Source organism: Leucoraja erinacea, chromosome 2 (assembly GCF_028641065.1).
Source record: "Leucoraja erinacea ecotype New England chromosome 2, Leri_hhj_1, whole genome shotgun sequence".
Lineage (NCBI taxonomy): Eukaryota > Metazoa > Chordata > Chondrichthyes > Rajiformes > Rajidae > Leucoraja > Leucoraja erinaceus.
In genome coordinates, this window is record NC_073378.1 from 519,658 (window position 1) to 644,324 (window position 124,667).

General features: G+C 44.0%; 1 protein-coding gene across 2 annotated transcripts; it reads left to right on the forward strand.

Moving 5' to 3' along the window:
- Positions 1-10,832: 10,832 nt before the first annotated feature.
- On the forward strand, positions 10,833-96,892 carry LOC129706456 (uncharacterized protein C7orf57-like). Of its 2 annotated transcripts, XM_055650782.1 has the most exons (8): positions 10,833-11,149; positions 32,699-32,893; positions 58,364-58,466; positions 64,047-64,203; positions 71,028-71,116; positions 72,374-72,501; positions 85,492-85,657; positions 96,262-96,892. In XM_055650782.1, exons 1-8 carry the CDS (start codon positions 11,119-11,121, stop codon positions 96,281-96,283), a joined length of 891 nt encoding a protein of 296 aa, XP_055506757.1. In that variant the 5' UTR covers positions 10,833-11,118; the 3' UTR covers positions 96,284-96,892. The 2 variants fall into 2 exon arrangements, with proteins under 2 accessions (XP_055506757.1, XP_055506749.1); XM_055650774.1 differs by lacking the exons at positions 10,833-11,149; positions 96,262-96,892 and adding an exon at positions 19,419-19,655 and having other exon boundaries at positions 85,492-85,661.
- The last annotated feature ends 27,775 nt before the right edge of the window (positions 96,893-124,667 follow it).

The following is a 124,667-nucleotide window of genomic DNA, read 5'->3' on the forward strand; positions in this document are numbered from 1 at the left end:
TGGCACAGTGATGCAGATGGTAGAGCTCTTGTTGCACAACTCTGAGCAACAATAAACTTGACTTTATTGTTGTGTGTACAGAGATACAGTTTAGTTTAGAGATACGGCGTGGATACAAGCCCTTTGGCCCAGCGTCCGCACCGACCAGCGATTCCCACACATTAACGCTATTGTACACACACCAGGGGCAATTTACATTTGTACCAAGCAAATTAACCTACAAGCTTGTACGTCTTTGGAGTGTGGGAGGAAACCTACGCGGGCACGGGAAGAACGTACAAACTTCGTACAGACAGCGCCTGTAGTCTGGATCAAACCCAGGTGTCTGGCGCTGTAAGGCAGCAACTACTGCTGCACTCAGTCAAACATTTTTCTTTGTGGCGTGCTATCCAGTCAGCAGAAAGACTGCATGATTACGATCAATCTGTCCGCAATGTATAGATACATGGTAAAGGGAATAATGTTATGTGGAAAATAAAGTTATGACTTTTGATCTAAAGCCTAAACTTACTTTAGAACATAATACATCCGGTGTGGTCTCTGCAAGGCACCCACGTGATTACTACTGTTTAGATTCTAATCTCTTTCAGAGCTCCCTGAGACCTGCTTGGAGGAGAACACCAATTTGTCATCCTATGTTGTTGCTGTTTAACAGCCTTCATTATCTTCCCTCTGGTTTCACAATGTGGTGTAATTATTCAATTACATCCTTAATCCTTGAACCATTTTTCACACTTGCCTGGCTTTGTCTGTCCCCGCCCCACTGCAACGCTACAATCAGTCTGAAGAAGGGTCCCTCCCGATCTGAAACATCGCCTAAACACATCCTCCGGAAATGCTGCTCACCTGCTGAGTTACTCCGGCACTTTGTCTTTTTACGATAATGTATCGACCCAGAGTCACTTCTATGGCCACGGCTGTCTGTCTTTCCCCTTGTTGATTAATTTTCCATAAACATTGCAGTATCAGTTGTCGTCCTGTCCTCGTGTGAAACTGACCCCTATGTGGTTTCGCTCTCCCGCCTGTCTGAAGTCTGATGAGGAACAAACAGCATCCAGCCAAATAAGGAATTTGACACCATGTTTGTGAGGAAATAATTTTCAATTCAGAAATCGGTAAATAATACTGAGTAAAAAAAGAGGATGACATTTCACTAGTGAATTGTTTCTTATGTAAAAGGGCTTAGAAACTTCAATTGTGAGTTATGGAGCGAGGTGCTGCTATAATGTGTCTTAAATAAGTAAATAACAACAGATTCTGCAAACTAAATCCAGCTCGGTATTGCATTAAAAACACAAGTTGCTGGAGTTACTCAGTGGGTCTGGCAACATAGATTCTTTTGAGTAATACAGAGTGGAAACAGGCCCTTCACCCCAACTTGCCCACACCGGCCAACATATCCCAGCTGAGCTACACTAGTCCCACCTGCCTGTGTTTGGTCCATATCCTTCCAAACCTTCACATATATATTTGATAAAATACATCAAAGTCAGCATGGTTTTGTGAAGGGAAGATCCTGCCTGACAAATCTGCTGGAATTCTTTGAGGAAGTTAATGGCAGAGCAGACAGAGGGGAGGCTGTAGATGTTGTTTAGCTGGATTTTCTGAAGGCTTTCGGTAAGGAGCTGCACGTCAGGCTCCTAAGGAAGATGACAGCCCATGGTATTAAAGGGAAGATACTAGCTTGGATAGCAGGTTGGTTGGATGGCAGAAGGCAAAGAATTGCAATAAAAGGTGCTTTTCAGGTTGGCTTCCAGTGACTAGTGGAGCTCCGCCAGGGTCAGTGCTGGGGCAGCTTCTCCACGTTGTATATTAATGATTTGGATGAGGGGATTGAAGGCTTTATGGCCATGTTTGTAGATTGTATACATTGTTTGTGCAAGCAAAGAATCAAATGTGCCACTGAAGTATTCCTATTCCTAGATGATGCTAAGGTAGGTGGAGGGGCAGGCAATGTAGTGGGCCATGCATTTTCCTACTAAGAATAAAGGCGTAGATTATTTTCTAAATGGAGAGAGAATCTAGAAATTGGAGGTGCAAAGGGACTTGGTGCAGGGCTCCCAAAAGGTTAATTTGCAAGTTGAATCAGTAGTAAGGAAGGCAAAATTCAATTTGTATCAAGAGGACTAGAATACATAAACATGTAATGCTGACGCTTTATAAGGCGCTGGTCAGGCCGCATTTGGACCACTGAGCAAATTTGGGCTGCTTGGCTGAAGAAGGATGTGCTGGCTCTGGAGAGGGTCCAGAGGAGGTTTACAAGATGATTCCAGGAATGAGTGGGTTAGCATTTGATGAATGTTTGACAGCACTGGGCCTCTACTCGCTGGTGTTTAGAAGCTTGAGGGGGAGAACCTCATTGAAACTTACAGAATAATGAAAGGCATAGAGTGGATGTGGAAAGGATGTTTCCACTGGTGGAAGACTCTAGGACCAGAGGTCATAGCCTCATATTAAAGGGTGCTTTTTTAAAAAAAAAGGTGGGGAGGAACTTCTCATGGACAACCCCACTTGTCCATCACCTCCCCAGGTGCTGGCTGGCTGCCTGTCCCGCTGAGTTGCTCAAGATTCCAACATATACAAAAGTACAAAGTGCTGGAGTAACTCAGCGGTTCAGGCAGCACCCAATTTTCAGATGCTGCCTGACCTGCTGAGTTACTCCAGCAATTATTGTGTATTGTGTGTTTTTTTTTATTGTACCGCTGCTGGCAAATTCATTTCATTGGCACTTTATGTGCAAGTGACGAATAAAACTTGAAACATGTTCCCAATGTTGGAGGAGTCCAAAACCAGGGGCTTTCATCCTCAGAGGGCGGTGGAGGCTGGTTCTCTGGATGCTTTCAAGAGAGAGTTAGATAGAGCTGTTAGGGATAGCGGAGTTAAGAGATATGGAGAGAAGGCAGGAGAGAACGGCATCCCCAACGGTTGTCCATGCCTGTGCCGCCATCCCTTTCTTGAGACGCTGGCTGTCTGCCTGTCCCGCTTATTGCTCCAGCACTTCGTGTTTTGCTCAGGATTCCATCAATAACAAAAGTTCATAAACTGCTGGAGTAACTCAGCGGGTCAGACAGCCAGCCAACATCAGGGGTGGGAGGGTGGACATCGGAGATGTAATGTCCTCCACGATTGCTGCAGAACTGTGCCCATGCCCGTGCCGCTGAGTTGTACCTGCTCTGTGCTCAGCGGCTGCAGAGTGCATGTCCCACCGGGTTTCCAATAGCAATGTGCTGTGCTCAGCGGCTGCAGGCTGCATGTTCCGCTGGGTTGCACCAGCAATGGGGTGCATGTCCCGCTGTGTTACACCAGCACTGCGCTGTGTTTAGCGGCTGCAGGGTGCATGTCCCGTTGGGTTGCACCAGCCCTGCGCTGTGTTCAGAGGCTGCAGAGTGCATGTCCCGCTGAGTTGCACCAGCACTGGGGTACATGTCCCGCTGGGTTGCTGCAGGGTGCATGTCCCACTGGGTTGCACCAGCACTGGGGTGCATGTGGCGCTGGGTTGCTGCGGGGTGCATGTCCCGCTGGGTTGCACCAGCACTGCGCCTGTGTTCAGCGGCTGCAGGGTGCATGTCCCGCTGGGTTGCACCAGCAGTGGGGTGCATGTCCCGATGGGTTGCTGCAGGGTGGGCTGCACCAGCCCTGTGCTGCGCTGTGTTGAGCGGCTGCAGGGTGCATGTCCCGCTGGGTTGCACCAGCACTGGGGTGCATGTCCCGCTGGGTTGCTGCGGGGTGCATGTCCCGCTGGGTTATACCAGCACTGCGCCTGTGTTTAGCGGCTGCAGGGTGCATGTCCCGCTGGGTTGCTGCAGGGTGCATGTCCCACTGGGTTGCACCAGCACTGGGGTGCATGTCCCGCTGGGTTGCTGCAGGGTGCATGTCCCGCTGGGTTGCACCAGCACTGCGCCTGTGTTCAGCGGCTGCAGGGTGCATGTCCCACTGGGTTGCACCAGCAGTGGGGTGCATGTCCCGATGGGTTGCTGCAGGGTGGGCTGCACCAGCCCTGTGCTGCGCTGTGTTGAGCGGCTGCAGGGTGCATGTCCCACTGGGTTGCACCAGCACTGGGGTGCATGTCCCGCTGGGTTGCACCAGCACTGGGGTGCATGTCCCGCTGGGTTGCTGCAGGGTGCATGTCCCGCTGGGTTGCACCAGCACTGGGGTGCATGTCCCGCTGGGTTGCACCAGCACTGGGGTGCATGTCCCGCTGCTGCACCAGCCCTGTGCTGCGCTGTGTTGAGCGGCTGCGGGAGAGATCTTTGGTCCCCGGAGCGCGTGACGCCCGTCGCCCGTCGCCATGGAGACGCGCCGCTTGGATTGTACACGGAGAGCGCGCGCGCCCAACGGCCCAGGAGCCGCCTCTCACACACAACAACACACAGTGTCCACACATAACACACACGCACCGCACCACAACACAACACAACACCTTGGCCAGCGGTACCTGCACTGGAGGGGAATAGGCCCACACACACACACACACCGGTAAGCTATTGTCTACATTGGATTGGAATTACATGGGTTTGGAGGGATATGGACCTAACGCGGGCAGGTGGGACTGGTGTATGTAGAGGGGACACTGTGGGTCAGTCAGTGTGGGCCTGTAAAACTCTATGGCTCTACGCGATAACAAGAGAGAAGCCATCCACAATGGGGGAGATGAAATATGTAGGAAGGAGCTGGTTCAAACCAAATATAGATACAAAATGCTGGAGTAACTCAGCGGGACAGGCAGCATCTGTGCAGAAAAGGAATGGGTGAAGATTCAGGGGGGAAGGTGACAAGGAGGCATGCAATCAGTAACATAATCAGTAGGGCAGTCAAACTACTATGTGAGAGGTACAGAGAGAGAGGGAAAGCAAGGGTTTCTTGAAGTTAGATACATTAATATTGGGTTTTAAGCTGCCAAAGTGAAATTTGAAATGCTGTTCCTCCAATTTGTGTTGGGCCTCACTCTGAAACAATCCACAGTTGGCAATAACTAAACCTAAATGTGGGCAAGTAATAACTCAGCTGCATCTGTGGCGAGGCCACAATCACAAAGCTATGGGCAGCTTTTCGTTGCATTTCGTTGTCTAATGCATTTCGTTGTCTCTGTACTGTGCACTGACAATGACAATTAAATTGAATCTGAATCTGAATCTTTGCTCAAACTTACAAAATTCTTAAGCGGTTGGACAGGCTAGATGCAGGAAGATTGTTCCCGATGTTGGGGAAGTCCAGAACAAGGGGTCACAGTTTAAGGATAAGGGGGAAATCTTTTAGGACTGAGATGAGGAAAACATTTTTTACACAGAGAGTAGTGAATCTCTGGAATTCTCTGCCGCAGAAGGTAGTTGAGGCCAGGTCGAGGAACAGCTTCTTTCCGGCGGCTGTCACTCTACTAAACAACGTACCTCGGTGACTGCCAATCACCCCCCCCCCCCCCCGGATCAGGTGGTATTTTTTTTTAATTCAAATCGTTTGCTATGTCGCTCTTCAAGGGAGATGCTAAATGCATTTCGTTGTCTCTGTACTGTACACTGACAATGACAATTAAAATTGAATCTGAATCTGAATCTTCATTGGCTATATTTAAGAGGGAGTTAGATGTGGCCCTTGTGGCTAAAGGGATCAGGGGGTATGGAGAGAAGGCAGGTACAGGATACTGAGTTGGATGATCAGCCATGATCATATTGAATGGCAGTGCAAGTTCGAAGGGCCGAATGGCCTACTCCTGCACCTATATTTCTATGTTTCTATTGGAGTTGAGGGCTACACTGGCACTGCTGAGGTTCATTCAGAAAAGGTATATTAGGTTGATTCCTTCGATGAAGAAGTGCTCTGTGATTAAAAAAAAGTTGAGGAAATATGAGAGGCATAGATAGGGTAGACAGTCAGAACCTTTTTCCCAGGATGGAAAAATCAAATATTAGACGGAATAATTTTAAGGTGAGGGGAACAAAGTTGAAATAAGATGTGTTGGACAAATTTGCAACTTATTGGACGATGAGTGCTTGGAGTGCACTGCTGGGGTTGGTGGTTGAGGCAGGTACGATAGTGGGATTTAAGAGACCTTTGGATGGGCATGAGCATATGCAGGTACTGAAGGGTTATATGGATTATGTGCAGACAGGGATCTTGGCATCTGGTTCGGCACAGGTATTATGAGCCGAAGGGCCTGTTCTTGTGCTGAACTTCTATGTAGATTGGTTTGCTGGCTTTATCACACAACCCTTGTTGAGCCTAATCGTCACAGGTTCCTGAGTAAGAACATGACATCTAGTCTATACTGTAGCGATGTGTATGGAGATGGGTGATTACACCAATCCTGGCTTGAATGTTCCTTCCACACAGGTGACGGGGGTGTAGACATGCTGTAGGGACCAGTGGTTCTTGACTTGACTGGAGATTTGCTTTTTCTGTTTGATGCCTCCATTCTAGCTTCCACATATGAACGTGCACCATTCTGTATTCTGTGAGGCATCCGTTAGTTGTTCCCAGTAGTGTGTGTCAAAGCTGGAACTCCTCAGGGATATTCTGAGAGAGTGTTTGAATTTGTTTTTCGATCCGCCACATAATTCTATGTCCTCCTCAATCACCTCTCTATAAAGTAGCATTTGTAGTATTCAGTCATCAGATATCCTGACCCACATGCCCTGTCTATCAGGTCTGTGAGTCTTTCAGCAATACGCTGGTGGTTTGGCTGGGAGAAAAGCTGTGTATCTGGAATCTTGTCTTACCACTTGATATTGTAATCGCCTCATGAGGCCCGGATAGAGTGAATGTGGAGATGTATCCACTAGTGGGAGAGTCTAGGACCAGAGGCCATAGCTTCAGAATAAAAGGACATACTTTTAGAAAGGCGATGAGAAGAAATGTCTTTAATCAGAGAGTGGTGAAACTGAAATTCATTGCCACAGGCGGCTGTGGAGGCTAAGTCAATGTGGTTTGAGTCGTCTTCTTAAATTGCCTCTGCCCTTGTGGTGAAGGCAGTGGTGTTTGGCAGGGTTTAGACCAGTGGTTCCCAACCTTTTTTTGGCCATGCCCCACCTAATCACCTCTAAAATCCTGATGCCCCCCCCCTTGCTTTCCCTTGAGAGAAAACGGAGGAAATAGATATTATAAGGGTAACTTCGCAAAAGCTCTTTGAATCGCATTTCTAAATCTAATTCAATAAATAAGGTTCTCCCATGACCTCGCGCGCTTCGTGCGACGTGCATGAAGAGCGATGGCGCGGTGATTATGTAATAACTACACAATAAAGACCTTTTTTACCCCAAAAAAATTATTTACTCAAAATAACATCTGAAACATAAACTACATATGTTTACCTGATGGAAAATCCAAAAAAATAAAAATCGAAAATTTGGACCCAGACCTCCTCAGTCGCGCTCAATTGCCCCCCTTAAAAATCAAATTGCTCCCCTGTGGGGCATACGCCCCAAATTGGGAACCACTGGTTTAGACCAAATACAGCTAAATAAATGTATGCAATGATATGTATGCAAGTCAAATTCATGGATACGTAAATAAATAATATATACTCTGGAAATGAATAACTGTACAGCAACAAGAAATATGAATTCCAGAGATGAATAACTGTATACAGTGTTTAACAATAGATGTAAATAACCACAATAACATAATGAATACTTTGTAACTTTGACCGCCCTATTTCTTGATTTCTGCAGGTGTCAGAGGTTATGGGGAGAGGAGAATGGGGTTAGGAGGGAGAGATTGATCAGCCATGATTGAATGGCAGAGTAAACTTGATGGGCCAAAGTCTTCTCCTATCGCTTACGACCTTATGACCTATACGTAGTGACTCTCCTTGTGTACAGTATGCAAAACAAAGAATTGCACTGTGACATGTCACGTGTTATTAAAGTATCAATCAATCATTACAATTATAAGCAGTATATTTGATGGAGATAAATATGTGCACTGGCAAACAATTATACTCATTAGAAATATTAAATATGTATAATACTAAATAATGGGGGTATATTGCCAATTACATGAGTATGTTGGAGACAACCAAATGTAAATATTGATAAATAATATGTACACTGGAGATATTTTTCCCTTCATTCTATCTTGTTTGAACTGATTGTATCTATGTATGGTATATCTGGCCTGTTTGAATAGCATGCAAATCAAAACCTTTCACTGTACCTCAGTACATAGAAAATAGGTGCAAGAGGAGGAGGCCATTTGGCCCTTCGAGCCAGCACCGCCATTTATTGTGATCATGGCTGATTATCCACAATCAATAACCCATGTCTGCCTTATCCCCATACCCCTTGATTCCACTAGCCCCTAGAGCCCTATCTAACTCTCTTTTAAATTCATCCCGTGAATCGGCCTCCATTGCCTCCTGTGGCAGGGAATTCCACAAATTCACAAATCTCTGGGTGAAAACGTTTTTCCGCACCTCAGTTTTAAATGGCCTCCCCTTTATTCTTAGACTATTGCCCCTGGTTCTGGGCTCCGCCAACATTGGGAACATTTTTCCTGCATCTAGCATGTCCAGTCCTTTTATAATTTTATATGTTTCTATAAGATATCCTCTCATCCTTCCAAATTCCAGTGAATACAAGCCCAGTCTTTCCAATCTTTCCTCATATGACAGTCCCGTCATCCCGGGGATTAACCTTGTGAACCTACGCTGCACTCCCTCAATAACAAGGATGTCCTTCCTCAAATTGGGAGACCAAAACTACACACAATACTCCAGGTGTGGTCTCACCAGGGCCCTGTACAACTGCAGAAGGACGTCTTTACTCCTATACTCAAATCTTCTCGTTATGAAGGTCAACATGCTTTAAGCTTTCGTCACTGCCTGCTGTACCTGTATGTTAAACCTAAACCTAAGATAACAATGGAGGTCAATGTAATCATGCATGGAGGAGAATTGGGGCAGAGCAACATTTAGGTTGGTTAAGAAATATATGTTCTAGGGAAAAATAAATGCAGTGGACAACAAATGTAAATAAATTAAACATGACTCAATTGATAACGTGTACAGATATATGTAATATCGACAAGAGAAACTTAATTGTGGAGAATGGTAAGAAATAAAACTAAATGCATAGATATAAGAAAAAAACTATTGACAACTAAACATATTGAAATGGTAAGAGTGTTAATTAAGATACAATGGTTGCATTTTGTTCTAGAAACATCTAGCCTGATGCACCAGCACACCGAGCTGCATTTTGAAGGTGTAATCATATCTAATAATTAGGGAAATAAAATGTTAAAGAAAAAAATATGTAGAATAGGAAACTATAGATAAATAAATTAAAATAGGAATTATATGAACTTCAATTACCTATAAATATTTATTTAAAATATTCTCAAAGAATTAATTGAATAATATATTTAGAGAAGAATATTGAAATATAGAGATATGCACAAAAGCATAATAATGTTTAAACACAAATTATAATTTTATATCATAGAATCCAACATTATACGTCTGAAGAAGGGTCTCGTCCCGAAACGTCCACCCGTTCCTTCTCTTCGGCAAATATCCAGCATTTGCAGTTCCTTCTTACAACTATTACACATGATTGTTGCCAACAAATAGTATGTGCTGTGCTATACTTTAAGAACATCATAATTAAGAGAGCACAGATAGGCCATCTAGTTCTTTGCACTTGCTCCATCATTTACTGTTTATGATCATGGCTGATCTTCTGCCTCACCTGTAGTTCCCTGAACTACATGTGTGGGGAACATGGGGGAACATTTTCACTTGAGGGTGATGGATACAAGGAACAAGCTATCCTAGGAGGGAGATGAGGCAGATACTTCAACAGCATTTAAAAGGCACTTGGACAGGTAGATGGATCGGAAATATTTGGAGGAATGTGGACCAAACACATGCATTTGGGTTGGCTTAAATGGGGCATCTTTGTCAGCACGGAGACTTTGAACTGAAGAGCCAGTTTCCGTGCTGTATGACTGACTCTATAAGACCTTTCATGACAAATGCTCATCAAAGGGGGCAATGAGGAGGAGTATAGAGATACAATAAACAACTTTGTGGAGTGGAGTGCACACAATAACCTCCATCTCAACACCACAAAAACGAAGGAGATAGTTGTGGATTTCAGGAGGGGGAGGAGGAGGACTCAACCAACACCAATCACCATCAGGGGCACTGAGATGGAGGTGGTCACCAACCACAGGTACCTTGGTGTGCAGCTTGACAGTGAGCTGGACTGGAAGAGTCATATGGAGGCGGTGTACAGGAAGGGACAAAGTCGACTGTATTTCTTAAGGAGGCTAAGGTCATTCAACATCTGCCAACCCCTACTGTGCAGTGTCTACCATTCTTTGCTGTGGCCTGTTGGGGAGAAGGCGCCCGCATAGCGGACAAAAACAGACTGGACAAGCTGATCAGGAAGGCCGGCTCAGTGGTCGGGGCTGAGCAACTAACGGTCCAGCAGGTGGCAGAGGCCAGAACTCTGAACAAACTGGGTTCAATAATGACCAACCCCACTCACCCACTCCACACCCTGAAGGTGATCAAGAGCAGCATCTTCAGTCAGAGACTGATTGCACCAATGTGCAAAACTGAGAGATATAGGAAGTCTTGTATACCAGCTGCTATAAGGTTTTATAATGCACAAAAATAATTTTGCATTTTTTTAGTATTCAATCATTGTATTTTAACTTATTAAGTATGGAAGCTATCTGAGGAAATGTGTGGTGTTATGTCTTTCTTGAAGCTGTTGTGGCACTATAATTTCCTGTAAAGGATTATTAAAGGATCTAATCTAATCTAATCTAATCTAATCTGACACTTATTATACAAAATAAATACATTGATATTAAATAATTTAAAAAAAACATTGAAACAATGTATGTAAAAATCAAGAAAATTATTTGCCATCAAATTAACTGATAGTAAACATTCCAGAGCACCAACAGAAACTTAAAAGTTGCTGAGTTTGATCTTTGCGTTCCGATCCTTTAAGTATTAAATAACTTCCCTCCTTATCATTAAAGCAGATTCCACTAATTAAATGGCTACGTGAATTTTCAAAATAAATTCTGCAAATTTCACTTTTACTTCCTCCCCCAAAATAATACTTTTACTTTTGTTCTCTAGAGCTCCTTGCAAGAAACAAACAAATGTCTTCCTCTAGTCAGTTTAGTGACTGTGGTAAGTCATTTCCATGATGTTCCAATTATGTTAAGTTAAATTTAAAAATTGGATTTTGTGAAATGGACTGCATTTGTTTTTAGCTTTCCTGTTTTGAATCTGAGATCCTATGGTGACACAATTAAGAAGTGATTCAAAGTTTGCATGCTAATAGTAGGATTTCTTAATGCTGTTGTGCATTTTAAATTATAGTGGAACTAAAACACGTATGTGCCCAAGCTATACCTGCCTCTTTGTAGAGTACGTCGAGCAATCTTTGTTCGAGGCGTACCAGGACCTTATCCCCAAACTCTACCATGGGCACGTGCATGGGCCCAAGCTATGCCTGCCTCTTTGTAGGGTACGTCGAACAATCATTGTTCGAGGCGTACCAGGGCCCTATCCCCAAATTCTACCTCTGCTGCATCGACGACTGCGTTAGTGCTACCTCCTGCACCCACACATAACTAACTGACTTCATCCATTTCATCACGAAATTCCATCCAGCACTCAATTATACCTGGACCATTTCCGACATTTCCCTACCATTTCTAGACCTCGCTATCTCCATCGCCGGTGATAGACTACTGACCGACATCCACTATAAACCCGTTGACTCCCATGGCTATCTGGACTACACTTCTTCTCACACTGCTTCCTGTAAGGACTCCATCCCCTACTACCAATTCCTCTGTCTACGCTGCATCTGTACCCAGGATGAGGTGTTCCACACCAGGGCATCGGAGATGTCCTCATTCTTCAGGGAACGATGGTTTCCCTCTTCTACTATAGATAAGGCTCACACCAGGGTCTCTTCTATACCCCGTAACTCTGCTCTCACTCCCCATCCCCCCACTCGTAACAAGGGCAGTCCCCCTTGTCCTCACCTTCCAACCTACCAGCCGTCACATACAACATATAATCCTCCAATATTTTTGCCACCTCCAACAGGATCCCACCACTGGCCACATCTTCCCAGCTCCTCCCCTGTCTGCTTTCCGCAGAGACCGCTCCCTTCGTAACTCCTTGGTCAATTCTTCCCTTCCCACCCAAACCACCCCCTCTCCTGGCACTTTCCCATGCAACCGCAGGAAATGCTACACTTGTCGCTTTACCTCCCCCCTTGACTCCATTCAAGGACCCAAGCAGTTTTTCCAGGTGTGGCAGAGGTTCACCTGCACCTCCTCCAACCTCATCTATTGCATCCGCTGCTCTAGATGTCAACTGCTCTACATCGGTGAGACCAAGCGTAGGCTTAGCGATCGCTTCGCCCAACACCTCTGCTCGGTTCGCAGTAACCAACCTGATCTCCCGGTGGCTCAGCACTTCAACTCCCCCTCTCATTCCGAATCCAACCTTTCTGTCCTGGGCCTCCTCCATGGCCAGAGAGAGGCCCACCGTAAATTGGAGGAGCAGCACCTCATATTTTGCTTGGGCAGTTTACACCCCAGCGGTATGCACATTGACTTCTCTAATTTCAGGTAGTCCCTGCTTTCTCCTCCTCTTCTCAACTCTCCCTCAGCCCACTGTCTCTGCCTCTTCCTTTCTTTTTCATGACTTCCCCAGCCTCAAATCAGTCTGAAGAAGGGTCTCGACCTGAAATGTTGCCTATTTCCTTTGCTCCATAGATGCTGCCTCACCTGCTGAGTTTCTCCAGCATTTTTGTCTACCTAATATTAGCGGGAAATGTCTTTGTGGGTTACTTTTCTGTTATCTGTTGTGGCATCAATGATTGCAGATTGTTAAGTTCGGATTTATCTTTCCCGTCCATGTACCTGCTTACTAGACTAAGTTGGTCCATGTCACGCAGGAGGCTTGGTCCCCCAACTCAATATTCCACCACTCACCTATAGCCCACAACTGCACAGACGCAGCTCATTTCCCCTCATCCTTGGCACTCTCTCCCCCTCCTCTTCACCCTACCTCTTCTTTCCTCTCTCCTCCTCCTCTCCCCAATTCCACCCTCACCGCTCTCTCCCCTACTGTGTCACTCCTTCTCTCCCTCCGTAACTCCTCTCTCCTCCCTACCCGCCACCTATCCCGCTATCCCCCACCACCCGAACTCCTCACATTCCCCTATCCTCCCACTATCCCTCCTCACCTCCCCCACTGTCCTCCACTCCCGCTATTCCCCACTCCCTTACTCCCCCCTCCTCTACACGCCCCCTCCTCTCCCTCTATCCCCTCTCTTCCCCACTCTCCCTCCTCAACTCCTCTCCCTTATTTTCCATCTCCTCCTATCCTCCCCAATCCCTCTCCTGTCCCCTACCCTCAGTCACTCCCTCCCTCCCTCCATAACTCCTCTGCCCTCCCTACTCCCCTCCTCTCCCTCTATCCCCTCTGCTCCCCCACACTCCCTCTTCACCTCCCCAGGATCTCGAGGATCCTGGGCTCGGCCCGGAAGCATCAGCAGCTACGGCCGCGTTGGCATGTGGGTGAGCTCGGAGAAAAAACAGGGGAAGATTCATGGGGGAGGGGGGGGGCAGAAGCCAGCGATGGAGACCAGACGGGAAAGGGCTGGAGGTGCTTTTGGGACTAATGCAGGCGCTGGACGCTCTCCTCCGCTGGGATCAGCCTCTCCGCTTTCCGTTTGGTGACATCTCCGGCGCCGGGCCATGCGCATCCGGTCCCACCGAAAATTGTGTCCAGTCGGATACCTCCGCCGGCCACCCACATCGTCCCTCAGCTCCAATAAAGACGCGATGGCGCAGGAAGGGGCGGACCATCCCGGGGAGTGACAGGAGAAGAGACCAATCTGCGCAGCGCTGACTGGCAGGAGAGGAGATCGATCTGCGCACGCACGGTTTTTAAGATTTTTAAACCTCTTGAACTTTTACAATATAGTACCGATCAGTACGAAACTTGTTGCACTTGCAGCACAGGAGAACAGTGAGTGAGCTGACGAAAAATCGTAGAGTTATCGCGTACCATTTATGCGCAAATAGTAAAACCGCACACATGATCAGAGTTTTAGTTATGTATAGAATAGAATAGAATAGATAGATAGTACCTGATTCAACTACATACTGCGGGCTTCTCATTCCATTCATCCACTACCTCTGATGTGAAAACATTGCCTTTTGAGTTCCTGTTACATTTTTCCCCTCTCACTACAAACCTATGTCCTCTGGATCTTGATTCCCCTTCTCTGGGTAAAAGACATAGAAACATAGAAAATAGGTGCAGGAGTAGGCCATTCGGCCCTTCGAGCCCGCACCGCCATTCAATATGATCATGGCTGATCATCCAACTCAGTATCCTGTACCTGCTTTCTCTCCATATCCCCTGATCCCTTTAGCCACAAGGGCCACATCTAACTCCCTCTTAAATGTAGCCAATGAACTGGCCTCAACTACATTCTGTGGCAGAGAATTCCAGAGACTCACTACTCTCTGTGTAAAAAATGTTTTTCTCATCTCTGTCCTAAAGGATTTCCCCTTTATCCTTAAACTGTGACCCCTTGTTCTGGACTTCCCCAACATCGGGAACAATCTTCCTGCATCTAGCCTGTCCAACCCCTTAAGAATTTTGTAAGTTTCTACAAGATCCCCCCTCAATCTTCTAAATTCTAGCGAGTACAAACCAAGTCTATCCAGTCTTTCTTCATATGAGAGTCCTAACATCCCAGGAATCAGTCTGGTGAACCTTCTCTGTACTCCCTCTATGGCAAGAATGTCCTTCCTCAGATTAGGAAACCAAAACTGTACGCAATACTCCAGGTGTGGTCTCACCAAGTACCTGTACAACTGCATTAGAACCTCCCTGCTCCTATATTCAAATCCTTTTGCTATGAATGCTAACATACCATTCGCTTGCTTCACTGCCTGCTGCACCTGCATGCCTACTTTCAATAACTGGTGCACCATGACACCCAGGTCTCGTTGCATCTCCCCTTTTCCTAATCGGCCACCATTCAGATAATAGTCTACTTTCCTGTTTTTGCCACCAAAGTGGATAACCTCACATTTATCCACATTATACTGCATCTGCCATGCATTTGCCCACTCACCCAGCCTATCCAAGTCACCTTGCAGCCTCCTAGCATCCTCCTCACAGCTAACACTGCCCCCCAGCTTCGTACCATCCGCAAACTTGGAGATGTTGCATTTAATTACCTCGTTCCAAATCATTAATATATATTGTAAATAGCTGGGGTCCCAGCACTGAGCCTTGCGGTACCCCACTAGTCACTGCCTGCCATTGTGAAAAGGACCCGTTTACTCCTACTCTTTGCTTCCTGTCTGCCAGCCAGTTCTCTATCCACATCAATACTGAACCCCCAATACCGTGTACTTTAAGCTTGTATAGTAATCTCTTATGTGGGACGTTGTCGAAAGCCTTCTGAAAGTCCAGATATAACACATCCACTGATTCTCCCTTATCCACTCTACTAGTTACATCCTCGAAAAATTCTATAAGATTCGTCAGACATGATTTACCTTTTATAAATCCATGCTGACTTTGTCCAATGATTTCACCACTTTCCAAATGTGCTGCTATCCCATGTGACTCTACCAGTGACTGGTAGTTTCCCCACTACCGATGTTAGACTAACTAGTCAGTAATTCCCCGTTTTCTCTCTCCCTCCCTTTTTAAAAAGTGGGGTTACATTAGCTACCCTCCAATCCTCAGGAACTACTCCAGAATCTAAAGAGTTTTGAAAAACTATCACTAATGCATCTGTACCTGGGGATTTATCGACCTTTAATCCATTCAATTTACCTAACACCACTTCCCGGCTAACCTGGATTTCACTCAGTTCCTCCATCTCATTTGACCCCTGGTCCCCTGCTATTTCCGGCAGATTATTTAAGTCTTCCTTAGTGAAGCCAGAACCAAAGTAGTTATTCAATTGGTCTGCCATGTCCTTGTTCCCCATGATCAATTCACCTGTTTCTGACTGCAAGGGACCTACATTTGTTTTAACTAATCTTTTTCTCTTCACATATCTGTAAAAACCTTTGCAGTCAGTTTTTATGTACCCTGCCAGTTTTCTTACATAATCTATTTTCCCTTTCCTAATTAAGCCCTATGTCCTCCTCTGCTGGACTCTGAATTTCTCCCAGTCCTCTGGTAGGCTGCTTTTTCTGGCTAATTTGTATGCCCATTTTTCTGGCTAATTTGTATGCCCATTTCAAGACCCATTGCATTCACTCAATCTATCCACCTCATGATGTATACATGATTTTATTATATTAAGTTCAACTTCCTCAAGGTGTGTCCTGCCAGCTTCACCTGATGGGAAAACCATAATGGTTTCCTCATTCACGACAATGGTTTTAAAAAGAACAGCAATCATAACAGAATATGGTACAACAGACCAGGCAGCTTTTTGGAATGAAAACCAGAGTTCTAAAGACTCTTTGACTCAAAATGTTAACTCTTTTTATTTCCACAGATGCTGCCAGACTGTTGTGTTTTAAGCATTTTCTATTTTTATTTTGGATGTCTGGCATTGCAGTATATTGATTTTCATTTATTATTAAATAACTCCATCAATGGAGTAATCATATTCCATTTTATTTGTTTAAAGATGAATCTGAATAGATCATTTTGCTAATGGTTTTACAATTGAAGACTGTGGAAGAAAATGGTACTGTAACACACATCTCCCTGATGATTATAACATCCCCTCTCACTGATCAATTTGTACTATGAGATAAAATTAAACTTGTCTTGATTTGGAAAATACTTCGCCTTTCCTATGTATTGCTTTTGTTAAATTTTCAAATAAATGTTGATGAATATTTTTTTAAGGAAAGTTGAGAGGTAATCATGCAAGCTGCCAAGCATTCATTGCATTCGTTGCCTGGCCTTGTGTCAGAGGGTACAGGTGCATGCTTAGCACATCTGGAAGCCAATTCTGTGATCCATGCCTGATCTAGTTTATTGCATTGGGTCCATTAAGAAAATAATTACTACATATTAGCAATATTTATCAAAATTAGCAATAATTGCACATATGCTTCCAAGATGGCACCCAACCCTAGCGACTATTTACGTGCTAGCCACAGAAGCAGATCAACAAACTCATATTACAATCACTCCACACTCTTAAATCTCTATTCCTACAGCAACTATTCTCAATTTAACTATGATTTATACCCTATTAATGAATCGATTGTAATCATGTACCACCATAGTGCCGGTGCCGAAAAAGTCTAAAGTCACCAACCTGAACGACTTGCCCCAACTCCAATCCCAATGAAGTGCTTCGAAAGGCTGGTCCTCTCCCACATCAAATCCAGCATCCCTGCCTCACTGGACTTTCATCAATTTGCATACAGGGCAAATAGATCGACAGAGGATGCCATCTCTCTGGCACTTCACACTGTCCTGACTCACCTGGATAGACAGGGCACGTACGTGAAGATGCTCTTCGTTGACTATAGCTCTGCATTCAATACGGTCACCCCCACCAAGCTCAACACCAAACTCCACCAGCTGGGCCTCAGCTCGCCGATATGCGATTGGATCGTGAACTTTCTGACGGAGCGACCGCAGGCAGTGAGACTAGGCCCGCACCTGTCCTCCACTATCACCTTGAGCACCGGCACACCACAGGGCTGTGTACTAAGCCCCATGCTCTACTCCCTCTTCACTCATGACTGTGTTCCTGCATTCGACACCAACACCATTATGAAGTTTGCAGACGACACAACAGTGATTGGGCTGATCACCAACGGTGATGAAACAAAATACAGACCGGAGGTGCAGACCCTGGCGGACTGGTGCGCACGTAACAACTTGTCACTAAACACCTCCAAGACCAAGGAGCTGATTATTGACTTCAGGAGATCCCATAATGGGGAATACACCCCAATCTCCATTTACAGGGAAAGTGTGGAGAGAGTGTCCAGCTTTAAGTTTCTGGGCACTCACATTTCAGAGGACCTCACATGGTCCACCAACACCGCTGCGCTGGTCAAGAAGGCACAGTAATGACTGGTTTTCCTGAGGACAATAAAAAAGACTGGTCTGCCCCAACAGCTGCTGACAACGTTCTACCGCTGCACCACAGAGAGCATATTAACGTATGGCATCTCTGTGTGGTATCTCAGCTGCACGGAGAGGAGAGCTCTTCAGCGCGTCGTCCACAGAGCGCACAGGATTATTGGGATAGAGCTACCAGCCTTGGAGGGCATCTACCACACACAGTGCCTCAGGAAGGCTGTCAGCATCCATAAAGACTCCTCACACCCTTGTAACGGACTGTTTGAACTACTTCCCTCCGGCAGACGTTACAAGGCCTTCTACGCCCGAACCTCCAGACTCAGAAACGGCTTTATTCCCGGAGCTATAGCGGCTCTGAACCGGTCCTGCTGAGTGACCCCCCACCCCCCTGGACTGTCTTCCTCAGATGGTCACGTCACACAGCTTATTTATTTATTGATTTATTTATTTTTTGCATCAGTTGGAAGCTGCATACTAAATCTCGTTGCACTGATGTGCAATGACAATAAAATTTATTATTATTATTATTATTATTATTATTATTATTATTGTCTTTCTGCTGACTGGTCAACACGCAACAAAAGCTTTTCACTGTATCTCGCTACACGTGACAATAAATTAAACTAAATTAAATTTTTCCACATCTATAGAGATATATCGTTGTGGAGTTGTTGCTGCATTTTAGATCTGTATTCTTCTGAAAAGTTATGTTACTCGTATATAACTTCATTACCTAAAAGCTTCAGTTGTGATAGTATCTCTCTCTGCTATGTTCATAGCTTTATTGGCTATGTCCCATACCTCCATGATTTATCCGGTTTACTTCACTAATTTCCTGTTTTGATCACTTTTTGGGAGATGGACCACGATAATTACCTGGGATGATAACATAGAAACATAGAAAATAGTTGCAGGATGAGGCCATTCGGCCCTTCGAGCCAGCACCGCCATTCATTGTGATCATGGCTGATCGTCCCCAATCAATAACCTGTGCCTGCCTTCTCCCCATATCCCTTGATTCCACTAGACCCTAGAGCTCTATCTAACTCTCTCTTAAATCCATCCAGTGATTTGGCCTCCACTGCCCTCTGTGGCAGGGAATTCCACAAATTCTCAACTCTCTGGGTGAAAAAGTTGTTTTCTCACCTCAGTCTTAAATTGCCTCCCTTTTATTCTAAGACTGGGCCCTGGTTCTGGACTCGCCCAACATTGGAAACATTTTTCCTGCTAGCTTGTCCAGTCCTTTTATAATTGTATATGTTTCTATAAGATATCCCTCATCCTTCTAAACTCCAGTGAAATCAAGCCTAATCTTTACAATCTTTCCTCATATGACAGTTCCGCCATCCCAGGGATCAATCTCGTGAACCTACGCTGAACTGCCTCAATCACAAGGATGTCCTTCCTCAAATTAGGAGACCAAAACTGTACACAATACTCCAGATGTGGTCTCACCAAAGCCCTATACAACTGCAGAAGAACCTCTTTACTCCTATACTGAAATCCTCTTGTTATGAAGGCCATTGTTATGATGTCCCAATAGATGAAGTGCAGAACTTTAGAAGATCAAATGGTACTGCTTACAAACAATATTACAGTACATGTGATTTTGGAATTGTTGTTAATTTGTGAAGATGGGTGTGGTGGGTTGTTTCAGGGGTTCATATTTAAAAAATCTAGAATTATATCAAAACCCACTTAAACCTTCATGCATGTGCTTTTAACAGTGGCCATCCAACCTACTCTTGATTCTTAATACCTAAACATTTAACTCCATGTTTAAGTTTTAGGCTTTTATTTCAATAGTCCTATTTTTACTAAGTGGCCCATTTACTGCCAGGGAAATCCATACAGGTGAAAAGAGACGTGAAGGCCAGAATCCAGATACAAGTGCATTTATAGCTTGATGTTTGTGTTGGGAAGATCTTGGTCCCATGGGAGTTGATGTTCATTTTGTTAGCTTCATTGCCAAGATACATTAATCCCATTCAGTTTTACTGAGAGTGATGAAGCCAAAACCGGGCTCATCTCTTTGATGAGGGGAATTAAGCCCCCCCCCCCCCCCCCCCCCCCTTTCCTCCCCTCCCCCTCCCTTCCTCCCTTCCTCCCTTCCTCCCTTCCTCCCTTCCTTCCTCCCCTCTCTCTCTCCCACATGCCAACGAGTTACTGAATAACTAACCCCTGCAGCTGAACATGTTATTGAATAACCAATCATTGCAGCTCAACAAGTTACCGAATTACTAACCAATGAAGCTCAACAAGTTACTGAATAACCAATCATTGAAGCAGAATTACACATTCCTTAGTAACCAGCTGGATCCCCTAATTATCATTGGAACGTCACCTTTATTTTGATTTATATCTGCTTCTTCCTTTCCCTATGATGGGGCATCTCCTGACAACCCCACCCCTATTGATCATTATTGGTTGTTGCATCTCCCATTCTCACCATTAGGGCCTCGCAACATCTATTCCAATCATCATCAGGCTGAATCCTTCCTGCAACGTTCTATTGGAAGATCAGGCCACCGGACTCAATCTAAATCATCACATGACTTATTCTCTACAATTTGGTTCTTATCCCTACCATCCAACCTCACAACCTGAGAACTATTGTACCCCCGTAACTGGATTGTAACCCAAACCTCATGATTACCTCCATCCCAACTTCTCCCAGCCCAGCTCCCTAATGGATCTGTGCAATAAGAAATTAATGGAGCAAAACTTGACACTGCCCTGAAGTTAAAATCTGCTGGACTTGCTGGAAACTAGAATTTTCTGAACTTGGAGTGATACCACTTGCAGTAAAGCACCTTCATCATTTACAATTTATTTATAAGTGGACCTCCATGATAGGGCGCTATTTAATGTTAGTAAAGTAAAGTATCCTTTATTGTCATTCAGACATTTCAGTCTGAACGAAATTGTATACCTTGCAGTCATAACATAGAATAAAATAACAAAACACACACTTAACAAAGTTTAACATCCACCACAGTGAGTCTACCAGGCACCTCCTCACTGTGATGGAAGGCAAAAGTCTTAAAGTCTTTGTCTCTTCCCTCCTCGTCTCCCTCTGCGTTGAGGCGATCCAGCTTTCGATGTAGGGACCCCGCCGGGTGATGGTAAGTCCAGCGGCTGCATCCGAGCTCCGCAAATGGGCTGGTTCAAACTCCGCGGCGCGGGGCGGTCGAAGCTGCCGAAGCTGCCACCCTCCAGTCCTGCGGACAAAGCTGTCGTTGCGGCAGCTCTAGAAAACCAGTCACCAACCTGGGAACTGTGAGCTCCTGACATAGTGGCTGCTAGGGGCAGTATTAAACTGCTGCCATTTTTTAATTTATGTATTTTTCATATTATTACATCTTAATTGGACCAAGTTCAACACATTGTAATTCCTAATTCGTGGATTGATTTGTTTCTGTTTGCACAATATTGTACTGGCGTATTGATTTATGTGCTGCAATAAGCAGTGGAGAAAGACATGTGGGTTTCGACCTGAAACGTTGCCTATTTCCTTCGCTAGTCTGAAGAAGAGTTTCGACCCAAAATGTTGCCTATTTCCTTCGCTCCATAGATGCTGCCTCACCCGCTGAGTTTCTCCAGCATTTTGTCTGTCCCCCGAGGATTGGCGTACTGCGCATGTTGTTCCATTGTTTAAAAAGGGTTCTAAGAGTAAACCTAGCAATTATAGACCTGTTAGTTTGACTTCAGTGGTGGGCAAATTAATGGAAAAGATACTTAGAGATAATATATATAAGCATCTAGATAAACAGGGTCTGATTAGGAACAGTCAACATGGATTTGTGCCTGGAAGGTCATGTTTGAATAATCTTCTTGAATTTTTTGAAGATGTTACTAGGGAAATTGACGAGGGTAAAGCAGTGGATGTTGTCTATATGGACTTTAGTAAGGCCTTTGACAAGGTTCCTCATGGAAGGTTGGTTAAGAAGGTTCAACTGTTGGGTATAAATGCAGGAGTAGCAAGATGGATTCAACAGTGGCTGAATGGGAGAAGCCAGAGGGTAATGGTGGATGGCTGTTTGTCGGGTTGGAGGCAGGTGACTAGTGGGGTACCTCAGGGATCTGTGTTGGGTCCTTTGTTGTTTGTCATGTACATCAATGATCTGGATGAAGGTGTGGTAAATTGGATTAGTAAGTATGCAGATGATACCAAGATAGGGGATGTTGTGGATAATGAAGAGGATTTCCAAAGTCTACAGAGTAATTTAGGCCATTTGGAAAAATGGGCTGAAAGATGGCAGATGGAGTTTAATGCTGATAAATGTGAGGTGCTACACCTTGGCAGGACAAATCAAAATAGGACGTACATGGTAAATGGTAGGGAATTGAAGAATACAGTTGAACAGAGGGATCTGGGAATAACTGTGCATAGTTCCTTGAAGGTGGAATCTCATATAGATAGGGTGGTAAAGAAAGCTTGGTATGCTAGCCTTTATAAATCAGAGCATTGAGTATAGAAGCTGGGATGTAATGTTAAAATTGTACAAGGCATTGGTGAGACCAAATCTGGAGTATGGTGTACAATTTTGGTCACCCAATTATAGGAAGGATGTCAACAAAATAGAGAGAGTACAGAGGAGATTTATTAGAATGTTGCCTGGGTTTCAACAACTAAGTTACAGAGAAAAGTTGAATAAGTTAGGTCTTTATTCTCTGGAGCGCAGAAGGTTAAGGGGGGACTTGATAGAGGTCTTTAAAATGATGAGAGGGATAGACAGAGTTGGACAAGCTTTTCCCTTTGAGAATAGGGAAGATTCAAACAAGAGGACATGACTTCAGAATTAAGGGACAGAAGTTTAGGGGTAACATGAGGGGGAACTTCTTTACTCAGAGAGTGGTAGCAATGTGGAATGAGCTTCCAGTGGAAGTGGTGGAGGCAGGTTTGTTGGTATCAATTAAAAATAAATTGGATAGGCATATGGATGAGAAGGGAATGGAGGGTTATGGTATGAGTGCAGGCAGGTGGGACTAAGGGAAAAAAGTTGTGTCGGCACGGACTTGTAGGGCCGAGATGGCCTGTTTCCGTGCTGTAATTGTTATATGGTTATATGTGGCAGACATGAGTTCAAAAATTGACTGCTTCTTAATCATGATTATTCTCTTTATTTAGGTTATGATTGAAACACACCTTGGTGACAAAGCAAACACCAGCCACAGCAAATGCCTCAATTACACCCTAACAAGTACTGATTTCCAATTGTCCTGTCCTGCTGTGTGGTTGTCTTTGGCAAATTTACATTCTTGTAAAGATGATTAATAATCAAAATTTGTGTAGTTACAAATATTCTAGGTAAATTACACAGCAGCGAACCTCCTAATTTATTCTACAGACTCCCAGGTATTGACAATTCTTTCGTTTTGGAATACTGTTTGGCAGGTATCGGTTGTTGCAAGCATCTTTAAACACAAACCATCGTCTTACTTGATCGCTGGAGAAAGCCGAATTGATGCTTAAGATGCACTGTGTTACACTTGATAGGATTGTTGCCTCACAATTCCAGTGAGCTGATTTCAATCCTAACCTGGTGCTGTCAGCATGGAGTATGAATGTTCTCCCTGTGACCGTATGGGTTTCCTTCCACATATCAAAGATTTGTAGGGCTATTGTAAACTAACCCTGGTGTGTGGTAAATGGTAGAATCTGAATATGGGCAGACTCAAATAGAATTAGTGTAAATTGGCACAATGGTTAATTTTTAACTTGATGGTTGCTGCTAACTTGGTGGGCTGGATGGCCTGTTTCTATGCTCAATGAGTTAGCATTTTGCATGTGTGAGTTTTTTCTTCTTCCATCCTTGTGCCATTGCACTTGGCACATCGACATGTAAAAAGAACCGTATTCCGACAACAATTTGTATTTTTCGGTCTTCTATGATGATAAAATGCACATGATTCATCTTTGCTCCTCTAATAATTCACTTCACATTCAGAGAGTTATAAAGTCATAGAGTGATGCAGTGTGGAAGCAGGCCCTTCGGCCCACCTTGCCCACACCGGCCAACATGTCCCAGTTACACTAGTCCCACCTGCCTGCCCGCGTTTGGTCCATATCCCTCCAAATCTGTCCAATCCACGTACCTGTTTAACTGTTTCTTAAATGGTGGGATAGTCCCTGCCTCCTCTGGCAGCTTGTTCTATACACCCACCATTCTTTGTGTGAAGACGTTACCTCTCAGATTTGTATTAAATCTTTTCCCCCTTCACCTTAAACCTATGTCCTCTGGTCCTCGATTCACCAAGAGACTATGTGCATCTACCCGATCTATTCCTCTCAAGATTTTATACACCACTATAAGATCATCCTCCTCCAGCGCTCCAAAGAATAGTCCCAGCCTACTCAACCTCTCCCTATAGCTCAGACACTTTAGCCCTGGCAACATGGACTGAATGCAACAAAGACTATGGGATGAGATGATATTCAGCCTGGGAAACTGAAGGGTTGCACTTTAGAATAAGCTGCATCTCTAACCTAGTAGAGATATAGCTTATCTCCAGCTACAGTGCTGGCATCCAGCTGATAATGCGGAAAATTGCCCAGGTATATCCTGTAACAGGAGAAATCCAATCCAGATGCTGTCACTTACACTACACTCAATCAGTTATTGATGGAAGGCATCGTTGACAGTGAGTGCCAAACAGCACTAATGTGCTTACCGATACCTAGTTTGCATTTCACCAGAAGTACTTGACTCCAGGTCTCAATCACAACCTTGGGCCAAGCATGGAGTACTAAAGTCTAAATGAAGCATAGTTCTGAATTCCAGAGATGGGTTGAAAGTGACTGTCCTTTATGTTAAGGCAGCATGTGACTGAATGCAATATTGAAGAACCTCAGTAAAACTGGAAAAAGGGAAAACACATCTTGTACACAGCAAGATGATTGTGATTGTTGCAAGTCAATCTTACCCAGCCTGGGACATCAAGGCAGCAGGTCCTCAGAACAGTCTCGGCCAATCCATCTTAAATTGACCTCCCTTTGATTTGTAAGGTCAGAAGTGGGAATATTTGCTGGTGAATGCATAATGCTTAGTTCCTTTTGCAATTCTTCAAAAATTGAAGCATTATATGCATGCAGGAAACGTAGGTGACATTGATGCATGGGCTGACATGTGACAGTTATGTTTACGCCACAAGAATACCAGACCATTATCATCTCCATTGGGATGTTTAGCCACCTATACTTGATGTTCAAGGACATTAGCTGAGTCTCCCACAATCAACATCCTGGAACAAAAAGAGACAAAGTGTTGGAGAACGTAGATATGTGATGTTCCAGGTTAGGACCCTTTGTCAGACGTACAATGTTCTCCAGAGATGTTCCTGACCCAATGAGCTGATCCAGCCCCTTGTGTCTTTATTTGTCAACAAGCATCCTTGTTTCTACATCAACATCCTGGCAATCACTTTCACCAGAAGCTCATTTAGACATATATATAAATTATGTGACTATAAGAGCATGTCATAGGCTGGATATCCTGCACCAAATTGCTCCACCATTTCCTGCTGAGGTAATGTAATGCTGTTCCTTCATTACTTGATCAAAGTGCCAGAACTCCACTTTGATAAAGGACCTTGGGGTTAATGAGCCATTAGGAGGCAGTGACCATAACATGATCAGGTTTAATCTACAATTGGAGAGGGGAAAGGGTAGATCGGAGGTGTCAGTGTTGCAGTTGAATAAAGGGGACTATGAGGCCATGAGGGAGGAGCTGGCCAAAGTTGACTGGAAAGATACACTAGCAAGGATGACAGTGGAACAAAAATGGCAGGAGTTTCTAGGAATACTACAGAAGGTGCAGGATCAGTTCATTCCTAGGAGGAAGAAAGATTCCAAAAGGAGAAAGGGACGACCATGGCTGACAAGGGACGTCGGGGACAGTATAAAAATTAAAGCGAAGAAGTACAACATAGCAAAGATGAATGGGAAGCAAGAGGATCGGGTAATGTTTAAAGAATAACAGAAAATAACCAAAAAGACAATATGGGGAGCAAAGATGAAGTACGAAGGTAAGCTTTTCAAGAATATAAAGCAGGATAGTAAAAGCTTCTTTAGGTATGTGAAGAGGAAAATAATAGTTAAGAACAAAGTTGGACCCTTGAAGACCGAAAAAGGTGAATTTATTATGGGTAACAAGGAAATGGCAGATGAGTTGAACAGGTACTTTGGATCTGTCTTCACCAAGGAGGAGACAAACAATCTTCCTGATATAGTTGTGGCCAGAGGATCTGGGGTGACGGAGGAACTGAAGGAAATCCACATTACGCAGGAAATGGTGTTGGGTAGACTGATGGGACTGAAGGCTGATAAATCCCCAGGGCCTGATGGTCTGCATCCCAGGGTACTTGGGGAAGTTCTATAGACTCGGGATCAGTTCCTGTGGATTGGTGGGTAGCTAATGTTATCCCACTTTTTAAGAAAGGTAGGAGAGAGAATGCAGAGAATTATTGACCAGTTAGCCTGACATCGGTGGTGGGGAAGATGCTGGAGACAATTATAAAAGATAAGATAGCCGAACATTTGGATAGCAGTAACAGGATCGGTCCGAGTCAGCATGGATTTACGAAGGGGAAATCATGCTTGACTAATCATCTGGAATTTTTTGAAGATGTAACTAGGAAAATGGACAAGGGAGAGCCAGTGGATGTAGTGTACCTGGACTTTCAGAAAGCATTTGATAAGGTCCCACATAGGAGATTAGTGGGCAAAATTAGGGCGCATGGTATTGGGGGTAGAGTGCTGACATGGATAGATAAGTGGTTGGCAGGCAGGAAACAAAGAGTAGGGATTAACTGGTCCCTTTCAGAATGGCAGGCAGTGACTAGTGGGGTACCGCAAGGCTCGGTGCTGGGACCGCAGCTATTTACAATTTACATCAATGATTTGGATGAAGGGATTCAAAGTAACATTAGCAAATTTGCAGATGACACAAAGCTGGGTGGCAGTGTGAACTTTGAGGAGGATGCTATAAGAGTGCAGGGCGAGTTGGACAGGTTGGGGGAGTGGGCAGATGCATGGCAGATGAAGTTTAATGCGGATAAATGTGAGGTTATCCACTTTGGTAGCAAAAACAGGAAGGCTGATTACTATCTAAATGGCATCAAGTTGGGAAAAGGGGAAGTACAACGGGATCTGGGGGTCCTTGTACATCAGTCTATGAAAGTAAGCATGCAGGTACAGCAGGCAGTGATGAAAGCGAATGGCATGTTGGCCTTTATAACAAGAGGAATCGAATATAGGAGGAAAGAGGTCCTACTGCAGTTGTACAGAGCCCCAGTGAGACCACACCTGGAGTATTGTGTGCCGTTTTGGTCCCCTAATTTGAGGAAGGACATTCTTGCTATTGATGGAGTGCAGCGTAGGTTTACAAGGTTACTTCCCGGGATGGCGAGACTGCCATATGCTGAGAGAATGGAGCAGCTGGGCTTGTACACTGGAGTTTAGAAGGATGAGAGGGATTCTCATTGAGACATATAAGATTGTCACGCTAGAGGCAGGAAACATGTTCCCTATGTTGGGCGGATCCAGAACCAGAGGCCACAGTTTAAGAATAAGGAGTAAGCCATTTAGAACGGAGACGAGGAAACACTTTTTCTCACAGAGAGTGGTGAGTCTGTGGAATTCCCTGAGGGCGGGTTCTCTGGATGCTTTCAAGAGAGAGCTAGATAGGGCTCTTAAAAATAAGTCAGGGGGATATGGGGAGAAGGCAGGAACAGGGTACTGATTGGGGATGATGAGCCATGATCAAATTGAATGGCGGTGCTGGCTTGAAGGGCCGAATGGCCTACTCCTGCACCTATTGTCTATTGTCTATTTCCTTCGCTCCATAGATGTTGCCTCACTCGTTGAGTTTCTCCAGCATTTATGTCTACTCATTCACACAAGTTCTGTTATCCCACTTTCCTCACCCATTCCCTACACATTAGGGGCACTTTTACAGAGACAAGTTAACCTACAAAGCCAATGCATCTTTGTGATGTGGGAGGAAACCCATACGCATGTAGGGAGAATGTGTAAATTCAACACAGACAGTGCCAGAGGACAGGATCAAACACAGATCTCTGGCGTGTGAGGCAGCAAGTGTATTGTATTGTATTGTATTGTATTGTATTCAAATTTATTGTCATTGTCTCAATTTGAGACAACGAAATGAATTTCCCTTACAGGCAGTATCATATAAAAATCACAAAAAAATAATAAAAATAAATAATAAATAAATAATAAAACATATTAAAAATAAAATTGAAATTGAATTAAAAATTTTTTAAAAGCACAAACACAGAAAGTCCACGACACAACATAACATAAATAGCACCAAGGTGAGGAAGGCACCATAGTCCAGCCAGCCTCCCCTCCGTGTTCATCCGTGGTCGGGGCCTTCCGAGCACCCGCAGTCGCCGCCCCGGGTGGCCCGATGTTCAGGCCCTCACGCCGGGCTGGTGGAACGCCGACGCCGAACCCCGACGGTGAGCATCCTCCTCCTCAGCGGCCCGGACCTCCTGATCAGCCGCCTCACGCTGCTGGAGTCCGCAGCTCCTGAGTCCACAGGCCGAGCCGGGCAGAGTCGCAGGACCCCGCGCTGTCCATCAGCGCCGCCCGCGTTGGGAGCTCCGTAAACCGCAGCTCCAGGATGTTGGTGCAGCAGGTCCAGCACTCCGGGCTCCAGACGGCGACCCCCGGTAAGGCATCGCCAGCCCCGCGATGTTTCAGCGCTGTCCCGCCGCTGCTGGAGCTCCGGTCGATCCCGGCAGGAAAGGCCGCGCCAATCCAGGTAGGTAGGCCGCTGTGGGGGGAAGGGGGGGGGGGGGGCGAGGATGCGACTCGAATAATAGTCGCGTCCTCACCAGGAAGCGGCTGAAGGACGGTATCCCCCGCACCGTGCCCTCTTCCCCCACATAAAAACACCAAAAAAACACAAAAAAACACACTTTAACATAACTAAATAAACAAAAAAACAAAAAGATACCGGGCTGTAGGTGGAGGCTGCTGGCACCAGCGCCACCGGAAGTACAATACAAGTGTACCAGCTGTACCACTATATTTTGGTCTCCAACATACAGAAAATTATACGTTGATAACTTTGGTTACTAAAAAAAAATGAAAATATCCATTTTCAGTCTTAAATCTCCTGCACCTATTGTCTATTGTCTATTGTCCACCTAAAATTAGTCTGGTGAGGCTTTTCACCAGAATACCTGCATCATTAGGAAGATGCCTTACCATCATGTTCACATGGATTTTTAGAATGCACGGTGACACAGCGGTAGAGTTGCTGCCTTACACAGCGCCAGTGACCCGGGTTCGATCCTGGCTGCGGGTGCTTGTCTGTATAGAGTTTGTACGTTCTCCCCATGGACCTGCATGGGTTTTCTCTGAGAACTTCGGTTTCCTCCCACACTCCAAAGACATACAGGTTTGTAGGTTAATTGGCTTGGTGTCAATGTAAAAGTAAAAGTTGTCCTTAGTGTAAGATAGTACTAATGTGCAGGGATCACTGGTCAGTGTGGACTTGGTGGACCGAAAGGCTTGTTTCCGTGCTGTATCTCTAGACAACACTGAACTAAACTAAACTGCTGATCTTACAAATGTGCTCGCATCTGAGAAATTTGAAAATAATGGGCTGCTGACTGTGCAATGTCTTATGAATGATTGAAGCAGGACTCCAACTGTTTGGTAGAATGGACAGTGTCGTAACATGTCCACACGCACCTGCACAGCCATTATCAGAAAGCTGCACTATCCAATCCCTATAAATAGGAACATAAGAAACACGAGCAGGAGAAGGCCATGTTGTCATTTCATTTCATAGGATCGTTGCTAATCCTATCTTAACCTCTGTGCCACTTAGTTCAAGATACTCCGACTCGGGAAAACAACCTCTTGGCATCTACCATGTTAATCCTTCTCAAAATCTCACATGTTTCAACAAGATCACTTCTTGTTTTTCAGTGCAAGAACAGGTGATTGGGACCACAATGTCTGTACTGCACATAATGCCAAGATCCACTCACATCTGCCTGCACATAATCCATATATGTGGCTCACACCAGCACCATCTCTATTGTGAAATTCTACATCCACTGGAATGAAGGCCAACATTCCAATAGCATACCTAAAGTCTTGCTATACCTTCATGCTATCATGTTGTGTTTCATGTACAAGGACCTGTTGATCACTTTATCACTACAAAATGTTGTAGTCTCATTTATCTTTTCAAAGTTTCAATTAATATAAGTTAAAGAATGGGCTGACAGATGGCAGGGAGTTTAATGCTGATAAATGTGAGGTGCTGCACCTTGGCAGGACAAATCAAAATAGGACGTACATGATAAATGGTAGGGAATTGAAGAATACAGTTGAACAGAGGGATCTGGGAATAACCGTGCATAGTTCCTTGAAGATGGAATCTCATATAGATAGGGTGGTAAAGAAAGCTTTTAGTATGCTAGCCTTTATAAATCAGAGCATTGAGTATAGGGGTAATGTTAAAATTGTACAAGGCATTGGTGAGACCAAATCTGGAGTATGGTGTACAAATTTGGTCGCCCAATTATAGGAAGGATGTCAACAAAATAGAGAGAGTACAGAGGAGATTTACTAGAATGTTGCCTGGGTTTCAACAACTAAGTTACAGAGAAAGGTTGAATAAGTTAGGTCTTTATTCTCTGGAGCCCAGAAGGTTAAGGGGGGACTTGATAGAGGTCTTTAAAATGATGAGAAGGATAGACAGAGTTGATGTGGATCAGCTTTTCCCTTTGAGAATAGGGAAGATTCAAACAAGAGGACATGACTTCAGAATTAAGGGACAGCGGTTTAGGGGTAACATGAGGGGGAACTTCTTTATTCAGAGAGTGGTAGCGGTGTGGAATGAGCTTACAGTGGAAGTGGTGGAGGCAGGTTCGTTGGTATCATTTAAAAATAAATTGGATAGGCATATGGATGAGAAGGGAATGGAGGGTTATGGTATGAGTGCAGGCAGGTGGGACTAAGGGAAAAAAGTTGTTCGGCACGGACTTGTAGGGCCGAGATGGCCTGTTTCCGTGCTGTAATTGTTATATGGTTAAAGCGAGTAATTATTTCACAGCAGATATTGTAGCAACATTTTCAAGTGATCAGCGTAAATGGGTCCTACAAAATGGGAATTTAATCATTATTAGGACCTGGTTCAGTAGTGTTCATTCAGGAATGAATTTTACATCACAAAAAACTCCCCTATTCTTCTTCTAATAGTGCCATGAGAATTGTTGTTGTCGTCTTCAGAAGGTAAGTGTAATACCTGAAGGGTGTCAGCAGAAAGAGTGCAACACCGCCTTCAAACATGGTGGGTGGCGACCTGTATTTTATGTTCAAGGCATGAAGCTTGAATTCATAATTTCAGAAGGGTAGGGTGCTGTGAACTGAGTGATGGTTAGAACAATAACAAGATTGTTTCAAAATTGACAGGGTATCATTATAGAATGATGTAGAATAATTATTGCAATAACATTTTAATAATGGGATACTTATTTTCAATGCAACAGCGATTGATGAGTTGGTGTACCAACCCTGATAGTACATTCCACAGCAAACAGTTAATTATACAATGTCAATGTTTCTCAGCATTATCTATCCATCTATCTATTATTAAAACTCTCGTCTTGTTTGGACGTTTGTCTGTCTGCGTGCGTGCGTGCGATCTCAAGGAACTATGCCAAAACTGTACACAATAGTACAATTTATTTTGCGCCACTTTATTCACCATTGACCTGTGGTTGTTTGTATCAAGTTTTGTTCAGATTGATATATTTCACAAGCTATCACATTTTTAAGTTTACTAAATCCACTTTGATAGTCACTTCAACACTTCAGTGCTGGCAGTTGCAGCTATGACATCACAATGGGATCTCACAGTCCTCCATCTGACATTTGCAACAATGTTGCCATCATAGAACACTTAGTCCTGGTCCTTGGGGAATGGGCTGCATTGGGGGACCAGGCCTCCCATGGGGGATATGGTTGAATGGTGGAATATTGCGTTGGGGGGACGGGTTGCATTGGGGAACCAGGCCTCCCGTGTGACTGGGACCCAACGGTTGTTTGTATCAAGTTTTGTTCAGATTTCACAAGTTATATTTCATAAGTTATCACATTTTTAAGTTTACTAAATGGTGGAATATTGCCTTGGGGAACGGGTTGTGTTGGGGGTCCAGGCTTCCCGTGGGGGCTATGGGTGAGTGGTCGAATATTGCTTTGGGGAACGGGTTGCGTTGGGGGACTAGGCATCCCATGTGACAGGGACTCAACGGGTCTGACTTGATCTAGTCTTCTTTAAAAAGCAAACAAAATGGAAACTACATCAACTTATTCCAATTAAGCAGGATAGCCTCTCCAGAATAAAACCTGATTGGAAAATAATTACTTTTATGTACATAAAATCAACGTGATTCATGGCCAAAATACCAAACTTATCCTTCCATTGTGGTTGGTTAACCTAACATCACTATGTATACCCATCTGGTAAAGCTATTTATGAAGTTGTTTTAAGTGTGTAATAAATGAGTTAAAGAAGAATTCTGACAACATCACCACAACCTTGTAATGCCCTTTGTCTTTTGTAGATTGGTTTTACCATGTTCCTCAGAAACCAAACAAAAGTGAAAAGAGCCAAGTGCAGCTTCCACCCACTTCCCAGATCCCAGGTTTGAATGAACGTGTGGAGCCTCACAAGGAGGCCAGTGTTGATGGTCGCAAACTGTGGATTAGGGAAACCGATTCGGACTATGTAAAGTTGGCCAAACAAGGAGGCAGGCCAGGTAAGAAGGGAAGCCATTTTTTAAAAAGTGTAACTGTAATTGTTTAACCTGCTTGTGAGATGGCTGCAGGGCTGTACTTCATTTATTGTATTTTCATGGTTGGAACTTCATGATGATTCTTAGATTCTTCACACATCATTTGGTGAAGAGCCATTGTATGCTAATTCAGTATGTGAAGATTGATGAAACGTTTTCTAAAGTTGTGACAAATTGCATTCGCCAATTCTAAAAATACAAAATATTGAATTTTATTTATTCATTCTGAGAATTTAATATTTCACCATTGGTTGTATTTTGCAATATTTTTAATCTGTATACAAAAAGCTTGTGATCCTAATAATTATATAGTAGGTTCATTGTTGTCAATAAACTATGTACATAATTCTAAATTATATACGTAATTCCCTAATTATACAAATAATTTATGTGAAACTCAATTTGTTAAAGATATTGCATGTGTAAATAGCCTCGAGAGCTCGTTCTCCCTTACTTTCATATGAAGAAAGACTGGATAGACTCGGTTTGTACTCGCTAGAATTTAGAAGATTGAGGGGGGATCTTATAGAAACTTACAAAATTCTTAAGGGGTCGGACAGGCTAGATGCAGGAAGATTGTTCCAGATGTTGGGGAAGTCCAGAACAAGGGGTCACAGTTTAAGGATAAGGGGGAAATCTTTTAGGACAGAGATGAGGAAAACTTTTTTCACACAGAGAGTGGTGAATCTCTGGAATTCTCTGCCGCAGAAGGTAGTTGAGGCCTGTTCATTGGCTATATTTAAGAGGGAGTTAGATGTGGCCCTTGTGGCTAAAGGGATCAGGGGGTATGGAGAGAAGGCAGGTACAGGATACTGAGTTGGATGATCAGCCATGACCATATTGAATGGTGGTGCAGGCTGCACCTATTTTCTATGTTTCTATGTTTCCAAATATGACTAGAACTCTACCCCACTTTAATGAAGCAACATTATTCACGAAGGAGAATTATTTATTTTAAAGATTTGAGAGAATGTGTTAAAGTTTACATGAGGCAACTAATGGTAACCAAATTTGATATATAAACTCATGTGACATCATGTTTCAAAGCATTTGGTACTTAGAGGATGTGACGATGAACCACATTTCATGAGTTTCTAATCTTATCGGGGCAAATCAATGAGAGGTGAAGTTTGCTTCTTTGCAGATTGATGTTGAGGTGCCTGCCACCAATTAGTTAGCCAGTTCCATGCACCTTAGGTGTGTAAATATAAGAGTTGACTCCTGACCTGCATCTCCTGCAACTAAACGTTTGTCTTATATGGTCCTCATACTTGAAGTCATTTTCAATGAGCATGTTGTTCCTCTGCTGCCCATGCATTAAACATCTATGCCGTAGAAATTTAAAAGCAATTGAATGATGGCCAGTTCAAGGATGAACTAGGTATAGTATGTTGGTAGCTTATAAAATCAAAGTTCTTTCTTTTGCGGTTTGTCATGGTAGAAGATGCAAAGGAAAACGTGTTTGTTCAGAAATCGGTAGTGAAGTGGGTGAGAGAAGCAGAGTAGAGAGGGGGGAATGGGGGAGGCAGAAATTAAAATAATGTTATTGAACAATCAGAAGGTAGATGGATCAGAGTAAAGTTTTACTGCAACAATGGGTGGGGATTGTAGTAATGTGGGGAATCGTGGTCAGGGTTGATGACGGAAGTCAGGTTAGCACATTGGTGAGTAGGAGGAGGGTCAGGTTGGGTCACACGTTAGCTAGTGGTGGTCATTGAGGCTCGCCAATTTTTTTTGCATGGGGGTTTGGGTAACGATGGGCAAGTGGGTGAAGATAGTAGGGAGGGGGATAGGTTACAGCCACAAATATGGGAGATGTTTTTGATGGCAGGGGTGTGATATGTGTTGTGAAGACCTGCATCTGCCTGAGTAAAAATCCCAGAGATTAATGTGATCATGTGAACAAAGAGGTTTCCAGTTTTATCTAAATCTGTGAAGAACTGAATTCGCCAATAAGCGAGTTCGGTATTCTGAAAAATGCAAGGAATCATGGGATTTGCGAAAGGTCATTCGCGATAAACCCCCCCGGCAACCGTGCCACCGCATGCTCACAGACCCGCTCCCCATCCGCAGTCAGGATTGCAAACGCCGCTGAACTGCCATGGACCGTCCCCGAGCGCCCATTCCCGTCCGGGGGCGGCCGGAGACGCCTGGGACGACCCCGGACTGACGGGACACCGACCAGTGGCAGCGGCGGCCCAGGCCCACAGCCAGCGCGGAGAAGAAGCGTCAACTCCAGCTGAACTATGCCTATCCCGCCGGGTTAAAGGCCAGCCCTGGACTGACGGGACTCCGGCCCGGAGCAGTGGAGCTAGCGCTTCTTCCGCGCGTCGGCTGCAAGCCCGGGCCACCACTGCAACGGGCCGACGCCCCGCCAGTCCAGGGCCGCTGGTCGCTGGTCAACCCAGCGGGACAGGCAGATACGAGCTGCAAGCCCGGGTCCCCAGACAGGGACGGGGACGGCCCAGCAGCAACTCAGCAGCGCTGGAGACCTGGGTCCGATCTCGACCACGGACGAAACGCAGGTCTGCACCCACGCAGCAGCACAGCCACCGAGAATGTTTATCGCGAGTGACTCATGACCTGGGCATGCGCATTCCGAATACCAAACTCGCTTATTAGCAGAACGTGTACAAATAAAACAAACGTTCCTCCAAGGAGTCACGTGCAAGAAGGATCCGGAAGGAAAATTGTGCATTTCTGTCGCTTACAATAATCACTTGATTTTCTGAATTAAAAAAAAAACATTAAAACTGTAGCATACAAAAATATGGTTGTGGGCCATTCAATTTCCAAGCATCTACATTTGTCTATTAATTAAAAGTTTCAAAAAAGGCACATATTTTGTATTCCTGACAATGTGTGTATGCACATAATTAGTTATTCAAATTATTGTTTACTTTACTGCATTTTCTTTGTTAGATGTCCATTTTGTTTTTCCGAGAAACTATCTAATCTGTGCTGCCTTAGCGATAAAGCAGGACAGTCTAAATGAATTGCCTGCTGCACATAGAATTGGGCAGGCTGATATCACCAGCTGGTGAATCCCAACATGTCACTCAAAGGAACAGTGCGGATGAGCATTCTTTTTGGGTTACACAAGCATCTGCAGTGAGTCAGCATTTGGCAAAGAGAGAAACAAAAAATAGAGCAAAGCAGAAAGTGCAGGAGGAATTCAGCGGGTCAGGTAGTATTTGGGGAGGGAAACAACAGGTGACTTTTCAGGTCAGGACTCTTCTTCAGACTCTTCAGTCTGAAGAAGGGGTTCAACCTGACATATTGCCTGTCCATTCCATCCCATCCCGCTGAGTTCTTCCAGCACTGTATTTTGCTGACAAAATAGTATCAGACCGAAAATGTAGGATTGTGATAGAACTGCATGTAAATTTCTCAGCCAGCAGATGGCAGAATTGATCCATTGACACCAAGGTAATTTTTTTTGTTCCCACTAGAATGTGAAAACAGAAATCTTTGTGTAAAATGCAGAGGATCAAGGAATTATGATGCATTGCTTTTCAATCATATAGATGCTTATGCATTTTTGAGATGTAGCTTCAGTACATCAACAATCTGTGAAGCAAGGAGCTGGGGAAACTTAATATGCACAACTCCGAGAGACACAAGGGATTGCAGATGCTGGAATCTGGAGAAACAATGTGCTGGAGAAACTCCACAGGTCAAGTGCCAGCGACAGGTGGGGGAGGAGGAGCAGAGGAAATGTCAATGCTGTGATTCAAAACCCTTTGGGGCTTTGACTGGAAATGTCGACAATTCCTTCCCCGCTCAGATGCTTCTCGATCATCCGAGTTCCTCCAGTAGATTGTTTGATACTGAGAATGGTATATGATCTTAATTTCAGTGCCAATAGTGCTTTGGTCCCTACAGTATGTGAAGTTAGATGAATGGAAAAATGTAGAACCAAAATCCACGCCCCCCTCCCACGAAGTCCGTTCCCCTCTTCGTACATCTCTATTCCTTCTTTGCATATCTTTCATTCATTGTTCTGTATCTCTCTGCATCATTGTCTATAACTCTTGTTTCCCTTTCCCGTGACTTTCAATCTGAAGAAGGGTCTCGACCCGAAACGTCACCCACTCCTTCTCTTCAGAAATGCTTCCTGTCCCGCTGAATTACTCCAGCTTTTTGCGTCTATCTCCTATTCCTGAGTCCCTCATTTCCCAGGATGAGGCGTTCCACACCAGGGCATCTGAAATGTCCTAATTCTTCAAGGAACGGAGGTTCCCCTCCTCCACCATAGATGAGGCTCGCACCAGGGTCTCCCATATCCCGCAACACTGCTCTCACTCCCCATCCCCCCACTCACAACAAGGGCAGAGTCCCCCTAGTCCTCACCTTTCACCCCATCAGCCGTCACATACAACAAGTAATCCTCTGTCAGTTTTGCCACCTCCAATGTGACCCCACCACTCGCCACATCTTCCCATCTCCCCCCATGTCTGCCTTCCGCAAAGACCGCTCCCTCCGTAACACCCTTGTCAATTCTTCCCTTCCATCCCGTACCACCCCCTCCCCGGGCACTTTCCCTTGCAACCGCGAGAGATGCAACACTTGTCGCTTTACCTACCCCCTCGACTCCATTCAAGCACCCAAGAAGTCGTTCCAGGTGCGACATTGGTTCACCTGTATCTCCTCCAACCTCATCTACTGCATCCGCTGCTCTAGATGTCAGCTGATTTACATCGGTGAGACCAAGCGGTGGCTTGGCGATCGTTTCGCCAAACACCTTCACTCGGTCCACAATAACCAACCTGACCTCCCGGTGGCTCAGCACTTCAACTCCCCCTCCCATTCCGTATCCGACCTCTCTGTTCTGGGTCTCCTCCATGGCCAGAGTGAGCAACACCGGAAATTAGAGGAACAGCACCTCATATTCCGCTTAGGGAGTCTGCATCCTGGGGGCATGAACATTGAATTCTCCCAATTTTGTTAGCCTTTGCTGTCTCCTCCCCTTTCTATCTCTCCCTCAGCCCTCGGGCTCCTCTTCCTCCTTTTTCCTTTTTCCTTTCTTCTCCCCGACCCCCACACCCCCCATCAGTCTGAAGAAGGGATTCGGCCCGAAACGTTCCCTATTTCCTTCGCTCCATAGATGCTGCTGCACCCTCTGAGTTTCTCCAGCATTATTTTTTTGTGTACCCTCATTGCTCTTGTATCCTTCCTCTTTCACTCATCCCCTTCTTCTCTTCCACCCATATCTCCTTTGTCCAGCTTTACATTTCATTCTTCCTCTTCCTCTGCTTATCTGACACCTTTTTACCTTCTTTCCACCTCTTAGCACGTTGCCATTTACTCCACCCTTCTGCCAGTGAAACCCTCCTCACCCATGTCCTGCCTGCACTTCTCTTTTTCAATTGCAGTTGTTGTTGAAATGCTTTCTTATGGAAGACCCTACAGAAAATTAACCACTTTACATCTATGATGTTTCATGAAAAGATTAACCAAGGTGAAATAATGGATATTTTGTAAGATCAGATGACCATAGTTATCTGTTGAATGTCTGCACTGACCATTGAATTACCTGTCTGGAGCAAACCAGGAGTTATCATGAAATACAAAAGAAGAACATTGGCAGTCTAAAAATGTTCAAGTGTGTAGATGAAATACAAGGAGTACCTATGCTGCATTTGTATTTCTAAATCTTGCTAATGAGAATCAATTATCTTCCTGTGGACTCACAATAGGTTATTTTGGTTAAAGGGGGAAATTAGGTGGTGTCAGCTACTAAGACATTGTTGTTAATTAATTAAGGAATTAACTTTAATGGCAATTGCCGAATACCATATTTGATCTTGATTATACAGTCATTTGCATGTTTAACATTCAGAAAAAGACAGTGCTGGAATAACTCAGCGGGTCAGGCAGTATCTCTGGAGAATGGATAAAGTAACATTTCGGACTGGGACATTCATTCATACTGACTGCATTGGTGGGGAGGAAACCTGGAAGAGTGGTGGAGCAGAACAAAGTCTAGCAAGTACAGGTGTGAAGCCAGAGGAAGGGAAAAGGGAAAAATGAGTGTGTATCCAGGTGAGGTACAGGAAAGGGAGAGGGGGGTGGGATAGAAGCAGAACAGATAGGGTGATGACAGGCTAGGTGCCTAAAATTGGAGAATTCATTGTACATACCGTTGGATTGTAAGCTACCCAAGCGGTATATGAGGTGCTATTGCTCCAGCTTGCATGAGGCCGCACCCTGGCAATGGAGGAGGCCCAGGCCAGAAAGGTCATTTTGGGAAAGGGAAGGGGTTAAAAAGCTTTTCAACCAAGTGATCAAACAGACCCTGCACAGTTCTGCACTCAGCTGGCTCTGTTCCTACCTTTCCAACAGATCCCACTTCATCTCTCTCCACAACCACACCTCTGCTACAGCCACAGTCACTCAAGGCATTCCCCAAGGCTCCGTACTCGGCCCCCTCCTCTTCATCATCTACATCCTCCCCCTTGGTCAGATACTCCGCCACTTCAACCTGGACTTCCACTGTTACGCCGATGACACCCAGATCTACCTCGGCACCAAATCCCCCCACAACCCCCCCCCTCTCCCATATCAACTCCTGTTTGTCAACTATAAAAACCTGGATGCAACATAACTTCCTCAAACTCAACAGCGATAAAACAGAATTCCTCCTCATAGGCTCCAAATCCACACTCAGCAAAATCAATAACCCCACTCTCACCATCGACGGCACCACTGTCTCCCCATCTCCCCAGGCCCGCAACCTTGGCGTGATCTTTGATTCCACCCTCTCCCTTGAGCCTCACATCCGCCATGTCATTAAAACCTCCTTCTTTCATCTCCGCAACATCGCCAAACTCAGACCCTCTCTCACACCTCCCGCTGCTGAAAGACTCATCCATGCCTTCATCTCCTCCCGACTGGGCTACTGCAACTCACTTCTCCTTGGCATCAGCTCCACCTACATCAACCGACTCCAACTGGTCCAGAACGCAGCTGCCCGACTCATCACCCACACCAAATCCTGGCATCACATCACTCCAGTCCTCAAACAACTTCACTGGCTTCCCATCTCCCACCGGATCACCTACAAAATCCTGGTCCTCACCTACAAAGCCCTCCACCATCTGGCCCCCCCATATCTCACTGATCTCCTCACCCCCTACCAACCCTCACGGTCCCTCAGATCCACATCAGCCGGTCTCCTCTCCATCCACAAATCCAATCTCCACAGTTTTGGGGACAGGGCCTTCTCCAGGGCAGCTCCCAGGCTCTGGAACTCCCTCCCCCAACTGATCCGCAATTCCGTGTCCCTCACCATCTTCCAGTCCCACCTCAAGACCCATCTCTTCACCTCTGCCTATCCTTAGCCCCACGTCCCCCTCCCTTTTCATCTGTTCATTAATTGCCTCATATTGTGTTTTGAATTGAATTCTGTCTTTAATTTGTGTACTAGTCATGTCTCTACTATTTATTTCATTCCGCATACATGTTTTTCCTCTACTTGCTAAATTTTTGTAAGGTGTCCTTGAGACTCTTGAAAGGCGCCCATAAATAAAATTTATTGTTATTATTATTAGACCCAGGTAGATTGAGCACAAATGTTCGGTTAAACGGTAACCTAGTCTACGCATTGATTAGTCACAATTTCAGTACAAACAGTAAGCAAGTTCGGTATTCTGAAAAACACAAGGAATCATGGGATTTGTCAAAGGTCGAATGCTATAAATAAAAATCGAACAAAGCGCTATAGATTCAGTGAGTATAGAATGAGTCAGACTTGTTTGTTGTCATTTTTCAGTGGGGGAACGGGGTGTGGCGAGAGAGACCGGGCCGGGGGGGGAGGCAGATGTGTGGCAGTATAATATAGATAAATGTGAGGTTATGCACTTTGGTGGCAAAAACAAGGGGGCAGATTATTATCTCAATGGGGTTAGGTGAGGTAAGGGGGAGGTACAGCGAGACCTGGGCGTCCTTGTACACCGGTCACTGAAAGTTGGCGTGCAGGTACAGAGGGCAGTGAAGAAAGCTAATGGAATGTTGACCTTCATAACAAGAGGATTTCAGTATAGGAGTAGAGAGGTTCTTCTGCAGTTGTATAGGGCTCTGGTGAGACCGCATCTGGAGTATTGTGTACAGTTTTGGTCTCCTAATTTGAGGAAGGACATCCTTGTGATTGAGGCAGTGCAGTATAGGTTCACGAGATTGATCCCTGGGATGGCAAGGACTGTCATATGAGGAAAGATTGAAAAGACTAGGCTTGTATTCACTGGAGTTTAGAAGGATGAGGGGGAATCTTATAGAAACATATACAATTATAAAAGGACTGGACAAGCTAGATGCAGGAAAAATGTTCCCAATGTTTGGCGCGTCCAGAACCAGGGGCCACAGTCTTGGAATAAAGGGGAGGTCATTTAAGACTGAGGTGAGAAAAAACGTTTCACCCAGAGAGTTGTGAATTTGTGGAATTCCCTGCCACAGAGGGCAATGGAGGCCAAATCACTGGATGGATTTAAGAGAAAGTTAGATTGAGCTCTAGGAGCTAGTGGAGTCAAGGGATATGGGGAGAAGGCAGGCACGGGTTATTGATAGGGGACCATGATCACAATGAATGGCGGTGCTGGCTCGAATGGCCGAATGGCCTCCTCCTCCTGCACCTATTTTCTATTTTTCTATGAGCCCATCTGCAGACTCTCTCTCTGACCAGGACGACTCCAATGGCAGCGGCTCCGAGTTGCCCATCTTGATTTGATGACCAGCCTCATCAAAGCTATGGCCAAGAAAGCACACTCTAGTTCCTTAGAAGGCATAGGAAGTTCCACATGTTCCCAACACCCCTCAGTAACATCTACAACTGCACCAAAGAAAGTATTTTATCAGGATATAGACCCGCTGAGTTGCTCCGGTTCTTTGTATCTTCGGTATAAATCTGCATCTGCAGTTCCATCCTACACATCACAGCATGTTTTGGGAATAGTTCCATCCAAGACTGCAAGAAAATTCAGAGTTGTGGACGTAGCCCAGACCATCACGCAAACCAACCTCCCGTCCATTCACACCATCTGCACTTCACACTGCCTTGGCAAGGCCACTAGCATAATCAAGGACCATTCTCGCCCCAGTCACTCCCTTTCCTTCCCTCTTCCATCAGGCAAGAGGTACAGAAGTTTGAAAATCTTTGAACTAACTATCTTTAATTGAACTTTATCTTGCACTAAATGTCATATCCTTTATCCTTTGTACACTGTGGACAGCTTTATTGTAATTATGTACAGCTTTTTCTTTGACTGGGTAGCACACAAACAAAAGCTTTTCACTGCACCTCTGTACATGTTACAATGATAAACCAAACTAAACTGCTTATCTGTTGAAAGGGCAGCCAGAATAATAACCATGCCATTTTAGAATGGACATTGGTATATAAAGGGGAGATAAAGGAAAGAAGCACAATGTGGTGGTTATAATGGAACTTAATAATTAAGGAGGACAAGCAGCATCCTTTGTAAGTAGGTTTGAAAATCCCAGAGGGAATGGTATCAGGATGAAAGATAGATTTCATCAGTTTGAAAGGATGTTGACGAGAGAAAGGGAGAATCTATTCTCTGGGAGCAGCGGAATTGAAAGCAAGATGATTCCTTTCAAGAGTAACAGGAGCTAGGAACAGTGTGTTCTCATCTATAAAATTAACCTAAGTCATGTATAAATGGACTTGGTGAAAGAATATAAGGGGAAGAAGGAGTATATGGCTAAAGGAGTGATGTGGTGAAAACTGGCTCCTTTTAGAATTTCATGCTCATATGACACTGTCTCTAAAACTAGAGGGGAAGATGTTGTATTAATTATGTTTGAAATTACTTTAATGATGACAGAGGATGTAACCAGAGGTAATCAGGCACTGAAGACTTTAAGTAGATTTTTTTTTTAAATAATTGAAGTGTGTAGCAGTTGAGAAACGTTAGAATTTTTGCTTCTCACATTGCCCTGTAACTCATCTGGACCTCTGTTTACAGGTTCACTGTAAAATTCATTTAAATAACATGTTACATCTTTAAAGGAAAAATAATTACAAGCGCATTACGAAATTAATAGGAATGTCATCCAACAGTCCTGAAAATCTGTCAGTGTGGCATCATCAAAGTCTCATGCCTGCTGGATTATTGGAATGTTACTGCAGAATCAACTGCAAACTTATTTTATACATTTTATGGAAATTAATGTTTAGGTTAATGAAGGCTTTAGAAAATGGGATATGAAAATAAATAAATGGTCAACTTATTAAATAATTACCATTCATCAAAATGTACAACAGAGGAAGAGAACTGCATGCCATGAAAAAGAAAAACGAAGAAAAAAATTAATCAGAGATGGGCACACACCAAAGCTAACGAGTAAAAGACGATAAATTGGTTCATTACTAAATCCAAAATGGGCTTCCTCCTTGTTGATCTGGAATAGATTTTGTCGAAGAGTATAATTCAAGGGATTACAGCTATGGAAGACCCTGATTAAACCACAGAATGGTTAATCCTGAGCATTAAACATTAATAAGGATCTGTGTAGGAAGGAACTGCAGATGCTGGTTTGCATAGAAGATTGACAAAAAGTGCTGAACTCAGCGGGGCAGGTAGCATCTCTGGAGAGAAGGAATGGGTGATGTTTTGGGTCAAGACCCTTCTTCAGGCTATGACCCAGTCTGAAGAAGGGTCTCAACCCGAAAAGTCACCTATTTCTTCTCTCCAGAGGTGCTGCCAGTCCTGCTGAGTTACTCCAGCTTTTTGTGTCTATCATCAATATGGATCTATTGGTTTTGGAAATACCACAATTTAGTTCTCCCAGTATCATGCATGTTCTCTGGGTTAAATTACTTATTGAAGCTAGTGTTATATTCCGTGAAGGTTAATGGATTATATGGTTGATGTATTCAAGATATTAAGAAAAAACTTGAACAGAAAACTGTTTGCATTGGTCGAGGAGTCTTTGATTACTAAATATAATCCAAAAATGAACGTCAAGTCATTTAGGAGTAAAGTCAGGATGCACTCCAATATGTGAAAACTTATGGGTACAGAGATTTATGGTACAGAGGGAGACCATTTGACCCATCATTTCTATATTGGCTGCAAAACACGTTAATCCCTCTCTCTCTGTGCCATTATAGGTTCTTCTTTTTAAATGCTACTCGGGTTTCTGACATTCCTTCAGGCAGTCATTTCCCAACTCTCACCAATCACTAGGTGCAAAGTAAAATCTCCTCAACTAATTTTTCTACGAATTAGTTTGAATCTGTAGCCTGTGTCTTGACCTCCATTTAGACTTTCCATTATTTTATAGATCATAATTAATGCTGCTCTCAGTCTCATCTTTTCTAAAGAAAATAACTTGTCATTCTAAATTTTCCTTGGTCTTCGTCAGATCTGGTAACTTCTTGATACATTACTGTACCTTTCTAATGCCACCACATGCTTTTACAGATGTGCTACCAGCACATATGAACACACAAATTGAATCAGGAGTAGATTGAGGCTCAGTTAGAAATTGCCAAGTTTGATGTTGTGGGAATTACAGACGAATTACAGGGAATTACAGAGACATGGCTGCAAGAGGGCCAGGGCTGGGAATTGAATATTCAAGGCTATACATCCTATCGGAAAGACAGACAGGTGGGCAGAGGGGGTGGGGTAGCTCTGTTGGTGAGGGAAATCAGGGACAGTATAAAAATAAAAGAGAAGTACAACATAGCAAAGATGAGCGGAAAGTCAGAGGATTGGGTAATGTTTAAAGGGACATTTGGACACCCGAAGATAACTAAAAAGGCAATACGGGGAGAAAAGATGAGGTACGAAGGTAAGTTAGCCAATAATATAAAGGAGGATAGTAAAAGCTTATTTAGGTGTGTGAAGAGGGAAAAAATAGTTAAGACCAAAGTTGGACCCTTGAAGACTGAAAAGGGTGAATTTATTATGGGAAACAAGGAAATGGCAGATGTGTGGAACAGGTACTTTGGATCTGTCTTCACTAAGGAGGATAAAAACAATCTTCCTGTTGTACTAGCTAGAGAACCTGGGGTGACGGAAGAAATGGTGTTGGGTAGACTGATGGGACGGAAGACTGATAAATCCTCAGGGCCTGATGTTCTGCATCCCAGGGTACTTAAGGAAATTGCTCAAGAAATCATGGACGCATCGGTGATCATTTTCCAATGTTCTATAGATTCAGGATCAGTTCATGTGGATTGGAGGGTAGCTAATGTTATCCCACTTTTTAAGAAAGGCGGGAGAGAGAAAACTGGGAATTATAGACCAGTTAGCTTGACATTGGTGGTGGGGTAGATGCTGGAGTCAATCATAAAAGATGAAATAGCTGCACATTTGGATAGCAGTAACAGCATCGGTCCGAGTCAGCATGTATTTACAAAGGGGAAATCATGCTTGACTAATCTTCTGGAATTTTTTGAGGATGTAACTAGGAAAATGGACAAGGGAGAGCCAGTGGATATAGTGTACCTGGACTTTCAGAAAGCATTTGATAAGGTCCCACATAGATTAGTTGGCAAAATTAGGGCACATGATATTGGGGGTAGAATGCTGACATGGATAGAAAATTGGTTGGCAGACAGGAAACAAAGAGTAGGGATTAACGGGTCCATTTCAGAATTGCAGGCAGTGACTAGTGGGGTACCACAAGGTTTGGTGCTGAGACCGTAGCTATTTACTATATATATCAATGATTTGGATGAAGGGATTCAAAGTAATATTAGCAAATTTGCAATGACACACAGCTGGGCAGCAGTGTGAACTGTGAGGAGGATGCTATGAGAATGCAGGGTGACTTAGACAAGTTGGGTGAGTGGGCAGATGCATGGCAGATGCAGTTTAATGTGGATAAATAGTAAGATTAAACGAGAACTTACCAGTTTGAAGTTTGATCTTTATTTTATGAGGAGTAACGTTGAGGGATTACGTGAAGAACCCGCCAGGAAGCATGCGCGTCAATCTTCAAAGCAGCGGTGTGAAATCACAGATAACAGTAAATGAACTGATCATAGTAAGATTAGAGAAATAGGATACCAGTTGATCCAATAATTCATTTCCCATTCAGAGAGTCATAAAGTCGTAGAGTGATGCAGTGTGGAAGCAGGCCCTTCGGCCCAACTTGCCCACACCGGCCAACATGTCCCAGTTACACTAGTCCCACCTGCCTGCCCGCGTTTGGTCCATATCCCTCCAAATCTGTCCAATCCATGTACCTGTCTAACTGTTTCTTAAATGGTGGGATAGTCCCTGCCTCCTCTGGCAGCTCGTTCTATACACCCACCATTCTTTGTGTGAAAACGTTACCCCTCAGATTTCTATTAAATCTTTTCACCCTTCACCTTAAACCTATGTCCTCTGGTCCTCGATTCACCAAGAGACTATGTGCATCTACCCGATCTATTCCTCTCAAGATTTTATACACCACTATAAGATCATCCTCCTCCAGCGCCCCAAAGAATAGTCCCAGCCTACTCAACCTCTCCCTATAGCTCAGACACTTTAGCCCTGGCAACATGGACTGAATGCAACAAAGACTATGGGATGAGATGATATTCAGTCTGGGAAACTGAAGGGTTGCACTTTAGAATAAGCTGCATCTCTAGCCTAGTAGAGATAGCTTATCTCCAGCTACAGTGCTGGCATCCAGCTGATAATGCAGAAAATTGCCCAGGTATATCCTGTAACAGGAGAAATCCAATCCAGATGCTGTCACTTACACTACACTCAATCAGTTATTGATGGAAGGCACCGTTGACAGTGAGTGCCAAACATCACTAATGTGCTTACCGATACCTAGTTTGCATTTCACCAGAAGTACTTGACTCCAGGTCTCAATCACAACCTTGGGCCAAGCATGGAGTACTAAAGTCTAAATGAAGCATAGTTCTGAATTCCAGAGATGGGTTGAAAGTGACTGTCCTTTATGTTAAGGCAGCATGTGACTGAATGCAATATTGAAGAACCTCAGTAAAACTGGAAAAAGGGAAAACACATCGTGTACACAGCAAGATGATTGTGATTGTTGCAAGTCAATCTTACCCAGCCTGGGACATCAAGGCAGCAGGTCCTCAGAACAGTCTCGGCCAATCCATCTTAAATTGACCTCCCTTTGATTTGTAAGGTCAGAAGTGGGGATATTTGCTGGTGAATGCATAATGCTTAGTTCCTTTTGCAATTCTTCAAAAATGGAAGCATTATATGCATGCAGGAAACGTAGGTGACATTGATGCATGAGCTGACATGTGACAGTTATGTTTACGCCACAAGAATACCAGACCATTATCATCTCCATTGGGATGTTTAGCCACCTATACTTGATGTTCAAGGGCATTAGCTGAGTCTCCCACAATCAACATCCTGGAACAAAAAGAGACAAAGTGTTGGAGAACGTAGATATGTGATGTTTCAGGTTAGGACCCTTTGTCAGACGTACAATGTTCTCCAGAGATGCTCCTGACCCAATGAGCTGCTCCAGCCCCTTGTGTCTTTTTTTGTCAACAAGCATCCTTGTTTCTACATCAACATCCTGGCAATCACTTTCACCAGAAGCTCATTTAGACATATATATAAATTATGTGACTATAAGAGCATGTCATAGGCTGGATATCCTGCACCAAATTGCTCCACCATTTCGTGCTGAGGTAATGTAATGCTGTTCCTTCATTACTTGATCAAAGTGCCAGAACTCCACTTTGATAAAAGACCTTGGGGTTAATGAGCCATTAGGAGGCAGTGACCATAACATGATCAGGTTTAATCTACAATTGGAGAGGGAAAAGGGTAGATCGGAGGTGTCAGTGTTGCAGTTGAATAAAGGGGACTATGGGGCCATGAGGGAGGAGCTGGCCAAAGTTGACTGGAAAGATACACTAGCAAGGATGACAGTGGAACAAAAATGGCAGGTGTTTCTAGGAATACTACAGAAGGTGCAGGATCAGTTCATTCCTAGGAGGAAGAAAGATTCCAAAAGGAGAAAGGGACGACCATGGCTGACAAGGGACGTCAGGGACAGTATAAAAATTAAAGCGAAGAAGGACAACGTAGCAAAGATGAACGGGAAGGAAGAGGATCAGGTAATGTTTAAAGAACAACAGAAAATAACCAAAAAGACAATATGGGGAGAAAAGATGAAGTACGAAGGTAAGCTAGTCAAGAATATAAAGCAGGATAGTAAAAGCTTCTTTAGGTATGTGAAGAGGAAAATAATAGTTAAGAGCAAAGTTGGACCCTTGAAGACCGAAAAAGGTGAATTTATTATGGGGAACAAGGAAATGGCAGATGAGTTGAACAGGTAATTTGGATCTGTCTTCACTAAGGAGGACACAAACAATCTTCCTGATATAGTCGTGGCCAGAGGATCTGGGGTGACGGAGGAACTGAAGGAAATCCACATTAGGCAGGAAATGGTGTTGGGTAGACTGATGGGACTGAAGGCTGATAAATCCCCAGGGCCTGATGGTCTGCATCCCAGGGTACTTGAGGAAGTTCTATTGACTCAGGATCAGTTCCTGTGGATTGGATGGTAGCTAATGTTATCCCACTTTTTAAGAAAGGCGGGAGAGAGAAAGCAGAGAATTATGGACCAGTTAGCCTGACATCGGTGGTGGGGAAGATGCTGGAGTCAATTATAAAACATGAGATAGCCGAACATTTGGATAGCAGTATAACAGGATCGGTCCGAGTCAGCATGGATTTACGAAGGGGAAATCATGCTTGACTAATCTTCTGGAATTTTTTGAAGATGTAACTAGGAAAATGGACAAGGGAGAGCCAGTGGATGTAGTGTACCTAGACTTTCAGAAAGCATTTGATAAGGTCCCACATAGATTAGTTGGCAAAATTAGGGCACATGATATTGGGGGTAGAATGCTGACATGGATAGAAAATTGGTTGGCAGACAGGAAACAAAGAGTAGGGATTAACGGGTCCCTTTCAGATTTGCAGGCAGTGAGTTTAATGTGGGATTAACGGGTCCCTTTCAGAATTGCAGGCAGATGCAGTTTAATGTGGATAAATAGTAAGATTAAACGAGAACTTACCAGTTTGAAGCCCTGGTGGAATGAGATTTGAATATGTTAGTATCCACCCCAGCAGCCATCAAAACCTGTTTCAGCCATCTGGAAATTGTTTGTACAGATACCCTATTATGGGGCTGTTTGTGGCTGATCAGTAATGCCATCACATTGCCTCTGAGCTGTTTAGTGATCTCTATGTATACTAATAAATGCGTCATAATGCATAGACGATCATCTATTGGGTAAGCTCTGAATTTTATTTTGAGGCCTGATGATCCCGGTCTGTTCTGTTTAACTAATTCGTGGATGTAAAAGGTTATTTTACTCGTTGAAGTGGTCATACTATCCATCCTTAATTTATGTAATGACTGAACTCTTTGTGCTGAGACCAATGCCATCAGCATGACTATTTTATGAGTTAATCTTTGCAGGGACAGAGCTGTTGCTGGTGACCAATTCCTCAGTAGCGTAAGGACTACACTCCCATATTTGGGAATACCTTGTCCTGGGGGGATTAATATTACAAATCTCCCTCATAAGTTTAGTTACCAGGGGGTGAGTCCCGACAGAATGATGTTCTGATCCTCGCCACAGATACGCTGAAAGGGCACTGTTGGCGCAGTTTATGGCACTATAACTGAGCCCCTCATCATAGTGGAGGCTAGCCAGGAATTCCAGAACAGACGTAATGTTCGCCGTATAGTACCGTTCACCGGTAGGCGGCGCGGCTCTGGCCAGCAGCGGCCTCTGCAGCCTGTCCGCGTTTTTATTATTTTTGTCTGTGTTTTTATGTAGTGTTTGTTATTTTATGTTGGGGTGTGTGTGTGGGGGGGTGGGGGGGGGGTGGGAGGGGGGGGGAAAACTTTTTGAATCTCTCCCTGCACTGGAGACCCGACCTTTTCTCGTCGGGTCTCAGGTGTCGTTGAGGCCGCAACGAGGAGCGGCCTCCAACAGGAAGAGACCGGGGACTCAGGTGTCGACTCACCGTTGCCGTCGCGGAGCTGGCCGAGTCCGGAGCGGTGGAGGAGCGCTGCTGCTGCTGATGCTGTTGCTGCTGCTGCTGCTGCTGCCGGAGAGTCGGAGGCTCTCTACAGGTCTGTGGACGACGGCGCCGGGAGCCCACGGCTCCCTGGAGGGAGACCGCTTTTCGGGGCTTCTGCGGCGGCGACTTCTCCCGCCCGAGTTGCGGGGTCGAAGAGCTCCTGGAGCGGGGCCTGACACCACTGCCCCGCGCGGCTGGAATGGCCGCGGACTCTGCGAGCGCACACCGGGGGCTCCAACACCAAGACCCGGTGTGCGACCTCGCACCACCCGGCGTGGCTTCAATGGCCGCGGGACAATCGCCATCGCCAGCCGGGGGCTTTGACTTTGACTCTGACATCGGGGGGGGGGGGGGGGGGGGGGGGGGGGGGGAGAGTGCAGTGGAGAGAGAAGTTTATTTGGCCTTCCATCACAGCTATGTGATGGATGTTTATGTTAAATGTAATTATGTTGTGTCTGGGGTCTATTTGTGTGTAATGTATGGCTGCAGAAACGGCATTTCGTTTGGACCTCCAGGGGTCCAAATGACAATTAAATTGACTCTTGACTCTTGACTCTTGACTCTTGACTCTTGTATGATGTTCCTGGAACAATACATCTCCCATTTCCTGATGTAGACCAGATATTGTTTTTTGGTGGACTGCCTGTGAGCCGCTGTGATTATATTCATTGTTCAGTCCGTCAGCCCCAGATCCAGAAGTGGTTTCTTTAGATTTTACAAATCAACAAATTTGTCCTGTCATGGCATGGATGGCTTTCCCCCGTTACGGGATGAACCAACAAATCTGGTCGTTTCGGAACGGAGATGCATGGTTCTAAAACCATATCGAGAATCACGGGGAACCATGGTTGAGTAGGCCAATCGGGCAAAATACCAGACGCCGAGTCTTGTTGTATTTTGCGTAATACCTGACTGATGAGGCAGAAAGGAGGGAATGCATAGAAAAACAATTTCCCCCAATGCAGCGAGAAAGCATCCATAGCTGCTGTCCCAGGGTCTGGTTCCCAGGAAACATAGTTTGGCAACTGTTGATTAAGCTGAGATGCAAATAGATCGATATCTGGTGTTCCATATCGTGCTACAATATCAGCAAACACTTTGCGGTCCAACATCCATTCGATGTTGTCATTAAATTTTCGTGACCTGGTGTCTGCCACTGTATTGAGGTTACCTGGTAGGTAACTAGCTGATATCCAAATATTTTTCTGAATACACCATTGCCAAATTGTGTTAACCAGATTATCAAATGATATCGATTTGATTCCACCCATATAGTTAATATATGCCACCACGGTGGTGTTATCAATCTGTAGTCTAACATGCATTTCTGAACAGTATGATTTTAGACCATAGAACGCACCTAACATTTCCAAGTAGTTTATGCCATGTGTCTGAAGTAATGATGCCTCTTGTGCATCCCATCTACCTCCACAACTAGAGATGGAATTAGTAGCACCCCAACCATGAGCACCGGCATCAGTTTGTAGCACCACTGAAGGGTTGTTGACAATGATAGGGCTGGAACAATGCCGAATGTTTTCCCTCCACCATTGTAATTCCGTAATTGCTTTGATTGGTAGCTTCATTGGCCTATCGAAATGACCAGTATTGATTTTGAGTGCTTGTACCTTTGCCCTTTGTAAATTTTGGTAATGCAAAGGTCCAAACTGTGTGGCTGGAAAAGCAGCCACAATTTTGCCAATTACCCTTGTTACCAGTCGAATAGATGGTTCACTGCTGTCAATGAGGTTGTTGCAGGCCTCAGTTAAGTCTGTTGCCTTGTCCTTAGGTGAAGTCACTGACATGTGAACTGAGTCAATGGTGAACCCCAAGTAATCCATGGTGGTGGAAGGCGTCAGCTTAGATTTAACTGGATGGATGATAAACCCCAGTTTCTCAAACAATTGTTTGGTGGCTGATACAGCTATTTTGGCTAATTCCAAAGTTTTCCCCACAATGAATATGTCATCTAGGTAAGCCATGACCAAATATTTTTGTTTCCGAAAAAACGCTAGGGCTGGTTTCAAAATGTTGGTAAATAGTCTGGGGGCGGATGTTAAACCATATGGTAGTGCTCTATACTGCCAGTGCTGCCCCATCCAGTTAAACTTTAAATAACGTCTGTGATCCTTCCGTATAGGCACCGAATAGTAAGCATCTTTTAAATTGATGCAAGCCATGAAGTAGCCTTTGGAAATCAATTGTTTGGCAGTCACAAAGGTTTCCATTTTGAAATGAATATACTGCACAAATGTATTCAGTTTGGTCAAATCTATAATGATGCGGCAACCACCATCTTTTATGTTTTTTGTATAGATATTTGACAAGAATTCCAGAGAGTCGTGTTGAGTTTTCTCAATGACCCCCTTAGCATATAGCCTCTCTAGTTCAGCATACACTTCCAGTTTTCCTTGACGTGAAAGCACGAACGTTCGGTTTGGTACATGCTGAACCTGAGGATGGTTTTTGTGCACAAATTCGATTGTATATCCCTGAATACCATGCAGAATATAAGTGTCAGCAGTTATTGCACTCAATGCCTCCCAAAAAAAGTGTAACCTACCACCAATTTGTGTATTATTTACACTTCCTGTTTTTTGGAAGGAATCAGACCCACCGACCTCCATGGTTACCAGTGGAAAGTTTATTTCTTCCTGTTCTGTCGCCATAGAGGTTGAGGCGCCGGAGTGTGGGGTTTGCGCATCTTCCACGAAGGCCGGTCTGGGCCATGGCCTAAAAAAGACCTCTGCCCTGTTTGCCCAGCCCTTGAGCTTTCACCAGCTTCTGTGTGTCTTGCTCTGCTGGTGGGTGCATAGAGGTGCTGTCGCCGTGTATAGGAGGTTCTTCCCGTTGCCGCCTTTATGAGCCCGAAGGTTTTAGCCTCCATGTCAAGGTCTTTTACCTGTTTTGCCAGGTTGCCCCCAAATAGTAATATTGGTGGTTTAGTACCTCCAGGTTTGCACAGCTCTGCAAACTTGGGGTTTAAGGCTGGGCGGATGACGTTCTTCCTGAGACTATTAATCTCGTACTGCGTATTGCAGAATAATGCCGGTGCGTCTTGCTGTGGTTCCGACATCTCCTTTCCATCCACTGACCGGGCAAATGCTGTGATCCCTGCAGTCAATAGTTTTAGGATTTTTTTAAGCTTGACCTCCTGGCTTCTAACTCCCGCTCCAATGTCTCCCCAGATGCAACTGTTCACCACGGGAACGTTGAGAGATACACAATATTTGGCAGTCGTGTCCATTACATCCTGTTCTTGTAGTGTTTTAAATGAGAGGTAGTCAATACTGGATGATAATTTTAGTTCTAATGGCTGTCCAGTCTGCTCTGGTTGTACAAATTTGGACACCATTTCCAGCAGGTTTTCTTGATCTTGCACCCCCTGCACACTAGTTGTTTCTTCAGCAAACCCCTTCTTCAGCGCCAGCCCAGAATTGGCTCCTAGTGCTCCCATGTCTCCCGGAGTCTGTCACGGTGGAGCATCTGCTCCATAAGCCGCTCTATTCGGTCCCAGCAATCACGGTGGCTAGCCGCCCGCGGCTTTCCCTCGCAGTCCGACTCGTCTGAGTCAACTGCCCTGTCGGTCTTCCGTTTGGCCTTCCCGCCCGGCCGTGGTGTTGATCTGGCCGGTGCAGGTGCCAAGTCGGGCACAGCTGATCGCACTATAGGTGATTCTGGTGCAGTCGGCCGCTGCTGGCTGCCGGCAACTCCGCGGTCCTCCCCAGCCAGCTTTATCGCAGCCCTTGTGGACTTCTTCGTTTTGTCCATAGTTTCCCCCTGTAATACAGCACAGGAAAACAAAATGACTGCAGAGTAATTCACTTACCTGTCGGTCTCGGTTTTAAACTTACCACTGTGGGGGAACGCTCCACCCCGCCTGTCGTTTCGCAATGCGTGAAGCGATATGACACGCATGCGTCCTGGCGGGTTCTTCACGTAGTCACTCACGTGACTCCGAAGTAAAATGTGAGGTTATCCACTTTGGTAGCAAAAGCAGGAAGGAAGATTATTATCTAAATGGCGTCAAGTTGGGAAAAGGGGAAGGACAACGGGATCTGGGGGTCCTTGTTCATCGGTCAATGAAAGTAAGCATGCAGGTAGAGCAGGCAGTGAAGAAAGCAAATGGCATGTTGGGCTTCATAACAAGAGGAGTTGAGTATTGGAGCAGAGGTCCTTCTGCAGTTGTACAGGGACCTTGTGAGACCACACCTGGAGTATTGTGTGCAGTTGGTGAGGGAGTGCAGCGTAGGTTCACAAGGTTAATTCCCGGTATGTCGGGACTATCATATGCTGAGAGAATGGAGCGGCTAGGCTTGTATACATTGGAATTTAGATGAGTGGGGGGGTCTTATTGAAACATATAATATTATTAAGGGTTTAGACACACTAGAGGCAGGAAACATGTTCCTGATGTTGGAAGAGCCCAGAACCAGGGGCCACAGTTTAGGAATAAGGGGTAAGCCATTTAGAATGGAGATGAGGAAACACTTTTTCATACAGAGAGTTGTGTGTCTGTGGAATTCTTTGCCTCAGAGGCTGGTGGAGGCAGGTTCTCTGGATACTTTCAAGAGAGAGCTAGATAGGGCTCTTGAAGATAGCAGAGTCAGGGATATGGGGAGAAGGCAGGAACGGGGTACTTATTGTGGATGATCAGCCGTGATCATGTTGAATGGCGGTGCTGGCTTGAAGGGCCGAATGGCCTACTCCTGCACCTATTGTTGGCCCTTGAAGCCTGTTTACTATTTAATACAATTATGGCTGCTCTGACTGTAATCCCAACTCTGCATTCATATCAACTCTTGGTAATCTTTTATCATGTTTCTCTCTACCACTGCCTAAAATATATTGGAAGTGTCTGGTTCTGCTACCTTTGTGGAGCAGAGTTCAAAACACTCATTATTCTCAAGAGTAAATATTTTGCTTCATCTTAAATGGGAGACCACTCATTTTGTAAACAGTGGCCCCTAATTTTAGATGTTCCTTCAGGAAGAATCTTCAGTCCTGATACAGGATTTTGACGCGTTCATCCATTCCTTTCCCTGCCAACTGGTGATTTTTAAAGTCATGGTCTTGCAGCACTGAAATAGATCCTTCGGCCCAACTCATCAATGCCGGTGCAAATATGATCTCTGAACTTACATTTTTCTGCTTCAGGTATTAAATAAAATACTCCATACACCTTCTCGATATCCTTCTGAGATTTATGGATATGCATAAAATGACTCTCCCCTTCTCAGTTTTCCCTTACCTTATTTGTTCCCTGTGCATACAATAATTCACACGTTGGTTTCACTTCCATTTATCACTTTTCTTCCCGCTTAATAGCTTTCTCTAATCCCACAACACATTTTCTTGTCATCTGGAAATTTCTGAATAAGTCTTTATTTTTTGGACAAAATTCTAGACCTAGGTATTGACTCTTCCCCCCTCCTGCCACTGGATCCTCAACTTTCTGACCCACAGCCCTCAATCAATGAGGATAGATGACAAAACGTCCTCCACAATAATTCTTAACATCGGTGATCTGCAAGGATGTGTTCTCAATTTCCTACTAGATTCCCTATACACTTACGAGTGCATGATCAAATTTGGCTCTAATTCCATCTGTATGTTTGCAGATGACACAACTGTCGTGGGCTGAATCAGGAAAAATGACGAGACTGAGTACAGGAAGGGGATAGGGAACTTAGTGACAGTGTATCAAGTACATGCCCCAATCAGCATCAAGGGGTGCAGAAGTGGAAAAAGTTGAGATATTTAAGTTCCTTGGCGTTAATGTTATCAGTGATCTGTCGTGGACCAACCACAATGATGTGGCAGCCTAAAAGGCACACCAACGCCTCTACTTCCTGAGGAGACTGAGGACATTTGGCATGTCTCCAGGGCCTCTTACAATCTTCTGCAGATGTACCAGAGAAAGCATAATGTTGGGCTGCATCACAGCTTAGTTTGAGAACCCTCTGCCCAAGATCACAATAAATTGCAGAGAGTTGTAGATGTAGCCCAGTCCATCATCGACCAGACTTCCCACCATTGTGCCCATCTACACTTCATGCTGCCTCGGGAAAGCAGCCAATATAATCAAAAACTTGTTACACCCCACTCATTCCTCCTTCTCCCTGCTCCCATCTGGCAGAAGGTACTGAAGCTTGAAGGCATGCTCCACCAGACTAACCCAGGAATAGCTTCTTCCCCTCTGTTGTCAGGTTTCTGAATGGTCCTTCCATAAGCTAGGAGAATGGGGTTAAAAGGGAAAGATAGATCAGCCATGTTTGAATGGCGGATTAGTTTGATGGGCCGAATGGCCTAATTCTTCTCCTATCGCTCATGAACTCATTCAATTCACCTCTACCTCGTTGTGAAAATTGGACTTTGTGTATGGAACTAGTGTGCCTCAATGATGAGAACTATATTCTGCACTCTATCTACCCCTTGCTCTATGTTCTATTGTGTTCTCTGTCCCCTCCTATAATCCCTATACACTCATGACTGTGGCCAAATTTGGTTCGAACTCCATCTACATGTGTGGTGGGTCAGATCACAAATAAAGAAGAGAATGAGTACAGGAAAGAAATATTGAATATGAAAAAGTAAAATAAAAAACCACAAGATGAGATTTTTCTTTTAACTTTCATCACAAAGGAAAACGATGATAAATATTGTGCAATGCAATTTAAAACTAGAATTACATACCACATAAGCAACACATCTTTTATTACCCGTGCACATGAATTAAAACATGAAATATACCAGAGAAATTGTAGAGGAAATTATAGGAAGTGTTGGATAGTGGTTGGAAATAGTATAAAAATTGTAGACCATTTGTAGAACAAAGGAGGACCCGACGAGGGGGAACGGCCGGAAGGAGAGTTGAGGTGGGGGGGGGGACAAAGGAGGAGCTGGCAAGATACTTTGTCAGCACCCTTTATTTGGTGCCTATTGGCATACCTTGGGCATGCAAGCAACGAATTTTACTGTGACTTGTCATACGTGACAATAAAGCATTCATATCAACTGACATATTTCTCGCAGTTCTGGGATGATTTTTACCTTCATTTGCAACCTAACTTTACTCAGCACTCTTCAGTGACAGAGCTTTGCATCCACATTCTTGCCAAAGAGAAGGAGGTTCACATCTTCACTTTATTTGGTATGCACTTTGATTTTGTGCACTCTTTTAATAGCAATGTTACAAAATGTTGAGATTTTAAAAAATCAAGTCTGCAATTTATCCCATCAGATAAAGCATAAAACGAAGTTTAATTTGACACCTAATTCACTTTCATACCTTCAGTATTAAAAAAGTTATGGCCCTTTTCATACTCTGAAATTAGCATCTTGTTCCTTATTGCTTTTCCATTGACTTAACACAAAAGCTGTGATTGAGGACAGTCAAAAGCACATAACTTTCTTAAAAATTAAGAGAACTGAATGAAATTTTCAGTTATTATAGATTGAAGCATTCTGAAACAAATATGAAACAATGTTACTTGGATGACCTTAAATTAAAGCATATAATTAGTTACCTAATTGTAGCTAATTACAAAATTCAATTACTAGATCTAAACATCTATCCATTTCTTAAGAAAAGGTTAACATTTTTAAATAGCTTAAGTGTCCAAATAACATTCACACAATAATTCACAATATAACATGATTTTAAAATCTCATTGTCATGAATTTGGAATAGGCCAAATGGAAGGAATTTAATGTTTAATTCCTGTAAATTAATGGGCATTTTAATCATCTTGCGAGTGGGTTTTTGTGGAACGCGGTCGATTGGAAAGTTGCGGTTACAGTGAATTTGAGCCCCATATCGGCAGAAAAAACACTGCCAATTCATATGAGGCCAAAATCACATTTCGCCAATGAAATTTGGATTAAAGTCATCCTAAGAAGCAAGTTTATATGTAAAATAAACAAAGACGGAACGATTTTTCTGCAGCAGCTGAACAGCCTGAGAAAGTTCGACTCCGATTGGCAGGAGAAAACGGCATTTTAATCCCGCCAGTTTCTATGAAAGACATCCAAAGAAAAATGGGAAATAATTAGCAAGGGCAAAAAGTTAATGTTACTTACCGAGCAAAAGAAAATGAGAGCACAGATTTCCTTGATGTAATGGATTCTCAAAAGAAGAACACCAGGAAGAAAGAAACTATCCAAATAGTTTTTGATAAATTAATAGGATGAAAACTGGCGGTTCTTTCCTATGGCTGTTTGATTTGCCCAGAGATTCACACTAGCTAGATGTTGAATCCAGATTTCAGTTTCTCATTAAAAAAAAACTAAATTTAAGATGTGTTTTTCATTTTTTAAATAGTAATTTTTGCTTTTAACTAATTTTTTTTTCTATACATAAAAAATACAGATTTGCTGAGGCATTATTCTCCTCCTCCAAGGAAGTCATCTCCAGTCTCCTTCTTACAACCAGAATGGTTCACACATGTAGCACCACCTGCCAAGAACAAAGAGTAAGTACACATGTGTGTTCATTTGCAGTCTTTGAATATGAATTGTACACATTGTGGAGTTCAGAATATGTATCAAATGAATATTCATGTATCTGTACACTGTGGATGGCTTGTATATAATCATGTATTGTCCTTCCGCTGACTGGTTAGCATGCAACAAAAACAAAAGTGTTGGGTTATGGGGGAAAGGCAGGAGAATGAGGTTTGGAGGGAGAGATAGATCAGCCACGATTAAATGGCAGAGTAGACTTGATGGGCCGAATGGCCTAATTCTGCTCCCATTACATGAAATTTCACATGACAATAAACTAAACTCAACTCAAAATATTGTGCATGTGAAAAGGTTAATAAAATATAACATTAAGATAGGTACTTAATGATTGAATAATAATAGTTTTGCAGATATGTGTAATAAGATACATAAAAGTCACCTTGCTCACGATTGCCACATAACATTGCAAAGCATGGCATAAGTTATAAAGATGGGCATCACCCCAAATAAATTACTTATCACATATCTTTCCATCTTCCTGCTTGTTGGTACGGATGGTGCACTAATACAAATTAAGATATAAACATGGTGTATATATATGTATATATGTGAAATATGTGTGTGTATATATATATATATATATATATGTGTGTGTGTGTATATATATATATATATATATATATATATATATATATATATATATATAGTGTGTGTGTATATATATATATATATATATATATGTTTATATAAATATATGTGTATATATATATATATATATATATGTGTATATAACCATATATAACCATATAACAATTACAGCACGGAAACAGGCCATCTCGGCCCTACAAGTCCGTGCCGAATGGTAATTCTGTAACAAAGAAATAGATGAATTAAATAGTCCAACATCATTGTATCAATGATTGTTATGGTCGAGGGTCGACCACTGCAACTTCCAATATGCTCAAGTCTCAAGGCTTAGGGACCAGAGGTCATATAAATGAGCAAAGTAGCAGGATATTGAGCGGTGGGGAATCAGTCTTCCTTTAAGACTGGAACCAGTGAGCAAGACCTGGGCTGGGGGGGCTATGTCTGAAAACAAGATCAATGTTAGAAATGGGGTCTGCAAGATCAACCCAATGCAGGGTCTGGAGGCAAAGTTGTGTGAGTAGAGGAAGAGCTGGGGGAGGGGGTATAGAATGGTATATCTATCATGGGTCTGGGCTTCAGGTGGTCAGGGGCATACTGTAGATTTAGAGCCTGGTTCTTGGAAGGTTGGACTTGATCCTCAATCTGGAACAAGAGTGGATGCTCAGGGCGTTAGTCTCAAAAGGTTGGAAGTGATAATAGAAACCAAACACAGTTGGGAAATGGTGGTGGAGGAGAGGGATGTGGATTCAGAAGGATCAAAGTAACTATAGAACAAAGATCCCAATCCAGCCGATACTATAAATACTTAACTGTACGAGGAGTATACAGGGATGGGTACATTGATGGGTGTCATGATAACTTGGTCTAATTTCTCCTGTGTTTTATAAATCAAGGAATTATATCATCTCATATGGAAATAATGCACAAATGGTATTAGATGTGCAAGAATGAGTTGCCTCGGGTCAAATTTCCAGAGTGATGAGAAATGATCTGAAAATGATTGTTATTGCCTTTAACTCTGGGGAAAACAAAATTTTAATTGCTCAATGCTATATCGTTTTATAGCATCTCCTGCAACATCACAGGTGGGATTTAATCAATGGGTCCAAGAAAAAACAAGGTCATGTCTATTGTTAAGGTTTTGCACAACCCAGGCAATTTTTACATTTATACCAAGCCGATTAACCTACAAACCTGTACGTCTTTGGTGTGTGGGAGGAAACCGAAGATCTCGGAGAAAATGCACGCGGACCACGGGGAGAAAGTACAAACTCTGTACAGGAAAGCACTTGTAGTCAGGATCGAACCCAGGTCCCTAGCGCTTCAAGGGAGCAACTCTATTGCTGCGCCACCGTGTTAACTTGTATGAAAGCTCTAATCTTTGATAAATCCATGGGTCCAGGTTAATCTGTTTATAAGCTATCCTTCTCTACTCAAGAGTTAATTTTAGTATTACAGAAACCAGAAACAAAACCCTGCTTATTCATTTTCCACAGTTATACCTTTCCTGTGAGAGTTTTTACTTCTCCATTTCACAGTTTAAATCTAGGAGGATCATTATTCACAACAAAGTAAGTTGAGCATTGGACCGTGAAACTGAATAAGGCCAATGACAACACCATTGTATTGTTCAGCAGATATGTACATAATTCATCTATGGTTAGAAATTGATTTTTGCTCATGCAGTAAAACTTTGATAATCCGGCATATTCGGCTCTGCTAGTAGTAGAATACAGGTAGCAGATTTTCTGGCCCATTATTATCAATATGATTTTTATTCATACCTCTACACACATATAATTACACTTTATAAACAATGTTATACGGCATTGTAATACTATTTCCAGTGCAACAGCTTCTTTTATCCAGGTTTGTCAATGGCTTGTTAAAGGGAACACAGGAACAAAGTCCCTGTGCATTAAAGGGATTGCAGGATCTGGGGCCCCAGTCTGTTTATGGGAGTGCATGAATCATAGTCCCAATGTGTTAATGGGAATGCAGGAACCATGACACAAGTGGAAACTGAAGCCCTATACTTCACCTGGTGAGTCAGGTGCCAAACCATCAAGATTTCTGATTAATCAGCAGATTATCGTCATTTGACTGTATGTCCTCTTAAGTGAAACTTTTTGAAATCCTCTCCACCACCCTGGTATTTTCCTCAGGTTTTACATGGGTTCAGCTATATCTTTTGTTTTTACATGGTACACTATTTACCAAGACTAGGTACCCAAGTCTATCATAATTTTTTTTAAATTGTTCTCCTATTTTAAAAGTAAACTGTAATGCTGGTCAATTACTGTCATTAAATGTTGGTATGTTAGTTAGCTTAGTTTATAAATAATATAAAGCAGGATAGTAAAAGCTTCTTTAGGTATGTGAAGAGGAAAAAAAAGTTAAGACCAAAGTTGGACCCTTGAAGATCGAAAAAGGTGAATGTATTATGGGGAACAAGGAAATGGCAGATGAGTTGACCAGGTACTTTGGATCTGTCTTCACCAAGGAGGACACAAACAATCTTCCTGATATAGTAGTGGCCAGAGGATCTGGGGTGACGGAGGAAGTGAAGGAAATCCACATTAGGCAGGAAATGGTGTTGGATAGACTGATGGGACTGAAGGCTGATAAATCCCCAGGGCCTGATGGTCTGCATCCCAGGGTACTTAAGGAAGTGGCTCTAGAAATCGTGGATGCATTGGTGATCATTTTCCAATGTTCTTTAGACTCAGGATCAGTTTCTGTGGATTGGAGGGTAGCTAATATTATCCCACTTTTTAAGAAAGGCGGGAGAGAGAAAACAGGGAATTATAGACCAGTTAGCCTGACATCGGTGGTGGGGAAGATGCTGGAGTCAATTATAAAAGATGACATAGCGGTACATTTGGATAGCAATCACAGGATCGGTCCGAGTCAGCATGGATTTACGAAGGGGAAAATCATGCTTGACTAATCTTCTGGAATTTTTTGAAGATGTAACTAGGAAAATGGACAAGGGAGAGCCAGTGGATGCAGTGTGGACTTTCAGAAAGCTTTTGATAAGGTCCCACATAGGAGATTAGTGGGCAAAATTAGGGCACATGGTATTGGGGGTAGAGTGCTGACATAGATAGAGAAGTGGTTGGCAGACAGGAAACAAAGAGTAGGGATTAACGGGTCCCTTTCAGAATGGCAGGCAGTGACTAGTGGGGTACCGCAAGGCTCGATGCTGGGACCGCAGCTATTTACAATTTACATCAATGATTTGGATGAAGGGATTCAAATTAGCAAATTTGCAGATGACACAAAGCTGGGTGGCAGTGTGAACTGTGAGGAGGATGCTATGAGAATGCAGGGTGACTTGGACAGGTTGGGGGAGTGGGCAGATGCATGGCAGATGAAGTTTAATGCGGATAAATGTGAGGTTATCCACTTTGGTAGCAAAAACAGGAAGGCAGATTACTATCTAAATGGCATCAAGTTGGGAAAAGGGGAAGCACAATGAGATCTGGGGGTCCTTGTACATCATTCTATGAAAGTAAGCATGCAGGTACAGCAGGCAGTGATGAAAGCGAATGGCATGTTGGCCTTTATAACAAGAGGAATTGAATATAGGAGCAAAGAGGTCCTTCTGCAGTTGTACAGAGCCCTACTGAGACCACACCTGGAGTATTGTGTGCAGATTTGGTCCCCTAATTTGAGGAAAGACATTCTTGCTATTGAGGGAGTGCAGCGTAGGTTTACACGGTTAATTCCCGGGATGGCGGGACTGTCATATGCTGAGAGAATGGAGCAGCTGGGCTTGTACACTCTGGAGTTTAGGATGAGAGGGAATCTCATTGAAACATATAAGATTGTTAAGGGCTTGGACATGCTAGAGGCAGGAAACACGTTCCCGATGTTGGGGGAGTCCAGAACCAGGGGCCACAGTTTAAGAGTAAGGAGTAAGCCATTTAGAACGGAGAGGAGGAAACACTTTTTCTCACAGAGAGTGGTGAGTCTGTGGAATTCTTTGCCTCAGAGGGCGGTGGGGGCAGGTTCTCTGGATACTTTCAAGAGAGAGCTAGATAGGGCTCTGAAAAATAGCGGAATCAGGGGATATGGGGCGAAGGCAGGAACGGAGTACTGATTGGGGATGATCAGCAATGATTACATTGAATGGCGGTGTTGGCTCGCAGGGCCAAGGCCTACTCCTGCACCTATTGTTTATTGTCTATTGTTTATTGTCACATGTACCGAGGTACAGTGAAAAGCTTTTGTTGCGTGCTATCCAATCAGTGAAAAGACAATACATGATTATAATCGAGCCATAGAGACATGATAAGGGAATAATGTTTAGTGCAAGGTATAGCCAGTAAAGTCCGATCAAAGACAGTCCTAGGGTCACCGATGAGGTAGACAGTATTTCAGGACTGCTCTCTAGTTGTGGTAGGATGATTCAGTTGCCTGATAACTGAAACTGTCCCTGAATCTGGAGGTGTACATTTTCACACGACTATACCTTTGCCCGATGGGAGCGGGGGGAAGAGGGAGTGGCCAGGATGTGACTCGTCCTTGATTATGCTGCTGGCCTTGCCAAGGCAGCGTGAGGTATAAATGGAGTCAATGGAATGGGGGTTGGTTTGTGTGATGGCCTGAGCTGCCTCCACAATTCGATGCATTTTCTTGCGGTCTTGGAGGGAGTTGTTCCCGAACCAAGTTGTGATACATCCTGATCAGATGCTTTCCACGGTGCATGTTCATGGTTCATGGTATGGAACTGATGATAACTTTAAAGTGTAGAGCAAATTTAAACTTAAAGAAGACACTTGCTAATTTTATAGGACAAGATATCTAAATCATTATGTATATGATATTATCTAAATCATTGTTCACTACCCCCTGAATAAAGTTTAAAAATATAGAGAAACAAAGTGGTTCATAGAGCTCTCATGTCAGCTAGTTAAATTGTACTTTACTTACAGGGTCACTAAATGGTATTTGCCCGAGTACATGGTTCATGAGGAGTTTATTCCAAGCCCTTCTAATAACAAATCTAAAAAAATATTTAATGACTCTGACAAGACAACATTGGAAAAGGAGTCAGAAGACAATGAGAAGGAAAACGAAGAAAAAGTAAAGGTAACCAATAGTTAGCAGCAGGTTCCATGATAATGTTATCATCTATATCTGCTCAAATTATTAATAACTCATATTTAACTGAATAACCAAACTGAAATTAATTAGGAACATGGATTCATTTGTGCTATCATAGTACAGACTGTCACTTCCATTATTGATCAGCTGAGATCCTAACATGCTAATCTGGTCTGATATCTAACAAGCAACTGCTCAGCACACAGATGGCAGTGACATACACTCGATTGCTGCAAGAATGATCTGCCTTTCTTAATATGTCATCTTTGGTATATTTTATTTTCATGATTCATGCCCGCATTTATTTCTCAAATGTAGAAATTAAGTATTAATATGTTCAATCCAACCCAGCAAACAACAAAATAGGATCAAATTGCCTGTCTGTTTGATACTCTACTCCATTTTTACTTTCCGTTGAAGTCAATGGGGAGTAACATCAGATGACATTACAAAGACATCGTACACATTCCTTTTATGAGCTTTTTTCCATTCAACTATTTACTGGATACACACTTCCAACATAATAATTATTAACATTTATTTGCCATAAATTTCAACCAACTATTCTTTGGTTAGCACAACTCCAACATTAATATTATTGTTCGAAGGTATCAAAATGTTACATTACTATCTCCCAAATGTATATAAACAGGTGGACTCAAAACACCAATGGCCTTGGCCTGAAGACTTTGAAACAAAGCTGTTTCAAAATATGATTCATAAACTCTGTCAAACCATGTATAGTGAATGTAATGATATTATTGACTATATCCAACCTGAGTATATAGTAAGAACCACTACTTGTCAATACAAAAGTTCAAACTATATTTTGAAATGGATTGTTATCAACAATCTGCACTGGTTGAATCACATTAAAATACAGGTTTAGAAGCAAGGAACTGCAGATGCTGGTTTATCAAGATAAGATACAAAATAACTCAGCAGGTCAGGCAGCATCCACGAGACAGACACTAAAAGCTGGAGTAACTCAGCGGGACGTGCAGTATCTCTGGAGAGAAAGAATGTGTGAAGTTTCGGGAGGAGACCATGGATTTGTGATATTTTGGGTTGGGACACTTCTTCAACACATGCATAGGTGATGCTTTGGGTCAGAACCCATCCACAGGATCATGGACAGATGATGTTTCGGGTCGGGACCCTTCCTTAGCCATTTTTTTTTATGGAACTGCAGATGCTGGTTTACCAGGAAAAAGACAAAATACTGGAGTAACTCAGTGGGTCAGGAAGCATACCTGGAAATAAATATCTAGTTTGAAAAGAAAGTCTGGGAGTTGATGTTGTATTACATAACTGGCACATAAATAGACGGAAGAAAGTAGGGTCATTGTGCCTGTGTAATTTCTCTGAACTTGCTGCTAATGCAGGCAGTGGAATCAATTACAATTACTATATTTAAAAGACACGTGGACGGGCACTAAAATGGGTAAGACTTAGAAAGATATGGAGCTAATGTGTGAAAATGGAATTAGTGTAGAGAGGCAAAAACATTCTTGAGGACCTAGTGGGCTGAGGGGTACGTGCTGTACAACTATGACTCTTATATACATTTAATACTATGCTGTATTATATTTATAAAAGACACTGCTATAAGAAATGAGATACTGAAAACAATGCTTGAAGTAAAATTTATAATTGGCTTTAAAAGGGAATTATACAAATTTGTATGTAAAAATAGTAAGATTAAACGAGAACTTACCAGTTTGAAGTTTGATCTTTATTTTATGAGGAGGAACGTTGAGGGAATACGTGAAAGAAGCCCGCTACGACGCATGCGTGTCATCCTTCAAAGCAGCGGTGTGAGGTCACAGATACACTATAATGACCTAAAATAATAAGATTATTAAAGAGATACCAGTTTAAGATATGACCATTCGAGGGTGGGAGCGGAGGGCACGTATTCCCTCAACGTTCCTCCTCATAAAATAAAGATCAAACTTCAAACTGGTAAGTTCTCGTTTAATCTTACTATTTACTTCGGAGTCACGTGAGTGACTACGTGAAAGATTTCAAAGCTCTGTGACCTCATGCCGTGGAAACGAGTCCATGCTTCACAACTGCCTTGGTAGTTAGAGAGAAATTGTTAATTATATTCAAAACATTCATACCAATTATTTAATGGAAATGATAAATAATATCGAATTAATTCAAATCATAACCCTGTATTCTTCAGGGATAAATTATCATACAGAACTTAAAATTGTTCCCCGAAAAAACGTTCCCATACTGCTAACTGGTTTGTTATAACATTTCTGAAACGTTTTCTCCAACAACCATCCTGCAATCCTGAGGATTAGGTCCATGGATACATCAAGGCGTTTTGCTGCAGATGTAGCTGCAGCCCTGGTGGAGTGATAATCAAATATGTTATTGTCCACTCCCGTCTATCATAACCCATATTTCAGCCACCGCGAAATGGTCTGAGTTACACTCTATGGTACAGTATCTTATAGCTGATTAAACGCCAATTCCTTGCCTCTGATAGCCTTTTTACTTTCACTGTATAACAAACCCGTACTTTACTATACAGAGGCGTTTGTCCTCCGGGTAGGCCATCAATTCTATGACCTGCCCCGCTGATCCTGGCCTATTTTGTTTAATAATACGGTCCTGGATCACAAACCCCAAACTTCGTGCCGCAATAGCGAAGCCATCCAGTCTTACTTTTAGCAATAACTGGAGCTTATGCACTGTGACTAGCGCTATCAGCATTACCATTTCTAGTTAGTTATCCAGATTAATGCTGTAGCCGGCGACCAATTCCTTAGCAAGATCAAAGCCACACTTATATTCAAAATATAGTTGTTTTTTTTTTTGTTTTTTTTTTTTTTTAATTAAAATTCTCTAAAATTTTTAACTGCCAGAGGATGTGATCCCACAGACTGTCTTACTGTTTCTTGCCATCAATAACTTGCCAATACACTTTTGGCACTATTCACAGTGCTGAAACTCAGTCCTCCATATTGCAGGCTGGTGAGCAACTGTAGCACCGCCGGAACATCCTTATTTCTGTGGTCCAGAAAGTTATCATGGCAGTAATTAGTCCATTTTAATATGACCTAAATACTGTTATTGAGTAGACCTTCTTCGTGCTGCTGTGATCATGTCCACAGTTCTTTTGATAGCCCCATGTCCCGTAGCGGTGTTTTAGAGTCTACAACCTACTAAATCAATATTTTCTATGACATGGATAGCTATCCTCAGTTACTGGATGCACCAGCAACTTAGGACTACGTCTTACCGTTATACATGGTTCCAGCACCATGTCCTGTACCCCCGAAAACCATAGTTGGGTAAAGCCAATCAGGTACCAAAACATCCCCTATGCCGATTCCTGTTGAATGTCCCTTAGTACCCCAAATTTATAAAGTAGAAAAAGGAGGTAATACATAAATAAAACTCTCCCCTAGTGCCTCCAATAATTATTCCTTTGGACACACGATTGCCAAGTTTAATTTGCCAATTCATCACAAGCTGGTGATATCTTTCCACCCATATGACTTATATATGCCATCACCGAGGTATTATCTATCTACCATGCTGCAGTTTCATTCCTGAGCAATAAGATTTTAGCCCATGAAATGCACTTAACATTTCTAACCCTTAGTGTTATGTAGGTTAGCTTCTTATATATTCCATCTCCCCCATAGCTCGAGATGGTATCAGTTGTACCGTAACCAATTGCACTGGCATCTGTTTGTAATAGCACAGCCGGGTTGACCTCTGTGGCTTTCCATATTAGTAAGTCATTAACATATTAAATGTGTTAATGGTGTCCATTTTGACTTAAGTGGATGGACAATGAATCCCAGCTGTTCAAACAATTGATTAGTGGCAACCACTGCCTAACATGCCGATTCCTAAATTATTCCCACAATAAGGATATCATCCCACTATACCATTATTCTATGATTTTGGTGTTGCAGCAGTCCCAACACTGGTTTAAAATTTTTCCCCTGTTGGATATTGAATAGCAAAGATCTTAAATTAATACTTGCCATAGACTAGCCTGCTGCACACTAAGTCTTTAGCACTGCTAAACATATCCATTTTTTAAAATGAATATATTGCACAACATTGTGAAGTATTGATAATCCATAATAATACGGCATCCCCCATCTTTCTTATTTCTAATAAAGATGTTTGAGACAAATCCTGGTGTTCAGGTTTGGTTTATTCCATTACCAGCATGTATATCTGTCCGGTTTATGTACTGGAGGGTTTGTTCGTGTAGAACTCTATCAGATATCCCTTAAACTGCTAAGGATATATCTGTCCATAGATATATTACACCAAGCTTCAACATAAAGTTGCAATGTCCCCCCAACTTCCGTGCTCCCTATTAATGCTGGAGCCCCAAATTCACCTACCTCCATGGTTATTGGTGGTAACCAAGTTATTTTTCTTGGTTTCATATGCGGTTGTGGAGAGCCTAAAGGTTAATGTTACTTTGCATCTCCACAGTGGTCGTCCCGGCCAAACCCTAAACAGGACGCTGCTGCTGGGTACCTCTGCCCAATTCTATGTAGTATAATTACAAAAAACACACTACCTCTCTTAGGATGCACATGAGGTTACTGTCTTCCCCAGAAATCCTTTGGATGCTTTAATCCTTATGGTCACTAATTTTGTACACCTTTTTTAACATGCGGGCCAAAGCTGTTATGCCCGCCATGAGACCTTTCAGAGTATTACGGATTTTCCCCACTCCTAACGGCCTTCCCAACACGTCTGCAAATGCACCTGTAACAATGGCTACATTAAGAGCACCACAATATTCCCGGGGCATAGAACCCTTGCCAACACTTCAGCAAAATATTAGCTTGAAGTTAATGGGTGGACTCACAGTCCTACAATACTCACAGCCATCCTTCTCGAGATCATTCTCCGTGAGTTCTGCTGGCAGTACTGCTCATCATGTTCAGCAGGTTGTTTTCCCCCCCTTCAATAGGGGACAGTGGCTCCATCACCTGCTCAGGCTTTACCCCGTCAGACCTTCCATACCCTCCTCAGAGGCGTCTGACATTTCATGCAGCCCTTATGGGAAACTGCTGTGGGACTTATAATTATTTGCCCACTGTGGCTACCTCCAATCCCGGAGCCTGCCACTGTGGAGAAATTTACTCCAGCAAACCGCTCCAGCCGACTTACATGCTCTCGGGCACTAGTCGTCGCGGGTGCTTAATATATGGGACCGCTCCTGCCGACCTTGGTGCTCTCGGGCACTAGTCGCACGCGGTATTTCCCACAGCCCGTCCCCATGCCTACGGGCACTGGTCGTTCCCCATGGTCCTGGTACTCACGGGCACCTCTACCCATTTAGGGTGAAGTTTGGCACTCGCTCCCCTCTGGGAGATGCTGGTGCCGACATTTATTGCTGCCTGCTGCTTGTCATTAAACAACAGCAAACCCTGTGTTGGCAGCCCTTCAGCTCTATACTGACATCAGTAGCTGGTTGCCTGCTGTTCAGCAACCCACCAGTAACGACCTGTGGCTGTGCCCTGACGTCCTTAGCTGGCCGCCTGCTGCTCTTCAAAATACAACAGCCTCGTCTGGAAAAAAGTACCAAAAAAGGTAAGGGAAATTTGTTCTTACCTGTACTGGTTTTCAGCCTGCCGTTTGGGAGGAAACGTCCTTCCTCCCGCAGCCCCACGGACCCCGTAGCGCAGGTCCATGGGCTGCTGTCCCCGATGTCAGCTCTCTCTCTCTTCCGGGTGGTGCAGCCGCTTCAATCGGCTCCGGAGCCCCTAGCGACTGCATCTAAAAATAGACCCGACTTGGTCTGGAAACCCCCCCGGAACGTGTAGCTTTGCTTCCCGCCCAGCAGCAGTCAATCTTGCCGGTGCGGGAAGCGACATCGGGCACAGCTGTTCTGTGCTAAAAATAGCCGCTTAGGAATCCTCTCCGGAGGATTCGCGCTAACCGCTGCTGCTGGTTCTGGCTGCGCTGTTTCTGCAGTCTCCCCTCCAGCTCCTGCAGCTTCTTGTATTTCCTACCTGCAAGGTAAGTGGAAAAATGTTTGCAGTCTCTTACCTGCTTCTTTGCATTTCCCTCTAGGGAGACGTCGTCTCCCACGTCTGACTCGTTGAATGCGTGTATGCGATATGACACGCATGCGTCGTAGCGGGCTTCTTTCACGTAGTCACTCACGTGACTCCGAAGTAAAATTGTCTGGTGACAACACACAAAGATGAGTCGAACTGGTTAGTGCTTTCAGTGCACTGGCACAACGGACCAAAGGGCCTCATTCCGTGGAATCATTTGATGCTTTTTGCTGGGTGCTTATAACCTTTTTCTTTATATCCTCGATTTGTCTATTTTAAACTCTTTCGATGCACATTACGGATCATCTCTCAGACTTATTTCATCTCACCTAAAATTTCTAACGTAGTATAATTCAGTTCAGCTCTGTGATGATCTATTCCTTCAAGCCACTAATCTTCATGGATTGGATGTGCACATTGGAAATTCAAACCTATTTCAAAACCTGCATGATTTCCTGGCAGTAAAGCTTAATCATTGGATTATAAATCAGAAATATATATCAATTCCTAACAGGCATTCCTCACGTACAAAGTTGTGCATCAAAAGTGTTGGAAATATTAGTGCAATATTATACTTGCCTGTTAAATGCCCTCATTTACTCAACTACTGTTTTTGATGCGCTCTCATTATATTTTCACTAAAATGCCACTAATAATTTCACATATATTTTCTTTTTCATTATTGCAAGCAAATGTACTGCCTACAAATAAATTATACTAATAAAAACAATATATTTTATACACTAGCTGAAGTTGCCAGAGATAACCGACAAGAGGCAAAGAGGCAAATTATTTACGAGGAAAACTATAGAGGGTGAAAATAAATTTCCAACTATGTAAGTTCTAATATACAGTGAGTTATTTTCATGTCGTTCATAATATTTTATGATTTTTAATGAATGCCAATGTTTTGATTGTAAAATGTTTTATGATTTAAGGACAGATGTTACGTCCTTTGTTAACACGTGCTCGGCTCGCCAAGGCCTGCTAGACTAGGCGCAAACTTATAGAATCTGCCTCTGATCCCATGCTGTCCTGCAAGTAGAAATAGTTTTGCTCTAACCTCATAATTCTTCCTAATATTTTTAAATAATTCTAATAAATCCACACTGTACTCCTTGCAGTCAGAATATCCAGCTTAAGTATGGTGCCAAGACATGCTCACAGAATTCTAGATGGGGTTTAACCAGGCCTTTGCAAGGCTACATCTTAACTTCTATCTCCAGTATATTAATATTCATAATCTATACTCTAATATTCCTAGACTTACTGATTAATTTCTGTATCTATCTGCCACACTTTAATAATCTAGCTGAATCAATGCCAAAGTCTTCATGGATCTTCAAAAAATTCCCACTATTGACTGTACTTTGTTCTATCCCTTTCGTGTACAAGATTGGCTCCCAAGCCATTAATATGCACGTCTTTTTAAATAAATCTGTGACCTATTGCATTCACAAAATACTGTCTTTCTTCGTGGCCCAGGGCTGATGTATGCAAAAGATGTACAGAATTTTTACATGCAATCTCTGAAGTTTCATTGCCATCTACGTTATGCACAGTATGTATGCATAATGATGTATGCACTGCGAGTCCTCATCAGTCCCTGGCTGAACTTGATCAAGTGCTTTATTCTGCCATCAACAGGTTCTAATGAATCAACCTCAAATGTTCATTGTTTCTCTTTCCACAGAGAGAATGCCTATTTCCCAGCCTTTTCTCAGATATTAGTGACATTATTGTTGTGGTTGCCAAAATCTTTTTTTTTAATAATTTTCTATAAACACATTAGAAAATATAATTGTGCATCTATCTGTTGGAAGATGGCATTAGGACTGCCTGCCAAGTTTAAACTCTTATCACAGGGAGATGTTAAATGGATCTCAGCTCATACACTTGCCAAAGGACTATGGAACAGACCTAAAGGCAATCTGGACTAATTGAATTAATCTCAACACTAAATTACAATAATGTTGTATGTTATTGCAGGGATTGCAATTTTGTAAACTCTTATAAATAAAACACAAGTAAAACATAGCCTAACAATGTGAATACCCTGAAGCACAACTGTAATAAGTAAACTTTTCATTTAGGTCTTTACCAGGAAAAAATGAACCCATAAATTTCACCAAATTAATGACAAATGGATATGCTGATGACTGGATCCAGCAGCAAAAGGAGTGGAAGAAGAACATGCCACCACAGATTAAAGAACATGCAGGTACTGACTTTCAGACATTTCCATAGGCATTTGTGAAAAGATACAAATTTATAATCAGTTATCGCGCTGGGGAGACATTAAAACAGTTAATGAACTAGACTACTTGCACGTTTCTTCCTGTTAATTAGTAAGTCACATTGGCAGGGACTGGAAAACAGACCAGGATTAATATTCAGTCAAAGAAGGGAAAAATAAATGCAATGATTATAAATGTGATAAGCAGCAGACTAATGGACATATGCCAGTCCTACAAAGTGGATTTGGAAAAGATCAAACAGGGCATCAAATGGATTTCATGGAGGTCAGTTGAAAATAGAATAGAAAATGTTCTTGGGTAAAGTTACATGCTCATTGCTAATATTTCAGGATGGAGATGATTTATTCCAGAGATCTCCCATGTAATCACACAATTGTGTTGTTAGCAGGGAAACTGGACCTCTATATTTAAGGCAAGCTGCAGAAGCCCTTCTGCATTTAATATTATTTGAAAAACGTTAAAAACGTTACAGAGGATAGAACAACACAGCTTTATATACTTCAACACTTCCATTCAATACCTGCAATAACAAAATGGCTATGAGCTTAAGAGAGGAAAGAGAGAAAAGAGAGGATAGAGAGGAAAAGTGGTGTCTCCCTGCTAGCTGTTCCTCTGTCAAAGGTTTAAGGATGGCTGAGCCACTGGGACTAACCTGAGACCACCAGCGCTACTGTGTGGTCAAGAATAGTAAGATTAAACGAGAACTTACCAGTTTGAAGTTTGATCGTTATTTTATGAGGAATAACGTTGAGGGATTACGTGAGGAACCCCACTAGGACGCATGCGTGTCATTCTTCAAAGCAGCAGTGTGAAATCACAGATAACTGTAATGACTAAACATAGTAAGATTAGAGAAGAGATATCAGTTGAGTATATGATCAAGGGTGGGAGCGGAGGGCACGTAATCCCTCAACGTTACTCCTCATAAAATAACGATCAAACTTCAAACTGGTAAGTTCTTGTTTAATCTTACTATTTTACTTCAGAGTCACGTGAGTGACTACGTGAAGATTTTAAAGCTCTGTGATTTCATGCCGTGGAAACGAGTCCATGCATCACATCTGCCTTGATGACTGTAGGAGGAATTGTGTCAACATAATTTAGACATGAATTCGACATTGAAATTCATAAAATTTATTAACACAAAATTATAACCCCTATTTATGGGGTAAATTAAATTACAGAACTTAAAATTGTTTCTGCAAACGTTCCAGGTTTCATGACTGGTTTATGATAAAATAGTTGGAATGTTTTTTTCCCCTGACCATCCTGCTGCCTTGAGGATTTGGTCCATTGGTACATCCAACTGCATAGCTGCCGATGTAGCTGCAGCCCTGGTGGAATGAGATTTAAAAATATTAGTATCCACCCCAGCCTGTGTTAGCACCTGTTTCAGCCATCTTGAGATGGTCTGGACCATCACTCTTTTGTGTGGTTGCTTGTGGCTGACCAGAAGTGCCTTCTCATTGCCTCTGATGATTTTCGTTTTCTCCATGTATAATGACAAATGTCTTACTATACAGAAACGATCATCTGGTGGGTATGACCTAAATTCTATATTGAGGCCTGCTGATCCCTGTCTGTTCTGCTTTACTAATTCAAAAATATGAAACGTAATATTTTCAGATGTAGAGGTCATGTTGTCCAGTCTTAATTTATGTAATGACTGTGCCCTTTGTGCTGTGACCAATGCCATTAGCATGACTGTTTTTAATGTCAGTCTGTCTAGGGACGGAGCTGTTGCTGGAGACCAATTCCTGAGCATCTTCAGGACAATACTTACATCCCATATTTGGGAGTACCTGGTTCTTGGGGGATTGGTATTAAAAATTCCCCTCATATGTTTTGTTACCAGTGGGAGAGTCCCAACAGAGTGACGCTCTGTTCCTTGCCATAGGTAAGTCGATAGGGCACTTCTGGTGCAGTTGATGGCACTATAACTGAGCCCCTCATCATAGTGGAGGCCTGCCAGATATTCCAGAACAGACAGGATGTTCATATCTCTGTAGGTGATGTTGTTTTTGTGACAATACATCTCCCACTTCCTGATATAGACCAGATACTATTATTTGGTGGACTGTCTTTGGGCCGCCGAGATCATGTTCACTGTTTGGTCCGTCAGTCCCAGATGTAGTAGTGGTGTTTTTAAACTCAACAAATTAATAAATTCAAAGGTACACAAAAAAACTGGAGAAACTCAGCGGGTGCAGCAGCATCTATGGAGCGAAGGAAATAGGCAACGTTTCGGGCCGAAACCCTTCTTCAACCCTTATTCCTTCGCTCCATAGATGCTGCTGCACCCGCTGAGTTTCTCCAGCTTTTTTGTGTACCTTCGATTCTCCAGCATCTGCAGTTCCTTCTTAAATTAATAAATTCAAATGGTTATGGCATGGGTGGCTATCCCTTGTTACGGGATGAAGCAATAAATCTGGTCTATGTGGGATGGTGATACATGGTTCTAATACCATGTCGAGTATCACCGGGAACCATGGTTGAGTAGGCCAATCGGGTACTACCAAAATACCAGACGCAGAGTCTTGCTGTATTTTCCTTAATACCCGACTGATGAGGCAGAAAGGAGGGAATGCATAAATAAACAATTTCCCCCAATGCACCGTAAATGCATCTGTCGCCGCTGCCCCGGGGTCTGGTTCCCATGAAACATAATTTGGCAACTGGTGATTAAGTCGGGATGTGAATAGATCGATATCTGGTGTTCCATATCGTGCTGTAATATCAGCAAATACTTTTTTATTCAACATCCATTCGGTGTTTTCATTAAATTTGCGTGACCTGGTGTCTGCCACTAAATTTAGTTTACCTGGTAGGTAAGTAGCTGATATCCAAATATCACTCTGGATACACCATTGCCAAATTGTATTAGCCAGATTGTCACATGATGTCGATTTGTTTCCTCCCATGTGGTTGATGTATGCTACCACGGTGGTATTGTCTATCTGTAGTCTAACATGCTGGTGATATGACCCAGTACAATATGACTTTAGGCCATAGAATGCACCCAACATTTCCAGGTAGTTTATGCCCAGTGTGAGTAATAATGATGCCTCCTGAGCAGTCCATCTACCTCCACAGCTGGTGATGGAATTGGTGGCACCCCACCCAAGTGCACTGGCATCGGTTTGTAGTACCATGGAAGGGTTACTGACAATGATTGCATTGTTGTCCAGTCAAAGCCAGATGTTATCTATCCACCATTTTAGTTCCATTTTAGCTTTGATTGGTAGCTTCATAGGTCTGTCAAAGTGACCTGCATTGATTTTGAGTGCTTGTATTTTTGCTGGAAAAGCAGCCGCCATTTTGCCAATTACTTTTGCTACCAATCTGATGGATGGTTTGCTGATGTCAATGAGGTTATTGCAAGCCTCTATTAAATCTGTAGCCTTTCCCTTAGGCAAAGTCACCGACATGTGAACTGAGTCAATGGTGAACCCCAAATAGTCCATAGTAGTGGAAGGCGTTAATTTAGATTCAACTGGATGGATAATAAACCCCAGTTTTTCAAATAACTGTTTTGTGGCTGTTACAGTTTGTTTGGCCAATTCCAAAGTTTTGCCCACAATAAGTATCATCTAGATATCCCATGATCATGTTTTTTTGTTTCCGTAGAAACGCTAGGCCTGGGGCTGATGATAAGCCATTTGGTAGTGCTTTATACTGCCAGGGCTGTCCCATCCAGTTGAATTTTAAGTAACATCTGTGGTCACTTTGTATAGGCACTGAATAGTAAGCATATTTTAAATCGATGCTGGCCATGAAGTAACCTTTGGAAATTAATTGTTTAGCAGTAACAAAGGTATCCATTTTGAAATGAATATATTGTACAAATGTATTCAATTTGGTCAGATCTATGATGATGCGACAACCACCATCTTTTTTGCTTTTGGTAAATATATTGGACACAAATTCTAGCGGTTCGTGTTGGGTTTTTTCCAATTACACCTTTTGCGTAAAGCCGCTCCAGTTCACCTTGCGCCTCTGATTTTTCTTTACCAGAAAGTACGAACATTCGGTTCGGTATATGTTGAACTGGAGGGCTGTACTTGTGTATAAATTCTATTGTATATCCCTGGATACTGCTTAAAATGTAAGTATCGGTTGTTAACATGCTCCATGCATTCAGAATGGAGTGTAATCTTCCCCCAACCTCCATGCTCCCTGTATTTTGTAGGGAACCAGACCCACCTACCTCCATAGTTACCAGTGGCAGGTTTATTTCTTTTTGTAAGTTCTTCGCTGATGTTGATGCACTGGTGTCTGGATTTGTGGTTTGGTTGGCGTTGGAGGTCCGTGTATTTTCCAGGAAGGCCGGCCTGGGCCATGGCCTAAAAAAGACTCATGTTTTGTGTACCGGGCCTTCGAGCTTTCACCAGTCGGTCTTGCTCTACTGGTGGGTGCGTAGGGGTGCTGTCTATGGCTGTAGTGGGTTTTTGATGGAGTCCCTTTTATTAGTCGCAGGGTTTTTGCTTCCTCATCGAGCTCCTTGACTTGCTTTGATAGGTTGCCTCCAAATAGTAGTATCAGTGGTTTTATGTTCCCAGGTTTGCACAGACTCGCAAATTTTGGATTTAATGTGGGTTGTGAATGTTGCCTGGGTTTCAACAACTAAGTTACAGAGATAGGTTGAATAAGTTATGTCTTTATTCTCTGGAGCGCAGAAGGTTAAGGGGGGACTTGATAGAGGTCTTTAAAATGATGAGAGGGATAGACAGAGTTGATGTGGACAAGCTTTTCCCTTTGAGAATAGGGAAGATTCAAACAAGAGGACATGACTTCAGAATTAAGGGACAGAAGTTTAGGGGTAACATGAGGGGGAACTTCTTTACTCAGAGAGTGGTAGCGGTGTGGAATGAGCGTCCAGTGGAAGTGGTGGAGGCAGGTTCGTTGGTATCATTTAAAAATAAATTGGATAGGCATATGGATGAGAAGAGAATGGAGGGTTATGGTATGAGTGCAGGCAGGTGGGACTAAGGGAAAAAAGTTGTTCGGCACGGACTTGTAGGGCCGAGATGGCCTGTTTCCGTGCTGTAATTGTTATATTTTTATATTTGAGTGTTGCAAAGCAGTGCCAGTGCATCTTGTTGGTCCTGGGACATGTCCTTGTCATCCACTGTGCGGGCAAATACTGTTATCCCTGCTGTTAGGAGTTTCAATACTTTTTGTAGTTTGACATCCATACTTCTGACTCCTATTCCAATGTGTTTCCATATACAGGTATTTACTACTGGAACATTCAGGGATATGTAGTTGCCCGGTGCCAGGTGTCTTGATGTGGTGTCCAATACAGCCTGTTCTTGGAGCTGGTTGAGAGACATATAGTCTATACTGGCAGCTAGCTTTGGCTCCAGGTTTTGGCCAGTCTGGTCTGGCTGTATGAAGTTGGACACCATGTCCAGTAGGTGTACTCGTTCCTGCACCCCCTGCACACTTGACTTTTCTTCGAACCCCTCTTCAGGATCAGCCCAGAACTGACCCGCAGTGCTCCCCTCTGATGAGGTAGAAGCACTGTGCAGCCCTTAAAGAGATACTGCTGTGGGTTTATCATAGGGCCCACTGTGACCCGACTCCATCTCCCGGAGTCTGTCACGTTGGAGCAAATGCTCCATACAACGCTCCATCCGGCTCCAGCGCTCACGGTCGCTGGCCGCCCGCGGTTGTTCAAAGTCGGACTTATCTGAGCCATGACTTTGTTAGTTTTGTGTCTAGCCTTACCGCCCGGCCGCGTGGATCTGGCCGGTGCGGAGGCGACATCGGGCACGGCTGATCCCATTATCGGTGATCCAAGTGCGGCTGGATGCTGCTGGCTGCCTGCTACTCCACGGTCCTCCCCCATCAGCTTTGTCGCAGCCCTTGTTTTCTTCGATTTGTCCTTGTTCCCACCTGTAGTTGGTATAGGGAACAAAAAAGACTGCAGAGTAAACGCTTACCTGCAAGTTCCGGCTTTTAAACTGCCGCTGCGGGGGAACGTCGTTCCACCCCGCCTGACGTTTCGCAATGACACGCATGCGTCCTGGCGGGGTTCTTCACGTAGTCACTCACGTGACTCCAAAGTAAAATAGGCTGCCGGGAAGAAGTCCTAGACAGCCAATGCCTCCACTGGAGCTACGACTGAGTGGCCGGGGCAAGCTTGAGATGCCAGTGCCTCATGGACAACGAGGGACTGCACCTACACACTTGAAACTGCAAAGGCTGGAATAAAAAGCAACTGGAATACTCAGTAGATCATGTAGTCATCAATCCCTTAAAATGTTTCAAAGACCGCTTTCACTAGCTTTTAGGAATGAAAATTCCAGACTCAGAACCCACGGAGAGAATAAAATGATTTGGTAAAGACCCTAATTAAAAGGTAATCGACTGAAATATTAACTCTATACTCTCCACTCTTTCATGGCGGGATGGCGGGACTGACATATGATGAAAGAATGGATGGACTGGGCTTATATTCACTGGAATTTACAAGGATGAGGGGATCTTATAGAAACACATACAATTTTTGAGGGATTGGACAGGCTGGATGCAGGAAAATAATTCCCATTGTTGGGGGTGTCCAGAACCAGGGAACACAGTTTAAGAATAAGGGATAGGCCATATAGCACTGAGATGAGGAAAAATCTTTTCACCCAGAGAGTTGTGAATCTGTGGATGTCTCTGCCATAGAAGGCCGGCCAATTCACTGGGTATTTTCGAGAGAGAGTTGGATGTGGCTCTTCGGCCTAATTGAATCAAGGGATATGGTGAGAAAGCAGGAACGGGTTACTGATATTGGATGATCTGCCATAATCATATTGAATGGCGGTGCTGGCTCAAAGGGCTGAATGGCTTACTCCTGCACCTATTTTCTGTGTTTCTTAGATGTTTTTTGAGTATTTCCAGAACTTTGTTTTTATTGTAGTACTTCTTAATGATCTAGTCCAAGATTTAGAGGTAATTAACAATACTTCATGAGGCAATCTCCAAACTTCTGGCAAGTCTGCGTGTCTCTGATGAGATATCCCAAAGCTTTTTCACCTTGAAATTCCGGCTGCTGAGATTGGCAGCCTTTTTTATATTTCCTATGTTCAAAAAGTAAGAGCTACTGAATAATTCCAAAAGATCAAGTGATAAATGTCCTTCTGAAATTTTGGAACCCTGCAAGTGGATCGGACAGGTTTGGTACATAGACAGGACAGGTTTGGAGGGATATGGACCAAGCGCAGGCAAATAGGACGAGTGTAGCTGGGCCATTGTTGGCCGGTGTGGGCAAGTTGGGCTGAAGGGCCTGTTTCCACACTGTATCACTCACTGACAATGACTAAAAATTCCATAAAAAAGAAACGCTTAAGGTAATAACAGTGCTTCGAGCTATTCAAGCAATGAGGTCAAACCTTTGCTGGTTCTAGACACTGACAGAGTTGTTAACTGCTATTTCACCTTCTCAGTGTAGCTCATTTCACATGACTACAATTGAATACCTGTTTGGTTACTAGTATATGTGAGCATTTTTAGACTTTAGAGATTTAGTGCGAAAACAGGCCCTTCGGCTCACCGAGTCCATGCTGACCAATATTGCCTCGTACACTAGCCTGCATACCAGAGACAATCTACAATTTTTGCTGGATCCAATTAACCTGCAAACCTGTACGTCTTTGGAGTGTGAGAGAAAACTGGAGCACCCGGGGAAAATCCACACAGTCACAGGAACACTTCTTTAGAGATGTTTGGTCAACTTAGCAACTATTCTTTCTAATTTAGGAACGTAGCATTATAGCAAATTAAGAGCACTGGGATCATCCCAGATTATGATGTGTTCAGAATATCGAGGAGAAATGTTCACATGTCACCAGATTAACAGAATCTTTCAGAGACTTGATACTTCTGTTTAAGAAAGATCATAAAAGCAAAAGAAAAGGCACATAACATTGCAAAGATTAGTGGGCAGCCAAAGGATTGGGATGATTTTAAAGAACAACAAAAGGTAACTAAAAGGACAATACGGAGCGAAAAGATGAAGTACGAATGTAAGCTAGTCAATAATATTAAAGAGGATAGCAAGAGTTTCTAAAGAGTATATAAAGAGTAAAAAAGAGGCAAGAGGGCTGCTGGATAATGATGCATGAGAAGTAATATCGGGAAATCAAGAAATGGCAGATGAATTGAGTCACCTTTTTGCATCAGTGTTCACAGCGGAAGACACCAGCAGTGTGCCTGCAATCCTAGAGAGTCAGGGGGTGGAAGTTAGTGGAGTGGCGATTACTAGGAAGGTGCTAGGAAAACTGAAAGATCTGAGGGTGGATAAGTCACGTGGACTGGATCAGATGGAATGCACCTCAGGGTTCTGAAGGAGCTGACCTCAGAGATCGAGGAGGCATTAGTTGTGATATTTCAAGAATCACCAGAGTTAGCAGTGGCTCCTGAAGATTGGAAAAGTGCAAATATCACTGCGCTGTACAAGAAGGGAGCAAATCAGATGAGCAGAAACTATAGGCCGGTTAGCCTGACTTTGGTGGTTGGTAACATTTTGGAGTCAATTATAAAAGTTGAGGTTACACAGTACTTGGACGTTCACGATAAAATAGGCTGAAGTCAGCATGGTTTTGTGAAGAGAAGATCTTGCCTGATGAATCTGCTGGAGTTCTTTGCGGACGTTAATAGCAGGACAGACAGAGAGGAGGCTGTATATGTTGTTTACCTAGATTTTCAGAGGCCTTCGATAAGGTGCTGCACATCAGGCTGCTAGGGAGGATGAGACCCCATGGTATTAAAAGGAAGATACTAGCATGGATAGCAGGTTGGCTGGATGGCAGAAGGTAGAGTTGCAATATAAGGCACTATTTCAGGTTGGCTGCCAGTGACTAGTGAAGTTCTGCAAGGGGTCGGTGCTGGAGCCACTTCTCTTCACGTTGTATAGAAACATAGAAAATAGGTGCAGGAGAAGGCCATTCGGCCCTTCGAGCCTGCACCGCCATTCAATATGATCATGGCTGATCATCCAACTCAGTATCCTGTTCCTGCCTTCTCGCCAAACCCCCTGATCCCTTTAGCCACAAGGGCCACATCTAACTCCCTCTTAAATATAGCCAATGAACTGGCCTCAACTACCTTCTGCGGCAGAGAATTCCAGAGATTCACCACTCTCTGTGTGAAAAAAGTTTTCCTCATCTCGGTCCTAAAATATTTCCCCCTTATCCTTAAACTATGACCCCTTGTTCTGGACTTCCCCAACATCAGGAACAATCTTCCTGCATCTAGCCTGTCCAACCCCTTAAGAATTTTGTAAGTTTCTATAAGATCCTCCCTCAATCTTCTAAATTCTAGCGAGTACAAACCGAGTCTATCCAGTCTTTCTTCATATGAAAGTCCTGACATCCCAGGAATCAGTCTGGTGAACCTTCTCTGTACTCCCTCTATGGCAAGAATGTCTTTCCTCAGATTAGGAGACCAAAACTGTACGCAATACTCCAGGTGTGGTCTCACCAAGACCCTGTACAACTGCAGTAGAACCTCCCTGCTCCTATACTCAAATCCTTTTGCTATGAATGCTAACATACCATTTATTAATATATATTAATGATATTAGTATATTAATGATTTGGATAAGGGGATTAAGGCATTGTGGCCAAGTTTGCAGATGATGCTAAGCTAGGTGGAGGGGCAGGCAGTGTAGAGGAAGCAAGGAGTCTGCAGAAGGACAGGTGAGGGGAGTGGGCAGAGAAGTGGCAGATGAAATTCAGTATAGCAAAGTACTGCATTTTGATAATAAGAATAAAGGCGTAGATTATTTTCTAAATGGAGAGAGAATCCAGAAATCGGAGGTGCAAAGGAACTTGGGAGTGCTCGATCAAGACCCAAAAACTCACCGGTAGGCGGCGCGGCTCTGGCCAGCAGCGGCCTCTGCAGCCTGTCCGCGTTTTTATTATTTTTGTCTGTGTTTTTATGTAGTTTTTGTTATTTTATGTCGGGGTGTGTGTGTGGGGGGGGGGGGGGGTGGGGTGGGAGGGGGGGGGGGGGGGAAACTTTGTGAATCTCTCCCTGCACTGGAGACCCGACCTTTTCTCGTCGGGTTTCCATTGTCGTTGAGGCCGCAACGAGGAGCGGCCTCCAACAGGAAGAGACCGGGGACTCAGGTGCCGACTCACCGTTGCCGTCGCGGAGCTGGCCGGGTCCGGAGCGGTGGAGGAGCGCTGCTGCTGCTGCTGCTGTCGCTGCTGCTGCTGCTGCTGCTGCTGCTGCTACCGGAGAGTCGGAGGCTCCAACGACAGGTCTGTGGACGGCGGCGCCGGGAGCCCACGGCTCCTTGGAAGGAGACCGCTTCTCAGGGCTCCTGCAACGGCGACTTCTCCCGCCCGAGTTGCGGGGTTGAAGAGCTCCTGGAGCGGGGCCTAACATCACCGCCCCGCGCGGCTGGAATGGCCGCGGACTCTGCGAGCGCACACCGGGGGCTCCAACATCAAGACCCGGTGTGCGACCTCGCACCACCCGGCGTGGCTTTAATGGCCGCGGGACAATCGCCATTGCCAGCCGGGGGCTATGACTTTGACTCTGACATCGGGGGGGGGGGGAGAGTGCAGTGGAGAGATAAGTTTATTTGGCCTTCCATCACAGCTATGTGATGGATGTTTATGTTAAATGTAATTATTGTTGTGTCTGGGGTCTATTTGTATGTAATGTATGGCTGCAGAAACGGCATTTCGTTTGGACCTCCAGGGTCCAAATGACAATTAAATTGACTCTGATTCTGACTCTGACTCTGACTCTGACTCTGACTCTGACTCTGACTCTGACTCTGACTCTGAATTAGTACTAAGTCAATGCTAGCATTTATATCAAGAGGACTGGAATACAAAAACAGAGATGTACTGCTGAAGCTCTATAAGGCGCTGGTCAGGCCATATTTGGAGTACTGTGAGCAAAGTTGTATTGTATTGTATTCCTTTATTGTCATTCAGACTTTTCAGTATGAACGAAATTTCGTGCCTTGCAGTCATAGCATAGAATAAAATAACAAAACACACAATAAACACAGATTTAACATCCACCACAGTGAGTCTACCAGGCACCTCCTCACTGTGATGGAAGGCAAAAGTCTTAAAGTCCTCGTTGCTTCCCTCCTTGTTCTCCCTCTGCGCTGAGGTGATCCAGGCTTCCGATGTTGGGACCCCGCCGGGTGATGGTAAGTAAGTCCCGCGGCTGAATCCGAGCTGGTTCAAACTCCGCGCGCGGCCTGGGGCGGTGGAATCTGAGGAAGGATGTACTGGCTCTGGAGATGGGCTAGAGGAGGTTTACAAGAATGATTCCAGGAATAAGTGGGTTAGCATATGATGAGCACTTGAAAGCACTGGGCCTCTAGTCCCTGGAGTTTAGAAGGTTGAGGGGGAACCTCATTGAAACTTACAGAATAATGGAAGGCATAGATAGAGTGGAAGTTTCCACTGGTGGGAGAGTCTAGGACCAGAGGTCACAGCCTCAGAATTAAAGGGTGCTCTTTGAGAAAAGGAGGTGAGAAGGAACTTCCTTAGTCAGAGGGTAGTTAATCTGTGGAACTCATTGCCACAGAGGACTGTTGAGGCCGTCAGTGGCTATTTTTAAGGCAGAGACAGATCATTGATTAAGATGGATGTGAAGCGTTATAGGGAGAAGGCAGGAAAATTGGGAGTAGGAGGCAGAGATCAGCCATGATTGAATGGTGGAGTAGACTCGATGGGTCGAATGGCCTAATTCTACTCCTATAACTTGTGAAGAAAGATCATGAGTCGTACAGAAGATGCCAATTATTCCAGTTGCCTAGGATTTATATAAACCCCTATTGTATTGCTGCTCCAGCAAAGATGGCCTCAAAGGTCAATGCTTATCCATTGTGGAGAAGTAGCTAGTCAACATTTTTACTGGATTTGATGTAATGCTTCAATCACTGAACTTCCTTATTTAGCCTGATGCTGATAATGACCACTTCCTGCATTGACAAGGTACCCACGTGTTAAACATGTCAACTCAAGTATGATAAAAGTAGATAACATCTGTAAAATGTCATTGACTGAAATGTTAACTGTATACTCTCCACAGATGCTCCATGACCCTGCTGAGTATTTCTTTATCTGCAAAGTCAAAACTAACACTGTTTGAGATATTTATAACCATTCACTGGCAAGTCAGTGTGTCTGATCAGATACTTCCATGCTTGCCTGGTATGTCAGCAAGTACAATGGGACTTATTCTCAGTCAGCTAGGAAACCTTGCAGTTTGCCTAACAGCGTATGCATAGCACAACATCTTGCTGTGTCATAGAGTATGACAACAGACTTATTCAACTATATAGGAGTTAAGCCTGATGGGTAGAGGCACGTCACCCCCAGTGTAGGTGCCAGCTGTCAGGTAACCTGGCCATATAGATTACTGCTTTACTTGACATTTGGCAGAACATTTGAAAATTACTGCATGAAACTCTGTTCACCTTTGGTTCTTCTTGGTTTCTTGGTCCTCCAAAATATTCCAAATGGAATTGAAACTGAAGGTGGAATGACATGCTTTTCATGCTTTATGACATGCTTTACATTGTACTGCACAAAAGTAGGGACTATAGGGTGGTTTAAGTGAGTGCAATGTTAATTGTCTACACGTAGCTTCCTGGTGCCATTACCCTTGAATCAACTGTAAAGTACAAGCAGTAAACCAGGACTCTTGCCTGACAGAAGTACACAATATGTGAAAGGAGATATTAAATAAAGACCTTATCAATCTTTCTCTTGGATACTAATTATACTATAGCAACGTTAAAGGAAAAGTAGAAAGATCCCTTTGGTATCTTGGTCAAGGTCTCCCAATACAACCTGCTATTGTACTAATTAACATGATTTTCAAAGGACACGCATTGCAAATTTTCTTATGCACATGGGTCACACGTGTATCCTTTTCGGAGTAACTATACAATATTACAAAACAAATGCAAATTTTACCTGCAGACCTTATTCCTCACAACCAGTTCCAGGAGGAGTTTGGGAAAAAAGAGCTTCCTCGAAATGCAAAACCAAGGGGAAGAAAATCTTTTTCCACTAAAATGGGCCAAAAGGTATCCTTCAGAGACCCTGGAAATGATCCCATGGCGAAAACATCACTTATTCTGAACAAGTAAGTCAGCCTTGTACAATCTAAACAATCCTCACTGATCTTTTACAATAGCAACCCTTGTTATTCTGAGCAACAAGCTCAAAAACATGCCTTTGTTAATATCAAGATATGAGGGCAGACTTTTGTGAAGTCTCTGTTAATGACAGATAGAATTACTATTTTTAAGGAATAAGAATGAATCTTTATATTTAGCAGGGATTTCAGAGATGTTGTTTTAGTTCCCCAATGGCGTCCTAAACTCAGTTATACCTTTATGGGATAAGTCATGCCAGAAATCTTATCTGTCGAAGTGTTGATGGCACACAGCATATCCCTGCTGGTATAGCATTTTAGGAAGGTCTGTCGTTAATTTGCTAGTCTTTTCTTTGACTGTATAGCACACAGCCAAAAGCCTTTCACTGTACGTTGGTATGCGTGACAATCTATATACCTATAAAAGTCTCATCATGTATGTATGTATGCGTGTGTGTGTGTATGTTTTTCTACCTTCGTCAAAACGCTATGCGCTAGAGTTGACATTTTTACAGATTATTATTACTCACATTAACCCGGTTGACGCAATAAACAGGTTCCCTTCACATTTCATGCTAGATTTCAACATTTATTCATCATGAAAGATTAAAAAAAAGCCAAAAACGGCCTTTCAAACAACTCACAGATTCTTCAAGCAGCTTAGAATGACGTTACAATGCCCCCGCAAGGGAAGAGGGTCGCCGCCCTCTCCACCTCCCCAACGGTTCTAACTACATAAACCATGCTCCCACCTCACCACCCCTCCCTCCGACAGCGCGGCACTCCCTCCTCACCGCCCCTCCCTCTCTCCCACACACTACCCATCGCGGACCAAATAGGCCAACTCTCAACGCCGTGATAAAGGAATTCAATCCCATTTACAGACCAGCTGCCAATAAAGTTATTCAATGTCATTCTCCAACTTCGCATTCCTGACAACAGCTCAGAAACCACAGAGACTTCAATGCACATAGTTCTGACTTTTGCTCTGAGCAAGAGAGGGACCAAAATTGCAGCCATAAAGTTCCCTCCCCCCCCCCCCCCCCCGGCCCAAAACCCCCCCCCTCCCTCCCCATAAGATGGCGGACTGCAGGAGTGATGCGCCGTTGTGTATGGCTGCTCCGCCTGCAGTCCGTCCTTTCACCCTTTTTTATTTTTAGTCCTGTTACTACAAAATGTTTGTTGGAGGTCTTCTTTTATGTGGTGGGTGGGGGAGGGGAAGGGGGAAACTTTTCCTGGTCCCTACCTGGTCGGAGAGGCGGTTTCCCTCCGAGCTGCTTCTTCGCCCCTTCCCCGCGGCCTACCATCAGACTGTTGCAGCGTTTCCTGTCGGGATCGGCCGGGACTACAGCTTCAGCGGCGGTGCAGCGCTGGGACACCAACACGGAGTGGGTGATGCCTTACCGGGTCGCCGTGCGGTAAGCTCCGGAGTACTGTGAACGCCGACCAACATCCGAGGAGCTGTGGCTGCGGAGCGTCCAGTCGCGGGCGGCGCTGGATTTAAACACCGCGGAGCCTGGGATTCGAGATCACCAGAGTCGGAGCTCCAACTAGCGCGGTCTGAGGACATCGGGTGCTGCAGTTTCCGGGGAGGAAGCGGCCGCTCCAGCCATTTCCAAGCCGCCGAGGAGTGTTCACCCGATGCCGGCATTCCAGCTTTCTGGCAAGAGGGCCTGAAAACATCGGACTGGCTGCGGAGGCCACAAATAGGCCCCGACCTCGGGTGATCACAGAGGGAGAGGACTGAACTTTCTGATGCCTTTCCCCACAGTGGAAATTTTTTATTCTGTTGTGGGGGGACGTTTGTGTTGAATTATACAATATGTTGTGTCATTTTTCTTAATTTTAATTTTTCTATGGATGTACGGAAGCTTAATTATTTTTTTCTATGTAAAGCACTTTGGTCTCAACGCGAGTTGATTTAAACGTGCTATATAAATACATTTATTTGCTTACTTACTTACTTACTCCCTCTATAACTCTACTGCAACCTTGGACTTCCTAGAATTATCCTCTTTATTAATATGTACAGATTTTATGGCATGTTATGAGGTCTTTGTTTTGACTTGGCATATTAAGATGATACCTCTGCTATCTGGACCACACTGGAGAAGCCCTACAGAACTCAGTGGAGAAGCTGACAAGATTGATGGTGCATAACAATGACATAATGCACATTGCTTGCAGCATATAGACAGCTAGAGAGCAGGGGAGAGGGGAAATAAAGGAAAGACAACTCCTATCAGACAAGACTGTAAATAACATCTGAGCCAGTTTGCTAAACATTAATGGAATACTCATTTCATTAACACTCCTACACCTTACATTCCTTCTGTTAATTATCTTCACAGCATCTGCTGAGCTACAATGCAGAAATAAATGCCAATACAAATGAAGATTTTAAGAGATTTATAATTCAGATCTTACAGCCTTCATATTTTTAAATGATCCCATTTTCAAAGTACTTTTATAATAATTTCTCAACATAATTCATGAGGGCCCACTGCTGATTCCTGAGGTACTATAGTCATATCACTATGTAAAGCTGAAAACAGATCATTTATTCTTCCTTTTTCCTTGCCATCCATAAGCGATCCTTGATCCATAATTACTTTATTCCCCTTTCCCTCCTCCCAACCCCATTTTTAATATAACAACCTTTTGCTTGGATCCTTGTCAGCTGTGGGGTTTTTTTAAAGTGAAGATATACTAAATTTACAGATTTACCCTTATTTAGATGATAGATTTTTCCCTTTATAAAATCATATTTGCCTTGTTCATTTTATGTTAAGCTTTTCAGCAAATTTTGTATCACTTCACTTGGAAATTTGGACAGATAATTCAATATTCTTTCAGCCAAAAGTATTGATTCATATATTGTCAAAATTAATACCCAAGCAAAGATTCATAGGGGGATCCCAGATGTCACAAATAGCCAATCAGATAACATGAACTTCATCCCAACTCTGTCATTCCTATCATTCAATATTACTTAACGTCCACATTTTCCTTCTGCTCTATTATTGTACTGGCTATGCGGTTTTAATTGATCTATTTCCTCACAACAATTGTTTTCTCCAAATATTGTGCAATTTATTTGGCCATTATGGTTGAACTAGACCAGGACATTCCAACATATCAAACATTCAAATACTCAATTTCACCATCACATTTAATAGTGCTACAAATCTATTGCACTGTATACACAGTCTGCTGGTTCAATGGTAATTGCCACATCACCCAAACGGGTTGTATGATAAACTTATCCTGTTAAACTGATAGATCTGGTCTCTTCCTCGCTTCTTTATTAAATATTAACAATTTCCAAATCAAAGCTACCATGCCCTGCTACAAGATTGTTGCACCTTTTAAACTATTCTTACAATATGCAGCCAAATTCCCCAAACAGATTGCTTTCCTGTGGTGGGTCTATGGGATGCACCTCAGCTGATAGCAGGAATTAGTAGCCTGGAGGTAGGAATGCTATTGTCTCCAAAATGGCTTGGAGAAAATATGTTAGATATTATAGGGACAAAATAATCAAAGATGATAGAATCCTCAAACAGAATCATCATTACACATTGCATCTTTCCCTCAAATGCCATTAATTTTATGTCAAGGCTGCGGATGATGTAAGTGTGCATCTATTAATCCTCCCCCCCCCCCCACCCCCACCCCCACATCACAGACTTATCCTTGTGCCTTCGTCATTGTTGATAACCAAGAACTACCATATACAATGATGATGAAGATAGCAAAACACAAATGTACACTCCCAGTCCAGGACTGAGTACTGACATTGTGCTTAATTTAGAGGGGAGTGTACACAAAGTCTACATTTTGGGGGCTGTCAAACACAAGTTGTCTGTTGCTAGAACACAGTGGAAGAATAACACAGGTGCCAACTCACTGCCTCGATGCAGACCTCAAATGAAGAGCTCAATAGGGATGGCGAAGATGTCTGATGGGACTGCCACTTGAGGCTGCTCGAATCCTTCCTGTGTTTGAAGTTGGTGCTGTCAGAAGAACCAACCCGAGTAATGCGTAAGGAATTTTAAATTGCACACACCACATTCACGACATGACAGTGGTGGGAGGTATAAATGTTGAGAATTGTGATGGAATGTTGATAACGTTATCTGCCATTCACTGGCCAATATCCCAGGTGGCGTTGAATTTCTTTTCAGTTGTTAGGGGTCATTATCCTGATATCTCCTGCAGATGGTAGAATAATATTGGGGGGGGGGGTGACTGGATGTAAGTCACCTGTTACAGGATACCCAGTCTCTGACCTATTCATATAGTCACTGCATTATGTAGCTGGTCCAGATGAGTTGCTGTCCTGGGATGTTGATGATGGGGACTCTGAAATAATAACATCAAACGTCACAGGTTAGAATATCTCCGAATGGAGATGGTCATGTCCTGGCATTTTTCTAGTGCTAATATTACTTGGTACTGAAGAGCCCATGCAGATAATTATTTGTGCATTACAAATAATCTGTTCAAAGGAATGGAAGTTGTTGCTGGTAAGGTAATTTAATGGGAGTTATAAAGCAAATTGGCAGGAAAGATTGCACCTTGGATCTTGGAGACTCTTAGAATTTAAAGTGAAGAGGCAAGATTGCAATCTGAAGGTAATAATATTGACGGAATTCTCAGAATGGTTTAGGAAGGACAATCGAAGGATGTCTTGTAACTGATGGCTATTCTCATTACTGTTTTGCTCTAACGAGTCAAGGGATATGGAGAGAAGGCAGGAACGAGGTACTGATTGTGGATGACCAGCCATGATCACATTGAATGGCTCGAGAAGGGCCGAATGGCCTACTCCCGCACCTATTATCTATTGTCTATTATCAGAGTATGAATTTTACAGATCTTCAGTAAGGTTTACCAGTCACTTGATCATTCCATTGCAGTGTAGCTAAAATGATGGAGATCCTTTGGGGCTGTTATATGTTTTTCACACAGAGAGTGTTGAATCTCCGGAACTCTCTGCCACAGAAGTTAGTTGAGGCCAGTTCATAGGATATATTTAAGAGGGAGTTAGATGTGGCCCTTTGGCTAAAGGGATCAGGGGGTATGGAGAGAAGGCAGATACAGGATACTGAGTTGGATGATCAGCCATGATCATATTGAATGGCGGTGCAGGCTCAAAGTGCCGAATGGCCTACTCCTGCACCTATTTTCTATGTTTCTATGTCATCCAGAGCCATGAATGTTGAAGGTACTTATCACCTTCACAGCTAGTTCATAAGTTCTAGTAGCAGAATTAAGCCATTTGGCCCATCAAGTCTACTCCACCATTCAATCATGGCTGATCTATTTTCTCTATGATAAACAAGTATTAGGAAGAGGAGCATGCACGGGATCATTGCAGCAGATTCTGAAACAGTGGATAGCAGTAGACGTTAGATTACTTCTTTGGTGAAGCACATCTTTGTACATACCTTCTTCCTGACATGCTCATTTAAGATTCCATTCATTGGGAATGAGGTAACATCGGATGGAGTTCATCATCACTGACAGGTTTCTGACTTTTATATGATAATGACTAAGTGGGTATGCAATAGCTGTGACAGATTGTGGAGCCAGTTTAATGATGACACATGGAATAATTCAACCTGTTCAAGTCAAATCTCCAGAAAAGATTTCTCAGTAAACATATTTGGGCCCTTCTAACAAAATGTCATGTCTGGATCTGATATAACCATGTTGAAAGGTTACAGACTTCCATAATACACCTCCCCCAGCCCCCTCATTGAAATCATATAATTTTACCCATAGAATTATGCATTTTATATTTCTCAGATATGATTATTATAAAATGGGGATGCTAGACAAAGAGGGGTAATAATGCAGAGAGCTGTGTTGCTGAGCATTTTTTCTTTTCTATTCACCCCGATTTTTTTGATTTTTAAAATTACAAAATATACTTTATTCGAGAAACAAATATATACAATACATGATCCTTACAAAACGTTGTGACGGTGCAGGCAGGATCTGACTGGGAGAGCTCCCGTCACCGTCAGGAGAGTACCTCACACCTGATGACCACATTGTTTCCCATTATAGAGAGGGAGCGGAGCGCTGCTTCCACAGCTCCAGTTTCTTCCCCACCTTGGCTTGAAATACAGGTACAGCAAGCAGTGAAGAAAACTAATGGCATGTTGGCCTTCATAACGAGAGGATTTGAATATAAGAGTAAAGATGCCCTTCTGCAGTTGTACAGGGCCCTGGTGAGACCACATCTGGAGTATTGTGTGCAGTTTTGGTCTCCTAATTTGAGGAAGAACATTCTTGTTATTGAGGGGGTGCAGGTAGGTTTACAAGGTTAATCCCAGGATGGATGTCATATGAGGAAAGATTGGAAAGACTGGGCCAATATTCACTGGAGTTTAGAAGGATGAGAGGATATCTTGTAGAAACATATAAAATTAAAAAAGGACTGGACAAGCTAGATGCAGGAAAAATGTTCCCAATGTTGGGGGAGTCCAGATCCAGGGGCTACAGTCAAAGAATAAAGGGGAGGCCATTTAAAACTGAGATGAGAGAAAAATCTTTCACCCAGAGATTTGTGAATTTGTGGAATTCTCTGCCACAGAGGGCAGTGGAGGCCAATTTACTGGATGAATTTAAAAGAGAGTTAGATAGAGCTCTAGGGGCTATCAGAATCAAGGGTTATGGGGAGAAGGCAGGCACGGGTTACTGATTGTGGGTGATCAGCCATGATCACAAAAAATGGTGGTGCTGGCTGGAAGGGCCGAATGGCCTCCTCCGTCACCTATTGTCTATATTTCTATGTATCCGCTCCAACCATTTCTTGTCACACACCTCAGTCCGCCCGAATCAGATTCTCAGAACCTTCAAGGTCAGGCTTGATGGTGAAGGGGATGGAAGATTGGTCGGGCCAGTTGCCAAAGAGCATGGCCTCGCTCTTCCTACGGTTCACCCTGGCTCCCATGGCCATCTTAAACTGGTTGCAAATGCTAATCAACTGCAGACCAACTCTGGATCCAAGTGAAGACGGCGACATCGTCCATGTACAGGGAGGTTTTGACTTGAGTGTCCCCACTGCCTGGCAATGTCACTACTCTTATGCTCACGTCATTCTTTTTGGACTCGGCAAAAGGTTCAATACAACAGACTAACAAGAGGGCAGCCTGCCTGACGGGGAAGCAATCTGATTCCCACCCATTGATTTGGACTGCACTACAGACTACACTACAGACTGCACTAGAGCAATTGGATCTGATTCCTGATTCCCTCCCCAAAGCCCATTTTAGAGAGCATGTCCCTCATGTACGTGTGCGATATCCTGTTGAAGGTCTTCTCCTGGTCCAAGCTGACTAGGCAGGCATCCACCCATCTGTCCTGCACGTAGACAATGGTATCTCTCAGCAGCGCTAGGCTGTCTGAGATTTATCTGCCAGGTACAGCACAGGTTTGGTCTGGGTGGATCACCCGTCCCAGAGCAGACTTGACCCGGTTGGCGATGGCTTTAGACAGGATCTTGTAATCTACATTCAACAATGTTATGGGTCTCCAATTCTTTATATCCTTCATCTCCCCCTTCTGCTTGTAGATTAGGGTGATGCTGCCCTTCCTCATGGAGTCTACCATGCTTCCAGCTAAAAGCATGTCGTTGTACACTTCCAGCAGGTCCGGGCCCACCCAGTCCCACAGAGCCGAATACAACTCGGCCGGTAAGCCATCGCTTCCAGGAGTTTTACTCCAGTCAAAGGGACGGATAGAGCCAGACAGCTCTTCTAGGGGCAGTGTTTGGTCCAGACTCTCCCGCTTGCTGTCCTCCACGACCTCCGTGATAGAGGACAGGAAGATCAGGGAGGCCGTGCTATCTGTGACCTTACCTGTGTACCAACCTGTATAAAAGGATCTGCAGATCCTCAGCGTGTCCGTCTGCAAGGATGCTACCGAGCCGTCCTCCTCCCTAAGGCTGTTCATCACAGAGCTCCCCCTGTGAACCTTATGGAAGAAGATGCGTGAGTACCTCTTATCCTGCTCCATGTGGCGGACCCTGGATCGGAAGATGATCTTGGAGGATTCAGAAGTAAAGAGCAGAGTTTGCCGGCCCTTCAACTCTAAGTTCCTCCTTCACATCTACCCCCCTCGACTGCAGAAGGAGCAGTTGCTGCAAATCTGTCAGGAGTTGGCACAATTCCCACTGACTCTGTCTTGCTCTCTGAACCCCTTTAAATATGAAGAACCTCTTGATGTTCTCCTTGGTTGCTTCCCACCAGTGTGTCTGGGAGTCAAAGAGGGGCCTCACAGTTCTCCAACATGCATACGTCATCTTTATCTCCTCGATGTTCTCTATTCACTCAGATGATTATTATTTTTTTTTAATTTAAATTTCAAAATATACTTTATTCGAGAAATAAATATATCCAATACATAATCCTTACAATACTCCATCCAACATTCTAGGCTATATATACATTCAATAGTGTTTACACAAATGTATCCCCACCGTTGCCACTCATGTGGCCCACTGGCGTGGAAACCCTTCCCTTATTTTTGAGGGGCGTCTCCACCACACCCTGCCCCCCCCTTGTCCAGCACCGAGCGGAAGGACCCTATGCCCCAGATCTTACAGAAGGTTGACAGTGGTAGACAGAATCTCTAGAGTGTTTTATCTTGCTGACATAAGAAAAATGACTGCACTTTGCAGCTGTGGTGAGGAGAGGCTGAATTGCAGAAATAAGAATAGGGATTGAATTGTCAAAGCACTCAGAGGGAAATGGAAGACATGTCACTCACTATCTCAAAGTTAGCATACATGTTTTAAAAATGTATGTAACATTACAGGAGGCTTCAAAACCAGCAAGTTTTTGTTGTTACTGGAAACTGCAATGTAAACTGGAAAGTAAACCTCTGCTCGTAAAATCAGAAAGATTGAATATGACGGATTAGGATCTCTTTTCAAATCCAACCTCCCATAATGTAATTTTCTTGACAATTCTTTATAATGTACTTAACAAAAATTAGACTATCGAGTAAAAATAAATATCATGGGTAGGAGTAATTGCCAATAGATGCATCCTTTTGTAACCAGCATCATTATGCTGGATCACTTGGGCATTCGATGCTTTTCTTGAGAATTCAGTGATGAGCCACAATACAGGTTTAAGTTTGGAAGTTGCAGAATTAGATTATGACTATCAGGCTGGATTCTATTTTCCTGAGATGAGGGTGAGGCTAAAAAAACAACACATTTGCTCCTCATTCATAAATGCCTTAAAAAGAAAAAATGATTATTTTTGTTCCCCTGAATTGCTAGTCCCTGTGATGATGTTGATGTTGATGATGGTCCCACAGTGGACTTTGAATGATAATGAAGCAATATGTCAGGAAGGTACAGAAATGAATGAGGTAGACCATGTTCCCATAATCTTGAGTGTTTTAACATGCAGAAGGTACAATGCATATGCCCATTCTCTCTCACTCTCATAAACATTCGCCATATGATCTGCATCTTCTGTCTCGTTACTGCGACTGCCTGTTATTTGCACATTCCACATGAAACATATAAAGACCTAGCACAACAGATTCTGTCCTCTCTCCCTGTCATTTGCAGCTGAGCATTCATTCTTTAGGTGCTGTAGGTAACAAAACCAACAAAAGAAACCATCATGTTTTTTTTAAATCTATCATTTTAAAATTCAATTTAAATACATAAATTGACTGAACATGGTTTTTGATTATGTGAACTCAACTGCTGAATTTCATTGATTTCCAGTTTTTCTTTAATGTTGTAAGTGGTATCCATTTAGAAAAATATTGATATACTCTACGTTTAGTCAACAACTGGTATTCAATAAAACATGTTTTACTGTTGCGGAACAGTGGTAATTATCAGAGCCAAACATTCCCACCAGTGGAAACAAACCTAGCTTACTGGTGAAATGTGTTAATGTTATTTCAAGAATAATAGTCCAAGAATAAATAACAAATTGGGCTTTCCAAATATAAACAAAACAAATGAGAGAACGATGACGCAAAGAACTGCAGATGCTGGAATTTTGCACAAAACACAAATTGTTGGAGGAACTCAGTGGGTCAGGCAGTACCTGGAGGGGGAAATTAACAATCCCAGTCTGAAGAAGCATCCCGACCCAAAATGTTGCTGTCTATTTCCCTCTCCAGGTGTTGCCTAACGTGCAGAGTTTTAGTTTAGAGATACAGCAAGGAAACAGGCCCACCAAGTCCGTGCCGATCAGCGATTCTCCGCACACTAACACTATCCTACACACTAGGGACTATTTACAATTATACCAAGCTAATTAACCTACAGCCCTGTACGTCTTTGGTGTGTGAGAGGAAACTGGAGCTCCCGGAGAAAACCCACGCGGTCACGGGAAGAATGTACAAACTCTGTACAGACAGCACCTGTAGTCAGGATCAAACCTGGATCTCTGGCGCTGTAAGGCAGCAACTCTACTGCTTTTCTACCATGCTGATCTTTTGTCTGTGACAATGATGTCACTTTTTTAAATTATTGATGTTACTATGGTTTATGCTACATAGAGTAATATCATAAATCCTATTTCTTTCATTTACATTTCTAGATTCAAAGACATGCCAGCTTGAGCTGAGGACAGCAGATCAGATGTGAAAATGTTCACATCATGAAGAAGTATACCATCACAGGACTAAATAAATGCTCTTAATGAAAAAGGGACAGCTGCAAGATCATAGTGACTATTTATCAGCTGGGCATTGAAATGTTATATTTTTGTATAATTATATGTATCCCTTTCAATTACACCGACTTTGTTTCAATGACTTTACACTTAAAGGAGACAACATCTTATTGTTAATTTAACTATGTATAATTAGCCACTTTTTGACAAAGGATTAAAGATCGATTTGAGTACTAAGTTTTAACAGCTATTTACATGATACAGAGGAGCCACTTTTATGAGACTGAATAGAAATATTTAATGTCCTACTGTATGTCAATGAAAATTTATTAAAGAACAGAAATTCCTCACCTCCCAAATCAGTGAAAATTTGTAGGTAGCATTCATTTTATATTTAAAGGCAAATAAAAAAATAGATGTTCATGAAGTGATTCATTGATTTTTATTGTTGTGTCATTAAAAAATGCATTTGCTGTTTTTTTGCTCAACTCTTTTCACTTTTGAAAACCAGAGGATCGGATTTTACGTTGTAACAATGAGCAGGATAACATTTAAATTTAAAGGAGATATGGAGATTTAAAAAAAAAGTTTCCACTATTTAATAACAAATGATTAACCAATGCCCCGCAATACACAATTTTACTTCGGAGTCACGTGAGTGATTCCGTGAAGACCCCAGCTCCAGTGCGCAGGTGCGGCATTACGCACAGCGTGCAGAACGCGGCCAGCGGGAGTCGGGCTAGCTCCCGCATCCAGGGACGAGAGGTAAGTACTTACCTTAATCGGGCCTTGTGATTTTGCTCCAGGGGGAGCAAAGTGAGGCATGGTGAGCAGGCCCCGTTTCGACTCCAGCGTGGGGCCGACAGTGACGGGGAAAAGGTGCCACCCGGACCGCTAACGCTGCGGACCGCTGCTAGGAGCTGCGCTAATGCCGGTCCGCTGAACAGCTGTTCCGTACAGCCGCGGACCGGCGGGAAAATTAAAAAAAAAACCCGACCGGCAGCCCTGCAGACTCCTGACCAGGAGAATCACCACCCGGGAACCGCTACAATGCCGCCTGGAAAACGGCAGGCAGCCTCTACTTACAGGTAAGGGGAAATCTTACCAATTTACAGGTTCTACAGGAGCCATCTTCCTCCAAACTGGAACAGGTTGGAGAAGGCAAAATAAGTATGTCTGTCTCCCCAAGCCAGAGGAGGTCATGAAGTTCACCTCCAGGAGAAGGACTGCCTGCCCAACTCCACACGAGGGTCCTTATCTGGGAGGCAGCCACTGGTAGCGGTGGAGCTATTTCAATGCTCCTGCTCACTCGACACCGAGCCGCTCCCTGTGCCGCCGGTGTAAAGGGGCACTGGCTGAATGCCAAGGGAGCTGACTCCTACCCCAGTGCTATTGAACTAGCCATCTCCCTTGTCGAGGGATTGATGCAACAGCGGAGTGGAGTGCTTTGCCTCCTCCCATTTAGCGCATCCTTTATGCTCCTTTTTTAAGGGCTAAGGAGGCCAGGGCTGGGCTGGCTTAAGCGCTGGGCAGGCGGACGAGAACAGCAGTATGCCAGGGGAGCAGGATCAGGAAGAGCCACTGGGTGTCGTGGGCCACTACATGGCTCCTCCACGCGACCATCTTCCCAACAAAAGCCCTGCAGGAGCAGGCCTTTCCAGAGGCAAATCCGCAGGCAGCTGGGTCTCGTAGACTCACAGACAAGCAGCGAATTCTACAGAAGGTCAGGATGTTACCACCTTTGCTCGCCTTTGGTGCTGACGCCTAAGATGTTCCCATATTTGGGATACTCGACTGAACGATGGTGCATATAGACCTGCCCGCAACCCCGAATATATGAGGCTATGCAAACCGCTGCTGCAGGGAAGAGGGAGCAGGCTATGGGACGAGCAGGACATCACATCCAACACCCAGCTGGCAGCACCCCTCGGCATCCACCAGCAATATCAAACAAGGACTGGTGAAAGCCTGGTGACCGCTGCAGATCCCCCATAGTTCTTTTTAGACGGGGCCCAGAGCGGAGCCGTGGGAAGATGCGCCGCCCCACCGACAGCACCAGCATACCAGCAAACTACGCCTTCATGAAAAACAACAAGCATGGAGGTAGGTAGTCTGGTTCCTCCCAGTTTACACTAAAACAAGGGTGTTCTACTAAACTGCATGGGGAGTGGGCTAAGCATGGGATGCTGTCACAAATAACCAAAATATACTCAACAGCATTAGAGGATAAAAACGAATTCAAATTGGGCATTTTACTGCCAGTTCAGCAATGCGCCCAAAGGGCTGTTTCTCCCTCTAAGAAAAGAGAAGTGAGAAGGCAAGCTGAACTAAACAGGCACATTACTAAACGGATTGGAATTTGTATCGAATATATTCACCAAAACTATAAAAGATGATGAATGTAGCATCATCATTGATCTAATATCACTAAATAAATCTGTTGAGTATATCCACTTTAAGATGGAGGTGGAGTTTTGTCACTGCCAGACATCTGATCTCCCTAGGATACCTATGGGGAGCATTGATATGGGAGATGCTAACTATCTTATACCATACACTAGGATCATTATAGATACCTAAATATATTTACCTGGATCATGGATATCCGGTTAGGGCAACCATGGGAGCATATAGCATTTCATATGGTCTAAACCTCAGCCCTAAACTATTATAAATGGCCATGAAAATATTAAGAAAACAAGCATAATCATGGCACATATTGGATGATATCCTCATATTAGGGGAAACAAAGGAATTAGCTGTGGAGCAGTTCTAGCTACGAAACAGCTCCCTAAAGCTGAGGTTCATCCCACGCCCAGATAAACCAGAATTGAAGCGTTACTACCAAGGATTATCTGGGCTTCAATAATAATTCCGTCCATATGACTGTTACTTTGCCAAGACACTTGGGTCACTATAATCAAATCATGAATGTACCCACTGAAGCTATATCACAATTAAGGTGGTGGGCAGACATATATTTGGCATAGTTTTCAGCCCTATTATCATCACCAATCCCAACTTGGTTATTTTAAAAACCAATGCCAGTACTTTAGGCTGGGGAGCAACCAAACTCCATATCCAGCACAGGTAACAGATGGACCAAGTCACAAACATCGTTACTACACATACCGGGCATCAACTTTTTGGGATTGGTGATCGCCTATTGGGCTAAAAAGCATATGCATTTCAAATGCAGCACGTACATATGTGGTTACGGATTGATAATACTATGGTGGTGGCTTATATCAACCATATGGGGAGCATAATAATCATTATTGTGCAACAAATTGGTCAAACAAATCTGGCAATGGTGTGTCAAAAGACATTTTAACTATCAGCTGCCTATGTCCTAGGAAGCTAGAACACAGTGGGAGACACCATGTCACGGGGTAAAATTTATGATTACATTGAATAGATGTCATAACCCAAAATATCTGCTAAATTTATTAAGCAGTTTGAAAGCCAGATATCAATTTGGTTGCACAAGACGGAATCACCAGTAACCCATGTATGTGACTTAGGAACCAGATTAGAGGCAGCAGCGATAGATGCCTATACGCTGGAAGGGGGAATTTCTGCTTTGCCTTCCTCCCTTCTGCCTCATCAGTCGGGCACTTCGCAATACAGATGGGATCTGTCTCCGAGATATTGAACGTGCCCGACCGGCCTACAGCCATGGTTCCCAGTTCATCACGACACGGTGGGCGAGTCACCTATGGATTTCCCTAGTAGACCATGGTTGCTGACTCAACCCAGTATCAGGCATAAGCCACCCATGCCAGGGAAACATCAAACTCCTGGGTATAGGTTTTGAATAGACCTTACCAGGGACTGGGATTATCCAAAGGAACCATTACCACCATGTCGGCATCCCTGCGAACAGTCACTAAAAGCTAACATGGGTAAAATACTGCCACGACGCAGGGACAACGAACTATTCAACCACTGACGTATTGGAGTTCCTGGAACATCTACACCATGACTAAAAGGTGAGTTACAGTGCCGTAAATACAGCATGGAGCGCCTTATCTGCTTATCTAAAACCGCATGTCAGCAGAACATGGGATCCCATCCACTGAAGGTAAACTTATGAAGGGCAACTATAATATAAGCCCCAAACACCCAGGTATATACCCATGTATGGGATATTGGTGTGATATTGACATACCTCAGAGAATGGCACCAGCCAGATCCCTCAGCTTGCTTAATCTTGTTTTAAAAAAGGCTCATGCTTATGGCTCTCGTACACGCTCAAAGAGTCCGGTCACTCCATAAACTAGACTGGATACATGGTGATTACCCCAGACGCATCAAGTTCATATTTAGGTCTGGTAAAATCTAACTCGCAGGTATATGGATTCGGCACGAACTAGCAGGGTCGAGATCGCCTGTGTTTTCCGTGCTGTAGTCGTTATATGGCTATATGGACCAGGAACGCCCGATTCACTGGTGGGATTCCGGGCCTACCCACCAGAGTCCAGGTTGAGTGTGGTGACCCATTTACTACTATATATAGACACAACCCACTATCTTAGAGGGAGAGGAAAGCCTATGGGTCAACCACAGTAACCCAAGACGGGGTACGAGCCAAACCACTCCAAGGTGGCTCAAACAGGTACTGAAAGCTGCCGGAATAGATAATAATACATTTAATCCCATTCCACTAGGGCAGCATTGGTATCAGCGGCTGAACGAATGGACATCCCGGTTGACCACATTTTCAATACAGCAGAATGGTCAAGGGAACCGCGTTCAGAACATTTTTTATTATAAACCGTTGATAAACCTGATTTAATTGCAGGAGAATATTACAAACTGCAATATTAATTTAAGCTCAGAGGAGCTCTTTTATGTTGTTATTGTTAACAAATACCTTTCTGTTTCTTTTGAAAACAGATCCACTGGTTGATTACGATAACACTTCCTCCCTCATAAACTTCGGCAGTGAGTGAAATAAAAACTGTTACACGGTTTGAAATCACAGACCTTTGAAGTCTTCACGGAATCACTCACGTGACTCCGAAGTAAAATAGTAAGATTAAACGAGTATTTACCAGTACGAAGTTTGATCTGTATTTTATGAGGAGTTACGGTGAGGGATTAAGTGCCCGCCGCTCCCACCCTCATTATACAGATCGAACTAGTAAACTGATGTCTCGTGATCTTTACTATCTTACTTCAAATATTGTGTCTATTCTGTGATTTCACACCGCTGCTTCGAAGTATGCCGCACCTGCGCACTGGAGCTGGGGTCTTCACTTAATCCCTCACCGTAACTCCTCATAAAATACAGATCAAACTTCGTACTGGTAAGTACTCGTTTAATCTTACTATAGCATACCATGTAAAGCAAGCTATCAACACTGGATGAAATCACTTCCATGGGATTTTCCTTTCCTATTGCTCTTCTCTTCTTTCTCTCGTTTGTCATATCACACTATGTTTGCATATTCTGTTGTGCTGCAGCAAGTAAGAATTTCATTGTTCCAGCTGGGACATACGACAATAAAACACTCTTGACTATATTATTGAGATAAAATGGCTGCATAGTAAATGGATCAAATTACCCTAACTCCATTCCCCTGTTCAATTTAAATGACACTATCCTACAAAGATTTATTTTATCTGTATAACCTTTTTCCAACTCACTACTACATAAGCATTATACATCATTTTGTTGGTCTTATGAAAGCAATTGATTCCTTCAGCGGATGCAGCCTCTATCTACCAGGTACAGTAAAAGATTGAATGTCCACCATATCTTCTGAACCTGATTCAGTCCTTCCGTGAGAATATACATGGTACAGTGCAAATGATGGCGCTACATCGCACAGTTTCACCATGAGGTCGAATGAAGCAAGGTTGCGCCCCAGCTCCCACTTTGTTCAGCATTTTCCTATCTGCCCTTTTGTCCTTTGCCTTCCTGACAGACAAGGAAGGAGTGTATCTTCACATCAGAAACAAGGGGAAGCTCTTCCTTCTAGCAAGGTTGAAAGCCACGACAAAGGTGAGATAAAAATACCTGTAATAATAATGGATGGGATTTATATAGCGCCTTTCTAGATACTCAAGGCACTTTACATCGCATTATTCATTCACTCCTCAGTCACACTCGGTGGTGGTGAGCTACTTCTGTAGCCACAGCTGCCCTGGGGCAGACTGACGGAAGCGTGGCTGCTAATCTGCGCCTACGGCCCCTCCGACCACCACCAATCAATCACACACATTCACACGCAGGCAAAGGTGGGTGAAGTGTCTTGCCCAAGGACACAACGACAGTATGCACTCCAAGCGGGATTCGAACCGGCTACCTTCCGGTCGCCAGCCGAACACTTAGCCCATTGCGCCATCTGCTTATAAGGAACTTCCTATACGCTGATGATGCTGCATTTATCACCCCAATGGAAGAATAACTTCACGGGCTGATGGACACTGTTTTGTGCTTGCAATGAATACCGACTGACAATTAGCATTAAGAAGACTGTTGTCACAATTCATAGAAAAATAGGTGCAGAGGTAGTCCATTCGGCCCTTTGAGCCAGCACTGCCATTCAATATGATCATGGCTGATCATCTAAAATCAGTACCCCGTTCCTGACTTTACTTCGGAGTCACGTGGGTGATTCCATGAAGAAGCCCCGCCAGTTCGCATGCGCGTCATATCGTCGTTCGCATTGCGAAGCACCGGACTGGCAGGGCATCGCTCCTGCCGGCGGTAAGTTTAAAACTTCAGATAAGTTTGTATTACTTACCATGTTTTTTGAATTTCTTGCAGGAACCTCTTTTTACAGATGTATCCTGCTAGATATTGGCAAATTCTGGCGAGTGAACCAGCTATGGGCTGTGGGGAGACCCCGGTTCTGACCGTGAAAGCGGATAGTCGGCAGATGTCGGGTTCGTGATATCCAGCCTGCTGTGGTTCTCGGGGAGGGCCCACGCAGGTCACGGAACGTGCAGACAAGCGGCCGTGGTTTGGATCGAACCCGGGTTAAAGATATCCATTGACCGGGCCTCCACAGCCGTAAGTGACTGTTATGCATTATTGGATTCTTATATAGTTTACAGTGCACATCTCTGTTGTGCGGCTGCAAGTAAAAGTTTCATTGTTGCTTTTGGAAGGCGGTATCAGCGCCAGAGTCGCTCACAGTGCGGTCAGCGGCTCACAGCCATATCGTCGTTCGGTGGTCCCCAGGCATGGGGTGAAATCACCGATAGCACCGATCAGCCCTATAGAACTCGGACGAGTCGGGCTGCAAGGATTCCCTTCCGGAAATAAGTATGTATTTGCATGAGTCTGTTGTCATCTTTTAACCCTTTACAGGTGAAGCTCCACACTCTAAAATTGAATTTGGAAGCGGGGGCCTACGGGACAGGCCGCACCAGCAGTGCCTGGGACAGGGCTGCTTAATGTCTCCCTGTTAGAGGGGGAGACCATCACGGGTCAGTGTACTGCTGACGCCGAATCTGTCACAGCGCCGGCCTACTGGAGAGCCTGCGCCAGCAGCACCTGGGACAGGGCTGCTTAATGTGTGACAGTGCCGGCCTGTCGAAGAGGCCGCGCCAGCAGCACCTGGGACTGGGATGCTTAATGTGTGACAGTGCCGACCTGTCGAAGAGGCCGTGCCAGCAGCGCCTGGGACAGGGCTGCTTAATGTCTCCCTCTTTGAAGACGAGAGCATGCCGGGTCAGTGTAATTCTGACGCCGAGTCTGAGGGTGTAGCCGTGGAGCATACCCCAAGGGATGAATGGCACGTGTCAGAGGTATCATTTCCTGACAACAAAGTTTGCCATCCCAACAGAATGTTCCATCCTGGTAAGGGGCCGTATCAGCGCAGGTATCCCAGGGGCCTGCGGGAGCACCTGTTTAGGGCTGCCTACAAATCGCCCTCTCTAAGGAGGGGTGTGTGAAAGGTCAGATGTAACTGACTTCAGATTCTAAAGATGTTCGTGGAACATACTGGAGCACATGTGTGCCGGCAGTGAACAGCGCTATCAGGGGGATATGACAGCCAGCCGCCGAATCTTCTATTCAGGTAAGGTCTATTCAACAGCAAAAACCTGGGATGAAGCAAAAGCTGTCAGACCAATCAAGACCAAAGGCGGGCAAAAGTTCATCGGTTCAGAACACACCCCATGCCTTCATCGGCAGTAAGCGATTCAGGTGGTGGCCATGCACCCTACCAGTCCTACTCAACACGGTGGGTCTGGCACTTCCGAAACATGGGTAAGTGGACCACTCACAAGTTGGTAATATTTACACTTGTTTGTACAGCACACAAAGGATAAAGGCATTGTCATCTGCTTAGAGGCACCTAACCATGTAAAACTGCAATACTAGCATTCCTAGCAAGTTTGGAATTAGGGCCAGAATTGTCGTTTTCATGACAGGCTCGGAAATCGGGCCAGAGTTATGGTGTGAAGCACCCATGGAATGTTGGCAGGAGTGGCCTGTTCATTATGAAAAATGGAAAATGTCGTTTAACTCGCATATGAACTTTCCAAATAGTAAACTTCTTTACTGACTAACAGATTCATAAGGGTCTCAAAGATCCATTCTATGCAGTTCCCATTACAGGGATCATCGGAGACATTGCAAATTGGGATAAACAATTTCCCCAGGTTATTTAACTAATTAGTAAAATCGGTGTTTGGACTCGGAGTTCGAAAACACTTGTTATGTCTTGTCTGGGTGATATTCTAACGCTGTATTTTGGTAAAATCGCCTGTTTCTATTTCAAACTATTTTTGAAATTGGGCTCATCCATCCAGTTAACTTTAAGTTGTTACCAAATAGACTTGTTGGTCATTGGGATTTACCTTTAACTATTAATTGGTCTATGACTCCGCCTTGTGGCACGAGATTGGAGTTAATAGAAACCTGTTATTAAGCTGAATTCTATTCATCAAGAGTAATTGGCAATATAGTAGCTGTGATTCAGCTGTGCAAGTCGGAAACTGACATCTTGCAAAGTAGCAACCTCTCATTTGACATGTAGGTCATTGTTAACAGGCTTATGCTGTGACCAGCTGAAGCTACCTAAGTCATAGTGATGAACAAACAGTATTCAGCATTGCTCCAGTAGTTTGGTCAGTCGAATTTCAGTTATTTTTCAAACTGATGCTAAGGGCTCTAAGGTGGAAAGTTGCGAATGTCATCTCTAGGTTGGTGGTGGGGCAGATTTGCACGAGTTGCCAATTCTTCAGTTATTGGTATCAACTAGCTATAGACACTAGATGCATCCCATGGGTAAAGGGCTATTGAGCGAATATATATAATCTACATGCTCAACTTCAAGTTGATACACTACGGTGGTGGCATATGTTAGTCACATGGCAATCAAGTTAAAGTATCCTGTAATAATTTACCTAATCTCCTTTGCCACTGGTGTATCATCAAGTTCAGATTGGAACACAGCAAGAAATGCAACTACAGATGAAAGATATCCCTCTCCAAGCAGGAACAGTTGCACTATCATCTCTCACATCGGGACGCATTCCAACAAAATATTTTTCTAATTCATTTTAAGAAAATAAACGTTTATAAAATGAAGATAAAATAAATATTATTGTCTAATTGTGTTGCATTTAGACAGAGGGACACATATTTAGTCTTGCACACTCATAATGTTGCTGCCAAGCATTAAAAAGTAGTTCAGATTAGTTTAGTTTAGAGATACAATATGGAAACAGGCCTTTCGGCCGACCAAGTCCATGGCAACTATTGATCACCCTTTCGCACTATTTTTATGTTATCCCTCTTTCTCATCCACTCCCTACACACCTGGGGACAATTTAGACAACAAAAAAACTACAAACCAGCTTGTCTTTAGGATGTGGGAGGGAACTGGACCACCTGGAGTAAGCCATGTGGTCACAGGGAGAACCTGCAAGCTCCACACAAACAGCAACTGAGGTCAGGATTGAACCCACGTTTCTGACGCTATGATGCAGCAGCTATACAAGCTGCCTGACAGTAGCTCCACTGTTATAAAGGTGATAATAAATTAAGGGCCGCACAGTGGCGTAGCGGTAGAGGTGCTGCCTTACAGCACCAGTGACCCGGATTCGATCCTGGCTACGGGTGCTTGTCTGTACAGTTTGTACGTTCTCCCCGAACCTGCGTGGGTTTTCTCCGAGCACTTTGGTTTCATCCCACACTCCAAAGACATACAGGTTTGTAGGTTAGACAGATGTGTAGGAAGGAACTATAGATGCTGGTTTAAACTGAAGATAGACACAAAATTGTGGAGTAATTCAGCGGGACAGGCAGCATCATTGGAGAGAAGGAATGGGTGACGTTTCGGGTCGAGCCCCTTCTGTACGTTAATTGGGTTGGTATAAATGTGGCATATAAAATTGTCCCTAGTGTGTGTAGAGTCGTGTTAACGTACGGGGATCGCTGGTCGGTGCGGATTCAGTGGGCTGAAGGGAGTGTTTCAGTGCTGTATCACTGTGCTCATTGTGTGTTTTTTTATTTTACTTTGGAGTCACATGAGTGACTACGTGAAGAACCCCGCCAGGACGCATGCGTGTCATATCGCTACACGCATTGCAACGAGTCACAGCAGGGGGAATGACGTTCCCTTAGCGGCAAAATTTGAAAGTCGGGAACAGCAGGTAAGAAGACTCTGCGTTCTTTCCACTTACCTTTTAGGTGGAGACATGGACCGGATCCACGAAGGCTGCGGGAAAGCTGGCGGGGGAGAACCGCGGAGTTGCGGGCAGCCGGCAGCAGCAGCCAAAGGCACGCTAATCTCCCGTAATGGGAACAGCTGTGCCCAACTTCGCTCCCGCGCCGGCCCCGGCCGGTCGGGAGAGGTAAGCAACTAACAGAGTCGTTGACTCCGAGGAGTCCGACTATGAATAGCCGCGAGCGACCAGTGCCCGTGCGCATGGGAGCCAGTTTGAGCGGCTTTAGGAGCAGCCGCGAGCGGCCAGTGCCCGTGAGCACGGGAGCCGGTTGGAGCGGCTGCAGGATGGGTCAACAGCAGCCGGGAGTGGCATATGCCCGAGAGCATAAGAACCAGTTGGAACGGCTGCTGTAGGAAATACCCCAAAGTGGCAGACTCTGGGAGATGGAGGCTAGCCACAGTGGGCAGTTAGTAAGCCCCACAGCAGTACCTCTTGTAGGGCTGCACTGTGTTCTCCCTCATCGGAGGGGAACACCGGGGGTCAATCCTGGGCTGACTGCAGGAGCTGGAGCAGGAGCGGCTTCAGGAGCAGCCGCGACGGCCAGTGCCCGTGAGCATTGGAGCCGGGTGGAGTGGCTGCAGGAACTGGAGCAGGAGTGGACTCAGGAGCAGCGGCTTCAGGAGCAGCCGCGACGGCCAGTGACCATGTGCATTGGAGCCGGTTGGGTGCCCGAGAGCATCGGAGCCAGCTGGAGCGGCTGTTGGAGCAGGTAAGTGGCAGGCTCCGGGAGATGGAGACTAGTCACAGGGGGCAGCTAGTAAGTCCTACAGCAGTACCTCTTGTAGGGCTGCACAGTGATTCTCCCTCATCAGAGGGGAGTATAGGGGGTCCATTCTGGGCTGAACCTGAACAGGGGTGCAGAACATACCCCTAGTGCACATGGGGTGCAGAAAACCTATTGGAAGACACTTACCATCAGGGAACTGCAAAACACTGAATGTTCCCAGTATCAACCAGTGTATTTGAAAACATGGCAGGGCAGGGACTTGAAACGAAAGAAAGTTCCAAAAGTCCTAACAGCGGGTATTACGGGTTTCGCCCGCACAATAAACAAAAAAGACATGACACTAGATCACCAGGATGCACTGGCCTTATTTTGCTAACTACCAATACGAGTAAACAGCATTAGGAAGAAGTACCATCCAACCGGCTTTAGACCCTAATTTGCAGGCCTATGCAAACCTGGAACCTCCATACCACCAATATTAAAATGTGGAGGCAACTTATCTAAACAGGTAAAGACCTTGACATAGAAGGAAATCCTGGGGCTCATTAAAGCAACGTCTAAACACTACTTCCTGGGGAATGCGCTAACCCTCAACACACACCCAACTACAGATCCAGACACCGGCACCTCAACGTCCACGGAGGATGCCGAATAAGTAACAAATCTACTTATAGTAACCATGGAGGAAGAAGTATAGGGTTATACCATAGAATTATTCAAAACATAATCCTCCAGTTCAGCATGTACCAAACTGAATGTTCATGCTTACAGGCAAAGAAATAATCATAAGCGCATACTGAACTACAGTGCCCAAATAAAAAAGGAGTAATGGAAAACATCCAACACAAATCACAGGAATTCGTGTCCAAAAATCTTTATCATAAAATAGATGGTGGTTGCCACGTCATCATAGATTTGACTAATTTGAATACTTTCGTACTTTATATTCATTACTAGATGGGAACCTTTGTTACTGCAAAGGTATTGATCCTAGGTTACTACATGGCAAGCATCGTATTAAAAAATGCTTACTATACAGTACCCATTAGAGGTGACCACAGATGTATTTAACACAATGGATCATCTGCGGTTTCACCCTTAACTCAGCTCACATGTCAGTGACTTTGCCGTAAGAAAAGGTTACAGCCTTAATGGAGGCTTGCAGTAAACTAAACCATCCATCAGACTGGTAGTAGAATAATTGGCATTATAGTGGCTGTGTTCCAGCCACATAAATCGGACCTTTACATTATCAAATTACTGAGCGCAAACATGCGTGCACTCAAAAATTATGAGGGTCATTCTGACAGACCAAAGAAGCTACCAACAGAGGCCACAATGGTACTAACTATGGTAGAAACATAACATTAGGCATTGTTCCTATCCTAACATTAACAGCTACCCGTCTATGGAACTACATACTGATGGGCACTTGGATGGGATGCTACCCATTCCATCTCCAGCTGTGGGGGAGATGGAATGCACAGGAGGCATCATTACATACGCTGGGCATAAATACCTGGGAAAGTTGAGTGCATTCCATGGCTTTGAGTCATATTGTTCTGGGTTATATCACCAGTATGTTAGACTACTAATTGACCACACCACCTTGGTAGCATATGTCAACCATATGGGTGGAAACATATCGACATCATGTGACTATCTGGACAACACAATTTGGCAATAATGTACCCAGAAAGATATTAGGATATCAGCTACCAACTTACTAGGTAAACTGAATTTAGTGGCAGGCAACAGGTCACGCACAGTCTATGAAAACACTGTATGGATGTTGGGTAAAAAATGTATTGCTGGAATTACAGCATGGTATGCAACACCAGATACCGACCTATTCCCATCCATGCTCTCACCAGTTATCGAATTAGGTTCTTGGGAACCAGAACCTGGGGCAGTGGCTACAGATGCATTTTCGCTGCATTGGGTGGGGGGTATTTAGGAATAAATAGTAGACTCCGCGTCTGGTATTTTGATAGTACAGGTGCACAACCTTTTATCCGAAAGCCTTGGGACCAGACACTTTTCATAATTCAGAATTTGTTGGTCTTCGGAATGGAAATTTTTTAGCGTAGATTTTAATGGCTGGCTCAGTGGTAGAGTGTTCGGCTCATATCCGCAAGGTCGCGAGTTTGCGCCTTGATCCCGGCAGTTACTCGGTCGCGAGTTTGAGTCTTCAATGTCGTTTTTTCTTGCAGAATAAATGTTTGTATGAAATGCAGTGTAGGAGAGGTGTACTGACTGTGTGGGCAGAACTCTGGAAGTGATTGCCTACCAGTCTAAAAAGCCGCTGTGTCTCCCTGTCCCTGGGATAGCAGGGGGCGATCAAACAGCACAATACCCCCCTCCCCCTCCAACTCCAGAGGAATCCGCTCCCCGATGGGCCGCTACGGCGACAAGTGGCAGTTTGCCCACAGCCCGAGCTGCGCCACCCCAAGAACACCTTGCACACCATCCGCTTCTGCCCCTACGTGTTCCTCTGGAGTTGGAGCGGGGCTGGGCTGGAGTTGCTGCTGGCTGTGGGTCTCTGGGATCTCCGTGCTTGCAGTGGGCCTGGGGGTCGGTGTCCCGTTGGTCCTGACGTCTCCGGCCACCCCCCTGGACTGGAGCTGAGACTGGGAACTGTACCGCCCTTGCCCCCTCCCTCTGCAACTGCAAACAACCCCACTCTCCTGCAAGGGCGGTACAGTTCCCGGAGGATAGCAGGTGGCCGGAGACGTCAGGACCAACAGGAGCCCGCTCCCCGATGGGCCCCTATGATGCCCCGAGCTGCGCCCCGTCATCCGCAACCCAGGTTCCTCTGTAGTTGGAGCGGGGCTGGGCTGGGCTGCTGTTGGCTGTGGGTCTCTGGGTTCTCCGTGCTTGCAGTGGGCCTGGTGGTCGACGTCCAATTGGTCCTGACGTCTCCGGTGACTGCACTAGCCTGCTGGCTGCCATCGCCGACGTGAAAACAGTACAAAGCCCCCGCACACACACATGGCCGGGAAGCTGAGGGGTGTAGGTGGGGTGAAACTGAAGGGAGCGACAATCTGCTGCTGCCTGCACGCTGAGTTAAAAAGTTCCCACGCAAGACTCACGATACACTGTGTATCGTGTCTACCGTGGGAACTTTTTAACTCAGCGGGCAGGTAGCAGCATATTGTCAATTATTATCCCTCCCGCGCAATATACCCTCACCTTCTCTTTTATGGATGGGGATTTAGTTCCCCTTTCTTCGAGGACCGACCGGAGGTTCCGCTGTCACCTCTGCAGGTCGCCCTCGGTGAACGTCCTGTCTCCCTGTCCCTGGAATAGTAGGGGGCGATCAAACAGCACAATACCCCCCTCCCCCTCCAGAGGAATCCGCTCCCCGATGGGCCGCTATGGCGACAAGTGGCAGCTCGCCCACAGCCCGAGCTGCGCGACCCCAAGAACAAGACATACCCCTTGCACACCATCAGCTTCTGCGTGTTCCTCTGGAGTTGGAACGGGGCTGGGCTGGAGTTGCTGATCTGGGATCTCCGTACTTGCAGTGGGCCTGGGGGTCGGTGTTCCATTGGTCCTGACGTCTCCGGTGACTGGCACTGTGCTGCTAGCATCGCGATGTGAAGACAGTGCAAAGCCCCAGTGCCGGTGCAATGGGCGGGGAGCTGGAGAGGGGAGGGAAGGGGTCACACACATGGCCGGGAAGCAGAGGGGTGTAGGTGGGGTGAAACTGAAGGGAGCGACAATCTACTGCTGCCTGCACGCTGAGTTAAAAAGTTCCCACGCAAGACTCACGATACACTGTGTATCGTGAGTCTACCGTGGGAACTTTTTAACTCAGCTGGCAGGTAGCAGCATATTGTCAATTATTAACCCTCCCGCGCAATATACCCTCACCTTCTCTTTTATGAATGGGGATTTAGTTCCCCTTTCTTCGAGGACCGACCGGAGGTTCCGCTGTCACCTCTGCGGGCTGCCCTCGGTGAACGTTTTCAAGGACCTTTCTTCAAGGACCGAAAAAATGTCGCTATTCGGAGGTTTTTGTTATTTGGATCTTCGGATAAAAGGTTGTGCACCTGTACCCGATTGGCCTACTCAACCATCGGTCCCGGTGATATCGACATGGTTTTAGAACCATGCATCACCATCCATCATAGACCTAATTTACTGGTTCTCCCCACAACAAGGGGAGTTACCCATGTCATAATTATATAAACCTATTAATTTATAGAGTTGAAAGCACCTCTACTACACCTGGGACTGACGGACCGAACAGTGGATTTATTTCAGCGGGCCACAGACAGGCCACCAAAAATCAGTACTTGGTATCATCTAGTAATGGGAAGTACTGTCACAACAATAATCATCACCCACAGATCTATGAACATCCCGTCTGTTCTGGAATTCCTGGCAAGCCTCCGTTACGATGAGAGGCTCAGTCTTAGTGCCATCAACTGCGCCAGAAGTGCTCTGTCAACATACCTGTGGCAAGGAACAGAGCGGCATTCTGTTGGGACACACCCTGGTAACCAAACTCATGAGGGGCATTTTAATATTAATCCCCCCAGAACCAGGTACTTCCAAATATGGGATGTGAGCTTATTACTGACCATGTTAAGAAACTGGTCTCCAGCTACAGCTCTGTCCCTACAGAAACTGACTATGAAAACAGTCATGCTGATGGCCTTGGTCACGGCACAAAGGGTCCAGTCACTACAGAAACAAAGGTTGGACAACATGATTATTTCATCTGGAAATCTAACTTTTCGCATCAATGAAATAGTCAAACAGAACAGACAGGACTAAAAACAGAATTCAGGGCCTACCCGACAGATGGTCGTCTCTGTATTGTAACACACTTACTATTATATATGGAGTATACTAAGATCATCAGCGGGAAAGAAATGTCACTTTAATCAGCTACAAACAGCCACTCAAAACAGACAGTCCAGACCATCTCTAGATGGCTAAAACAGGTCCTAATAAAGGCTGGAGTAGACACTAGCATTTTTAAATCTCACTCCACCAGGGCTAGCTACATCGGCAGCTATGAAGTTGGACGTTCCTATGGACCAAATCCTCAAGACAGCAGGATGGTCAACGGAGGAAACTTTCCAACGACTTTATAACAATCCAGTCATTGAACCTGGAACATTTGCAGAAACAAATTTAAGTTCTGTAATATAATTTACCCCATAAATAGGGGCAATAATTGGTGTTAATATTTTTACCGTTTGGTTTCAATATCGTATTGATGTCTAATGATGTTAACTCTATTCTCCCCAAAATCAAGGCAGATGTGATGCATGGACTCGTTCCACGGCATGAAATCACAGAGCTTTAAAATCTTCACGTAGTCACTCACGTGACTCCGAAGTAAAATAGTAAGATTAAACGAGAACTTACCAGTTTGAAGTTTGATCTTTATTTTATGAGGAGTAACGTTGAGGGAATACGTGCCCTCCGCTCCCACCCTTGGTCATATCCTGAACTGGTATCTTACTCTAATCTTACTATGTTTAGTCATTACAGTTATCTGTGATTTCACACCGCTGCTTTGAAGAATGACACGCATGCGTCCTGGCGGGGTTCTTCACGTATTCCCTCAACGTTACTCCTCATAAAATAAAGATCAAACTTCAAACTGGTAAGTTCTCATTTAATCTTACTATTTTATTCTATATTATGACTGCAAGGCATGAAATTTCGTTCAGACTGAAAAGTCTGAATGACAATAAAGGATACTTTAATTTACTTAACTTTAAACTAAACTAAACCAATCTATATGAATGTCATATTCATGTGATCAGCATGTTATACTGAGTATTATTATTAAAATAAATATAGACGTATCTCTGTAATATGGCTCATTATGATAGCCAGCTGATGTTATTAGAAATATTTACAAATCTATGTTGATAAATATAGGGCCAGTTTCCGTGTAGCAGTAAAGTGGTAAAGTGTAATTGTACACGCCATTGTACAAGTGGTAAAATGTTCTCTCGCAACAGATTAGTTGCTATTACCATCCCTCAGTAACTTCTTTTAAACAATTTTCTGCCATCTTATTTACTCTTTAAACCGCTTTCTGACATACTGAAGACTTTTAAATCCCTAAAATGAAACATATTGTCAAATAGGAATCAAGCCTGATCAGGGATTGCTTAGTTTTATTTTAACAAAGCTACTTCAATATTGAATGACATTGTAGACCTCAGACTTTGTATTTCCTTTTTAAAATTCCAACTGAATTTCCCGACTCTTGAGAACCGACAGCCTGAAAGCAGATACGAACTGCTGGGTGGAACAGGAGGCCAGGTAGTTGGAATGCTGTTGCTCTGCCTACCAAACAGGTCATCTTCTCTAGCAATTGCAACCACATTCCTTTCCATAAACCCATCCTCAAACCACCTCCCCATAGCTCTGCACATAATTCAGTACCCATCATAACTTAAACAAAGGCACTATTTCAAAAATAGTGCCTGATAATATATATTCAAAGTGCACTAACTACCCTCAGTAAAATATTGAGGGTGTTCCATTGATTGGAACACCCTCAATATTGGACAAACTGGGGGACTTGGGACTTCCACACTCCACCTGTACGTGGATAAATAGCTTCCTGTCGGGTCGCAGCCAGAGAGTCAGAGTGGGCCATCATACATCCACGGCCCTCAGCCTCAGTACCGGCTCTCCACAGGGCTGCGTACTGAGCCCCCTGCTCTACACCATCTACACACATGACTGCACCCCCGCCCACCACAGCAACACCATTGTCAAATTTGCGGATGACACTACGGTGGTGGGACTCATCTCCGGGGGGGACGAGTACGCCTACCGGGATGAGGTGGAGCAGCTGACAGTGTGGTGCGAAGAAAATAACCTGCTCCTCAACACCTTAAAGACAAAGGAATTAATAATAGACTTCAGGAAGAACAAAACGGACATGGTACCATTGACTATCAGAGGGGACTGTGTAGAGAGGGTGGCGGATTTCCGCTTCCTGGGAATCCATATTGAGGAGGACCTGACGTGGAGCATGAACACCACTGCGCTGCTGAAAAAGGTCCAGCAGAGACTGCACTTCCTGAGGGTGCTCAGGAAGAACAACATCACTCAGAGACTGCTGCTGTCCTTTTATCGGTGCTCCATTGAGAGCATACTAACATACTGTGTATGCGTGTGGTACACCAGCTGCACAGCGGCTCAGAGGAAAGCGCTCCAGAGGGCCATTGACAACGCCCAGAGGATTGTCGGCTGCCCTCTCCTTACCTTGGAGGACTTACACAGTTCCCGCTGCACCAAAAAAACCCAGAATATCATAAAGGACATTTCCCACCCCGGACACTCCCTGTTTGAACTGTTGCCGTCAGGCAGACGGTACAGATCTACAAGGACAAGGACGAACAGACTAAAAAACAGTTTTTACCCCACTGCTATAAAAGCACTAAATGTAGCCGCCAAGGAACGCAGGGGGCGAGACATACTAAGGGACTGTGGTACACTTTGAAATCGACAGAAGGATGGAGGGTTGGGTGTTTATGCGTGCTTTGTTCGTGATATTTATTTAGTTGTTTATCTTTATTATTTTACCGTGTATGTATCGTTAGCTTTTAGAAATGTTTGAATGCTGCACTGACTGGCTGACATTTTAAATTTCGTTGTACATGGTCCATGTTACAATGACAATAAAGAAACTATTCTATTCTATTCTATTCTGATTGTAATTTAGACATCATTTGGTGCAAAAGAGCATCATTCTTCTTTTATTTAGCTATTGGGGAGAATGGTGGCAAGGAATGTAAACATGGCTGACAAACTAATGCTAGTATCTAAAGGTTAAAAACAACCAGGAGTCACCTTCAGTAAAAATGAAAATGCCTCCTTTGCAGAAAAAGAGACAAACAGCATTTGATTTTTAAATCTTCACAAAAGTCCATCCTGAAAAAAATGCATGAAGATTTTCCTCTGGTTTTGGGTTGTCAGGATCCATCTTACCTTAAGCAGATTAAACAAGTTGTGATTAGTCCTACATATTTATTTGATATTCTGCTCTTTGAAATATGAATTTTACAAGTTTTGGGATTGTGCACATTCCAAACATTGTCTTCTGCATTGACATTTCCACAATGCAGCCATCTCCAATGCCAGCAACAGAACCAGCTGCCTTGCTGAGCCTTGTAGCATGGCACACCATGTGCTGCAGGAATTCTCACATTACTGAAACAAAAGCCACCTCCCTTTGAGTGTTCCCTTAATCCAATACCAAGCACATTCAAAACATCCAAACATTGAGGTGATTCCGGGTAGGTGGGGGTGGGAGGGGAGGATTGAGCACTATTCCAGCTAACTTCCCACTTCCTCTTTCTTTGTAATCTGTTGCTTTTAGCAAATTGCAGCAATATGTTTTAACTCTGCCTGCAGCCCTGTTTAATGTGGAAGTGAATACACCTCCAGCAACATTTTGGCAGGTGCACAGTTTCTGACGTCTCCAGTTATGTGGGAGTGAAAACATGAGAGCAAATTCCAATTAATAGTTGGTTGTGAGTGAGGGGCAGATAAACTTGAATCATTCCCTTGGGCTTGAACTTCAACTTGTGTGGTCCCCTATTCTCTAGGTGTCTATTAATATAGGTTCTGCCTCGGATTTAAACAAACTTGTGATTTTATCCATTACCGATTCCTTGCGATGTTGTATCTTATGACAGTAGTCACATGAGTTATGCGTTTAACTCTCCTGAATTTGTCGCAGGCCTTTAAACTGCAGCAGCAGTTAGACAACGTGACCCCATCACAGTCACAGATTCAGATTCAGATTCAGATTCAATTTTAATTGTCATTGTCAGTGTACAGTACAGAGACAACGAAATGCATTTAGCATCTCCCTTGAAGAGCGACATAGCAAACGATTTGAATAAAAAAAAGAATAAGTGTCCGGGGGGGGGGGGGGGGGGGTGGTGATTGGCAGTCATCGAGGTACGTTGTTTAGTAGAGTGACAGCCGCCGGAAAGAAGCTGTTCCTCGACCTGCTGGTTCGGCAACGGAGAGACCTGTAGCGCCTCCCGGATGGTAGGAGGGTAAACAGTCCATGGTTGGGGTGAGAGCAGTCCTTGGCGATGCTGAGCGCCCTCCGCAGACAGCGCTTGCTTTGGACAGACTCAATGGAGGGGAGCGTGGAACCGGTGATGCGTTGGGCAATTTTCACCACCCTCTGCAATGCCTTCCGGTCGGAGACAGAGCAGTTGCCATACCATACTGTGATGCAGTTGGTAAGGATGCTCTCGATGGTGCAGCGGTAGAAGTTCACCAGGATCTGAGGAGACAGATGGACCTTCTTCAGTCTCCTCAGGAAGAAGAGACGCTGATGAGCCTTCTTGATCAGAGTAGAGGTATTGTGGGTCCAAGAGAGGTCATCGGAGATGTTGACTCCCAGGAACCTGAAGCTAGAAACACGTTCCACCTCCGTCCCGTTAATGTGGATGGGGGTGTGCGTGCCACCTCTGGACTTCCTGAAGTCTACAATGAGCTCCTTGGTCTTCTTGGAGTTAAGGGCCAGGTTGTTGTCAGCGCACCATGCTGCTAAGTGCTGGACCTCCTCCCTGTAGGCCAGCTCATCGTTGTTGCTGATGAGGCCAATCACCGTTGTATCATCTGCATACTTGATGATGGTGTTAGTACCATGTACAGGTGTGCAGTCATAGGTGAAGAGGGAGTAGAGGAGGGGGCTCAGCACACAGCCCTGAGGAACGCCGGTGTTCAGGGTGAGGGTTGAAGAGGTGTGCTTGTCTAACCTCACAGACTGGGGTCTGTTGGTTAGAAAGTCCAGTATCCAGTTGCAGAGGGAGGGGTCGATGCCCAGGTTACCGAGTTTGGTGATCAGTTTTGATGGAATAATGGTGTTGAATGCTGAGCTGTAATCGATGAACAGCATTCTTACATAAGTGTCTCTGTTGTCAAGGTGGGAGAGGGCGGAGTGAAGTGCCGTTGAGATGGCACACCTTCCCATCCCCATCCCTTTCTGCTTTCCATGAAGACTACTTCCTCCTTGGGTCACTCATCCCTTCCCACCCAAACTACCCCCTCTTCAGGTATTTCCCCCTACAACCATAGGCAAAGTTACACCTGTCCCCACTCCTCCTCCCTCACATCCATCCAGGGACTCCTGAAGTCCTTCCAAGCAAGACAAACGTTCACCTACACCTCCTCTAACCTCATCCATTGCACTGGTGCTCCGAATGTGGCCTCCTTTACATCAGTGAGAACAAGCATAGTCTAGACAACCATTTCGTCAAACGCATACTCGATCCATCTCAGTCTGCTGGATCTCACCATTGCTAATCATTTTAATTCCTCATCACATTCCCATACCAACACTTCTGTCCTGGGTCACTTCCATTGCTAGAGTGAGTCCAAATGCCTATTGTAGGAACAGCACCTCGTGTTCTGTTTGGGTAGCTTACAACTCAATTGTATGAATATTACATTCTTCAATTTTCGGTAAAGAATAACGCCCCCTCTCCTTCTCTGTACCCCACACGGGTGCCCAGTCATTTCTCCCACTATTCCGTCCGCTTTCCCTCCGTCCCCTTCCACCTACAGTATATTCCTTCCATTTGCTACACATCCCATTTCTCGCATCTTATACCCTGCTATCTTTCTCATTTTTAGCCTTCTTCCACCTGTCTGACAATCAAAATAAACCCTCACCTGTATCACACTTGCCAGGCTTTGTCCCGCTCCCAACTCATTTCCATCTTTCTCCCTCCCCCCACCTATAGTTAGTCTGAAGAAGGATGCCGACACAAAACGTCATCTACTCATGTTCTCCAGAATATGGTGCTGCCTGAACCACTGGGTGAGCACTTTCTGTTTTGTCCTTCTGGTTTTCAGCTCCACCATAAGATCTCAACTAACACCTGATTAAATCCAAGATAAACTAGTTGCTGCTTGATTGATTGAATACTTTTCATGCTGCCTTTTGTAAAGAAGTGAATACACAGTAATAACAGATGCAGCATTCCCTAAACAATTATACCACAGCTAAAAATAAAAAACAAACACTGAATTGGGTTACAATGCAATTTGATTTTGATTTGATTTGATTTTAGTTGAATCTGTGATTGGATTCCATTGATGATGAAAACCATGAGTAAAACTGATTTTAAATATAAACAGATGGAAAGATTTCATAATTGGATTTCAGCATTACTTCTGCAAACCTTAAAATTTGTCTGTAAAAATGCATCGCTTAACTAATATTTCTCGCCATTTGGGAAATCATTGGACAAGGAGAAACATTTAATTGAACAACTCAGCAGGCAATTAGTAGAATTTGTCAGGAGAACTTGAAAATGAACGATTAACTTATATCACTTGAAGAGTACTTATTGGACTTCTATGCAGCTTTGAAACAATACTTTGTCAGTGACGTTGGAAGGAGTGCAGAGAAGATTTACGAGGATGTTGCCAGGACTTGAAGGCCTGGGCTATAGAGAGTGGGTGGGCGGGCTAGGAATTTATTCCTTGGAGCAGGAGGATGAGGTGATCTTATGGAGGTGTATACGATCATGAGTGGAAAGGATAGGGTAGATGCAGTGTGTCTTTTACACAAAGTAGGGTAATCAAGAACCAGAGAACATAGGTTCAAGGTGAGTGGGGAAAGATTTAATGGGAACCCGAAGGACAATATTTTCACCCAGAGGGTATATGGAACCAGCTGCCAGAAGAAGCAGTTGATGCAGGTACAATTAAAACATTTAAAACAACATTCAGGCAGGTACATGGATAGGAAAGGTTTAGAGGGATATGGGCCAAACATGGGCAGGTGGGACTAGTGTGGATAGGAGATCTTGGTTGGCATTGGCAAGTCTTGTTTCCATGCGGTATAACCTCTATGACTCTTTGCTTCTAATCTGAGAACTGGCAATACGTTGGTATTCTTCTGCATTATAAGCAATCTCTGGCAACCGTATAATGATATATAACACGTGGAATAACTGCAGGCAAACAGCACAGCGCCAGAATTGAGCTTTTGAGATTATTCCGTACTAAGTCAGAGCAACCCCTTTGCAACAGCAACCAGAGCACAAGATCTGTAAAGGTCAGAAGAATAGGCTGCAACTAGTTTATCTTGGATTTAATCAGAGTTAGATAGATCTCTTAAAGATAGTGCAGTCAAGGGATATGGGGATAAGGCAGGAATGGGGCAGTGATTGTGGATGATCAGCCATGATCACAGTGAATGGCGGTGCTGGCTTGAAGGGCCGAATGGCCTCCTCCTGCACCAATTGTCTATTGTCTATTATCTTGGTCAGGATGGAGCAAATAGCTTTGCCAAGGCAATAATGGAAAGGAGGTGGACAAGAGGAGGACAAAATGACTGGTGCAAAATTGTGAACAAGAGAATCAGTAGCTCCTTTCAGATACAACACATTTTTTCTCCTCTTTTCAATGGATTTGTTTAAAAAAATCATGGACATCTATGATCAGCATTGACTTGAAAAGATCATTTCTCTGTTTTTCAATTCTATTAATACTAAATCTATATTACATATACAAGATGCAGTTTGGGAGGAATAATAATAAGGATATTATTCCAGATATGAATGGTAGGACCTTGGAGAGTTTTGAGGTACAGAGGTATCTCAGTGTACAAGGCCAACAATCCCTGAAGATGGCAGCACAGGTTGAAAAGATGGTGAAGAAAGTACATAGATTAGGTTTCTTATCCAGAGACTGGAGAGTCTGAGTTTGTTTTCCTGCGAGGAGGCTGCGAGGAGTTTGTTTGCGAGAAGGCTGAGGGGGTGCATGATAGAGCTTTACAAAATATACGGGAGACACAGATGGGCCATTTGGTAAGTAACCTTTCCTCACAGCAGAATATCTAAACAAACAGATGTTTCAGGTAAGAGACACGAGGTTTAGAGAGAATCTGAGGAATAAATGTTTCTGCCCTCTTGTTTTTGATACCCCTACCATGGCAAAAATGTTTTGACTATCTTCTTTATCTATGCCTCTCATAATCTTCTCTATTTCTATCAGGTTACCCTTCAACTTCCTTCACTCCAGGGTAAACAAGCCCAGCCTTATCAATCCCCATACCTAATGGCCTCCAATCTAGGCACCATTTGGCAAACTTACTTGTATACACTTTGTATAATCATCATTCCTCCTACATTCACATCCAAGTCTTCGAAAAGTGCAGGATACTTGAATGTGCAGGAGATTGGGGGTGAAAGAGGCAGAAAGAATTGAAATTTGGAGGAATGAGGACAGAGAGGAGATCAGAGGAAGTAGGAGCGCAGAAGCTTGGAGGGGAAAGAGGCAGAAGGCCTGTGAAACAGTGGGCTTGAGGATGCGAGATTATAAAGGGGAAAATTGGAAAGAGGATTGAGTTTGGAGCGTTCAGGAGGTGGAAGGAAGTAGGAGGCTGGAGGTGTAGAAAGGTAGAGAAGAGCAAGAGGCTGAAAGAACAAAAGATTAGACATTACAAGAATTTCAAAGAGCAGGAGGATGGAAGAGATCAGGAGGTGAGAGAAAACAAAGAGGCTAGAGAAGGGCAGGTGGGGACAAGTTAATGGAGGAGTCCAATAACTTAGAGTAGGGGAACTAAAAGTGTGTGACTGAAAGGAAACAAGATGAAAGCTTGAATGGGGAGACTGGAGGACTTAAGATACATAACCAAGTGCAGCCAAATCCCTAGAACTGCATTGCAGTCTGCAGAGCCCCATAACAATGGTCCTGACAATTCCAACAGTAGGTCTTCTTTAAAGATGTGTAAATATTTTAATGTGGCATTACAATAATTGCACACATCTGTGTTTCATAATTGTATTGTGAAGTGCAACTGTTAGAATAGAATATGTTTCTTTACCACTGCATAACCTATATTCTCAGGGCAATGTTATTGTGTTCCAGCCATCCCGGCCGCTGTGAGGACTCTCCCGACGACGGAGCAACACCACCCGGCGAGAACGGCCAGGAACATCGGGCCTCCGTAGAGGCAACTGTGGAGGCCTCAATAGGCCTGACTATGGGAGAACTGGGGATGGGGATTGGACATTGTGCCTTCCCCCACAGTGGTAACCATTGTGGGGCGATATTTTTTTGTGTGTAAATGATTATTTTATTCTGTGTCCAAGATGGCTGCCGGAAGGGAGAGTGGACGCTGGCGCGCTTTAGCTGCCGCTGCTCTCTCTTCATATTGTGTTTTTGATTTTTGTCTTTGGATTGAATTCTGTCTTTAATTTGTGTACTGGTGATGTCTTTACTATTTATTTCATTCCGCTTACATGTTTTTACTCTATTTGCTAAATTTTGTAAGGTGTCCTTGAGACTCTTGAAAGGCGCCCATAAATAAAATTTATTATTATTAATTCTGCATGCCTCAATTCAGTTTAGATTACTGTCATATGTACCGAGCACAGTGAAAAGCTTTTGTTGTGTGCTAACCAGTCAGTGGAAAGCCAACACATGATTATAATAAAACCATTCGCAGTGTACAAATACGTGACAAGGGAATAATGTTTAGTGCAAGACAAAGCTAGTAATGTCCGATCAAAAATAGTCCGGGGGTCTCCAATGAGGTAGATAGTTCAGGACTGTTCTCTTGTTGTGGTAGGTGATTCAGTTGCCTGATGGGTAGCTGCTTATGGATTAAAACAAAATATGATCATTAAACTTTGGAAGTGAGAGGATCATTAAACTTTGGAAGTGAGAGGAGCAAAGGAGCATTTTCTGCATTTGTTCCACAATAATGAACTATTTCACCACAGATTTCATGATTACTTGATTCTTAAAGGAAATAAACTTCCAGTGAAATGTTGAGGACCTATTTGTGTACTTGTTGCCCAGTTTATTGTCACGTGTACCGATGTACAATGAAAAGCATTTGTTGCGTTCTATCCAGTCAGAGGAAAGGCAAACATGATCCCAATCCATGTGTAAGAAAGAACTGCAGATGCTGGTTTAAATCAAGGTAGACACAAAATGCTGGAGTAACTCAGCAGATGAGGTAGCATCTCTGGAGAGAAGGAATGGGCGACGTTTCGGCTCGAGACCCGTCTTCAGACTTTCCTTTCTGCAGTTGCTTACTGTCTTAATCGATTCAAATCGAGCCATTTACAGAGTGATAACGGAATAACGTTTTGTGCAAGATAAAGTCAGCAAAGGCCGATCAAGGATAGTCTGAGGGTCACCACAGATGGTGGTGACCTGTTGAACATTTCCAGTATTCCCTGAGTTCCAGGACTTTTGCTGGCAGAAGGGACAGGGAGCTTTTCCTTTGTCACCCATTAAGAAAAAATAAATAGACGATTTTAATGATTGGGACCCTTATTCAGACTTCTTGTAAGATTTTTTTAACTGTTTTGATATTTTCAAGAGAGTTCGATTTAGCTCTCGGGGCTAACGGAATCAAGGGATATGGGGAAAAACCAGCGGGGTCCTGATTTTGGATAACACAACCAGATGGAGTAACTCAGCGGACAGGTGTTGGATGATCAGCCATGGCCACATTGAATGGCGGTGCTAGCTCGAAGGGCCGAACGGCCTACTCCTGCACCTATTCTCTATGTTTCTATGAAAAACATAGATAATAGGTGCAGGAGTAGGCCATTCGGCCCTTCGAGCCTGCACCCCCATTCAATATGATCACGGCTGATCATTCAACTCAGTATCCCGTACCTGCCTTCTCTCCATACCCCCTGATCCCCTTAGCCACAAGGGCCACATCTAACTCCCTCTTAAATATAGCCAATGAACTGGCCTCAACTACCTTCTGCGGCAGAGAATTCCACAGATTCACCACTCTCTGTGTGAAAAATGTTTTTCTCATCTCGGTCCTAAAAGACTTCCCTATTAACCTTAAACTGTGGCCCCTTGTCCTGGACTTCCCCAACATCGGGAACAATCTTCCTGCATCTAGCCTGTCCAACCCCTTCCTTCTCTCCACAGATGCCGCCTGTATGTACCTGCTGAGTTACTCCGGGATTCTGTGTCTGGATCTTCAGTTTGCACCAGCATCTGCAGTTCCTTGTCTACAGGGTTCGATTCTGGGGCCCCTGCTTTTCTCGCTGTACATACTTCCTCTGGGTTCCATCCTTAGAAAGCATGGCATCTCCTTCCACTGTTATGCAGATGATACCCAGCTTTATTTGCCGCTGAGGGGGGAAGATGCCTTTTCTGTAAAATCGCTTCTGTCTTGTTTTGATGACATTAAGTCCTGGTTGGCCCTAAACTTTCTTGGATTTAATGAAAAGAAGACAGAGGTGATTTTATTTGATCCCAATGGCTGCCGTGAACCTCCATTTGTTGATTTAGGTCCATTGTCAAGGTACGTGAAGCCAACAGTTGTGAACCTGGGTTTTAGGATGGACAGTGACTTTAAATTAGATCGCCAAATATGCGCGGTGGTTAAGTCCAGCTTCTTTCACCTAAGGAAGCTGGCGAAGGTGAAGCCCATTCTCGAGCGGCGGCATTTTGAGACAGTAATCCATGCCTTTATTACATCTAGGCTGGATTACTGTAACGCGCTCTATTTTGGTGTTGCTCGTTCTTCACTGGCTCGTCTCCAGTTGGTTCAGAATGCCGCTGCTCGCCTTTTAACAGGGACTCTAAAGAGGGAGCACATATCGCCAATTCTGGCCTCCCTACACTGGCTCCCGGTGCACTTTCGGGTTCATTTTAAGTTACTGTTATTTGTTTTTAAATCTCTGAATGGGCTCGCCCCGCCTTACCTCTCTGAGCTGCTCCACCCATACACTCCTGCCCGGTCCCTCAGGTCAGCTGGTCAGCTGCTCCTGGAGGTACCGAGGTCTAGTCGGAGGCTCAGAGGGGATAGAGCCTTCTCTGTTGCTGCTCCGGCACTCTGGAACACCCTGCCGCTGCACATCAGACAGGCCCCCTCACTGTCCATCTTCAAATCCAGTGT

Excerpts from the sequence above, each read along its gene's own strand:
- LOC129706456 (XM_055650774.1), top strand. The coding sequence starts at position 19,526 with ATGTGGTCTCACCAAAGCCCTATACAACTGCAGAAGAACCTCTTTACT. Across the intron at positions 32,894-58,363 it reads CAAACAAGGAGGCAGGCCAG|ATTTGCTGAGGCATTATTCT; the intron begins GTAAGAAGGGAA and ends TAAAAAATACAG. Across the intron at positions 64,204-71,027 it reads AAAACGAAGAAAAAGTAAAG|CTGAAGTTGCCAGAGATAAC; the intron begins GTAACCAATAGT and ends TTTATACACTAG.